The 144,179-nt window shown below is 52.1% G+C and overlaps 1 protein-coding gene across 1 annotated transcript; it reads left to right on the top strand.

The window, feature by feature from the left end:
- The first annotated feature begins 31,966 nt into the window (after positions 1-31,966).
- Positions 31,967-119,769, top strand: LOC144817671 (uncharacterized). Its single transcript, XM_078674401.1, has 6 exons — positions 31,967-33,270; positions 57,373-57,570; positions 67,232-67,408; positions 70,318-70,380; positions 116,649-116,727; positions 119,489-119,769. Exons 1-6 carry the CDS (start codon positions 33,201-33,203, stop codon positions 119,544-119,546), a joined length of 645 nt encoding a protein of 214 aa, XP_078530527.1. The 5' UTR covers positions 31,967-33,200; the 3' UTR covers positions 119,547-119,769.
- Positions 119,770-144,179: the final 24,410 nt, after the last annotated feature.

The raw sequence follows: 144,179 nt of genomic DNA, 5'->3' as shown, positions 1-144,179 counted from the left end.
TGCTGAGCACCGGCAGCTTGAGGCACGTGCAGGGCTTTAAGTGGGCCGGGTCTCACCCGTGCTGAGCACCGGCAGTTTGAGGCACGTGCAGGGCTTTAAGTGGGCCGGGTCTCATCCGTGCTGAGCACCGGCAGTTTGAGGCACGTGCAGGGCTTTAAGTGGGCCGGGTCTCACCCGTGCTGAGCACCGGCTCATTGAGGCACGTGCAGGGCTTTAAGTGTGCCGGGTCTCACCCGTGCTGAGCACCGGCAGCTTGAGGCACGTGCAGGGCTTTAAGTGGGCCAGGTCTCACCGCTGCTCAGCACCCAGTTTGAGGCACGTGCAGGGCTTTAAGTCGACGGGTCTCACTGGTGCTGGGCACCGGCAGTTTCAGGCACGTGCAGGTCTTTAAGTAGGCCGGGTCTCACCGGTGCTGGGCACCGGCAGCTTGAGGCACGTGCAGGGCTGTAAGTGGGCCGGGTCTCACCGCTGCTCAGCACCCAGTTTGAGGCACGTGCAGGGCTTTAGGTGGGACGGGTCTCACCGGTGCTGGGCACCGGCAGCTTGAGGCACGTGCAGGGCTTCAAGTGGGCCGGGTCTTACCGGTGCTGGGCACCGGCAGTTTGAGGCACGTGCAGGGCTTTAAGTGGGCCGGGTCTCACTGGTGCTGAGAACCGGTAGCTTGAAGCACGTGCAGGGCTTTAAGTGGGCCAGGTCTCACCGCTGCTCAGCACCCAGTTTGAGGCACGTGCAGGGCTTTAAGTGGGCCAGGTCTCACCGCTGCTCAGCACCCAGTTTGAGGCACGTGCAGGGCTTTAAGTGGGACGGGTCGCACCGGGAGTTTCAGACACGTGCAGGTCTTTAAGTGGGCCGGGTCTCACAGGTGCTGGGCACCTGCAGCTTGAGGCACGTGCAGGGCTTTAAGTGGGCCGGGTCTCACCGGTGCTGGGCACTGGCAGCTTGAGACACGTGCAGGCCTTTAAGTGGGCCGGGTCTCACCGGTGCTGGGCACCGGGAGCTTGAGGCACGTGCAGGGCTTTAAGTGGGCCGGGTCTCACCGGTGCTGGGCACCGGCAGCTTGAGGCACGTGCAGGGCTTTAAGTGGGCCGGGTCTCACCGCTGCTCAGCACCCAGTTTGAGGCACGTGCAGGGTTTTAAGTCGGACGGGTCTCACTGGTGCTGGGCACGTGCAGTTTCAGGCACGTGCAGGTCTTTAAGTAGGCCGGGTCTCACCGGTGCTGGGCACCGGCAGCTTGAGGCACGTGCAGGGCTTTAAGTGGGCCGGGTCTCACCGCTGCTCAGCACCCAGTTTGAGGCACGTGCAGGGCTTTAGGTGGGACGGGTCTCACCGGTGCTGGGCACCGACAGCTTGAGGCACGTTCAGGGCTTCAAGTGGGCCGGGTCTTACCGGTGCTGGGCACCGGCAGTTTAAGGCACGTGCAGGGCTTTAAGTGGGCCGGGTCTCACTGGTGCTGAGAACCGGTAGCTTGAAGCACGTGCAGGGCTTTAAGTGGGCCAGGTCTCACCGCTGCTCAGCACCCAGTTTGAGGCACGTGCAGGGCTTTAAGTGGGCCAGGTCTCACCGCTGCTCAGCACCCAGTTTGAGGCACGTGCAGGGCTTTAAGTGGGACGGGTCGCACCGGGAGTTTCAGACACGTGCAGGTCTTTAAGTGGGCCGGGTCTCACAGGTGCTGGGCACCGGCAGCTTGAGGCACGTGCAGGGCTTTAAGTGGGCCGGGTCTCACCGGTGCTGGGCACCGGCAGCTTGAGGCACGTGCAGGGCTTTAAGTGGGCCGGGTCTCACCGGTGTTGAGCACCGGCAGCTTGAGGCACGTGCAGGGCTTTAAGTGGGCCAGGTCTCACCGGTGCTGGGTACCGGCAGCTTGAGGCACGTGCAGGGCTTTAAGTGGGCCGGGTGTCACCGGTGCTGGGCACCGGCAGCTTGAGGCACGTGCAGGGCTTTAAGTTGGCCAGGTCTCACCGCTGCTCAGCACCCAGTTTGAGGCACTTGCAGGGCTTTAAGTGGGACGGGTCTCACCGGTGCTGGGCACCGGCAGCTTGAGGCACGTGCAGGGCTTCAAGTGGGCCGGGTCTTACCGGTGCTGGGCACCGGCAGCTTGAGGCACGTGCAGGGCTTTAAGTGGGCAGGGTCTCACCGGTGCTGGGCACTGGCAGCTTGAGACACGTGCAGGGCTTTCAGTGGGCCGGGTCTCACCGGTGCTGAGCACCGGCAGTTTGAGGCACGAGCAGGGCTTTAAGTGGGCCTGGTCTCACAGGTGCTGGGCACCGGGAGCTTGAGGCACGTGCAGGGCTTTAAGTGGGCCAGGTCTCACCGCTGCTCAGCACCCAGTTTGAGGCACGTGCAGGGCTTTAAGTGGGACGGGTCTCACCGGTGCTGGGCACCGGCAGTTTGAGGCACGTGCAGGGCTTTAAGTGGGCCGGGTCTCACCCGTGCCGAGCACCAGCAGTTTGAGGCACGTGCAGGGCTTTAAGTGGGCCGGGTCTCACCCGTGCTGAGCACCGGCAGTTTGAGGCACGTGCAGGGCTTTAAGTGGGCCGGGTCTCACCCGTGCTGAGCACCGGCACATTGAGGCACGTGCAGGGCTTTAAGTGGGCCGGGTCTCACCCGTGCTGAGCACCAGCAGCTTGAGGCACGTGCAGGTCTTTAAGTGGGCCGGGTCTCACCGGTGCTGGGCACCGGGAGCTTGAGGCACGTGCAGGGCTTTAAGTGGGCCAGGTCTCACCGCTGCTCAGCACCCAGTTTGAGGCACGTGCAGGGCTTTAAGTCGACGGGTCTCACTGGTGCTGGGCACCGGCAGTTTCAGGCACGTGCAGGTCTTTAAGTAGGCCGGGTTTCACCGGTGCTGGGCACCGGCAGCTTGAGGCACGTGCAGGGCTTTAAGTGGGCCGGGTCTCACCGCTGCTCAGCACCCAGTTTGAGGCACGTGCAGGGCTTTAGGTGGGACGGGTCTCACCGGTGCTGGGCACCGGCAGCTTGAGGCACGTGCAGGGTTTCAAGTGGGCCGAGTCTTACCGGTGCTGGGCACCGGCAGTTTGAGGCACGTGCAGGGCTTTAAGTGGGCCGGGTCTCACTGGTGCTGAGAACCGGTAGCTTGAAGCACGTGCAGGGCTTTAAGTGGGCCAGGTCTCACCGCTGCTCAGCACCCAGTTTGAGACACATGCAGGGCTTTAAGTGGGCCAGGTCTCACCGCTGCTCAGCACCCAGTTTGAGGCACGTGCAGGGCTTTAAGTGGGACGGGTCGCACCAGGAGTTTCAGACACGTGCAGGTCTTTAAGTGGGCCGCGTCTCACAGGTGCTGGGCACCGGCAGCTTGAGGCACGTGCAGGGCTTTAAGTGGGCCGGGTCTCACCGGTGCTGGGCACCGGCAGCTTGAGGCACGTGCAGGGCTTTAAGTGGGCCGGGTCTCACCGGTGCTGGGCACTGGCAGCTTGAGACACGTGCAGGCCTTTAAGTGGGCCGGGTCTCACCGGTGCTGGGCACCGGGAGCTTGAGGCACGTGCAGGGCTTTAAGTGGGCCGGGTCTCACCGGTGCTGGGCACCGGCAGCTTGAGGCACGTGCAGGGCTTTAAGTGGGCCGGGTCTCACCGCTGCTCAGCACCCAGTTTGAGGCACGTGCAGGGCTTTAAGTCGGACGGGTCTCACTGGTGCTGGGCACGTGCAGTTTCAGGCACGTGCAGGTCTTTAAGTAGGCCGGGTCTCACCGGTGCTGGGCACCGGCAGCTTGAGGCACGTGCAGGGCTTTAAGTGGGCCGGGTCTCACCGCTGCTCAGCACCCAGTTTGAGGCACGTGCAGGGCTTTAGGTGGGACGGGTCTCACCGGTGCTGGGCACCGGCAGCTTGAGGCACGTGCAGGGCTTCAAGTGGGCCGGGTCTTACCTGTGCTGGGCACCGGCTGTTTGAGGCACGTGCAGGGCTTTAAGTGGGCCGGGTCTCACTGGTGCTGAGAACCGGTAGCTTGAAGCACGTGCAGGGCTTTAAGTGGGCCAGGTCTCAACGCTGCTCAGCACCCAGTTTGAGGCACGTGCAGAGCTTTAAGTGGGCCAGGTCTCACCGCTGCTCAGCACCCAGTTTGAGGCACGTGCAGGGCTTTAAGTGGGCCAGGTCTCACCGCTGCTCAGCACCCAGTTTGAGGCACGTGCAGGGCTTTAAGTGGGACGGGTCGCACCGGGAGTTTCAGACACGTGCAGGTCTTTAAGTGGGCCTGGTCTCACAGGTGCTGGGCACCGGCAGCTTGAGGCACGTGCAGGGCTTTAAGTGGGCCGGGTCTCACCGGTGCTGGGCACCGGCAGCTTGAGGCACGTGCAGGGCTTTAAGTGGGCCGGGTCTCACTGGTGTTGAGCACCGGCAGCTTGAGGCACGTGCAGGGCTTTAAGTGGGCCGGGTCTCACCGGTGCTGGGTACCGGCAGCTTGAGGCACGTGCAGGGCTTTAAGTTGGCCGGGTCTCACCGGTGCTGGGCACCGGCAGCTTGAGGCATGTGCAGGGCTTTAAGTGGGCCAGGTCTCACCGCTGCTCAGCACCCAGTTTGAGGCACGTGCAGGGCTTTAAGTGGGACGGGTCTCACCGGTGCTGGGCACCGGCAGCTTGAGGCACGTGCAGGGCTTTAAGTGGGCCGGGTCTCACCGGTGCTGGGCACCGGCAGCTTGAGGCACGTGCAGGGCTTTAAGTGGGCCGGGTCTCACCGGTGCTGGGCACTGGCAGCTTGAGACACGTGCAGGCCTTCAAGTGGGCCGGGTCTCACCGGTGCTGGGCACCGGGAGCTTGAGGCACGTGCAGGGCTTTAAGTGGGCCGGGTCTCACCGGTGCTGGGCACCGGCAGCTTGAGGCACGTGCAGGGCTTTAAGTGGGCCGGGTCTCACCGCTGCTCAGCACCCAGTTTGAGGCACGTGCAGGGCTTTAGGTGGGACGGGTCTCACCGGTGCTGGGCACCGGCAGCTTGAGGCACGTGCAGGGCTTCAAGTGGGCCGGGTCTTACCTGTGCTGGGCACCGGCAGTTTGAGGCACGTGCAGGGCTTTAAGTGGGCCGGGTCTCACCGGTGCTTGGCACCGGGAGCTTGAGGCACATGCAGGGCTTTAAGTGGGCCGGGTCTCACCGGTGCTGGGCACCGGCAGCTTGAGGCACATGCAGGGCTTTAAGTGGGCCGGGTCTCACCGGTGTTGAGCACCGGCAGCTTGAGGCACGTGCAGGGCTTTAAGTGGGACGGGTCTCACCGGTGCTGGGCACCGGCAGTTTCAGGCATGTACAGGTCTTTGTGTGGGCCAGGTCTCACCGATGCTGGGCACCGGCAGCTTGAGTCACGTGCAGGGCTTTAAGTTGGCCAGGTCTCACCGCTGCTCAGCACCCAGTTTGAGGCACTTGCAGGGCTTTAAGTGGGACGGGTCTCACCGGTGCTGGGCACCGGCAGCTTGAGGCACGTGCAGGGCTTCAAGTGGGCCGGGTCTCACCGGTGCTGGGCACCGGCAGCTTGAGGCACGTGCAGGGCTTTAAGTGGGCCAGGTCTCACCGCTGCTCAGCACCCAGTTTGAGGCACGTGCAGGGCTTTAAGTGGGACAGGTCTCACCGGTGCTGGGCACCGGCAGCTTGAGGCACGTGCAGGGCTTTAAGTGGGCCGGGTCTCACCGCTGCTCAGCACCCAGTTTGAGGCACGTGCAGGGCTTTAAGTGGGACGGGTCTCACTGGTGCTGGGCAACGGCAGTTTCAGGCATGTGCAGGTCTTTAAGTGGGCCGGGTCTCACCGGTGCTGGGCACCGGCAGTTTGAGGCACGTGCAGGGCTTTAAGTGGGCCGGGTCTCACCGGTGCTGGGCACAGCTTGAGGCACGTGCAGGTCTTTAAGTGGGTCCGTGTCTCACCGGTGCTGGGCACCGGCAGCTTGAGGCACGTGCAGGGCTTTAAGTGGGCCGGGTCTCACCGGTGCTGGGCACCGGCAGCTTCAGGCACGTGCAGGTCTTTAAGTGGGCCGGGTCTCACCGGTGCTGGGCACCGGCAGTTTCAGGCACCTGCAGGTCTTTAAGTGGGCCAGGTCTCACCGCTGCTCAGCACCCAGTTTGAGGCACGTGCAGGTCTTTAAGTGGGCCGGGTCTCACCGGTGCTGGGCACCGGCAGCTTGAGGCACGTGCAGGGCTTTAAGTGGGCCGGGTCTCACCGGTGCTGGGCACCGGCAGTTTCAGGCACGTGCAGGTCTTCAAGTGGGCCAGGTCTCACCGCTGCTCAGCACCCAGTTTGAGGCACATGCAGGTCTTTAAGTGGCCCGGGTCTCACCGCTGCTCAGCACCCAGTTTGAGGCACATGCAGGTCTTTAAGTGGCCCGGGTCTCACCGCTGCTCAGCACCCAGCTTGAGGCACGTGCAGGGCTTTAAGTGGGCCGGGTCTCACCGCTGCTCAGCACCCAGTTTGAGGCACATGCAGGTCTTTAAGTGGCCCGGGTCTCACCGGTGCTGGGCACCGGCAGCTTGAGGCACGTGCAGGGCTTTAAGTGGGCTGGGTCTCACCGGTGCTGGGCACAGCTTGAGGCACGTGCAGGGCTTTAAGTGGGCCGGGCCTCACCGGTGCTGGGCACCGGCAGCTTGAGGCTAAGCAGGACTTTAAGTGGGCCGGGTCTCACCGGTGCTGGGCACCGGCAGCTTGAGGCATGTGCAGGGCTTTAAGTGGGCCGGGACTCACCGGTGCTGGGCACCATCAGCTTGAGGCACGTGCAGGTCTTTAAGTGGGCCGGGTCTCACCGGTGCTGGGCACAGCTTGAGGCACGCGCAGGGCTTTAAGTGGGCCAGGTCTCACCGCTGCTCAGCACCCAGTTTGAGGCACGTGCAGGGCTTTAAGTGGGACGGGTCTCACTGGTGCTGGGCAACGGCAGTTTCAGGCATGTGCAGGTCTTTAAGTGGGCCGGGTCTCACCGGTGCTGGGCACCGGCAGTTTGAAGCACGTGCAGGGCTTTAAGTGGGCCAGGTCTCACCGCTTCTCAGCACCCAGTTTGAGGCACGTGCAGGGCTTTAAGTGGGACGGGTCTCACCGGTGCTGGGCACCGGCAGTTTCAGGCATGTGCAGGTCTTTAAGTGGGCCGGGTCTCACCGGTGCTGGGCACCGGCAGCTTGAGGCACGTGCAGGGCTTTAAGTGGGACGGGTCTCACCGGTGCTGGGCACCGGCAGCTTGAGGCACGTGCAGGGCTTTAAGTGGGCCGGGTCTCACCGGTGCTGGGCACAGCTTGAGGCACGTGCAGGGCTGTAAGTGGGCCGGGTCTCACCGGTGCTGGGCACAGCTTGAGGCACGTGCAGGGCTTCAAGTGGGCTGGGTCTTACCTGTGCTGGGCACTGCAGTTTGAGGCACATGCAGGGCTTTAAGTGGGCCGGGTCTCACCGTTGCTAGGCACCAGCATCTTGAGGCACGTGCAGGGCTATAAGTGGGCCAGGTCTCACCGCTGCTCAGCACCCAGTTTGAGGCACGTGCAGGGCTTTAAGTGGGATGGGTCTCACCGGTGCTGGGCACCGGCAGTTTCAGGCACGTGCAGGTCTTTAAGTGGGCCGGGTCTCACCGGTGCTGGGCACAGCTTGAGGCACGTGCAGGTCTTTAAGTGGGCTGGGTCTCACCGGTTCTGGGCACTGGCAGCTTGAGTCACGTGCAGGGCTTTAAGTGGGCCGGGTCTCACCGGTGCTGGGCACTGGCAGCTTGAGGCACGTGCAGGGCTTTAAGTGGGCCGGGTCTCACCGGTGCTGGGCACCGGCAGCTTGAGGCACGTGCAGGGCTTTAAGTGGGCCGGTTCTCACCGGTGCTGGGCACAGCTTGAGGCACGTGTAGGGCTATAAGTGAGCCAGGTCTCACCGGTGCTGGGCACAGGCAGCTTGAGGCACGTGCAGGGCTTTAAGTGGGCCGGGTCTCACCGGTGCTGGGCACAGCTTGAGGCGCGTGCAGGGCTTTAAGTGGGCCGGGTCTCACCGGTGCTGGGCACCGGCAGCTTGAGGCACGTGCAGGGCTTTAAGTGGGCCGGGTCTCACCGGTGCTGGGCACCGGCAGCTTGAGGCACGTGCAGGGCTTTAAGTGGGCCGGGTCTAACCGGTGCTGGGCACCGGCAGCTTGAGGCACGTGCAGGGCTTTAAGTGGGACGGGTCTCACCGGTGCTGGGCACAGCTTGAGGCACGTGTAGGGCTTTAAGTGGGCCGGGTCTCACCGTTGCTAGGCACCAGCAGCTTGAGGCACGTGCAGGGCTTTAAGTGGGCCGGGTCTCACCGCTGCTCAGCACCCAGTTTGAGGCACGTGCAGGGCTTTAAGTGGGCCGAGTCTCACCGCTGCTCAGCACCCAGTTTGAGGCATGTGCAGGGCTTTGAGTGGGCCGGGTCTCACCGGTGCTCAGCACCCAGTTTGAGGCACATGCAGGGCTTTAAGTGGGCCGAGTCTCACCGCTGCTCAGCACCCAGTTTGGGGCACGTGCAGGGCTTTAAGTGGGCCGAGTCTCACCGCTGCTCAGCACCCAGTTTGAGGCACGTGCAGGTCTTTAAGTGGGCCGGGTCTCACCGTTGCTGGGCACCGGCAGTTGAGGCACGTGCAGGGCTTTAAGTGGGACGGGTCTCACCCGTGCTGAGCACCGGCAGTTTGAGGCACGTGCAGGGCTTTAAGTGGGCCGGGTCTCACCGGTGCTGGGCACCGGCAGCTTGAGGCACATGCAGGGCTTTAAGTGGGCCGGGTCTCACCGGTGCTGGGCACCGGCAGCTTGAGGCACGTGCAGGTCTTTTAGTGGGCCGGGTCTCACCGGTGCTGAGGCACGTGCAAACTCTTATCCCATCCGCTGCACACCAATGTGAGAAGTTAGCCTGGCATTTTATGTCCACTAGTTCTAGTGGGCCCCTTGCACCAGTCCAATCAACCCTTATTGATGGTGGTTGTAAAGTCAACCTTATAGAAAACTATCGGTTTGAACCTTCCGAAGCAAAATTCCGGAGAGCTCTAAAAACACACCTTTTTCGCTCAGTGTTGGTGTAGCCTCCCCGTCGTGTCTGTTCATTCTCTCTCTTAGCGCGGGGACACGCCGGTGTGCGTAATGCCATGCGCTTTATAAAATTCCAAAATAAATAATCCTAGTGGTAGCATGGACCAGCGGTCATCAGACTTCAGAGAATGCATTAAGCAAGTAGTTTTACCAATTATAATCCCTTGAGTACCAAATGAAAGCACACCACACAAGGTATATATCAAATATATATGTATTTATTCTAAACACAACCCCTCTGCACTCTTTATGAGGTCAGAGGTAAAAGTACAATACAAGGAACTTAATTAGCATACGATAAGTTGCACAGTATACGTTTTTCCCTAGGGGCCTCATAACCATATACTAAAATAGTGGTATAAGAACCACGTCTAAGATAGAAAACAGGCCCGTGGGCCTAGGGAACCTCTAGGGCTTCTAGGAACAACCAAAGGTTCGGAAGTAGGAGGCCCACGGGAGACGCGTGCAGTGTCTAAACACAGCCGCGGGTTACCATTGACTTTCTATGGGAAACTAACAAGTTACAAATTTACAATTTAAGGACACTTCCGGATGGACTACGACAAAACCCCTTTAGACTAGGACACTTCGAGAGTCAAGAGCCACGGGAGCACCGGAGTACTCGAGTTACCTCACCCAGGGAAGCCGGGTGCATAGGTGCCTTTTGGTGTCGGGTTTCAACTTCGTTTTCAATGGAGAGCTGCAACGAAGTGCTGCATGCGACCACAGGAAAAGTGTTCGGGGGGATCCAAGGGTAGATCGCAGTTCTGAGTAACCTGAAAGCAGAAGGGACAGAGTCTGGGTCACCAGCCAGTGACCAGGAAGGAACCAGGCGATGTCGAGTGATTTCAGGTGAAGAAGGTGAAGCTTGTCTCTGCAGGCACGAGGACCAGGAGGTGTCAACGACAAACAGGAGCTGGATTCGAGCTGTCCCACAAAGGATCTAGTTGACTGCGGTGTCGGTATCCGGATTGGACCCAACAAGCCTTGGCAAACGCAATCAACATGAAGTCTTCGGGGGGCTCACTAGCCAATGGACTAGGAACCGGGAAGATGCATCAAGCTGAAATGCAAGAGCGCGCCCCAGAGGACACTCGTGGAGTGTGGAGGCCTGAGCTTCGGTGAAAATGGTGTTCGGGGCTGGGGCTTCAAGTACCCCAATGCACAACTGCGAGATACCTCGGGAGTCGATGCAGTTCGCAAAATGCAGGATGTCCAGGAGTTCTGATCCCACGTCTCTCGTGTCCGCCACAGGTCTCCATGTCTTGGCGGTGAGGTGGAGAATGATCTCCTGCCGGTGGTTGTTCTTCAGATGCGCGGGCGGTGGTGAGTGAGAGGTCGGCAGAGCGTAGCTGGCGGTTGGGTGTGTAGAAGGAGAGCCGTCTGTTGAGGTAGTCATGGCCGGTCTTGTAGAGTGCCTTGTGTGCGTGGATGAGGCGTTTGAAGGACATATCCTCTTGTTGACGGGGAGCCAGTGCAGGTTTCTCAGGTGGGGGGTGATGTGGTCGTGTCATGGTACATCGAGGATCAGTCGTGCTGAGGCGTTTTGGATGTGTTGTAGTCGATTGATGAGCTTGGTCGGGGCTCCTGCGTAGAGGGCGTTTCCGTAGTGGAGTCTGCTGCTGACGAGGGCCTGGGTGACCGTCTTTCTTGTATCTGTCGGGATCCATCTGTAGATCTTGCGGAGCATGTGGAGGGTGTTGAAGCTGGAAGAGGAGACAGCATTGACATGCTTGGTCATTGAGAGCGTTGAGTCGAGGATGATTCCCAGGTTGCGTGCGTGGGCGGTGAGGATTGGGGCTGCCCGTAGTGCCGTTGGCATCATAGAACAACCATAAGGAGATGGTTCCGAAAGCTGCAGAGGGTCTCAGCTCATGCTAGGGCACCCTCTCACACAAAACCAAGAACGCTGCCTCCAGGATTGTTAAGGCCTGCCATATTAGTGGCTTATAGGTTACTATGCGTCTATATGTAAGGGTAGATATAGGTATAGTATATAAAAGTAAGGGGCGATTGCACCACCTTACCCAGGCTGTGTGAACAGACCTGTGGTGTCAGTTTGGAGGGCAAACCAGGGGTGGCACAATACATGCTTCAGCCCCTGGTAGGCCTTTGATGCACCTATGCCCTGGGCACCTAGGGTATACCATACAGGGGCTCACAGAGGTGACCCAGTAACCAATCTGGTATGTATCTAAAGTACATGGTATGAATTTAGAGAGAGAACAGTTAGGCTGTGGGCCTGAATAGCAGGGCCACAGCCAGACTAAAGTCAAAAAAACGGAAAATCACAGCAAAAAGTGGGGGTAACCATAGGAAGCAGACCCTACTCTCCTACACAGGGTGTTTAAGGAGATTCACCGAGGTGTTGGCAAACGTGTCTGGCCACCCTAAACCGTCTAATAAAAGTGCACACTTGTGGTGTGAGTGAGTCCGGTCGTGTGTGAAGGGGCGGCAGCCATCTCTGTTCACAAGGGGAGGGGCAGGGGGTGTAAGGGAAGGTTTGTGTGGAAACATGCTTTGCATGCAGTGGTCAAAAAGGGGGGAAAAAGTAGGGGAACTGTGGTTGGAGAATCAGAGGGTGGGGGTAACCTGTGAACTGGGTCAGTGGGCGGAGTCAGAGGTGTGGCCAGAAAAAGCAAAACATCCCCGTTTTTAGTATTTGTTTGATATTTCGCTGACCCGTTGCAACTTATTACATTATTTAAATTAACCAATGGACACACATGTTTGTTAAAGGTTGAATATGAGTTATTCACATTCAAATGTATTCACAAAGTGGGATACGTTTCCAATCACAGAATGTCCCAAAAACACTTAAAAGGGGAAGTACAAGCATTTGTCTCTGAGCCATGCGGTGTCTGTCATCAGCACTTCTCCCTTTTTCTACAAAAGCAGTTCAAACATGAATGACAAAATATCCCTGTTTGCAAATGTTTTCCACCTAATTATGGCTCTGCCATATTTGCCACATAACACATTATCTGCTGCATAATCTGATGATTTTAACTAATAAATTGTTTGTAGCTTAAATGGATCAAAAGTTACTAAAAAATGTGACTTATGCTGGTGTGAAATGGAGGGCCCTTTGCGAAGGTTGAACCTTTCTCACCGCTGCATGTGACTGTTAAACTGGTACTAATGAGGCACAATATCTGCATAGACTTTTAGTATGTATAAAAGTGTCAGAATATTAAAGCATCAGAAAATATAACACATTACCCTGCAGCCTTTTTGTTTGCTGCATAATGCAAGACTGTGGCATAATGTCGTTCTCTCTTGCAGCATTATTATACTGGCCCCAAAGCAGGCAGCACTTGTTAAAAGTGCTTGTGCATGGAGAGAGGCCGTGAAGTTTGTGAACTTAGTTTGGTGTGCGTGCAAATCCTGCATTGCCAATCCCTGGTGAGTTGCACTAGTTCTGCTGAAACAAATTGAGGTACCAATGGGTGAGTCGGACTGACTTCAAGGGTCCTGTGACCCTCAGTGACACAGTCATTGTCACTCTGGGGTGTGTTGCTTCGTAAACCAGCCCACAAGGCTGGAGGTGAACTTCAGCATGGATTGTGGTGGACAGGCCTTCACGGTTAGCCCACACCTGCCACTGGTAGGGTCCACCCGTTGGTGCTAAGACACCAGGTTTGTGCAGTCTCGCTGGGCCTTCTAAGGTGAAGCAGGAATGTGCTCCCTCAGGAGAGTGGTTTGATGGAGTGTTCATAAAGGCCAAACTTGGTACCCCAGTTGCAAATTCGTCTGCTCTAGCCATAGTGCCACACTTTCTCCCCCACTAAACACCACACCGCCCCAGTGAGAGAACCTAGCACTGCCTTAAGCTATGATCCAATTGTGCTGTGCTATAAATTCCTGGATGTGACTCAATTCAATTTATGCACTAGACGAGTAATAGGCTGCCTGAAAAAAAAGTAATAACATCTTGGCAAAAGCAATTACTCATAGGGAATGCAAGATTAAGTAAAGAATGTGAAATGTAAGCAGGAACAACGTGGTTTTAACAGGATGCAACAAGAATAAAGGGTTTATTTCTCCTTGCTTTTGATGTTTTTATGTGTGCTGCATTGTGCAGCAGAAACATAAAAACAGCAAAACGCCATGCATGATTGTGTATGTACAGTAAGGTGTCCCTTCCTGCACATAAAAAGTCATTAAAAAAATTACGAGTTGCAACTTCTATATGTGCTGCACTAACCAGCACACATAGAAGTTACAAATCGCCATTTAAGATTGTTTATGTGCTGGATGGGACGCCTTCCGGCACATAAACAATCATTCTGCCACAACGCAGGCACCCTTGCACTCTGGTGCAAGAGTACCTGCGTTGGCGCTAGGCAGCTGGAATTATCACCAGTGCAGAGGGAAACGCAGGGCTGCGCCATATTGTTGTAAATTTGGTGCAGCTCTGCATTTCAGAAGTGGCGGAGCGTGGCGTTAAGCCAAGAAGGCTAACGCTACGCTCTCTCACTTCTTTGTAAGTATGCCCAGTTGTTTAAAGAAAGACGACAAAACAAAAGTGCGCTTTACTGGCAAACTCTGTAAAGGGGCCCTAATGTGTTCTGGTGTGAATAAAAGCAATCTGGCCACTTTGCGACCACTCTGACTTGCTTTATTTTGTTATTTTTCGTATTTTTAACCTTTTTTTCTCTCTGGCCTGAGGCTGCCCTTTGGAATAGAAAAATGTCAGAAAAAGACATTGTGGCATGCTGTGTCAGTATTTCTTCACTGTTAGGTCTCTTGTTGTGTCAATTGTGCCTGTTTCAACGCTACGGGCCCTCTGTACCCGCAGTTTATCTCCAGCCTACAAATAAAGAACTACTACACTCTTTATGAGAAGCGTCTTCAAATCATTACAGACATTTGCAGCAAAGGGGCTTCTTTCTTTTTTGGATCCATTTCACCCTGGCACAAGTAAAGGAAAGAGAGGGTTTGAAGTCAGCAAGAGAGAATCCAGAAAGAGAGGTCATAGGGGCCGACATGAGAGAGACGGAGGAGCTGCAGAGCGGAAGCCGACACTGGGCAAGAAGGGAGAGACCGAGCTTGGGGCCAGATGGATCAAGCAAATTCGCATTCGCAAAGGCCGAAATTCTGCGAATTTCGGCCTTTGCGAATGAGAATTTGCTAAATGGAATGTATGAAGCAAAATGTGGTGCAAAATAAGGAATCGCAAAATTTGCCATTCCTTATTTTGCGATTGTATTTAAGGAATTGCAAAATTTGCAATTCCTTAAATACAATGTATAATGCCAAAAAAATTGCTAATTGTCCCTAAGGAATCGCAAATTACCACCAACTTCAAGTTGGTGGTAATTTGCGAATTTCTTGAAAAATGCAAATTTTCGCATTTTTCAAAGTGCCATGTGATGCACATAGGGCATGTATGTGTGCTACATGTGCACCCATGCTAATTTCAAGGTTCTTTGGACACCCTTGCACCCTTGAAATTATTCTCAATTTGTGATTTGCAAATTGCGATTCGCAAATTGAGAATAAATTCACATTCAGTCCTATGGGCCTCCTGGCCTATAGAAATGAATGGGAAATTATTCCTTAATTGCGATTAGCAATTTGTTAATCGCAATTAAGGAATTTTAAGAAATCGCTAAAAAATAGTGAATTTTTACATACATACCATTTTGCAATTCTCAAATAGCGATTCCTTAAAAATCGCTATTTGAGAATCGCAAAAGGGAATGTTGATATATCTGCCCCCTTCTCTAAAGGCTTTCGCTATTTCTGCCGCCCTGGGGCGCATTGATAGAAACAGAAAAGTAGGGGAACGGATTGAAGGAATGAAGGAAGTAGGGGCACGCCGTGCCCTTCCGATGCCGCCCACGTTGGGGTGAGGGGTCATGTTCACTTCTTGTCCTTCCCACTCTCATGCGTGTTATTTGCGCCGTGTGTGTCGCACACGGCGTCAGATCACCCCCCTCCTCCTTTCAACCACTGGCAGTGACGAAAGCCCCTGTTTTCAAGCATGTCCCCTACTCCCAGGGCTCTGCCTGGGGTCATACATGACAGAAGGGCGCCTTCATCAAAAGTTACAACTCCTGCACTTTCCGCCGCTTTGTAAATCCCCCCAGTTTGTGTTTTTAGAGGTGGCTGCTGCAATAACCATGTGTTGTGTGCAGAGTGCAATGTGCAGTGTGCAGGGTGCAGTGTGCAGGGTGCAGTGTGCAGTGTGCAGGGTGCAGTGTGCAGTGTGGACGGGGCCTGGACGCCGCTCGCGCGGTGTCCGATGGATGCAGCAAAGTGAGTTAACCGCATGCGTGCGGTCGATATTCTTGTCCTGTGCTGGGCTTTACAAAAACCCATTATTCATGACGAGCCCAGCTCGTCATGAGCGTCGAAGGGGAGGCCGACGGGCCTGAGTCCAGCGTCCTCACAGAGCCGGAAGTGGCGGAAGGTGTCACAAGGGACAGGGGCACGTGTTACTGATGGCTGATGAGCTCATCCGGGGTGGGGGGAGTGGAAGGGAGGGGGGCTGGGATTCTCTGGCATTGCCCCACAGGCAGGATCTTGCAAAAGTTGGGCAAAGTACATAGAAGTGAGTCATTACTATACAGAGAAGGGGGGGGGGGCAGGATAAAAGAATGAGTCCTCACACAGGTGCAGAGTTCCGGCGCGAGAGCAGGAAGTTTAGTTAATTATCAATAACACGAGTTGAGCCTCTGAACTAGATAAAGCTGCTGGTTACACATTAAGCAGAGAGATCTCCGGGGAACAGTCTGCAGACACCGCCCGAAGCCAGGGGGATGCGGAGCCAGGGCAGGGGAGATAAGGGGGGGGGGCAGGAGAGGGCAGGGAGGGCAGGGAGGGCGAGGGCAGTCCTATGGGGCAGACTCCGGGTGGGACAGGCAGGGTGGGGCAGTCCTGTCGGGAGAGTTTGGGGTGGGGCAGGGAGGGCAGGGAGGGCGAGGGCAGTCCTATGGGGCAGACTCCGGGTGGGACAGGGAAACTGGCGCATCTCTGCTAATGTCAGTTTCTTGTAAATCCGCCCCTCCCCCATTTCTAACAAGCCTACTCTGTCCAAATATACACATTTTTTCCAGACTTGGAAATGTCAATCCTCTCTTGAAGCAGGCGTAAGTAGTGACGCAGCACAATGAGTGTACGCCTCCCCTTGACAGCGACACGACTCCAGCAATGCGTGACGTTTGGGCCAACAGATGCATCAGAATTTCTGATGCATCTGTCAATCTTTGCGCCATTGTGTGCTGTATTGTAAATGCGGCACATCCATGGTGGCGCAAGGGTATCGCAGACTGGTGCAGGGAAACTGACGCATGACCGCAATTGTCAGTTTCTTGTAAATCCGCCCTTCCCCCCATTTCTAACAAGCCCACTCTGTCCAAATATACACATTTTTCCCCAATTAAAAAATGCTTGAAAGACCCCATTTGGAACATTGCTGCTAAACAAGCTCTCAGTGAAATGCAGTGGGGAATCTCACCTTTTACCCTATATTACCAGGTTTAGACAACTGGCCGCACTTTGATGGCCTTGTTTTGTTGTCTGAACGCACAGAGCTTTCTCCACAGCTGAGCATCGCTTGAGGGAGTGAAGGGCAGAGAGGCATAAGCACAAATTCCACTCTCATATGGGAAAGTAAGAACCTTCTCCCAGAAAAGACAAGAAGCTCTAGTCTCTCTTTAACAATACTCATTTCTGTGAAAGATAAATTACATTTCAGTTTCAGCACAATTTTGAAACTGATATTTGCCTGGTAAGTGAGAAAAACAAATAAAGAATTGAGATACGAAAAAAGAAGCTCAACTTCCTGAACCCTCGAGTAACCGCAGAAGAACCAATGCAAATTGGAGCTGCCTGAGGCGCATTTACTGAGTCAGAAAGGGAACATCACAGCAGGAGACCTGTTCAGATCCCTCCCGCCAGACCACACATCCCAGCAGCCTCTGCCAGTGGGGCAAGAGCGGAACTTGTCGCCCTCTGCTTTTCCCGCCCAAGCACTTTTATGAGCTCGCGCTTCCTCCTGCATCGCGGGACCTGTTCATATGCCTCCGGTCTGCCTACACATCCCAGAAGCCTCGGTTGCTGGGACGAGATTGGAGCTTGTTGTCTTCTGATTTTCATGCCCAGGAGCCTTTAAGAGCCTGCGTCGCCTCCTGCATTGTGGCACGCACGTGGGCAGTGCCAGTGCAAATCCCGCGCAAAGAGTGGACCGTACGCAACAATCAGAGCCCGGGCGAGGTTAGGCTGGGCCACCACCCTTTCGCCTGACCCTAGCTAAAGGTACTGTGTGCGCCCCATCCCTGCTCTGCCTGCCTTCTCTATCCCTGTGCAGCCCACCGCAGGCCCTTGCCTTGCGCCCAGGTCCGCTTGAACCACCTACCAGGACCTCTAATGGAGGCTGCTGCACTGCCATGCAGTGGATGCGTGTGCAGTGGGTGTACCGCCAACACACCTCCGTTTGAACAATGCCCAGTGCCAGGTCCCTTGGCCCTCCTGCCACCCGAGGGTACACCACCAACGAACTTCTGGATATGGATACCCTGCGCCGAAACAACAGCTGGTTCTCCTCCTCCTCACTATCCACTAAAGGACCCTTCACCTGCCGACACTGCCACTTCTCCTATGACATAACCTACAGAAAATCCTGCACCGCTCCTGCCTACAAACGAAGAACAGACCTCAACCACTCCATTGTATTGTGCTCAATGCCCACTCACCCTGCAAACTCACCACAGAAATCTGGGACACCATCACCACCCTCCCCATGGACATTGCCTTCATGACTAAAATGTTGCTCAACCCCTGATCAAAACCCAACATCATCACCGCCACTCCCGAGGGCTACGAGATAATACACCGAGATCGCATCAAAAAACAAGGCGGAGGCATCACCATCACCTTCAAGGCAATCATCAGCTGCACCATCACCAACGATGACCTCATGCCTGTCATGGAACACCTCAACTTCCTACTACAAACTGAGGCACCCTTCCCTACAGACCTCTGGGACCCCGAGCAACATTATGTGACGCTATCCGCAACCTTATCACCCCTCCAGCAGCCAACGCTCGCCACTACGTCCTGCTCAGCGACCTCAATTTCCACATTGAAGACCCCAATTATGCCAACTCCATTGCCCTCCTAGAGAACCTGAGCAACATCGGCCTCACCCAACTGGTCACCGAATGTACACACAAAGCTGGACACACACTCAACCTCATTTTCACCTCCAGAGACAGAATCAAATTCAGACACACTACAGAACTCACCTGGACTGACCAAACCATTGCACACTTCACCATCACTGACTCCCATCACATTATCACCATGCGTCAGATCTCCTCCCATCACAGTTGGAGCAAGGTCACCGAAACTCAGTAGTCACAGGCCCTCACCACCTCCCAACCTAAGGCCTCAACAGACTTCAACAAGGCTGTCCAAAACTTTGCCGCCTGGATCACCGACAGCGCACACAGAGTCACCCCAGTAAAATTTACAAAATACAATAAGACTTCCAAGCATGCCAGCTGGTACACCCCAGACCTCTGGACCACCAAGCACAACTGCCACCAACTGGAGAAACAATGGCTTGCCACCAAGAACCCCCCCGACAAAGGAGCTCACAAAACAGTCCTGAGCAACTGTCAACGGCACATCAAAGAAGCCAAGAAAGCAGACTGCACCACCTGCATCAACTCTGCGGCCAACCATACAAAGGAACTCTTCAAAATAGTCAGAGAATTCTACAACCCTACTGCCATAGAGAACACTGTCGGTGCTATGGTTGCTTTGGAAGCCGGATTGAGAGGAGTCCAGGATGTGGTTGGCTTCCATGAGCTCAGAGAGTTGGCCATTGATGCTCTTCTTGATGACCTTGGCTGCGAAGGGGAGCAGGGAGAGAGGCCTGAAATTTTTGAGGTATGTCGAGCTCACTCTGGCAGAGACCCCAAGCATCCACAAAACTAGAGCAGGCGGGAGAGCCTTCTCCTACATCGCAGCAAAGACCTGGAACGAGCTACCAGTCAACATCAGACGCTCCCCCACTCTGCACACCTTCAGGAAGAGCCTCGAGACCTGGCTCTATGACTGATCCGGAGCTGCACCCCCGCACCCCCAGCTCCTTGAGACCCTCAGGGGTGAGTAGCGCACTTTAGAAACCCAGATTGATTGATTGATGTCGGATCAGCTGACGGTTTCTTCAGCAGGGGCTTGATCTCGTCATGTTTTCAGTCATCGGGGAAGGTGGAAGTCTCAATGGAGCAGCGTAGTTCGGGGGCGATGGTGGCTCTGTCGAAGATGTGGTGCAGGCATGGATATGAGGAGGTTCTTGAAAGTGTCGCCCGTGGTGAGCAGGGTCCAGTTGAATAGGATCTGTTGGGTGGCGGCGTTATCGCATGTGGTGTTGGCGGGAGTGATGGGCATGTCCTGGGTGGCAAAGCTTTCGTAGATCTGCTTGATATTGTGGTGGAAGTAGGTGCTGAGTTTGTTGCAGAGGTCTTGGAAGGGTGGGACTCGCTGTTGGGTTGGCCACTGAAGGCTGCGTGGGCTTCCGGGGTTTTGTTCTTCCTCCATCTGTTCTTGACTCATCTACAGGTGTGTCTGGACTCGTGGAGGTTGGCAATGTACCAACTGGCTTCTTAGAGTGTTGCTTGCTCAGGGCTTTCATGAGGGGCAGCAGTGCTTTGGAACAGTTGAAGATCAATTGGTGGAGGTTGTGTGCTGAGGTCCTGCCATCTATGGATGTTGGCGGTGTGGTTGTGCTGATGGAGGCGGTGAGATGTTCTTCAGTGACCATGTCCGAGTTGCGGCAGGGGGGACAGTGGATGTGGTGGTGTACGGTGGGTTTGGTGTAGGCCAAAGGGCATCATACTCGTTCCATTTTCCCAGTTGGAGCATCATCATTGTTTATGCCCAAGATGTCCAAAGATTTGAGACTCTGCATCGACCACCAAGGATTAAATCCTGTGACCATTATGGAGCGTTATCCACTTCCCTTAATCAAGGATATCCATCAGTCTTAAAGAGAGAACACCACATTTACCAAGCTAGATCTTTGTGGAACACATCATCATTTGCATGTAGAGCAGGAGATGAGTAGGAAAGAGCCCGCTGAACCCCATGTGGTCCCTATGGGTCATTCCCTTTGGATTATGCAACGCTCCTGCCATATTTTAACGGTTTATAGATTATGTGTTTTGTTACTTATTGTTCCAATTTTTGGTAATATATTTGGACAATAACCTTATTTTTTTAATCACAAGTGAGATCATCAGCAACATGTGAGACAAGTCCTGTCCACGTTGAGGAAGAACCAATTATAGTGTAAACATGAAAACTGTGAGTTTGGTCAGTCTGAAAGAGAGGACTTGGGATACTGTGTGAACTCTCAGTCGCTATCCGCAGACCCTAAGAAAGTATGAGAAATTTTGGACTAGTCATCACCTTCAAATGTTTGGGAAGCCAAGTGCTTTCTTAGACTGGATCATTTTTAACAGCAGGTTATTGTGATGTTCCACAAATTAACTAGCGACATAACTCACATTTCGAAGAAAGAACAACTTAAGCATGACTTTTGCTGGGATTCTAGTGCTCAACAAGCCTTTTGCAAACTGCAGGAAGTCTTCATGGAGGCCCCAATATTCTGCCACCCAGACCCAGCTAAGACATGTGTTGTTGAGATTGGTGCCTCAATTAATAGTGAACCCGATTCCACTGTACTACAGCTGTATTCAATGCCTGCCTCTTGCATGGTACCATGAGACGACCCCAGGCCTCACCGTGCCTCTCTGCCATCGTGTGCTGGTACTGGGGAAGTTACCTTTTGAGGTACAGCAGTACAAGCGGTAGTAAATTAGGGTTGTAACAGACACTGATTCAGAAGCTTGTGGGTTATTTATTTATTTTTATCAATTTATAGGGCGCAACAGCTACCCAAGAAGGGTTTCCCGGCGCCTTGACACAGCTGAAAAAGGACAGGAAGGAGGGAACTGTGTGAGGTGGTTATTGTTCGTACAGCCAGGTCTTTACAAGCTTTCGAAACCTACAGTAATTTTCTTCCTTCCGGATGCCTGAAGGAAGCGTGTTCCACAGGGAGGGTCCAAGATAGGCAAAGGATCTGCCCCCTGATCTTGCCCGTTTAAACCTAGGTATGCAGAAGCATGCTGCTGTCTGGGACCGAAGGTTTCTCTTTGGCGTGTAGAGGCAGGCAAGGGATTGGAGGTATTTCGGAGCTACTCCTGTTTTTATTTTGAACATGTAGTTCAAAGCCTTGAAACGAACTCTGCTCTCTATCCTGAGCCAGTGAAGATCCCGACGGTGGTTCGAGACTCCAGCGTTTTTAGGAATCTTACATAGGAGTCTGACCGCAGCGTTTTGCGCTACTTGCAGTCGTCCAATGACAGATTTGTTTGCGCCTAAATATAGGATGTTGCCGTAGTCAAGCCTTGATGTGATAAGGGCATTGACTACGGTCTTTTGTGTTGACATAGGCAGCATCCATAGGATTTTCCTCAACCATTTAGCTATGGTGAGACACAAGCCAGTAACTTTGCTGGCCTGCTTGTCCATGGATAAGGCATTATCCAGTACAAAGCCCAGATTTCGAGCATGGGACACCGGGGTAGGAAAGATGCCCATCTGGTCTGGCCAATGCGCTGGGTTCCAGAGATCTTTGTCTTTTCCCAAAATCAGAATTTCCGTCTTGTCGCCGTTCAATTTTAACTGGTTTGCTGTCATCCAGTTCAATATTTTTAGTAGTCCATACTTAAGTGACGACGGGGAGTGGGGACAAAAATCAGACAGGGAAAAAATGATTTGGGTATCATCAGCATAGTTCATAAGCATTAGACCCAGCTTTTCAACAAGTTCTACTAGCGGTTTGAGATAGATATTAAAAAACAAAGGGCTCAGGATGGACCCCTGCGGCACTCCATGAGCTGCAGGTAGGGTGTCTGATACGGCCTGTGCTGATGCGATCTGAAAGGTTCTGTTTGCCAGGAAGGATTTGATCCAGTCCAGAGCCTTTCCTCTTACGCCATTAGTGTGTAGCTCTCTAATAAGTGTTTCATGAGAGATGGTATCGAACGCCGCACTTAGGTCCAATAGCACAAGTGCTACCGTCTGGCCTTGGTCAAGAAGTTTTCTAATATTTTCAGTGACACCTAAAAGGGCGGTCTCCGTCGAGAAACCGGCCCTGAAACCAGATTGTGAAGGATGGAGTAAGGAGTTTTCTTCTGCAAAAGTGGCTAACGTGGAGTGAACGTGTCTCTCGAGGCACTTTGAGAAAGCAGGAAGTAGAGATATAGGCCTATAATTGGCCAATATTTCTGGGTTAGCATTTGGCTTTTTCAAGAGGGGTGTCACCATGGCATGCTTCCATAAGGCCGGGACAGTGGCGAGGTTGAGGGACAGGTTTAGAAGATTGGCTATAATATTCAAGGACTGGTCATCCAGTTTTTTTATAATTTTAATAGGGATGGGGTCCCTAGGGGAACCGGATTTAACAGTTTTTAGGATTCCTTTAAGATTCTCTAATGAAAGAGTCGGCCAGGATTCCAGTAAAATTTCGCCCAGAGCAGTGGGTTGAGGCGGAATGGGGTCCAATGGAGGGGGTGGGTCAGAGTCAGAAATTTTAGTGTTGATGTCTGCGATAATTGTGTCGATTTTCTCAGTAAAGAAACAAGCTAATGCCTGACATTGTTGAGCGCTTAGGGGGGGTGCAGCAGCTGTAGTATGTGCGCCCGCCAGTTCCTTAACTTTAGAAAAAAGAGTTTTAGGCATGTTGGTGGCTTCAGTAATTGTTTTTGAGACGAAGGCAGCTCTTGCCTTTGTACACGCCGCATGATAATGATTTCTGGCTTCATGATAACATTTTTTGGCATTAAGGTCGTATTTTTTACGCCATTTACGTTCAAGTACTTTGCATTTTGATTTTTCAGTTTTAAGGCTGTCGTTAAACCATGGGGCCGGGGGACGATGCCTACTCCCTTTGGTGTGAGTAGAGGGCAGACAGCTATTTGCTGCATTTGCAAGCCAATTTTGTGTCTCAATTGCTACGTGGTCCATATTGGAGTTAGAGCTTGGAGGGTTAGATTTGAGTGCCGCATTTAAAGCATCGATGTCAACTGACTTCCAGTTCCTTCTATTAGTGGCATCAGTGTTTTGTTTCACACTGGGAGAGGGTGGGAAGGAAATGCTAAAACTGATGAGATGATGGTCGGACCATCCAGAAGGTACGGTGGCGATGTACGTGAGTTCCCTGACGTTAGATATTATGGGGTCCAACAAATGGCCAGCAATATGAGTAGGGCTAGAGTTGATAATAGGTAGATTCAGTGCAGCTAGATCTTCCAGCAAATTATAACATGAGGGGATGGTGGGATCTTCCAGGTGTAGATTTAGATCACCCAACAGGGAGAAATTGCTAGATGACATATAGTAAGGAGTAATAAAATGTGCAAAGTTTGATACCCATTTAGAGGGGTTACCTGGTGGACGATAGATCAGAATGCCTGACATTGTGAAATTGGGGTTGAGAGTGATTTTAAAGAGACCCGCTTCACAATCTGGGAAATGTATAGATTCCAAAGTGCATTTGAGCTCTCTGTTAAAAATGACGGCTATCCCGCCCCCTACCTGTTTTTCCCTATCAATTCTGGCAATGGCATAGTTGTCAGGGAGGGCAATAGCAACATCTGGGCCAGCGCTGTCATGTAGCCATGTCTCGGTTAAAAAGACAGCGCTAGGACATTCTTCAGTGAGGAGATTAAAAATTTCATGCTTATGCTTGGGCAGTGATCTACAGTTTATACTGTAGAATACGTAAGTTGGCTGTGCAATTTGTCGTGATATTTTACATTTCCTGTGTCTCCTAGGTGGGTCGGGATAGGGTTGATATACATTAGTGAGTAGTTTACACTCAGAGCAAACATGGGTTCCAACTTTGTGGAGGTAGGGCAGAGAGCAATTCGGCTTAGGGGAAGGGCGTAGCGCTCTCAAGGCGGAGGAAGTTCTTACCAATCTGGGAGGTGCCGTGGGAGTGAGAGCCTCGGCCTCGTGCCTCGTCCTGACACGGACGGGCACAGACGGGCTAGTCTTTGGCGTGTCTTCGGCGTGCTGAAGGTGTGCCCGCTGCGCTCGACCGCTGCGCTGTCGGGTAGTAAGCATAGTAATAGGGAAAAGAGGAGTGGGCGTGGCTAACGAGGGTGGGCGTGGCCCCGTGTCACGTGGTGCAGCGACGCTGACAAAGGGAAATTGAGGTCTTCCCTTTCAGGTGCTGTTAAAGTGCGATTATGGCAAGGATCAGAACAAGCATAAAACAAATACAAAGTGCAAATGAGCAAAGTTTTTAAAAATTAACTGAGGTTTTGTAGCCCCCTTTGAGGGCCCAGCTGTATGCTTGGTCACTCATGGGGGGTTGTGAGCAGGGCCTGGCTTGTGGCCAGGCTCTGCAGCCAATCCCCAGCTGTGCAGGGCAGTGGGCAGCAGGTTGATTGGTCTCTCATTGGGGGTTGGGTGCAGGGCTTGCCATGGGATGGACCCTGCAGCCAATCCCCTGCTACGCATGGCGGTAGGCAGCGGGCTGATTGGTCTCTCATTGGGGGTTGGGTGCAGGGCTTGCCATGGGATGGACCCTGCAGCCAATCCCCTGCTGTGCACGGCAGTGGGCAGCAGGCTGATTGGTCTCTCATTGGGGGTTGGGTGCAGGGCTTGCCATGGGATGGACCCTGCAGCCAATCCCCTGCTGTGCACGGCAGTGGGCAGCAGGTTGATTGGTCTCTCATGGGGGGTTGGATGCAGGGCTGGCCATGGGATTGACTCTGCAGCCAATCCCCTGCTGTGCACGGCAGTGGGCAGCAGGTTGATTGGTCTCTCATTGGGGGTTGGATGCAGGGCTGGCCATGGGATAGACCCTGCAGCCAATCCCCTGCTGTGCACGGCAGTGGGCAGCAGGTTGATTGGTCTCTCATTGGGGGTTGGATGCAGGGCTGGCCATGGGATAGACCCTGCAGCCAACCGCCCTCAGTACATGGCCGAAGGCCGTGCACAGCAGTGAGGTTGGTTGTTCACGCAGGGGTTGGATACATGGCCCAGCCGTAGGCCAGGAACTGTGACCAATGGTGACTGTTAATGGCTAAAGATAGCCCGCAGCACAGGGGTCACCGCTCACACATGCAGGGTGGGTGCAGGGCGTGGTGTACAGCAGGCAGGTGGTCGTTTGTGCAGTGTTTGGGGGCAGCGCTTGGACGTTTGTGAGTTTGCTTGTTGACCGGGGTCAGCTGTCTGTGGGTAGTTGGTTGATGTGAGGGTTTCTGCATTGGTTCATGGTTGTCAAAAGTGGGCCACAGCTGGTGACAGAAAAGAGTGCAGTATCTATGAGTTTTTGTGTGTTTTTTTCTTTTTGACTTTAACTGAATTCACTGCAGCATGTTTGTGTGCAGCATGGCGTGTGCAAAGCATATGAAAACTCCTCTTTAAAACATAGTAATATATATTAATATTTAGACACAGCCATAACAATCAGCATAACATGTCTACTTTTTAACCACTAAAGGTAGTCAACAAAAAACTTGTTACTTTTTTCTGTACTTTTTCTATTTTTTGAGGTTCAACTAAAAAGAACTTTAGAGCAAAGCAATTAAAGATTTGTTATTTAATTTTTGCGATTGGCTTGTGGTGTAGTCACCTGCTTATCTCGAGCTGCACTTCTTTGCTCCTCTACTTAATGCAGTACGGCCTAATGTTGACATTTAATGTCATGTTTATGAGTGGTGTGGGCTTCCTGCGGTGCCATGTATTTTAGGATAGTCCAATCGATGTATACCCCATGTTTACATACATTGTCCCATCCACAAGTCAAACACGATACGATTCTAAACAGGTGACCTTTTACCTAGTAGTTTGCTCCTGTCTCCTCGACACCAGGCTCTAAGTATTCTATCATAAACCCTATACCTGACGTACATAATCATGTCTCCAGTCACGGCAGATTTATTCTGTAAAAGGGTCACCACTTTTTATCATCCTTGGCCAACAGCCAGTTATGCATGGTCACACTTGTTTAGAAAAGCATTGGTGATTGTTTTCAAAACATTTATGATTGTTTTCAAAACATATATGGTTGTTTTCAAAACATATTGATTCTAGAAAAAATCCCTGGAGTGACCACTTTAGTATAAAAGACCCTCACCCCCCCATGCAAATTAGAGGAGAATTCCTTCCTAGCTGCCACAGTGTCCTGCATGCTGAATCTTTGACACACAGCGGTCTGACATCCCTTGCCGGGTGTCATCCTTGACGCAGAGACGGGGTCCTTCATTCTTTACCATCCGGTGAGGTGGCGGGTTCGTCCCTATGGGTTTCTTGGCTACAGATACACATATCTATACGAATACACACCTACACAACCAGGTTAGACTAGGTACATTTGAGTAAATTACTTAGGGCACACATTTTAGGAATATGCAAGTGCTACTGTTTTTATACAAACCACTTATGTTCATTGTATTAGCACTATGGTAGAAATGTATCTACTATTCACTATATTGGTACTAGCAATCTCTTTCGTATGCTTCTGTCTCCTGATTGCCGCAGCAAATATGTTTTACACAAGATTGTCGCTGGACCAATAAATACTTATTGAAACGTCCTAATCGCCATCCTGTGTATTTTCTGAGAATAAGCAAAGCACGAGTGACTGAGCGAAAAGTTCTGTACAGTTTCCCACGATCCCTGAGGAATCAGGGTTGACATTTTTAGTCGTTGCCAGAGACTACATACACCACTGTAGAATACAGGGGGGTGGTAGTTGCACTGTAGAGCTAGCTGGTCTAACGGCTGACATATCCTGTGGGGGTGTCCAGAAGCAGTTGGGGAAACCAAGCCCTCCGTTTAGGTCATCCAAAACATGCAGGTCCTGGGAGACTTCTAGGAACTACACAACAGCGAAAGAGAATTGCCAGGTTGCACACTCCGGAATACAGCAGAAGATGACGACCCCCTTCATGCTCCTCGTGTCTCTGTTTTACAGCTTTCAACTGCCGGGTCTGCCCTTCATGTAGGTAGAAGCAAACGAACACCTTTTCCAGTTCCTCTGCTGAATTCTGTAACGATTTCCATCACATAAAAATAACAAAAAAATAGTTACAGAGTCACAAATACAGTACTGGAGCACTGTATAAAGAAAGGTTAAAAAACAAAAGGATAGCTTCAAATCAAAAAACATCTTTTTAAAAAACTTTAACAAAACAACACAAAAAATAAAGAAACTTGTTTTGAGGCAAAGCTCTAGTTCCAATCCCCTCTGCACACAACATGAAGATGTGTGCAGACAGTTCAGGTCATAATAAACAGACAATAACCCAACAGGTATCGATGTATAGACAATTAGAAATGTATGTCGAAGGCATTACTTTGAAGGAAACAAAGGAGACTCAAATTGATTATAGAACGTGCCTATCGCATCATATATTTTAGCATAGATGGTGAATACAGTTAAAGCAGCACTGTATTAAAATAACTTAATAAAACAACCCGAATTGCACTTGGTGCTCAGTATGTGCACGTGACGAAAGTGGCGACGAAAGTGACAATTGTGTACAGCGTGGGAGGCGCAAGGTGTACAAGTCAAGCAATATATACAGTGTGGTTGGTGAAGACAGAGGCTCAAAAATGTATTAAAATTCAATTTGGTACAGTGTTACAGGTAGTAATTCCAGAGAGCACCTGAGGGAGCTGCGCCATTAAATATGCTGTGTTGTCGACGACGTTTCGATCCGCGTATCTCGAGATCGTCTTCAGGACCGGGTTGTCGTGGTTTAATAAGGTGGAGGCCAGGCGGGGGGTGGGGAGAGGAGCTGGCGTGGTCACAGTTCCAATGGGGGAGCAGCGTTTGGATCAGAGTGGAGGCCAGGCGGGGTAGGAGAGGAGCTGGCGTGGTCACAGGTCCAATGGGGGAGCAGCGTTTGTTTCAGAGCTGTTGGGCTTGTAACGGGCGCCTCAATGGGGATACGGTGGCCCTTACATCACGGGTGTTCTGAGAAGAAGGAAACGTGGTGTGTATTGGTGAATAGATCCTGGAGGGGGCTTCGATTTTGGCGTGTTCGGACGGTCCGGCGCACAGAGGGATCAATCAAGGGGCTCCGCTCTGAATAAATCGGCGGAGTGGATCCAGGCGCCGGCCAGGCTCTTCACAAGGGGAGAACGTTTTTAAGATCTTGGATTCAGGAAGAAAGGGGCACTGTGGTATTGTTTTGTACGACGGCATGCAAGATCTGCTGCAAAGTGGATAGGGTAACTTTCACCCTATTACATAGAGAGGGGACAGGAGTCACGCACATCCACATGCTGGTGCCAGGCATACATGTGGCCTCCCAGTACTCTCCGCAGATTACTACCGGGCCAGAGAAAGATAAGAAAATAAATGAACCTGCTGTCTGTTACTTGAGAAGAGCCTTGAAGGACTGGCCCTGCTCCCTTGCTGCGATTCCTAAGGGGTCGCAAATGACCTACCTTATGAATATTAATTAGGGATATCGCAATTTGTCCCCTAATCCCATATGAATCACAAAATCACAGGGCTGGTGGCCTGCTGAGATCAGCAGACCACCATGTTTGTGATTGCTTTTAAATAAAACAATCTTTTTTTTTGTTAAGCCTCCCGTTTTCCTTAAAGGAAAATGAGATGCTTTACAAAAAGAAAACAATACGTTTTCTTTTAATTTTTTAGGAGCAGACAGTGGTCCGTGGGGCCACTTCCTGCTCTTAAAAATGCTTTTTACAAACATTCACAAAGGGGAAGGGGTCCCTTGGGGGGACCCATCCCATTTGCGGATGGTTTACCACAAACTTGAAGTAGGTGGTAAAATGCGAATGTCTTGCAACTGCATTCACAGTCACAAAACATTCAAACATACCGTTAGGATTTGCTATTTGGAAGGGATGCCCCAAACACGCCCCTTCCAAATAGCGAATCGCAAACCCATTTTGCGATTCAGTGACAGGTTACTGAATCACAAAATTAAATTTGATGCATTGCAAAAGCATTTGTTGCGATCGCAAATGGGCCAATTCTGCGTATTGGCCCATTTTTGCGAGGAGAAAAATGCTTGACGCATCAAGCCTATTGTGTGGCAAATAACGCCCGCGCGGGCATCTCGGAGCAGCCACTGACCAGTCTTGATGGCCAGGAGTCTCCTGGACAGAGCCCGCTTCTGCGGGAAAGGAGGAAGAGCTTCCCCGCCATGGGTCTGGAGGAGTTTCTGGTTGGTGTGTGTTGTTCTGTGCGTGACGAGTGACACATCAGGTTTTAATTTGTTCCATTCATGTGGTTGGTGATATTGAAATGAATAGTTTGTGTGTTGTTGTTGTTGAGCTCTGTGTGTGATTTGGCTGCCTGCTGGTGAGTGGTAGAGTTGGCCAAGAGATACCCGGGGTTCTTCAGGAGTTTCACATGTTTGTTTTTAGCAAGAGTCACTCGGCCAATAAACTTTTACTCTGCAATGGTTTTTGCCTATGCAATTGAAGTTCAGCATTTTTAATTGCATGTTATGCAGTTGTGTTTAGTGGAGTTTTAGGGCCTCATTTACAAGCTGCTTGCGCCGCCATTGCATCACTTTTTTGCTGTTCTGATGGCGCAAGCCTCTCAATCATATCTATGAGCCGACGCAAAGCCATCCCCTGAGGGTTTACATGTCCTCATAGATGTGAAGTAAGGCAAAGCAGAGAACGCCTCCGCCTTGTCGTACTCTGCGTCAAGATGGCGTCCGATGGGTGTTACGGTGGGTGTTCCCACACCACACCTATGGACGTTTATACTGCCCCAGATATACAACATCACATACACCTCGGGCAGCGCCGAAACCTAGCGCCTCCCCAGAGCAGGCATAAGGAGGCAGAATGTTTTCATTTCTCCTAGCTTTTTCCTCTTTCCACGTGCGCTGCATTCTGCAGAACACACAGAACGAGCAAAACACCACTTGAGGTTTTTTTTTGCAGGAATGTGTCCCTTCTGCACAAAAACAATCTGCCTGCAACGGAGGCACCCATGCTGCAAGGGTGCATACGTTGGTGCTAGGCTGCCAAAGCGGCACCAGCGCAGGGGAAGGGAGAGCAATGCAGCATATTGGATGGATACGGTCCATTCCTGCCCTTTCACTTTGGCAAGAAGGCTTGCTGCGCTGCCCTATGGCGGTTCCTCATAAACGAGGCCCCGAGCTTGCACTGTGCTTGAAATGCTGCAGCTCTCTCTGGGTGTGATGTGGCTGCCTGACGGTGGGTGGTGGAGGTGGCCAAGAGAGGCCTGGAGATCTTCAGGAACGTTGCCATTTGTTTGGAAGAGTTAGTTGGTGAATAAACTTTGAAACACTTCTGCCACTGTAATTGAGGTTCTGCATTATTGATTGCATGTTGAACAGTTGTGTTTAGTGGAGTTTGAATGTGTACTGTGCTTGAAATGTTTCAGCTCTCTCTCAGGGGCATATTTACAAGGAAGTGGCAGAGCGCGGCGTTAGCCTCCATGGCTTAACGCCACACTATGCCACATCTGAGACCCCATATTTACGCCATCCTTGTAAATAGGGGGCAGCGTCAAAATCAATGGGTATTGGGGCAGAACGCCCACCGCAATAGCCATTGACCACTCCTTTCACGCTAAGTATAGCGTGAAAGGGTGCATAAGTCACAAGGTGGTGTTAATCCACGTTAAGTGGCTTAACGCCGCTGTGTGAATAACGGGAAGTCCCTATCACCATCACAATGTCTTAAAAAGTGACTCTGTGGTGGTGACAGGGGCTTGTAAATATGCCCCTGTATGTTTCAAGGATCCTGAGTTCTGAGTGAATCACTGACGAAGGGGTTTGGCTCTGTTTCTGTAGTTCTGTAGTTGCGTTGCGTTTCTGTGGACAACCCCCTCTTTGTGGCTTTATCACGTGAGCTGTTGTCGGTTACCCCACCTCGTCAATGTTGAACGTCTCCTATCTTGTGGGACCACCTCGGACACTGCGGAGGCTAGTCTGGTGGTGCTATGGGGGTGCACTCTGTTTGGTCACCTAACATGCCCTACTGCAGCCATGAGTGCCCCCTAAAGGCGGTGGCTTGCCAGTGCATTCTTTGCTCTGTTGTGTGACTGACAGTCAGAGTTTCACAAGGATCCGTTGCTTGGGGTCAAGCTTTGGGGGTGCAGAGATGTTGAGTGCTCTCACCTCGGGGCAGGAGTGTTAAGGTGCGAGGACACACGTCCACCGTGGAGGTGGGGCTGGTCCTCAACTTCGACATATGAAATCTAGTGGTCTTTGAGACGTAAGTGATTGGGTCTTGTATGTCTCCTAAAGTGGGGGAGGGGGCTGTGGGGGTTACAGAGATGGGTACCGTCTCTGGCACACACATATATTGAATGGCAGCAGTGGCGTGGACAGGGCGGGTGCAGAGACGTTTAAGGACATGCGCAAAGTGGATTGTGGCCCAGGGCCCACTCACCCTCTTCCCCTGATAGAGCCAGCTCTGTTGGCAGAGTCTTGCCCTGATGACCTTGAATACTTCTTAAAAAGATTGCTGTAAATAGCGTTTTCCTCTCATTTATTTTGAATGTGGGTGATGTGTGAGTGTGTTACAGAAAGTTTGTTGACAAATGTGTTTATGTGTCACCTGTGTCACAGAGATTGTTTGCAGTGATGTTTGTGAGCTGATGCTGTATTTCAATATTGAATACACGTCACTATCCCTGAATATTAGATGTAAACACATTTAGAAATTGGACCAGTGGGTGTATGCACTATCAGTGACCTGGTCAAAGAGGGCATGAAAGAGCTGAAACTGAATCATAAATTCAAAGCTGATCTGAACAGGGGCCCCCAAGATCCTTAAGATGTCCCTGGGCGGGTGTGTTGCCACATACACACCAATGCACACCGGCGCATGCTCTGTTTGCGTAGATATTGAGTTGTACGAGTGGCAATAGTGGACCCTCCCTGCTTCCTGGAGGGAGAGTTCGCCTGATACCCCCTGGTTCAGTCACCTGGTGCCTCTGGGACCATGAGCTGTCTCCACAGAGCTCTGCCAGTAAACATCAGGGGGCAAAGTCTAGCAACGCACCCGCTGAAGAGCGCCGGCATGCAGCCTCATAGGGAGTTGCTGGGATATTATCAGCCATTACTTATCAATTGATCCATTTTACTACCCTCCATAAAGCTCTTCCTGTCACAAAGGTTGTCATCCTCCACTCCTCCCTCACGGTTTATAAAATACTCTTTAGCAGCCCAGGGCAGCTGCTTCGGATCCACACACCATCGACTGTGTCCGCGTGGATCTGTGACCTGGTACCTCCTTCCACCGTGGTTGAGTCTGCGTGGATCTTCTACCTCCGTGGTTGAGTCTGTGTGGATCTTCTTCCTCCGTGGTTGAGTCTACGTGGATCTTCTACCTCCGTGGTAGAGTCTGCGTCGATCTTCTACCTCCGTGGTTGAGTCTGCGTGGATCTTCGACCTCCGTGGTTGAGTCTGTGTGGATCTTCTTCCTCCGTGGTTGAGTCTACGTGGATCTTCTTCCTCCGTGGTTGAGTCTACGTGGATCTTCTACCTCCGTGGTTGAGTCTGCGTGGATCTTCTGCCTCCGTGGTTGAGTCTACGTGGATCTTCTACCTCCGTGGTTGAGTCTGCGTGGATCTTCTGCCTCCGTGGTTGAGTCTGCGTGGATCTTCTGCCTCCGTGGTTGAGTCTACGTGGATCTTCTTCCTCCGTGGTTGAGTCTACATGGATCTTCTTCCTCCGTGGTCGAGTCTGCGTTGATCTTCTTCCTCTGTGGTTGAGTCTGCGTTGATCTTCTTCCTCCGTGGTTGAGTCTGCGTGGATCCTCTACCTCTGTAGCTGAGCTCATCATCACCTTACGAGTCTATGTAAACCTTTCCCTCGGGATTGTGACCTCCCTACCTGTGGAGTCTGTTTAGAAATTCTATCTCAGTGTGTAAAGTCCACATAAAGTCCACCACTGTGGTTGTTCTCGCCTTGAGCGTCTGTGACTGAGGAGCTCGTGTTTGTCCCCACCAGTGACTACCGGGCTCTTGCAGAACCTCTACTTCTGTGACTCTGCTCACCGTGACCATCTGAGTCCACGTGAACCCAACCTCCGTGGTCAACGTCTGCGCAAGCTCTTGTGTCTCAGTGGAAGCTTTCCCTTGGTGGACCTGAAGTGTTGGAGCGGCTGCACCCCGGTGGTCCCTGCCCCCTCTGCTTTCCTCGGCTGCAGGATGGTGGCTTTGGTGGCCCTGTGGATTCCCCTGCTAGGACTCACCCTGTGCTCTTCTGCAAGCGCCACAAGTAAGTGACAGAGCTCCCCGCACACTGCGGGCTCACCTAGGAGGCAGGGTCAGCAGCAGTGTTTACCAATGTTCCTGGTGACCTGGGGTGGTGGGTGTGTGATTAAAGTAGTACAAGATGAAACAGCTGTGCCCCTGGTGCAACAACTGTGCCACCTGCAAATGTGAGTTTATGGGACAATGTGTGATGAGGGGGGGCAGCTACTGAAACATTGACAGCATCAAAGGGAAGGAAACTGACACACATTCATACACACATGCATGTAAACATGTACACCTTCATTGACACATTCATACACACATGCATGTAAACATGTACACCTTCATTGACACATTCATACATATACACACATATACACATATTCATACACAAATGCATGTACACATGTACACCTTCATTGACACATTCATACATATACACTCATACATATACACATATTCATACACACATGCATGTACACATGTACACCTTCATTGACACATTCATACATATACACTCATACATATACACATATTCATACACACATGCATGTACACATGTACACCTTCTTTGACACATTCATACATATACACTCATACATATACACATATTCATACACACATGCATGTACACATGTACACCTTCATTGACACATTCATACATATACACTCATACATATACACATATTCATACACACATGCATGTACACATGTACACCTTCATTGACACATTCATACATATACACTCATACATATACACATATTCATACACACATGCATGTACACATGTACACCTTCATTGACACATTCATACATATACACTCATACATATACACATATTCATACACACATGCATGTACACATGTACACCTTCATTGACACATTCATACATATACACTCATACATATACACATATTCATACACACATGCATGTACACATGTACACCTTCTTTGACACATTCATACATATACACTCATACATATACACATATTCATACACACATGCATGTACACATGTACACCTTCATTGACACATTCATACATATACACTCATACATATACACATATTCATACACACATGCATGTACACATGTATACCTTCATTGACATATGGATACATGCACACACAGATACGTATACACATATTCATACACACATGCATGTACACATGTACACCTTCATTGACACATTCATACATATACACTCATACATATACACATATTCATACACACATGCATGTACACATGTATACCTTCATTGACACATGCACACACAGATACGTATACACATATTCATACACACATGCATGTACACATGTACACCTTCATTGACACATTCATACATATACACTCATACATATACACATATTCATACACTCATGCATGTACACATGTACACCTTCATTGACACATTCATACATATACACACATATACACATATTCATACACACATGCATGTACACATGTACACCTTCATTGACACATGGATACATGCACACACAGATACGTATACACATATTCATACACACATGCATGTACACATGTACACCTTCATTGACACATTCATACATATACACTCATACATATACACATATTCATACACACATGCATGTACACATGTATACCTTCATTGACACATGGATACATGCACACACAGATACGTATACACATATTCATACACACATGCATGTACACATGCATACCTTCATTGACACATTCATACATATACACTCATACATATACACATATTCATACACACATGCATGTACACATGTATACCTTCATTGACACATGGATACATGCACACACAGATACGTATACACATATTCATACACACATGCATGTACACATGTACACCTTCATTGACACATTCATACATATACACTCATACATATACACATATTCATACACACATGCATGTACACATGTACACCTTCTTTGACACATTCATACATATACACTCATACATATACACATATTCATACACACATGCATGTACACATGTACACCTTCATTGACACATTCATACATATACACTCATACATATACACATATTCATACACACATGCATGTACACATGTACACCTTCATTGACACATGGATACATGCACACACAGATACGTATAAACATATTCATACACACATGCATGTACACATGTACACCTTCATTGACATATTCATGCATATACACTCATACATATACACATATTCATACACACATGCATGTACACCTTCATTGACACATTCATACATATACACTCGTACATATACACATATTCATACACACATGCATGTACACATGTACACCTTCATTGACACATTCATACATATACACTCATACATATACACATATTCATACACACATGCATGTACACATGTATACCTTCATTGACACATGGATACATGCACACACAGATACGTATACACATATTCATACACACATGCATGTACACCTTCATTGACACATTCATACATATACACTCATACATATACACATATTCATACACACATGCATGTACACATGTACACCTTCATTGACACATGGATACATGCACACACAGATACGTATACACATATTCATACACACATGCATGTACACATGTACACCTTCATTGACACATTCATACATATACACTCATACATATACACATATTCATACACACATGCATGTACACATGTACACCTTCATTGACACATTCATACATATACACACATATACATATACACATATTCATACACACATGCATGTACAAATGTATACCTTCATTGACACATGGATACATGCACACACATATACGTATACACATATTCATACACACATGCATGTACACATGTACACCTTCATTGACACATTCATACATATACACTCATACATATACACATATTCATACACACATGCATGTACACATGTACACCTTCATTGACACATTCATACATATACACACATATACATATACACATATTCATACACACATGCATGTACACATGTATACCTTCATTGACACATGGATACATGCACACACAGATACGTATACACATATTCATACACACATGCATGTACACATGTACACCTTCATTGACACATTCATACATATACACTCATACATATACACATATTCATACACACATGCATGTACACATGTACACCTTCATTGACACATTCATACATCAAAGTTCAAAGTTTATTTATTTATGTTTTGGCTCTCGTAGAGGGCCACATAAAAGATAAAAGAAAACACATATAACATATTCAGAATAAAATAAAAAAGAAAACACATGTAACATGTTCAAGAATAACTACATGATTCATCCATTAACAAGAGTACCCCAAGAGGCTGACAAAATTTAAATAGCATATTAATAAATATCTAAAAATCCTTTAAAAAATTTAAAAATGTAGAAGCAGAACATTTCATTTAAAGGCGAGTACAAAGATTGTAGGAAGATATTTACATTGGATATACCCAAGCGGATGCAAATTGGTTTTAGCCATTTAAGGCGCAAAGTGCGAAGTACCGGGCAAATCAATAAAACATGCATACGATCCTGTATACTTAGGTTACAAAAATTGCACATTTTCGATGTTCCATACCATTTAGCTAGAAGGATATTCAATGGCAATAGGTCATGACGAATGAGAAACCACAACCTTCTGATGCCATGAGGTATATTCCATAATACGTAGGCTTGGGCTTTCTTGGCAACATATGAATTAATCAGGAGATCACAACCACCTTTTCTTTGTATTTCATTCTTATCTAGTTGAAAGCCTAGTTCCCAAGATGCCTGTTTTAACAGGATTTTTAGTTGCGCTCGAGAGTGCAGGAAGAAAGTACTTTCATCTAGTTTCAGAAGAGTCACCGCTTTTCTGAAATTCTTTACAAGTTGTGAAAACTCTTTAAAGTTGCCTAATAATTCGCTTTTAAGTAGAGCTCTCATCGTCCCCGGTTCTGCTCTGGCAAGTGAGGCCACCCAACGTACCAGGGCACATAATCCCTGCACCCAACTGCTCCTTAGGCCAAACTCAAGTCTTCACACTGCCAAAGAGCAGTTGGTATTTAATGAAGCCAAGGATCTTAATAGTTTCCCTTCAGTTTTATGGCAGAAATCCCAGAGTTTTAACTCAACGAGTTCAATGCCATAGATAAGGGTAGCGGGGATCTTAGCCCTATAAACCTCAAGCATACAAGAGAAATGTCTTTTCCCAGTTGCTACGTATAATGAATTTATGCCTTTACCACGTGCAAGGGCTTTTCGAGCACAGTGATCAATATGAGGCCTCTCGCTCAGGTTGGCCGCAATAATTTTTCCCAAGAAGGTATAAGTTTTGACTACCTCCAACTTCTGACCGCCAATCGACCACCCAAAATTTTCTGAACGGCACAACTTTTTCCCCCTTATGCACATAATTTTGCTTTTAGATATATTAATCCTCATAGAGTGGGAAACTGCAAAGGCATGAAGTGCTTGCAACCTATTTGCTAAACCTTTGGGTGTTAAATCCAAGACGAGAATGTCGTCAGCATACATCAGGCAGGAGATGGGGGCCCCCCCTAGCACTGGAGCAATGCCCTCACAGACAGATACGGCTGCAGGTAAATCCTGCGTATATAGAGAGAATAACAGAGGCGCCAGAAGGCAACCCTGTTTCAGGCCGTTTAGAGAAGGAATACGATCTGAAAGACCCCTTTCTCCCCCCTGCAACACCCTACACCAGGTTTCCGTATGTAATGTACGAACAAGTTCCAGCAAGTATGGGGGTACTCCAATAGTTGATAATTTTCTCCACAGCGTTCTACGATCCACTCTATCGAACGCTGTGGAGAAATCGATGAAAGCTGCATACACAACTCCCCCTCTCACCTGCGTATACTTGTCCGATATCACATGAAGGGTGGTCAAATTGTCTAGAGTGCCGTGCTCCCTACGGAATCCCGTTTGTTCGCGTGGTAAAATATTGTTCTCATCGACCCAGTCCGAAGGTAGATTTAAAAGACACTTCGCAAAGATCTTACCGACTGAGTCGAGGAGAGCAATCAAACGATAATTACTAGGGGTATCCCTTGAGCCCTTCTTAAAGATAGGAACCAAGATACTACCCCTCCAGGATGCTGGAACCTTCTTCGAATCAAAACAGGATTTAAATAAAGGATAAAGTATTTTACTCCAGAGGGAGGGCTCCTGCTTCAGGACCGTCATAGGGAGTTCGTCCGGCCCCATTGCACCAGACGAGCGCATGTTCTTTATGGCCGCAGCTATTGTTTCCTCCGATGGATAGTTAATTTCTCCATCGGTGAATACATCGGGGGGGCTAATATCCACTAAAGAACCATACCCCCCGTAAAGATCCCAAATATAGGCAGACCAAACCTCTTCGGTAATAGGGATTGGGCAAGGGGATAATCTATTGCCACATCCCATCCCGATTATAGACCAAAATTTGCGGATCTTACCATGCGCTACAGCTTCCCTTAGATTTATCCAAACTAAATCTTCCTTTTCCTTTTTTAATTTCGCTTTTAATCTAACTCTCTTTCTTTTTAACCTCGAAAGTTCTTTTCCCCGTTCCCCAGATCTACTTACAAATTGGGCACGGACTAATTTATTTATTTCTTTGTTCAGTGTGCACAAGGCACTGGGCATGTATACCCGCTTCGGGGGCCGTCTAACCTTTTTCACATCCAAAATGATGTTCAGCATAAAGTTCTCAAAACTAGCAATTTCCGAGCCATACCAAGCATTCAGGTCTGCTATGGTTTTACATAGAATGACATGCACCCCAGAAATTAGAGATGGATTCCAAAAACATCTACCGGAGGATGCATGAAAGGCTGTATCTTTGCTATTAATCGCCCATGAAGCCGTACTAGGAGGTTTTAAGGAGATAGTCAAGAGTATTACATTATGATCACTCAATGTCGTTGGGACTATCATTAAATCTAGGATACGTGGAAATATATTAAAGTCCGAGATCGCATAATCAATTATAGAACACTTACTGTGTGATTTATGCGTAAATTTTGCAGGTACGTCCGAGGGAAATCTTCCATTTAGGATAAGACCCTCGATTGCCGAAAGTTCCTCCAACAGTATCTTCCCTCTTTTATTAGTTATTATTTTGTCGGGAAAAAGGGATTGGGGAATAAAATTCGCCTCTTCTTTGGCTTTATTTCTAAAAAGGTTCATACTGGAGTTAGATATTTTGCAATTTAAATCACCCACAAGTACCACTTCTGAAAGGGGTGATATTTTTTTAACCTGGCCAATATATTGAAAAATCTGCTTCAACACAGCGATAAAACCCTCGTCCGTAGGGATATAAGCGTTAATAATTATGACAGACGCCATCTTTGAGGGGGTGGGGAGATTGGCTAGAGTTATGGCTTGGAAAAGGTTACTTGGGTCAATATATTGAGAAAATTTCCAATTCCATTTATTTGATAGCAAGCACGCGATACCCCCCTTAGCATGCCCTTTCTTAGAAGCAACCGCCGGGACCTCCAACACAAAATAATCCTTTCTAACATCAATTCTATTAATGCACCATGTTTCTTGAATGCAAATTACATTTGCACCCAACGAAAATAAGAACTCAAATTTCTCTGGACTACTGTGTATCCCGGCAGCGTTCCATGAAATGATTTTCAATTGATTGTTAAAGGTGCTGAAACAGTTTAGGGTTATCTGTGGATTTAGATGATAAAGCGTTATGCAACCAGTTCCACCGATTAGAGTCCTCTAATTGCGAGGGCTTTTGGATCAGTGGCGGTGGTTTCACCTGGGAAACCACACGTTTTCCTTTTGCAACCCAGATCTTTATATCTTTAAATGATAAGGTAGCCCCACTTTGTCTATCATCCTTTTGGGACAACCCCTGGGAGACATCTTTATAATCAAAATTCACTATAGGTAAAACATCGATACCTGTGCGTTGGAAACTCTCTGCCTGTTGCAAAACCAAATTTACAATTATTTTAGAGTAGAATTTGACCCTTATACTAGTAACATTATTTCCCCCTAGCAAAGAGACTAACTCAATATCGCTTGTTTGAATACGATGCAACTTATCCAATTCACTAAAGCGTTTGAGTAGCCACGATCTATTTAATGGTAAGTCAACCTCAAATAATGGAAGAAAGTCCAACACATAAGTGTCCACATAAGATATAGCCTCTTTTCGTTCAAGAGTGGGAAGTAGCGGTTCCCCTGTCCCAACTGTGAAAGTAAAAGGAGAAGCCAGTGGATTAAGTAGCTCAGAGATGGCTGGATTGGGACTCTTTAAATTTGATTCAGAGGAAGAATTTAAGCCCGTGCCCTCCTTTTGTGTTAAAGCCTCCCTAATCATAAGTGGAGAATTTCCAAGAGTCTCTGAAACACAATAGAGAGGATTGGCTTCCGAAATCACCGTAACGGTAGATGGAATAGGTTCTGTGGCTTTATCTTCCTGATCAATTAGGATTATAGAGTCTTGAAACATTATCCGCCTCTGTCTTTTCTTCTTATGCTTACGCACCAGTTTCCTTTTATTTCCTTTATATTTTTTACATTTTCCATTTTTTCCCCCTCCTTCTTGATTAACCTCGGAAGTAACTTTTTTATTTTCCGAGCAGAAGATTGGAAAAAGTTCTTGTGGTACTTGACAGTCAGGGCTAGGCATAATTTCTTCCGTTATCCCCAAATCCGCCTTCATGATACAGTTCGGTGCAGCAGTTACAGATGAACCTTTAGCAATGCTGTAGTGTGGTTCAGCTGGCACTGGTTCGGGGACCTTTAACTTGGAATTTTCTATATGCACCTCAGCTTCCCCCTTATTTAATTTAGTACCCTGTGAAAAGAGGGGGGTATTCCTCGTTGCCGGTGCTTTTTGCAGTAGATTTTCCAAGATTTGAGTAACAGAGGCCAGAATACAGTCCGAGCTGCCTACAAATTTTCCCAGTAGGAGCAAAATAGAGGCTAACAGATGTTCCAGTGCAATCAGGGATTCTGATAAAGGTTTATCTCCTGCCCCGACTGTAGGACAATTGCCGGATAAATTAAAAAATGGATTCCTGGACGCACTTAATGCCTCAGACAAACATTGACTATTCACAGACGGGGTACTACTATAAAGTGGCAGCCCAGACGGAGTCGCCCCTCCTAAAAGATTGTTAGTTTCCGGGACAGCCGGGCTATTCGGCTTCACATAACGGCCACAAAGTTCCAAGTCAATGGAGAGAGGCGGTGATGCTTGAGCCTCAAGGCTGTTCAAAGATGGCTCCAAAGGTGGCATGGAGTTATTCACTAGCGAATCATTCAGTGAGATATTAGCCTTGCCCTCCTCCGAATGCTCAATGCAGGGGGTGTCCATACATGACACTTTTGGTGTCTCAAGAGGCACAAAAGGAGCATTGATATCTACAATATGATTATCATTCGCTTGGATGTCTGAAACAGTGATACATTTTACAGCAGCCATTGAGGAATTTTCCACCGGTTTTTCCCACAGTTCAAAGAGCTGACACTGGCCCTTTAACAGCTGTTTATTCACAACCTTATTTCTCAAGGGATTTGATTTTGTTTTGGCACAGGTTCTTCCACCCACCATTCTCCCCGAGCGAAGTTTTTTTGTCATCTTTTACTACAGGCTTCCCACACTCCGGCTTTACGAGATGGTGGTATTGACAATTAAAATAATGCGAAGAAATGAATAATCACGAATTAAAATATTAAATTAAGTCAATGCGATCAGCGTTCAGGTACTCTGGGTAATGGAAAGGTGCAGGTACAGTCCCGAATTCAACAACATATAAATAAGACAACGAAAATAACGGGGCCCAGCCCGGCCTACCTCGGCCACTGAGGGCCACAGAGGGCCCGCCCTTTGCCCGGGCTTCGCTCCGGGCGTCCCGCTCGCGTCCCGCGAGATGGGGGTGGTCCGCTATTTCAGCGCCTCCTGGCGCGCTGTCGCGCTGTTGCAGCGGCGTGCGCCGCTTCGCCTTCTGGGGCTTGAAGTTCCCTCTACCGCGCTCCAAACGTCTACCTCGAACTCCCAGCTGACAGTGGAGTCGGGCAACGCAAGGCGGGAGGCGGGAGGGCAGGCAGCAGCAAATGAAGGACTCAGCAGATCTGGGTCTGGTCAGTGGCAGCGCTTGTCCGGTACAGATGACACATTCATACATATACACATATATACATATACACATATTCATACACACATGCATGTACACATGTACACCTTCATTGACACATTCATACATATACACTCATACATATACACATATTCATACACACATGCATGTACACATGTACACCTTCATTGACACATTCATACATATACACTCATACATATACACATATTCATACACACATGCATGTACACATGTACACCTTCATTGACAAATTCATACATATACACTCATACATATTCACATATTCATACACACATGCATGTACACATGTATACCTTCATTGACACATGAATACATGCACACACAGATACGTATACACATATTCATACACACATGCATGTACACATGTACACCTTCATTGACACATTCATACATATACACTCATACATATACACATATTCATACACACATTCATGTACACATGTATACCTTCATTGACACATGGATACATGCACACACAGATACGTATACACATATTCATACACACATGCATGTACACATGTACACCTTCATTGACACATTCATACATATACACTCATACATATACACATATTCATACACACATGCATGTACACATGTACACCTTCATTGACACATTCATACATATACACATATACATATACACATATTCATACACACATGCATGTACACATGTACACCTTCATTGGCACATGGATACATGCACACACCGATACGTATACACATATTCATACACACATGCATGTACACATGTACACCTTCATTGACACATTCATACATATACACTCATACATATACACATATTCATACACACATGCATGTACACATGTACAACTTCATTGACACATTCATACATATACACTCATACATATACACATATTCATACACACATGCATGTACACATGTACACCTTCATTGACACATTCATACATATACACTCATTCATATACACATATTCATACACACATGCATGTACACATGTATACCTTCATTGACACATGGATACATGCACACACAGATACGTATACACATATTCATACACACATGCATGTACACATGTACACCTTCATTGACACATTCATACATATACACTCATACATATACACATATTCATACACACATGCATGTACACATGTATACCTTCATTGACACATGGATACATGCACACACAGATACGTATACACATATTCATACACACATGCATGTACACATGTACACCTTCATTGACACATTCATACATATACACTCATACATATACACATATTCATACACACATGCATGTACACATGTACACCTTCATTTACACATTCATACATATACACTCATACATATACACATATTCATACACAAATGCATGTACACATGTACACCTTCATTGACACATTCATACATATACACTCATACATATACACATATTCATACACACATGCATGTACACATGTACACCTTCATTGACACATTCATACATATACACACATATACATATACACATATTCATACACACATGCATGTACACATGTACACCTTCATTGACACATGGATACATGCACACACAGATATGTATAAACATATTCATACACACATGCATGTACACATGTACACCTTCATTGGCACATGGATACATGCACACACCGATACGTATACACATATTCATACACACATGCATGTACACATGTACACCTTCATTGACACATTCATACATATACACTCATACATATACACATATTCATACACACATGCATGTACACATGTACACCTTCATTGACACATTGATACATATACACTCATACATATACACATATTCATACACACATGCATGTACACATGTACACCTTCATTGACACATTCATACATATACACTCATACATATACACATATTCATACACACATGCATGTACACATGTACACCTTCATTGACAAATTCATACATATACACTCATACATATTCACATATTCATACACACATGCATGTACACATGTATACCTTCATTGACACATGAATACATGCACACACAGATACGTATACACATATTCATACACACATGCATGTACACATGTACACCTTCATTGACACATTCATACATATACACTCATACATATACACATATTCATACACACATGCATGTACACATGTATACCTTCATTGACACATGGATACATGCACACACAGATACGTATACACATATTCATACACACATGCATGTACACATGTACACCTTCATTGACACATTCATACATATACACTCATACATATACACATATTCATACACACATGCATGTACACATGTACACCTTCATTGACACATTCATACATATACACATATACATATACACATATTCATACACACATGCATGTACACATGTACACCTTCATTGGCACATGGATACATGCACACACCGATACGTATACACATATTCATACACACATGCATGTACACATGTACACCTTCATTGACACATTCATACATATACACTCATACATATACACATATTCATACACACATGCATGTACACATGTACAACTTCATTGACACATTCATACATATACACTCATACATATACACATATTCATACACACATGCATGTACACATGTACACCTTCATTGACACATTCATACATATACACTCATTCATATACACATATTCATACACACATGCATGTACACATGTATACCTTCATTGACACATGGATACATGCACACACAGATACGTATACACATATTCATACACACATGCATGTACACATGTACACCTTCATTGACACATTCATACATATACACTCATACATATACACATATTCATACACACATGCATGTACACATGTATACCTTCATTGACACATGGATACATGCACACACAGATACGTATACACATATTCATACACACATGCATGTACACATGTACACCTTCATTGACACATTCATACATATACACTCATACATATACACATATTCATACACACATGCATGTACACATGTACACCTTCATTTACACATTCATACATATACACTCATACATATACACATATTCATACACAAATGCATGTACACATGTACACCTTCATTGACACATTCATACATATACACTCATACATATACACATATTCATACACACATGCATGTACACATGTACACCTTCATTGACACATTCATACATATACACACATATACATATACACATATTCATACACACATGCATGTACACATGTACACCTTCATTGACACATGGATACATGCACACACAGATATGTATAAACATATTCATACACACATGCATGTACACATGTACACCTTCATTGGCACATGGATACATGCACACACCGATACGTATACACATATTCATACACACATGCACGTACACATGTACACCTTCATTGACACATTCATTCATATACACTCATACATATACACATATTCATACACACATGCATGTACACATGTACACCTTCATTGACACATTCATACATATACACTCATACATATACACATATTCATACACACATGCATGTACACATGTATACCTTCATTGACACATGGATACATGCACACACAGATACGTATACACATATTCATACACACATGCATGTACACCTTCATTGACACATTCATACATATACACTCATACATATACACATATTTATACACACATGCATGTACACATGTACACCTTCATTGACACATTCATACACATACACACATATACATATACACATATTCATACACACATGCATGTACACATGTATACCTTCATTGACACATGGATACATGCACACACAGATACGTATACACATATTCATACACACATGCATGTACACATGCACACCTTCATTGACACATTCATACATATACACACAGATACGCATATTCATACACACATGCATGTACACATGTATACCTTCATTGACACATGGATACATGCACACACAGATATGTATACACATATTCATACACACATGCATGTACACATGTACACCTTCATTGACACATTCATACATATACACTCATACATATACACATATTCATACACACATGCATGTACACCTTCATTGACACATTCATACATATACACACATATACATATACACATATTCATGCACACATGCATGTACACATGTACACCTTCATTGACACATTCATACATATACACTCATACATATACACATATTCATACACACATGCATGTACACATGTATACCTTCATTGACACATGGATACATGCACACACAGATACGTATACACATATTCATACACACATGCATGTACACATGTACACCTTCATTGACACATGGATACATGCACACACAGATACGTATACACATATTCGTACACACAGATGTAAACAGACATGTATACAGTCAAAGACATACATATATGCACACGTAGATACATATACATTCATCCATACACACTTGTATGTATATATGTATACCTTCATAGATACATACATACATGCTTACATAAACAAATACATACATCTATACACATTCATATGCACATAGTGGGCGTTCCGAAGAAGAGGGTGTATTTTTCACCATCGTTGAGTGTGGGGAGGAGTTATGACTCACGAGAGGCGAAACTTTGAGTGAGTTATGATGGCCCGCGCCTCCATGTTATACTCTGCACATCCGTGTGCATGGTTTATGCCACAGGATTTCCTCATGAGTATTTGTTTTAGCAAAAGGTATTTCAGGGCCACCTTTAGCGCTGGCGGCGCCCTGTGCGACAATGTCTGTTGGCGCCCCCCAATGACCACCTCTGCCACGGATTCCTTCACTGCCACCCTTTAACAGTGCCCCTCAAGTCTCCAGAACCGCTGTCTCTCAGATTCATTTAGTTTTATAGTGCCACTCATACCAGTGTGAGGTGTCAGAGCACTTTATCGCGCACACACATTGAACCGAGACAATCGTAGGTGTGCAAATCAGTGTTTAGGAAATGTTACATCAGACAGGACTACAAGGTGTAGCGTAGGAGTGACAGGTCATCGATACTGGTAGGCGACAGAATTAAAGTTCCTATTCAGGAAAGGCATACATTCAGAACATGAAACGCAACAACATTGTTAGGGGTTCTCTTTCATCTCATTCCAGGGTCAGCTGACTCGATAATTCTCGCCTCGGTGCCTACTCTAACCAGGGGTCCCACTCGGCAACTCTGGGCATTAGCTTGCCTCATCTCCACAACGACCCCATCAACGCCGGGGATGCCTGGCTTCACCTTGGAGACTCACAGTAGGGACCATCCCACAGGGAAAGCCAGGACGGGTTCCCCAGCGGTATACCATGCCAGGATACTCCGGTAGTAATTGAGCGCGTTACAAAACAGCTTATAACATATAACATAATAAGAATTGCTTTCCACCCAAATGAATCCTTTTCACAAGATTAGGATGATGAAAGACTTGTTAAAAAAACATGTAGCTCTAACATATATCCTACAGTTTGCATGCAGCTCTTTGATGACAGTTAATAGCTCAATGTTCTATTTTAGGATTTCGATCAACAAACGTCAAGTAACAAAAGCAGCTCTCTTACAGAAGCAGTAACCCACTGAGCTATTTACATTATATGTCCTTCTTGATCTGCATAGTACTGGTTCTTAGCAGCAGGCATTTTAACCCTCTGCACTTCCTTCGGATGAGTCAAAAATTCCACTAGATGAACCTCCAGTCCCTCTCCAGGAAGACAATTAATCAAATTAATCACCAGACTCATCTTGACATTTTAATTGATGCCTGGAAATTGCTGGAAGCCAGGCACCTGGTGCTTTTAAAATGACTTGGGGGTGGGGGCGTCATTTTAAAAGCACCAGCTGCCTCGTCGCCCATGGTACAGGCGGAGGTGTGCCTGTCAGAGGGCGCGGCCGGGGTGCAAGGCACTGGGGGGTCTTTGAATGAGATCTCTTCGGGCCATAGGATATCCAAAGATCAGGTCAGAGAACCCTGAATTGCCCTCTTTGCTCGATTGGTGACCAGCGGCGGGCCGGCCATTCCCCTGAACATGGCTACCTTAGTGTTCATTGCCAATGTCCTGCATGGCCAGGTTCAAACTTCACTGGTGTTTAATTCTCAAGCAGCCAGAAGACCCAAACACAGGCTGTTGGGATGGAAAAGTCCTCCGCATGGCGACGGACGCGCACTGCTGGCCGGAGCGCCCACTGCTGGCCGGAGCGCCCACTGTACGGATGTCTGGAAACGAAGGCTGATTGTAGTGTCAGAGGCAAACACGGATCATGCATGTGTGCCATGACAAAGGCGTGTCCAGTGGGCTGGCGCCTAAACTGCTGCCTCATAGTGGGGGAGGGTTAGTGCCGTCACCAGGAGTCAAGCAGCACGAGCGCAGAGGTGGCCGCCTACCGTTGAGTGATCCGCCAGAGTGAACTGGACCTTTATAACCTGTGTCACAGGAGTGAGGCCTACAGGCTCACTCACTTCTAAAGTTCTGCTGCTGTGTGCTTAACTCACCCTTGGCCTGCATTGGTTTTGTGTGTAGTGCTGGGCAGTGCCTGAGTGGTGTACCCGCGCTCTGTGGTGTGTGCTTGGGAAGGGTACAATACAGGGATAATGCAGTACTGAGCAGTGCATGCATGGTGAGGGCATGTGCTGGGTAAATGTTTGCCTATGAACGGTACAGTTCATGGAGGGCACGGTTCTGGGCAGTGCCTGAGTGGTGCATCTGCGCCGGGTGTGCGTGTTCCAGGGAAGGGTACAATACATTGAGGTCCCTGGATTCCTTGTTTGGAGACCCAGGCCTGTATAGTGAAAGCATCAGGAGAGAGAGGAATCCCGAGACAGATGTGTGTGTGTTGCAGCATCCCCGTAAGCTGTATGGCACTCAAACCAGAGAGGGAACCACCATGCTCCTCTGTACACTTCAAAGGGGGCTCTTTCATTCAGTGAGAGGTCACAAGGAAGGAGCCTGGGCTCATCTAAGGAAGGCGATGGGGCTGATAAGAGAAAAATAGAGATGGTCAGGGGCTCTGGGCTGACCTTTTGATGGACTCGTCACTGTGGGTGACATCCAGGTGTGAACTTTAATCACTGCCATGTCCTGTGTTGTGAGGCTGTCAGCTTTGGAGTCTCTCCTGCGATGACAGACTGCTTTCTGGAGGAAGGGAGGGCAGAGACGTGAGCAGCTTCTGCCTGTGTCCAGGACTGGGGGCCAAGGCCCGCAATGTCCCGGCTGGGTGAGGGGCAAGGCCCAGGGAGTCGAGGACCACCTGTCCTGGAGCCTGGAGCACCAGTGCCCGCCTGCCAAGACCAGCGTGCTCTGTGAGGGAGAGGAGAGCATTGGAGGGAGCGAGGTCCGTGAGGGAACCCAGCGATTGGATCCCTGTAGCGAGGTGTGAGGAGGCGGCTGCTGAATCCATTGGGCGGTTGTCCAAGTGCAGGTTACAGATGGCCAGGGTCGACAAGGACAGAAAATAGTCCCGGGCAGCAGAATAGCAGTGCTCCCTTTAGTGAACCTTGGGGCAGATTTATGTTAACTGGCGCATCCCCAGGGATGCGCCAGTTAACATGCGCCACAGTGCGCCACTGCTCCGCCACCCATGGTGCGCCGCATTTATGATGTGGCGCACCATGGTGCAAGGCAGTGAGGATGCGTGACGCATCTCTCGGCGCACGGGCAGCGCATTGCAGGAGTCATGTCGCAAGTGCGACATGACTCCTGCAATGCACAGGAGCCACCTATTGAATGCATTGTGCGTCACCCTTACGCCTGCTCCAAGCAGGCGTAAGGAATTGACGTAGAAAGTGGCTGAGTGAAATCTCATAGATTTCACTCAGCCACTTTTAGGAGGCGTTCCTGCGCAGGAACGCCCCCCCCCCCCCCGCGCAGGAACGCCTCCTTATGGCGCAGGGGTTTCCAACGTGACGCATCTCCTAGATGCGTCACGTTGTAAATAGGGCGCATTGTTTGCGCCGCCGTTGCGTCACATTACGTGAAGCAATTGCGGCGCAAGGGCATCATAAATCTGCCCCTAAATAGCTAAAAAGCGGCCTACATTGGGGCAGTTTTAAACTTGTAAAGAAAGGCTGTACAAGTGCTTTTCAAGATATGGAATACTGAGTGAATTTGAGCTTGCAGCAGACAATGCTTATATTATCAGGGAAAGCAGCAGTTAAAACCATCCCAGCAGAGCATAAAACATGCCCTCAAACAGCCAAAAAGCAGTCCACAAACTGTCCTGTCAGAGCAGCCTTTCGGACACTGCCTGATTGCTCTATTACCCTGTCTGAAACTGATGGTGTGGAAATCATGACGTTGATATATGCGTATGTCATTAGAATCTTAATACTTACTGTTGGAATTGGCACTTTCTGGTTGGCTGAGGTGGTGCCTTAGCCAAGCACACCCAACCTCTCCCATCAGGGGTGGGTAATTGATCTCACTGTATAACCTGGGCTCACCCTTGGGTAGCTTGGCACTGAGCACTCAGGCTTAATTCAGAGGCCATGTGTAAAGCATTGGCACAGCGCTCACTCACGATAAATACACTGAGTGTCACCAAAGATACTTTACACGTGGTGTATGCAAATAAAGATTGTATTCAACACACACAATAATTAACATAACATGAACATTATGTATTTCTGGGCATAAATCACACTTGGAAATATTACTAGCGGTACTAAACCCACCCGTGTTAAAACGACATCAGTAATATGCACACTTGGGAAGGATCCTACTTTAACCTCCAGCACCCTTATGCCAGGCAAAAAGTTGTCAGAACGAGGCCCACCCTGGCAATTATTATAATTCCATACCACACAGTTATAGGGTGCACTCCAGATCACATCGATATCAAAAATATGGATACACAAAGAATTGTAACACTTTTAAGCAGCACCGTGGGCCGAGGCCACACGGGTGTAACCAATGTCAAACATGGTGTTCTTTTGGCAAGGAATCGATGTGTAAAGCAACACCAGTGGGTGAATCACAGGCAGTCCAAAGACAGTCACTCCCACACATTCACATTCACTCCGCACCAATACGTGGTGCAACGGATATCAGTCAGGTCCGTATGGAAGGCACATGCACACAGCACCGTAATGCGGTACACTCATATCCGGCAGGTCAATTGATAGCACAATGCAGACCCCGTGGCCCAAATCACCCTCCACCCTTCAACGAACCCCGACTACCCTACACCCATGGATTGGAGACAAACAGCCCTCCCCCTGATGCTAGACCGATCGCAGCCGGAGTCGCACTTAGTCAGGGTCCCAGGGAAAAAGGTGGGGGTAGGTAGCAGGACTCATTAGGAGGCAGTCGACAAATGGGGGTTTTCCCACACAGGATGTGGAGCAGAAATGGGCTGAGAGTGATAGTTGTTTACCTAGACAGTTCCACAATATGCCTTCCACCGCCAGCCCAGCTCTGCGAAGCACGCGGGGGGGGGCAGTCTTTTGACCCACTTTCAAACGCTCTTGAAAGCATTCCTTCAGTCCAGTCAGTTATTTTCACTACCCAGGCCCGATGTGGGCGATTCTACGGGGCAACACAAAGTCATCGGGAGGGGTGAGGAGAGGGAGGTTGGTCCACTGCACTGAGGGCACAAAAGGAAAAATCTATTAATTGGGGATGAAGCGCAGGGCCCTCAGAGGAAGGAGGCACCCTGTCAAACACAACTTGATCCAAGTAATCTCAAGGCACAAAGTCTGGTGCACTTTGATATGAGTCGCACCAGACGATTCCCGTAACTCACACGAAGCGTTGTAAACTCCATACCTTCCTGGAAATGAGGCCCAACGTCCAGTGCTTGTTGAACTGAGTCACATCAGACAGCCCTGATCACATGCAATGAAAATTCGCACTCTCGGTACCTCCCTGAAAATGAGGCACAACATCTGGTGCGCGTTGATCTGAGTCGCACCAGACAATTCCAGTCACACACAGTGAGGAGTTACAAATTATGTAACTTCCTGGAATTGAGGTACAATAGCTGGTGCATTTTATTACTGGTCACACCAGACAATTCCGGTCACACACACACAGGCACAAGTTCATGAGGTAGAATGAGGCACTATGACTAGTACGCCCTCACCTCTGAGGGTTGCAATTTGTGAATTGGACACCACTTGCAATTAGCATGTCGGCGTGTCATAAGAGAAAAATGCAGCGCGAATGGTGAGGCGGGCCACGCTGGATCCAGCAAGTTTTGAATCGACCAACAGTACGCGTATGCGCTTTGAGATCTCCATGATGCGGGGGCTACACGCCTTCGATGCGTGCAAGACTTTGAGTCTCCACACAAGGCAATCTGGTCTCCAGGCACAATTCTTAGTTCCACGCTCATGCCGCACTACGATGTTGGGACTTAAGAGGGCAACACTCTCCAGGTGTCACAAGTAGATGGTGTGGATCCCTTGCTAGAATTCTTAGATGTACCTGAGATCCTGGAGAGCAGGGGGCACACCTACGTGCCCTTGGAGAGCACACTTGAAGGTGCCACACAGCAGTCGGTAGGCAGCCAAGGCCAGCCACTATTCAGGGAGATGTCCGGTCCCTTCCAATGGCAGTAATCGTCCTTATACACAACAGATTCCTCTGGCAGTGTGCACCACGCAGGTCCAGGATCTCTGGACCCACGTTCCCACCAGCCCCACACGTGTATCTCTGCCCTGCTGAAGTATGGCACAGGCAGTCATACTGTAGTGGGCCTTTGAAGTTGGAGGTGGTTTAGGGAACTTCTCTTTGAACCACAGATGTCTCCCCTAATCTCCAGTCCTATATGTATGAGGCCGTGAAATGCAGATCTTAATTTTTAGTGGGGTCATGGTCTGGCTCCAGTGGCCAAGTGTCAAACTCTCTCATTCCAAACTAGTCACCCAGGCCCTCAAATAGCAGAGGTCTGTGGTTCCAGCTGCCTGCCCATTGGTTATGGCTGTCGCTGGGGAATGCCCAGATGTGCTCCCTCAAACTCCAGCATGGACTCAAACTAAAAGGCAGACAAAGAGTTTTAGAACAAAGACATGCCCACAGTCCAGAAGTGGCATTCTAAGCTATTGATGACAAAAGCACATTTACCACAAAAACACCATATAAGCACCAGTTCCTAACAGATGCTGGAAGGGCATGGGTGCTTTCAACCTCCACTTACAGTGGGAAAGTGCCCAGAGCCCTTATGCCACTAAAAGAGATTCAGCCAAACCCGGCTGGTGCCCTATGGGAATAGCCAAACTCCTAGGAAAGGAAAACCCACAAGGGGTGCCTCACTACCTGGGCATGGAGTACCCATGTGTCCTTGCCCTGCCTTTCACCTACCACTTGCTCCAGCGGAAGGTGCACGAGCTAGAAAGGCCACCCGGAGTCTGTGCGCAACTGCGCACCCTCAGGGAGACATGTTTGAAAGGCTCTTCTTGTGAGTGGCACATCGGTGATGGTGGCCACTAGTAGCCAGTGCCGGACCTGCCCTGGGTATGTGGGACACCTTTTTACAAGGTAGTCACAGGTACAGCATCTCAAACAAATAAAGTAAGCTCCCCTTCCTAACGTGTGTAGGAAGGGAGCGCACACTTTCACACTGCGTTACAGCGGAGAGGTGCCCATAGTCCTAAGGCAACAAAAAGACAATCAGCAAAAACCAGGAGGAAAAACCCCCCAAATATTTGAGGAAATCCCCTAACATGGTCCATCTCCAACATTACGAACAATATTCTTTTTAGGGGGAGCCATACAGGCTCAAGTTATTAGAAAAACTGTCCTCAAAATAATTCTATAAATTTGTGCAAACTAATGATCTTCTTAACTTTTCGGTCAGGTTTTTGTCTGGTCCGCATCACTCAGGTGGCGGTACTCTTGCGCTAGCGTCAGTGCACATGCGCTGCTCTGTGAAACTTGCTGTGCTGGAGTATACAATAAAAGCCCCGCCCACTCTCCGCCCATATTTGTCATTGGCTTGTATCATTGTCCTTCGTAAATGCTGGCTTCTGATTCCTTAAAAGGCTTGTTAGTCCCTCCTTAGTACCGCCTTGTCTTCATTTCTAACCTCCCACAGGACTGGCCCCTTTCCTTCGGTTGTTACACGGTGTGTGCGTGTTATTTAGTCTTGTAGGCACTATTTTCTTTATTGAGTTTTTTCTACTTTCATCGCGCCGTGCCCGCTTTCACTTTCCAAGCAGCCGGGACAATGGCGGACGCTTGTTTGCAATGTCACAGCTCTGCATTTAAATGCGACACCTAAGACAGTGCAACTATTTTAATACATTTAGAGACTAAGAATAACCTCTGAGATGGATGATTGATTGATGGCTGAGTTTGGTATCTATCCCCAGACAGAGGTCATTTACGCATGGCTGCGAGGCTGCCGTGCGTACAAACTAAGGTAAGGACTGCACTGCAGGAAACAGATAAATAAATAACCTGGTAACTCACTCCCCAGCCTGCAATGGAAACGCGTCCCGGGGCCCGGCTGGACTTGGAGGAAGAGATGCCAGCAGTAAATATATTCAGCTCACTCTGTAGCACGCGCTCAGTCATTACTGCAAATTCAATTAAGTTTTCATTATTCCAACTCTCTGGCATTAATTGAATTAAATACAGGCTTGCTGCGCAGCAAACAAAAGAAGGGCCGCTGTGCGATGCCAAGGAGGAGGACAGCTGCCCCATGGGTCACTCTGAATATAAAAGGAAGCCACTGGCACTGAGCTGACCATGTGATACAACCTCAACTGTGACAAAGAGTCACACATCAATAAGACAACCTAAACAGCGACTAAAAAACTCAAAATGAATGTGGAGTAATGAGGCTACTGCCTCGGTATCCAAAAACTCATCACTGTCAGAAGGAATCTGACAGACGAAAACAAGACAGGCGCTTGGCAGGTAGCCTGCTCCTGCACTAGCGCGGGCTGCTCTGCTCACACGTGTGCTCCTCTGCACTTGGCGCATGCGCACTGTTGCTGCTAATAACAGCGGACAGCGGTGTTATAGGCACGAGAGCTCAATGACCCCCAAAGCACTCACCTCTCAAACACCAGCCTGCTCCGCAGAGCTTGGAAGTTTACTCTGACCTGTCTCGAGGCGAGAACTTACAACTGACCAAAACAAGGGGCTGTGAGCTGGTGAAAAGTGTGCTGGGAACAGGGCAGCGGAACCAGCCCTCCAACTGCACCTTAACAACACAGGTAGGAAGTACAACGATTCTGTAATATGTAAAACGGTCCCGAGTCATGGCAGGGAAGCATAGTCCAGCCAATTTATGAAAGTGGCCCACTAGAAGATCCAGCTAACTACAGACTGATTGCCGTAGCAGATGTGGAGGCATACATCTGCACAGATTGCCTACTCAATGATCTAGAAGAATGGGCCGCCAAAGAAGAAATTATTCCAAACTGGCTTTCGATGTGGCGAGTCAACGATTACGAACCTGACCTTATTGACTTTATTAACTGAAAGAGCAAAACATAAAAAGCAAAAGTTATATATTTGTTTAGTTGATCTTAAGGCCGCCTTTGATTCTGTTCCCCGCAATTTACTTTGGGCGAAGCTATCTGCTCGGGGCATTCCAAACCAACTGTTCTATATGATTATATTGTTATATTCCAATACGTGGGTCCAGGTTAAGGTGGGGGATGGTAGATGTACAACTAGCCGATTCAAAACGTATAGTGGTGTCAAACAAGGTTGTGTCTTAGCCCCTTGTCTTTTTAACCTTTTTATGGCGAAGTTACAGTCACATTTTATAAATAATATTGCTCACTTGCCTAAGCTTGCAGGACAAAGTATAAAAAATCTATAGTACGCAGATGACACCTTACTGTTAAGCGATACAAAAGGGGATGATGGACGGAGCGTTTGAGCAAATTAAACACTCACCCCCAGTCAACTGATCTGGGTTTAATCCATCACCATTCTTTAGCCCACTCAGCCACCCCATTTCAGACATGGCTATATGCAAATCAGTCTGACCCTGTGCCTCATGGGAACAGTCCAGCCCGAACTGCCAAGCCATGTCTTCCCTGGACCGGAAACAAGCTTCCGAGGACTGGTTTCTGGCATTCCAGCCGTCTTCAGCCCGGCTTGCTTGAATCCAGTGGCCAAGTGAGCAAAGGACTCACGTCTGAGCATACCCTGCCACACTTATGGCCAACAAAGTGATACCAGGATACTTGTTTCCGGTCCAGGGAAGACAACCTCCTAACGATTCTATTGGATAAGGATGAGCTTGCTAAACAAAGCCATGCAAGGTCGGCTATCAATTCATTCACCAAATTGGAGCCATCATTTTATCTTAGCTCCCATTTAATACCCCTTATAAGAGATAAATTCCTGCTGCTACGAGTTAGGAGATACCCCACAAAGGATGGAACCCCCACCTCCCCACGGGTACTAACTTGACCGTCAAACCGTTGTAGGTTGTGGGGTTTTCATAATGAATAACTACTGCATATTTTATACATTTGTCCACAACTGTTACAAGAGAGGAAAGCTCTATTAAAATCCATCCCCATTTTGTAACCATATCGACGAGGGGAACAAATAAAAACATTCCCACTAGCTGGATATTATTAGAGTCTTTCTTCAACACATAAGTAACAAAACTCCCACTCCAACATATTTTTGCCTTCTGGATAGGCACAGAGGCTACCAGTGCTCCACGTATCCGTCGGTCGTAGCACGCCCCTTTCCGTAGAGGGTTATGATGAAGCATGCCACCAAGGGGCAACCCTGCTGGGTGAGGTTTATTCAAAGAAATAATTTTCAAACCCATTAAAAGGTTGACAGAATATATCTTTGATAAAAGAGTGACTCCTTTTGGTTATTAGAATGTATACGTTTGTAAGGATGAGTCCTCCTTGTTTTCCATAGACCTCTCCTTTTTGATGTTTTTCTGATTAGCTGTCCTACACAAATTGATTAATTGATTGGTTGATTGATTGCCAGGTCCAGTCCCTGAAGGGCTCTTGATGGAATGTTATCCACTGAGGCTGCTCTGTCTGTTTTCATCTCCTCTTCATCTCTTCCTCTTGCAGGTCAAGCCTGTAGTGATGCCGGGATGGACGCAGGCTCTGGTACGGGCGATCAGATCCAGTGGTCATACGACAGTGCCGCCGATGTCTGCAAAGCCTTCCTGTACCACGGCAATGGAAAGAGTGCAAATATCTTCCCAACAGAACAAGCATGCATGAAGGAGTGCTCTCCGCAATACTCCCAGCTCTACCCAGAAGGAGGTAAGTGCTGCCTTGGCACCCTTAAATTATGTATTCCACCAGCATTCAAGTCTTGGAACATTACAAGTTTGTCGAGAACCACAACTGGGCGACTCGACTCATGGCCGTTCTTCCTACTCATAGCTGAGGGCATGATATAGAACTCGGCGGATGGGTTAATCCATTTCATTCAGTCTATTGATTGCATGTTTGTTTGCAGTGACATTCATTCAAATGTTCATGCTTTGGGATGTATTGAATGTGTATTTTGACGGGGCCACATTTGTGCTCAATTTTGAGGTGCTCCTTTCTTTCAATTTGATTTGATAGTGCTGCAATTGTTGTTCGATTCATTTTACAAGGTGTTCTTGTTTTGCTAAGTTTATTGTTTAAGGTTTGCATCTAATGATGAACCTTGTTTTACAAATTTCAATGTTTTGAAGGGTTTAGTGCTTTTCTGGACCACTTATGTGCTCTAATGTTTTTAGAGGAGTTCAGTTTGTTGGATGTTTAATGAACCACAGGTGTTCGCTATGTTTGATTTGTAGAACCACAGGGGTTCGCTATGTTTGATTTGTAGAACCACAGGGGTTCGCTACCTTTTATGCTTAGAGAGCCCCAGGTTGCTCATTTGTAGAACCACTCGTGTTCGCTATCTTTTATTTATTTATTGAACCACAAAGTGCTCTAAGGTTTAGAGGTGTTCAAATTGTTGGGTGGTTAAAGAGCCGTGTTTGCTCAGTGATATGTATTATTACATGCTCTAATGTTTTTTAGAGAAATTCACATTTAATTTGTCAAATCCACTTATTTCCATTCTTGTGGATTTTGTACCTTGTGGGTGACTATCTTCTTTCGTACTTTCACCATTTGATATTCTATCACTTTCTTTTACTTTACCATTATTTTTACTGTGTATATGCTGTATGTTCTATTATCAATTTTTCTTCTCTTTTTTCTTATCTCGTTTTATTTTGTCAAGGGGGAAGATGTGTTGCATCCCACCCTCGTCGCCAAAATTGTAACAAATTGAAGTCCTAAGGTCCAGTATATGAAACAAATTAGGTTTATTGAAGATAAGATTCAGGTCATGTAGATAAAATAGAATAAAGTAGATCCAATAATAGGAACACCTCCAGGAGCAGATGGACTCCAGCTCAGCCTCAGATGTAACTGTCCCTGCTTTCAAGCATACACAATTGGAACACTATGTGACATCATAGATGCCTGCTGAGCAAGTAAAGATAAACACTAAAGAAGGACAGAGAAGAAATGAAAACAGGATGCAACAGGACATTCTAAGGGAATAGTCACCCTAAAGGCAAGGAGCTCATTGGCTATCATCTGCCAGTACCTGTATTGCCCCTAAATTCAGTATTTATAGGCACACCTAAACCTTAGGCCTCAGAATAAATAGATGAAAAAAGATTGAATAGGACCGCTGCGTACCAGGAACTGAACCGCTGCAAACAGAACTCGGCAAGAACCCTGCCACCTGTAGCTGGCTCGACAACTGGACCTGCTGCCCAAGAAACCAGGAGAACTTTCAGCCTTCACCCAAGCACCAGGAACCTCCCTTTGGGCTAGAGGCTCTGATCCCCAGCACCCGCCTGTACAGAAGCACAATAGTTGAAGACTGTTGGAAATGGGATCCCCGGCTGGCCAGGGCTTTCGCCAAAGTCAGTCAGAGACCACCACTCCCAAGTCAGGGCAAGGGAGTTACACGCCAAGATAACCCCTACTCACCCTCTAGGTAACGTGGCGCGAGCAGCAAGGCTAAACTTGGAGGCGATGTAAGTTAAGTATTTGCGCACGCACCCCAGCAACAACACCCAGGACCCACCACAAAGGAAACTCCACACAAGGTTATATAAAAATAGCCTTTGTATTACACCAAAACACATTAGATAAAACACACACTTTACAATGTGCCAGAGGCACGGGCAGAATTTACAGGGGATATGTACAAGACAGGGCCACCTGGACCACTGTCAGGAATCAGAAGTAACACTTTCAGAAATAATACTTTTGCATGTAAAATCACTGTAGCACAAAAATATAACACAACCAGTAATTACCGGTAACCAGGACCTCACTAGCACCACCTGTACTAGGGAGAAAACAACCACCTATGTATTACAATACCTGTAGGGGTTTAAGAACATACACATGATGCAATGCATAACATTCATTCAGAGGTGCATAGAAAAGTACAATTGCGCCAAACTCACGTAAGTCACCACCTGTGACTGTCCCTCGGCCAACTGGCCTCTCTGGGGCTAGGGCGCCCTGTGTCCAAAGTCAGGGTCCTAAACGTAGCAGTTGCCCACAAAGTGCTGGGCAACTGGTGCAACAAGGTTTGAGCCTTCCAGGGCTCTAAAACAACAATGGGGCCAATGTGGGAGCCTCGCTGGGCTCTCAAGAAATAAATTGGCCCCCTGAGCCTCTCAGGGCTCTAGACAGCTGTGGCAAGCTTTGTTGGAGTCCCCCCTCCTGGGGACTCGAGCACAATCATGCCCCCTGAGCCTCTATCAGGGCTCTGAACAACTAGATGCCCTCCTTGAGCCTCTCTGGGCTCAAAACACAATTGTGGGGTTGTTGGAGTCCCTCACGGGGGACTCAGAAACACATCATGCCCCAAGAGCCTCGCAGGCTCTGAACACCAGAGGGGGGGGCGCGAGCACCGACAATGTGCCCCGATGTCCCCCCTCTCTCTCAACTGCCCTGGACTTGGAGCTCCCGCCCAGCCGGCTTCACTTACCGGCACTTCTGCAGGCGGGGGCTCCTTCCGGCGGTTGCTGCAGACTTCCCTGCCTGGCGGCTCTTCACGGGAGCTCCCGCTCCTCGGGGGCTCCCTTCCCACACTTCTCCCTCTCTCCGGGGCTCTCCCTCATCCTCGGGAGCCCCGGCAGGCAGCAGCTTCCGCCTGCCTCTCTCCTGCCCCCGGCCTGCCTGACTTCCAGGTCGCGGCTGCGGGGCGGGACTTCTGGTCGGCCCGCTCTCGGATTGGCCGGCCGGCAGGAACACTTCCGGGTCGTCGCGGGCAGCGCGGCGGCCCATCTCCGGTGCTTCTAGGCGAGGGATAATTTTACCGAGGAGTGGGGCTCCCTCGAGGTAAAAGCGCAGAATTTGCGGCAAGGTCCCTGGCAGGGTGGGCACCTGCCAGGGGGCAAATTAACTACAAATAAGCGAGGTGGGCACTCGCTAGGGTAGGCAAAGCGCTCCCAAGCGCTATAGGCAATTAACACAGCGCACCCAGCGCTATATGGGAAAATAAAGCGCTTCCAAGCGCTAGAGGGCATAAAGCGCGCTCCTAGCGCTACAAACAGGATCAAGCGCTCCCAGGGGCAAGGACAGAGCCCCAGCAAACAAGTCCTTGGGCAGGCAGGGGGCAAGGCTGGGCCCAGAGCCAGCACACTGGGTCTCCAGGCAGGGAGACACCCCAAGTGGCGGTCCTCTGGCCCAGCGACAGCAACAACAGCCCCCTCAGGATCCTGGAAGAGAACAACATCTGTGGGGACACAGCCCCATTTTTATACACCATTTTCCTTTGTCTGAAGGTGCAGGGTGGGGGCGGAACCAGTCGCAGCTGGTTCTTGAGTACTCTGTTTACCTCAACCCCCCTCTCTATTCACTGGCAGGGCTTGGGTCATTAGACACACCACAGGGGGGCGGAGCCAGCATTGTGTGGGGAAAACCCAGCCCATCCGGGACACAGGTACACTCCTCCCACACATCACTCATGCTAATCTCACACTCACCACCGGGCAGACCCATCCAGACTTCCTGGAGCCTGACATGCCAGCCAGCTCCAGCCAATCACGCTCCAGCACCCTCACTGCACACGTACAGCCATGTCTAGGAATGTCACTTCCCTACTAGACACATACATGCTGCATACACCATCTCGCAGCATTCACTCTCACAAGTTCACACATACCAAACTCAAGCCTGCACTCCCCATGCATCAGGAACTACCAGGGACACATACATTCCCCATGCATTCCTATGGGCGGGCAGGCCTAGCTCAGCACATGCACTCAGAGTGCGCACGCACTTTCCACTGGGACACAGTGAAAGTGCGCAGAATCCCAAAAATCACCATTGCCAGGTCACCATTTCACGCAAAAAGTCTAGGGGTGAACCTGCCCTAAGGGCCAAAGTCCAACAAAGACCGTCACTTTTGTCGATGTAACTCACTACTAACCCGCCAGAAGAAAGCGCCGAATCGGGACGGCCTCCATGACCTAGAGAAATGATCTCCATTTCTGAGAGTTTGTACCCTCCTGCAAGTGGCCGTGCTGGCCTCCTCCTGCACGACCTTTGCCGCCCCGTGATGGTCCAACGTCAGCGGAACGTCTCCATCCTCTGCCCATCTCCATCCCGCGACAGTGACTGCTTGATTGCCGGTGCCGCCATTCTGCCTACAGTTACTTGCTGACAATGAACGCAACGTTAACGGTGTTGGCTGTCTCCTGAATCCTTTTCATCTTCATTGCCCTCTGCTGACGACAAGGGTAAATACCCTTGCCGGTATCCACCACTGGGGCATAGATACTGAATCCCGTACTGTAGGAGAGTAGGGTCTGCAATCCTATGATCACCCAGATTTTTGCTTTTTGCTTCACTGGTTTACGACTTTCCCTGGCTGTGGGCCTGCTAATCAGACCCACAGCCTAGCTGTTCTCTCTATTCCAAATTGTACCCAGGTACTGAATTGGCACTGGGCCCTCTCTGAGTCCCTGTACCCAGGGCTGAGGTGCACCCAGAGGTCTCCCAGGGGCTGCAGCATGTTATATGCCACCCCTGGGCTGACTAACTAAACAGACACAACTGGCTGCACGACAGCTGGGGCAAGGTGGTGTACTCACCCTTTGCTTTAGATATAGTATACCTATATCTAAACCTAAATGGACACACAGATCTCCTATCAGTCCCTCCTATGGCAGGCCTTAACAATCCTGAAGGCAGAGTGCTTGGAATCGTGTGAGATGGTGCTCTGGCATGAGCTGAGCCTGTCTGCGGCTTTCGGGATCCATCCCTTAGCCGTTTCCATGATAGCGTCAGACCATATACTCTTAAGTGCCTTATAATCCTCGCGGTTATGGTAACTTTGGACTGACATTATCTAAACATGTCGTGTAAGGTGTCATACGCTTTGGAATACTACCCCCTCGCCAGTCCTGGCGACGGGGGTAGCATTCCACCCCTCTAGAGGGAGAAGACATGTTGGTAACCTGTAACCCCGGTTAAAGTCGAACATAGCCTCAGCTCCACAAAATGGATGCTGCCACCGAGACACAAGTCTGCCCTCCTGCTGCTGGGAGTCCTCCCAGCGTGGGAGGCAAGGACAAAGGGTTTCCTGTCAGGGGCGGTGCCAGCACCGACCCAGACAGGGTTTTGTGTATCCCAGGTAGGCAGGGCTATAGAGGAAGGTGACTGCAAGTGGCACCCCGGTGCTCACTATGCATAGGCCGGTCTGAACCAGTTCCAGGGGCACACCAGCCCCTGAGCTGGGGGAAGTTCGGCTGGGGAGAGGGGTGTAACCACCCCCTCATAGTCCCACCCATAGGGCAGGACTTAGTCGCGTGCCAGCCCCCTTTTGCAGGATAAAGGTAGGAGCAGGCCCCCTTCCAAATTAGATCATCTTTGAATCCTGAACCGACTTTCTACGAAAGGAACTCAAGACTCTTCCTAAGATTTCTCCCTTGTGACTAAGGAGTAGTCACCCTGCAGCAGCAGGCACCATCCAAGCATCGCGGTCTGCTGTAAGTCTCTCCTCCGGATCAAGACTGCCCAGCTCGACGAGAACCGGCTTCCCTGGCACCTCTGACCTCAACCTGCATCATCAGCCCAGCTGAGATTCGTGGGTGTGACGAGACCTCGAGGGACCGGCCATCTTAAAGACTGCCCGACGCTTATCCAGCACGACCACCGAGTGACCCTCGACGGAGTGCTTTGGGGTAAGAGAAGCCCCGACCCTGAGCAGCTCCAGCACCGAAGTTCAGCCCCCTTGCATCCACGAGATCTGCGTGGGGCCCTTCTGCTCTTTGCTGCTCACCGCGTTGTCCAGGTCACTTGCCCGTTGGCTAGTGGCCCTCTGACGACGAACTTCGATGACAAACACCGCTGGTCTGGTTGCTCCAGACTGGCCCTTGCTCCCCTCCAACAGAGGAGCACCCCGGACCCTCCTCGTCCACTCAAGACGCCATCGTAAGTCCACCGCGTGGGCCTTGCATTTGCCAAGACGTGTTGCCCCAATCCTGGGCCCAGCGACGTCGACAGCAGATACCTTCGTGGGACAGCTCGCACCTCCATCCTGGTCGCCGACAACGCCTCCTGGTCCGAGAGACTGCAGAGCCCAGCAGTGCCCACTCACCTCGTCGAGGTGACTTCGTCCGGTGCCACTCTGGTGCCCACTTAATCACTGGCTAGTGATTCAGAACTTGGTCCCCTCTGCTTACAGGTCTTCTTCTTCCCCGATCCAGGCTTGGATCTCTTCGAACTTTTCTTCACTGGCCGCCTGCCAGCAACTTCTTTCTTCAGGCTCCTGGTTCGTCAACGAAAAAACCCGACGACACTTGAACCCTATGCAGCCGCAGCCCCTGGGCTAGGTAAACCGAGTACCCCGGTGCTCCAGCGTAGACCAACTCTCTAAGTGTCTAGAACCACTTTCGTTTTTGACCTACCTAGTCGGGTTCACCCGAGAACACTAACTTTTGCATTTGCTAGTATCCATAGACTTGTTCCCGCATTACGCGTGAGAGTTCCCACTCTGCACACGGCGTCCCTAGGCCTCCTGCTTCTAATCTAAGGGTTCAGCATTGTAGGCCTAGCGTTTCTAAAGTCTATGAGAATAGTACTTACCTGCTAGTAATTTCGCCATCCACTTTTTGTGTATATGGTTTTTCGTGCCCCTCGGGCATTTGTGTAAATTGTGCGACTTTAAGTATTTTCATAAGAGTTTTGTTATGTGCTTAGCTCCCTGCCTCATAAAGAGCCAGGGTAGTCTTGTTATAAATAAATATACGTTTATTTTCATAACAACTCATGTGGTGTCCTTTCACTTGGTGTTCAAGGGGTAAATGTGATGGTAAAACAGCTGGCTTAACACGCCCTCTAGAATTTAGCCTAAAGACTGCACGTGTCCATGCTACTAGGATAGCTGGTCTATCAGGTTGACTTACAACCAAACATCAATAAGGGTTGTTGGAATGATACATAGTGATCACTAGAATAGTGAGCACTGCATATCAGTCCAACTTCTCACACGTACCTCTTCGGGTGCCTCCAGGCATTGACTGACATTGGGCTCTGTGACCTCCGACCCTGGCCGCCTCAGTGCAGCTGGTGGTACAGTACCTACCTTAAACTGAACCATTCCCAGTGTTGGCCTAAACCCCCAAAGACTAAAAGAGTATGTTGTGTACTTTCCTGTTAATGTATACCACTGTTTTCCTCCCATAGGATTGCATTGCATTTTCATTGTCTTGCATACAAAAGTCTACCTATTTCTATCACAAAGCGCTACTGTTCTAACTGACATCACAAAAGTTTTTCCTTTACTGTAAAGTATTGTTTACTGCCTTCCAAAATTATTCCTATGACATTCTGAAAAGTATTACTATATTGAAAACTGTTATTTACCTGCAACTGAGCACTTCTTGGTTCAAGAAATAAAATAACCAAATAATAACATGTTATACTAAACAATTGGTCTGGATTCTTTCTTCGAGTGTGTGCTATCGTTGATTTCTTGCCTGAGTGTGTACAAGAAGGGGCAGATTTACAGGGCACTTGCAACGCATTTGTGCTGCCGCTAAGTCACTTCAGTGACGCAGCGGCGGCGTAAAGCAAGCTCCATGCTGCGACGGATTTACAACGTGACGCATCTAGGGAGATGCGTCACGCTGTAAACCCCTATGCCACATTATAAATACGTAAGGTATAATGTGGGGCTACCGTCGCAGTGTGGGCGGTCCATCTCGGAAAGCCTTGGAAAAGTGACTCTGTGAAATCTACAAGATTTCACTCAGTCACTTTTCCAACGTTGCTGCGTCAAATCCTTGCACTTGCTTGAAGCAGGCGTAAGGCGTGACACAGCATGTTAGAGATAGGCTGGGTTGGAACCGTGCTGGAGTTGAGTCACGCCCGCGACACGACTCCACCACTGCGCCAAACTTACGACAGCAGAAACGACACGCATCTGCCTATCCATACACCACGGCACACCGCATTGCAAATGCGGCGCATCCGTGGTGGCGCAAGGGTAGTTTTGCATGTCGCAAGATTTCTGGTGCATCCCTGCTGATTTGCAGAGATGCGCCAGACCTTGTAAGTCTGCCCCTAAATGCTTAACACAGCCCTATGATATGCCTAACTCCTCGTCAACACTACCACAAATAGAGGGTTTAGTATTATCTACTTTTAGCTCTGCCTACCTTTGGGGTTCCACTGGAATCTGTGCACACTGTACCTCACTTTGGTATTGTATATACACAGCCAGCTTCCCACACGTGCTCACCACCTTACACTAGTCCAACCCTTCAGTGACTAGAAACAATGGTGAGACCAGGCTGTGCGTGAGGGCAAATGGTTTCTTTCACAAGTGTGTTCATCCAGGGTTTGAATTTGGGGATCAGACAAACATCCAAATATTTTTGCTGTTTTTAGTCAGTTCCTGGGGCTGGAGGCCATGAGTGTCATCAGTTTGCCGTAGGTTCTGGCCCATAGTAGATTCTCAGAGTTGGTAGAACCTCCCCCTGGACATCCCACACACAGGCCCTCTTGAGGTTCAGTTTGCCTGAGAGGCTGGAGGGTTCCTGGCTTCATCAAGCGAGGTGCTGCCGGTGCGGTGTGTGGACGCTTGAACTGCAGACGCTGCTGGCCAATGAGCTGAGCCTGTGGACACATACACAAGCTCAGGACCAAGGCTGAGAGGGATGGGTGCTTGAGGTGTCCTCCCGGAGGAGTCCAAGGGCCTGTTGGGGTTTACCGGACCCTAACTAGAGCCCAGCCCAGGACTCCGTCCACGACAAGACACCTCTGATTCTCACACACTCTCACAGGACCAGATCCACACACCAGTACTCCCTCGAAGAAACTCCTCTAACTCTTGGAAACCCAAGAGTAAGAAACACACATGTCAGAAGTAAGATGTGATTCTTTATAAATGAAAATAGTATAACAGTTTAGTCCTTATTTGTCCTAAGAGGATGCTGCGGGTCACCATACCGCGGATTGGTGTCACTGCAACGCATGCTTTTACCACGCATGCCTTTACAATGCGGTTTTTACCACGCAGTCCATTACAACGCATAATGCTTTTAGGCGCTGGATAGTGAATTATTTAATTTACTATTCCAACTCCAGTCCCCGTGGATAGCAGGGAAGGTGTTGGATAGTATATTAAATACATTCCCTATCCTAGAGCGCCCCCCAGCGCATTGCGTTGTAATGGTTTGCGTGGTAAAAGTTGCGATGTAATGGTAGTGCGTTGTAAAAAATTCGTTGTAACCGTGCTACACCCCATACCGCACTCCGCAGGTAAGCCAAGAGTAAATGTATCGTATGGACGACCAAAGGTACCAACGTGAATATTTTTCATTAAAGGACACTGCTATGGAAACTACAGAAATGTCGGCAAATGTGGCGTGACCTGCTTTTCTTTCCCACCGTGCAGTTGATGTGTGCAGTTTGCCGTTGGAGAAGGGGCCCTGCATGGCCCTCTTGGTGATGTGGTACTACAACAGCGAGGTGAAGGAGTGCGACACCTTCTTCTACGGCGGCTGTCAGGGCAACGGAAACCGCTTCAGCAGCAAGAAGAACTGCACAAGCACCTGTGTCAGCTCCAAGAAAGGTACAGGCATCTCAGGGGGCTTCCGGGTTGTTAGAAAGGGGATTATTAGTAGCGGCAGATATACATCTACAATTGACAATAAGGCCACTAACACAGTCCAGGGCTCAGAATAGGTCTCAGAAAATGACTCCCATGCTCACCCCTTGGTAGATACAGGCATTTAAAGCATTTAAAACACCAACTCAGTAAACAATTAAGACACACAATACAATTCCAACACCAACTTATACAAATAGGAAATATTTGTATCTTTGGAATGACACCAAAATTAAACAAATCCAATCTAGGGGCCCAGAGATATGAATGTTTAAAGGGTAAACACTTTCTAGCACTTAGTCACCTTATGGAGTTTTTTCCCACACTTGCTCCAAACTTTTCCAAACTTCTGGAACTTCTTCCTGAAGTTTCTCTTGAGGGTCCAAAGAATCCAAAACACAATCCAATGGTCTGGAAGCTCCAAGATGGTCCTGGAATGTTTGGTACCACAATTCATCTGGCCAAAACCCTTAAAGGTCAACCAGATGGACTCCAGGCAAGGTACGCTTAGTGTAGTGGATGCAGGTGAGTTCAGTTAACCTGTAGCTTGCAGGGAGCCCGCTCTTTATTCCTCTTGATGCAAGGTACATCCAAAGGGCTGTAGTTCCAGATTATGCAGCGGGCGGTGTCAGTCAGAAAGCAGGGCCCGATGGTGCAAATCAAGTTTCCAGCGTGGCAACCCTTCTTCTCTCAGTTTCAAGCAGCAGAGATGAGAGGCTCTGCCTCTCTCAGACACTTATTCAGTGTTCTCTGGGGTCACACAGGAGGAGACTACTGTCCAATGAGGTGCAGGACAGCACACCAGAACATGACCATTTCCTCCCAAGTGCGGCACAATGGTCTCCCAAAAAGCACTATTTTTACAAAATCCAATACCGCTGAAGTCTTAGCAGAGAGGCAAAAGCTGGCTAAACCCACCTCAGGATGGCTCATCCCCATAGACTCCCTCCCCCCGTCATCTGCACATTCCTTCTTTCAGCCGGCCATCTAGACCGGGCTTTCTCTGCCTGCCCCCTGGGCATTTGAAGCTTTTGGTTTACGACCCCTGGCCCTGGCATTCCTATGCAGCAGAACCCTCTACTCCCGGAATGGCTCTTTCACCCCAGGGGCTCCTTATCACTCCATCAAAGCAGCCTGGCTAATCCATTTAACTCCGACCAATCAGGGCAGACCACTGGAAGGGTGCATGTTGGCTAACAGACAAGAATGTCTTCTAACTGTTTATATATTCCAGCATAAATTCAACAACAGAATATTGTTGGATTTATCAATACCATTCTTCCAAGTCCTTTAATGACATTTTCTGTTTCTCCTGGCGGTAGTTATTAATTAATAACTTTTTGCCACGCTATCCTATGTGGTTGGGGATCTACAATAGGGAAAATTATATCGGCAACTTCAAAGCCAGGGCCTATAAAAAATATTTTATAAGGACCCTGACTATATGCACAGGACCCTCCACAGCTGGGACACCTAAGGGAGATTTTAGGGGCTCTGAATGGGCAAATTTAGTTCAGTTCCTCACTCCACAGTCTTCCTACGACCACGAGCACAAACACCGATTTTGAGAAGGACTTTACAACACTGGGGGACATGAAATGTACAATTTCACTATCCCCAGGGCATGTAAAAACTATTGTATTAGGGTCCTCCTTATAATTATCTGAACCCAGGACACCTAGGGGAGACCTTGAGGGTAGCTAATATGCCAAAATATTGAAGTTTATTACTTTGTAAGTGCCCCAAACAACAAAGTCGAATTTGTGCACAATTTACACTTAAAAAGTCTTAGAACACAGGGCAGCTTTTAAACTGACCTCAGGCCTTGACAGTTCACACACGCAAGTGCAGAAAGGGCTGCTGCCTCTAAACTGCTACGCCCAATTATGTACTAGGGCCTTATAGGGGAGGCCGTGGCAATCAAGGGGGTATCCTAACCCATAGTGTACCCTAGTGTATGTAGGTGTTTTCAGTGTATTCTAAGTGTGTTTTCAGCATAGCACTGGCCATGGGCCTGGATAGGCAAAGCCCTGGGACAGTTAGTCGGTTACCGCCAGTATTATTCAGCAGAAAATGGGGGGCGTAGGGCACAAGGCTGACTTTGTAACACAGGATGTAAACTGCACAAGCATGTGTCAGCTCCAAGAAAGGTACAGGCATCTCCTGGTCCCTCCTACCCACCATAGGCTGGTCACTCCCATGCCACAGGCTGGCACTCACACCCACCATAGGCTGGTCACTCCCACACCACAGGCTGGCACTCACACCCGCCATAGACTGGTCACTCTCACGCCACAGGCTGGCACTCACACCCATCATAGGCTGGTCACTCCCACGCCACAGGCTGGCACTCACACCCACCATAGGCTGGTCACTCCCTCGCCACAGGCTGAAACTCACATCAGCCATAGGCTGGTCACTCCCACGCCACAGGCTGGCACTCACACCTGCCATAGGCTGGTCACTCCCACGCCACAGGCTGGCACTCACACCCATCATAGGCTGGTCACTCCCATGCCACAGGCTGGCACTCACACCCACCATAGGCTGGTCACTCACACGCCACAGACTGGCACTCACACCCACCATAGGCTGGTCACTCTCATGCCACAGGCTGGCACTCACACCCACCATAGGCTGGTCACTCCCACGCCACAGGCTGGCACTCACACACATCATAGACTGGTCACTCTCATGCCTCAGGCTGGCACTCACACCAGCCATAGGCTGGTCACTCCCTCGCCACAGGCTGGCACTCACACACATCATCGCCTGGTCACTTCTATGCCACAGGCTGGCACTCACACCCGCCATAGGCTGGTCACTCTCATGTCATAGCAGTCACTCACGGATGTGCTCTCTCGCCCTTGCAGGGAAGTCGGGCAGTGGTCTGGCAGCCGGTGAAGAGGAACCGGCCAAGAGCTCCACCGATGAAGGTAAGTCCATCCCCCATGGTCAGACTGTCCTTCCTACTCTGAGGCCAGACACACGGACGTCCACCCGCTGTCCACCGCTCTTGTTCGTGGACGAAGAAGGGTGTTGGTGGTCCCTGAAGTAGAGTCTTGTGTTTGACACTTTCCTCTGCTTTTGGAGCTGTGAGTGGGGACGCCTGGACCCACAGGGCAGAGTGGTGTGTGCACACAGCAGAATAAGGGCAGTGATGGGGACAGGTTTCTGTGCCTGCCCCAGAGCTGCCCTCGCCCACTGAGGGATTTCCACAGAGAGGAGCAGCATTGTCCTGGGTCTTTCTCTGGAACCTAAGACGGCTGAGAGAGGGCACAGGGTACCCTGGGCACAGCTGAGAGAGGCCCAGGGTACAGCTGAGAGAGGCGCAGGGTACCCTGGGCACGGCCGAGAGAGGCACAGGGCACGGCCGAGAAAGGCACAGGGTACCCTGGGCACGGCTGAGAGAGACACAGGGTACCCTGGGCAGGCTGAGAGAGACACAGGGTACCCTGGGCACGGCCGAGAGAGGCACAGGGTACTCTGGGCACGGCTGAGAGAGGCACATGGTACCCTGGGCACGGCTGAGAGAGACACAGGGTACCCTGGGCACGGCCGAGAGAGGCACAGGGTACTCTGGGCACGGCTGAGAGAGGCACATGGTACCCTGGGCACGGCTGAGAGAGGCACAGGGTACCCTGGGCACGGCCGAGAGAGGCACAGGGTACTCTGGGCACGGCTGAGAGAGGCACATGGTACCCTGGGCACGGCTGAGAGAGACACAGGGTACCCTGGGCACGGCCGAGAGAGGCACAGGGTACTCTGGGCACGGCTGAGAGAGGCACATGGTACCCTGGGCACGGCTGAGAGAGGCACAGGGTACTCTGGGCACGACTGAGAGAGGCACAGGGTACTCTGGGCACGACTAAGAGAGGGCACAGGGTACTCTGGGCACGACTAAGAGGGCACAGGGTACTCTGGGCACGGCTGGGAGAGGCACAGGGTACTCTGGGCACGGCTGGGAGAGGCACAGGGTACTCTGGGCACGGCTGAGAGAGGCACAGGGTACTCTGGGCACGGCTGAGAGAGGCACAGGGTACTCTGGGCACGGCTGAGAGAGGCACAGGGTACTCTGGGCACGGCTGAGAGAGGCACAGAGTACTCTGGGCACGGCTGAGAGAGGCACGGGGTACTCTGGGCACGGCTGAGAGAGGCACAGGGTACTCTGGGCACGGCTGAGAGAGGCACAGGGTACTCTGGGCACGGCTGAGAGAGGCACGGGGTACTCTGGGCACGGCTGAGAGAGGGCACAGAGTACTCTGGGCACGGCTGAGAGAGGCACAGAGTACCCTGGGCACGGCTGAGAGAGGCACAGGGTACTCTGGGCACGGCTGAGAGAGGCACAGGGTACTCTGGGCACGGCTGAGAGAGTCACAGGGTACTCTGGGCACGGCTGAGAGAGGCACAGGGTACTCTGGGCACGACTAAGAGAGGGCACAGGGTACTCTGGGCACGGCTGAGAGAGGCACAGGGTACTCTGGGCACGGCTGGGAGAGGCACAGGGTACTCTGGGCACGGCTGAGAGAGGCACAGGGTACTCTGGGCACGGCTGAGAGAGGCACAGGGTACTATGGGCACGGCTGAGAGAGGCACAGGGTACTCTGGGCACGGCTGAGAGAGGCACAGGGTACTCTGGGCACGACTAAGAGAGGGCACAGGGTACTCTGGGCACGGCTGAGAGAGGCACAGGGTACTCTGGGCACGGCTGAGAGAGTCACAGGGTACTCTGGGCACGGCTGAGAGAGGCACAGGGTACTCTGGACACGGCTGAGAGAGGCACAGAGTACTCTGGGCACGGCTGAGAGAGGCACAGGGTACTCTGGGCACGGCTGAGAGAGGCACAGGGTACTCTGGGCACGGCTGAGAGAGGCACAGGGTACTCTGGGCACGGCTGAGAGAGGCACAGGGTACTCTGGGCACGGCTGAGAGAGGCACAGGGTACTCTGGGCACGGCTGAGAGAGGCACGGGGTACTCTGGGCACGGCTGAGAGAGGCACAGGGTACTCTGGGCACGGCTGAGAGAGGGCACAGGGTACTCTGGGCACAGCTGAGAGAGGCACAGGGTACACTGGCACGGCTGAGAGAGGCACAGGGTACACTGGCACGGCTGAGAGAGGCACAGGGTACTCTGGGCACGGCTGAGAGAGGGCACAGGGTACTCAGGGCACAGCTGAGAGAGGCACAGGGTACTCTGGGCACGGCTGAAAGAGGCACAGGGTACTCTGGGCACGGCTGAGAGAGAGCACAGGGTACCCTGGGCACGGCTGAGAGAGGCACAGGGTACTCTGGGCACGGCTGGGAGAGGCACAGGGTACTCTGGCACGGCTGAGAGAGACACAGGGTACACTGGGCACAGCTGAGAGAGGGCACAGGGTACTCTGGGCACGGCTATGAGAGTCACAGGGTACCCAGGGCACGGCTGAGAGAGGCACAGGGTACTCGGGGCAGGGCTGAGAGAGGCACAGGGTACTCGGGGAAGGGCTGAGAGAGACACAGGGTACTCTGGGCACGGCTGAGAGAAGCACAGGGTACCCTGGGCATGGCTGAGAGAGGCACAGGGTACTCTGGGCACGGCTGAGAGAGGCACAGGGTACTCTGGGCACGGCTGAGAGAGGCACAGGGTACTCTGGGCACGGCTGAGAGAGGCACAGGGTACACTGGGCACGGCTGAGAGAGGCACAGGGTACACTGGGCACGGCTGAGAGAGGTACAGGGTACTCTGGGCACGGCTGAGAGAGGCACAGGGTACTCTGGGCATGGCTGAGAGGCACAGGGTACTCTGGGCACGGCTGAGAGAGGCACAGGGTACTCTGGGCACGGCTGAGAGAGACACAGGGTACTCTGGGCACGGCTGAGGGAGGCACAGGGTACTCGGGCAGGGCTGAGAGAGGGCACAGGGTACTCGGGGCAGGGCTGAGAGAGGGCACAGGGTACTCTGGGCATGGCTGAGAGAGGCACAGGGTACTCGGGGCAGGGCTGAGAGAGGGCACAGGGTACTCGGGGCAGGGCTGAGAGAGGGCACAGAGTACTCTGGGCACGGCTGAGAGAGCCACAGGGTACTCTGGGCACGGCTGAGAGAGGCACAGGGTACTCTGGGCATGGCTGAGAGAGGCACAGGGTACACTGGGCACGGCTGAGAGAGGCACAGGGTACTCTGGGCACAGCTGAGAGAGGCACAGGGTACTCTGGGCACGGCTGAGAGAGGCACAGGGTACTCTGGGCACGGCTGAGGGAGGCACAGGGTACTCGGGGCAGGGCTGAGAGAGGGCACAGGGTACTCGGGGCAGGGCTGAGAGAGGGCACAGGGTACTCTGGGCATGGTTGAGAGAGGCTCAGGGTACTCGGGGCAGGGCTGAGAGAGGGCACAGGGTACTCGGGGCAGGGCTGAGAGAGGGCACAGGGTACTCGGGGCAGGGCTGAGAGAGGGCACAGGGTACTCTGGGCACGGCTGAGAGAGGCACAGGGTACCCTGGGCACGGCTGAGAGAGAGCACAGGGTACTCTGGGCACAGCTGGGAGAGACACAGGGTACTCTGGGCACGGCTGAGAGAGAGCACAGGGTACTCTGGGCACGGCTGAGAGAGAGCACAGGGTACTCAGGGCACAGCTGGGAGAGGCACAGGGTACTCTGGCACGGCTAAGAGAGGCACAGGGTACTCAGGGCACGGCTGAGAGAGACACAGGGTACCCTGGGCACAGCTGAGAGAGGCACAGGGTACTTTGGGCACGGCTGAGAGAGGGCACAGGGTACCCTGGGCACGGCTGAGAGAGGCACAGGGTACTCTGGGCACGGCTGAGAGAGGCACAGGGTACTCTGGGCACGGCTGAGAGAGGCACAGGGTACTCTGGGCACGGCTGGGAGAGGCACAGGGTACTCTGGGCACGGTTGAGAGAGGACACAGGGTACTCAGGGCACAGCTGAGAGAGGCACAGGGTACCCTGGGCACGGCTGAGAGAGGCACAGGGTACTCTGGGCACGGCTGTGAGAGTCACAGGGTACCCGGGGCACGGCTGAGAGAGGCACAGGGTACTCGGGGCAGGGCTGAGAGAGGCACAGGGTACTCTGGGCACGGCTGAGAGAGGCACAGGGTACTCTGGGCACGACTAAGAGAGGGCACAGGGTACTCTGGGCACGGCTGAGAGAGGCACAGGGTACTCTGGGCACGGCTGAGAGAGGCACGGGGTACTCTGGGCACGGCTGAGAGAGGCACAGGGTACTCTGGGCACGGCTGAGAGAGGCACAGGGTACTCTGGGCACGGCTGAGAGAGGGCACAGGGTACTCTGGGCACAGCTGAGAGAGGCACAGGGTACACTGGCACGGCTGAGAGAGGCACAGGGTACACTGGCACGGCTGAGAGAGGCACAGGGTACTCTGGGCACGGCTGAGAGAGGGCACAGGGTACTCAGGGCACAGCTGAGAGAGGCACAGGGTACCCTGGGCACGGCTGAGAGAGGCACAGGGTACTCTGGGCACGGCTGAGAGAGAGCACAGGGTACCCTGGGCACGGCTGAGAGAGGCACAGGGTACTCTGGGCACGGCTGGGAGAGGCACAGGGTACTCTGGCACGGCTGAGAGAGACACAGGGTACACTGGGCACAGCTGAGAGAGGGCACAGGGTACTCTGGGCACGGCTGTGAGAGTCACAGGGTACCCAGGGCACGGCTGTGAGAGGCACAGGGTACTCGGGGCAGGGCTGAGAGAGGCACAGGGTACTCGGGGAAGGGCTGAGAGAGGCACAGGGTACTCTGGGCACGGCTGAGAGAAGCACAGGGTACCCTGGGCATGGCTGAGAGAGGCACAGGGTACTCTGGGCACGGCTGAGAGAGGCACAGGGTACTCTGGGCACGGCTGAGAGAGGCACAGGGTACACTGGGCACGGCTGAGAGAGGTACAGGGTACTCTGGGCACGGCTGAGAGAGGCACAGGGTACTCTGGGCATGGCTGAGAGGCACAGGGTACTCTGGGCACGGCTGAGAGAGGCACAGGGTACTCTGGGCACGGCTGAGAGAGGCACAGGGTACTCTGGGCACGGCTGAGGGAGGCACAGGGTACTCAGGCAGGGCTGAGAGAGGGCACAGGGTACTCGGGGCAGGGCTGAGAGAGGGCACAGGGTACTCTGGGCATGGCTGAGAGAGGCACAGGGTACTCGGGGCAGGGCTGAGAGAGGGCACAGGGTACTCGGGGCAGGGCTGAGAGAGGGCACAGAGTACTCTGGGCACGGCTGAGAGAGCCACAGGGTACTCTGGGCACGGCTGAGAGAGGCACAGGGTACTCTGGGCATGGCTGAGAGAGGCACAGGGTACACTGGGCACGGCTGAGAGAGGCACAGGGTACTCTGGGCACAGCTGAGAGAGGCACAGGGTACTCTGGGCACGGCTGAGAGAGGCACAGGGTACTCTGGGCACGGCTGAGAGAGGCACAGGGTACTCTGGGCACGGCTGAGGGAGGCACAGGGTACTCGGGGCAGGGCTGAGAGAGGGCACAGGGTACTCGGGGCAGGGCTGAGAGAGGGCACAGGGTACTCTGGGCATGGTTGAGAGAGGCACAGGGTACTCGGGGCAGGGCTGAGAGAGGGCACAGGGTACTCGGGGCAGGGCTGAGAGAGGGCACAGGGTACTCGGGGCAGGGCTGAGAGAGGGCACAGGGTACTCTGGGCACGGCTGAGAGAGGCACAGGGTACCCTGGGCACGGCTGAGAGAGAGCACAGGGTACTCTGGGCACAGCTGGGAGAGGCACAGGGTACTCTGGGCACGGCTGAGAGAGAGCACAGGGTACTCTGGGCACGGCTGAGAGAGAGCACAGGGTACTCAGGGCACAGCTGGGAGAGGCACAGGGTACTCTGGCACGGCTGAGAGAGGCACAGGGTACTCAGGGCACGGCTGAGAGAGACACAGGGTACCCTGGGCACAGCTGAGAGAGGCACAGGGTACTTTGGGCACGGCTGAGAGAGGGCACAGGGTACCCTGGGCACGGCTGAGAGAGGCACAGGGTACTCTGGGCACGGCTGAGAGAGGCACAGGGTACACTGGGCACGGCTGGGAGAGGCACAGGGTACTCTGGGCACGGCTGAGAGAGGACACAGGGTACTCAGGGCACAGCTGAGAGAGGCACAGGGCACCCTGGGCACGGCTGAGAGAGGCACAGGGTACTCTGGGCACGGCTGTGAGAGTCACAGGGTACCCAGGGCACGGCTGAGAGAGGCACAGGGTACTCGGGGCAGGGCTGAGAGAGGCACAGGGTACTCTGGGCACGGCTGAGAGAGGCACAGGGTACTCTGGGCACGACTAAGAGAGGGCACAGGGTACTCTGGGCACGGCTGAGAGAGGCACAGGGTACTCTGGGCACGGCTGGGAGAGGCACAGGGTACTCTGGGCACGGCTGAGAGAGGCACAGGGTACTCTGGGCACGGCTGAGAGAGGCACAGGGTACTCTGGGCACGGCTGAGAGAGGCACAGAGTACTCTGGGCACGGCTGAGAGAGGCACAGGGTACTCTGGGCACGGCTGAGAGAGGCACAGGGTACTCTGGGCACGGCTGAGAGAGGCACAGGGTACTCTGGGCACGGCTGAGAGAGGCACAGGGTACTCTGGGCACGGCTGAGAGAGGCACGGGGTACTCTGGGCACGGCTGAGAGAGGCACAGGGTACTCTGGGCACGGCTGAGAGAGGCACAGGGTACTCTGGGCACGGCTGAGAGAGGGCACAGGGTACTCTGGGCACAGCTGAGAGAGGCACAGGGTACACTGGCACAGCTGAGAGAGGCACAGGGTACACTGGCACGGCTGAGAGGGGCACAGGGTACTCTGGGCACGGCTGAGAGAGGGCACAGGGTACTCAGGGCACAGCTGAGAGAGGCACAGGGTACCCTGGGCACGGCTGAGAGAGGCACAGGGTACTCTAGGCACGGCTGAGAGAGAGCACAGGGTACCCTGGGCACGGCTGAGAGAGGCACAGGGTACTCTGGGCACGGCTGGGAGAGGCACAGGGTACTCTGGCACGGCTGAGAGAGAAACAGGGTACACTGGGCACAGCTGAGAGAGGGCACAGGGTACTCTGGGCACGGCTGTGAGAGTCACAGGGTACCCTGGGCACGGCTGAGAGAGGCACAGGGTACTCGGGGCAGGGCTGAGAGAGGCACAGGGTACTCGGGGAAGGGCTGAGAGAGGCACAGGGTACTCTGGGCACGGCTGAGAGAAGCACAGGGTACCCTGGGCACGGCTGAGAGAGGCACAGGGTACTCTGGGCACGGCTGAGAGAGGCACAGGGTACTCTGGGCACGGCTGAGAGAGGCACAGGGTACTTGGGGCAGAGCTGAGAGAGGGCACAGGGTACTCGGGGCAGGGCTGAGAGAGGGCACAGGGTACTCTGGGCACGGCTGAGAGAGGCACAGGGTACTCTGGGCACGGCTGAGAGAGGCACAGGGTACTCTGGGCACGGCTGAGAGAGAGCACAGGGTACTCTGGGCACGGCTGAGAGAGAGCACAGGGTACTCTGGCACGGCTGAGAGAGGCACAGGGTACTCTGGCACGGCTGAGAGAGGCACAGGGTACTCAGGGCACGGCTGAGAGAGACACAGGGTACCCTGGGCACGGCTGAGAGAGGCACAGGGTACTTTGGGCACGGCTGAGAGAGGGCACAGGGTACCCTGGGCACGGCTGAGAGAGGCACAGGGTACTCTGGGCACGGCTGAGAGAGGCACAGGGTACACTGGACACGGCTGGGAGAGGGCACAGGGTACTCTGGGCATGGCTGAGAGAGGGCACAGGGTACTCTGGGCATGGCTGAGAGAGGCACAGGGTACTCGGGGCAGGGCTGAGAGAAGGCACAGGGTACTCGGGGCAGGGCTGAGAGAAGGCACAGAGTACTCTGGGCATGGCTGAGAGAGCCACAGGGTACTCTGGGCACGGCTGAGAGAGGCACAGGGTACTCTGGGCATGGCTGAGAGAGGCACAGGGTACACTGGGCACGGCTGAGAGAGGCACTGGGTACACTGGGCACGGCTGAGAGAGGCACAGGGTACTCTGGGCACAGCTGAGAGAGGCACAGGGTACTCTGGGCACGGCTGAGAGAGGCACAGGGTACTCGGGGCAGGGCTGAGAGAGGGCACAGGGTACTCGGGGCAGGGCTGAGAGAGGGCACAGGGTACTCTGGGCATGGTTGAGAGAGGCACAGGGTACTCGGGGCAGGGCTGAGAGAGGGCACAGGGTACTCGGGGCAGGGCTGAGAGAGGGCACAGGGTATTCGGGGCAGGGCTGAGAGAGGGCACAGGGTACTCTGGGCACGGCTGAGAGAGGCACAGGGTACCCTGGGCACGGCTGAGAGAGAGCACAGGTGTTAGACGGGGACCTGGAGGGTCGGCCGAGCAGAGTGATCGCACAGACAGGTAACTTCCCCCCCACAGATGGACACCACACAAAGCTTATGGTAACACCTTTTATAGGCACTTCGGGTAGTAGAGTGGTACGATACAGGGCGATCAGGACACGATGATCCTCTCAATTCTAGTCTCTAGTAAGGGAAGGGGGTAGCGGGACAGTCTTGGTACCCACGGGTACGGGTGTGTAACGGTGATAGCTCACAATCCTCGAGCTCGGTGTTCGGATGGGTCAGACCGCGGCAGCGCCAGCAGGTCCCGAAGAGGTCGTAGGTGGCACGGGCAGCGGCAGCGCCAGCAGGTCCCAACGAGGATGAAGGTTACAACGGGCCGCGGCAGCGCCAGCAGGTCCCACGAGAATGCAGGTTGCAACGGGCCGCGGCAGCGCCAGCAGGTCCCACGAGGATGAAGGTTACAACGGGCCGCGGCAGCGCCAGCAGGTCCCACGAGAATGCAGGTTGCAGAGGGCCGCGGCAGCGCCAGCAGGTCCCACGAGGATGAAGGTTGCAGAGGGCCGCGGCAGCGCCAGCAGGCAGGACAATAGTTCACAAGGCAGGGCTGTGGCAGCGCCAACAGTCCGTCAAGGATGAGTTCGTCGCGGTGTCTCTCGACTCCAGGATACAACTGCCTTCCTGTCCTGGGGCTGCCTCAGTTATAGGTCTGGCGCCCTTTGATGTCCGGACCCTCGCTCTTGGAGGTCGGGAGGTCTGGGATGAGGGAGTCCAGACACCCAGCAGGGGGGTGGAGCCAGCGCCCGAGGAGGCTGGGGGTGCTCGGCACCTGGCGGGGGAGAGCCGTCGACACTTCGTACTCCCATTGACCTGCCAAGTGGGCCGTTCACCTCCTGGGTGGAGGGTGGTGCCGGGATGTCGGGGCCTGGCCAGGCCCAGGGTTGGGGTCGGGCTGAGGCCGCGCGGCCGCGTGGTGCCGTGTCCAAGATGGCGGCTGGGCCGGGCAATGGTGCTGACGGTGGCCCGGGCCCTGTCCTGCGGGGAGGGAGCGAGCCCTTCACGTGGCCTGTCCAACATGCGTCCCCCCCAGCTGAAGGCGGGGAGAGTCACCCATCTTCTTGGGGACTCTCCTCGTCGAGGCGGAAAAAGCGGGACAGGCCATCCGCGTTGGCGTGGTCCTGGCCGGGTCGATGTTCCACAGTGAAGTCCATCCCCTGCAGGGAGATGGACCAACGTAGTAGTTTCGGGTTTTCCCCCCGCATCTGCATGAGCCATTGCAGGGGTCGATGATCGGTCTGGACCCGGAAGTGGGTGCCGAAGAGATAAGGCCGGAGCTTTTTGAGGGCCCACACCACGGCGAGGGCCTCCCTCTCGATGGTGCTCCAGCGTCGTTCTCGGGCCAGGAGCCGTCTGCTGATGAAAGCCACTGGCTGGTCAAGTCCTTCGGGGTTCAGCTGGGAAAGGACTGCCCCAACGCCATGGTCGGAGGCATCTGTTTGGACGATAAATTCCCGACTGTAGTCGGGGGCCTGGAGCACCGGGGCGGAGCACATGGCGGCCTTCAGCTTCTCGAAGGCCGCTTGACAGTCTGGGGTCCAGTTGACCTTCTTTGGTTGGTTTTTGGAGGTGAGTTCCGTGAGGGGCCCTACGATGCTGCCATAGTCCCTCACGAACCGTCGGTAGTAGCCCGTGAGTCCCAAGAAGGCGCGGACCTCGGTCTGGGTGATGGGGGACTGCCACGACTGGATGGCCGCGATCTTGAGTTGCAGAGGGGCCACCAGACCGCTTCCCACCTGGTGCCCGAGATAGGTCACGGACCCCTGGCCAATTTGGCATTTGCTGGCCTTGATCGTGAGGCCAGCTCGCTGGAGGGCCTGTAGCACCTCTCGGAGGTGGTGGAGGTGGTCGGACCAGTGGTGGCTGTACACAGCGATATCGTCCAGGTAGGCGGCGCTGAATCCTTCGAGTCCTGCCAGGACCTGGTTTACTAGCCGCTGAAAGGTTGCTGGGGCATTCTTCATGCCGAATGGCATGACCTTGAAGTGATAGTGGCCATCCGGGGTAGAGAATGCAGATCGTTCTTGGGCCCGGGGTGTGAGACCGATCTGCCAGTAGCCCGCTGTCAGGTCGAAGATGCTGAGGTAGCGGGCAGCTCCCATGCGGTCGATTAGTTCATCTGCTCGGGGGATGGGGTGTGCGTCTGTTCTGGTGACCGCATTCAAGCCCCGGTAGTCGACGCAGAACCGGAGCTCCGGCGTGGTGCCGGGGGCGGCCGCTTTGGGGACCAGTACCACTGGGCTGGCCCAGGGGCTGTCTGAGGGCTCGATGATCCCGAGGGTGAGCATCTTGGCCACCTCCTCTTGGATGCAGGCCCGTACCCGATCTGGTACGCGGTAGGCCCGATGGCGGATAGGGGGACTGTCTCCCGTGTCCACGTCGTGTAAGCACCAGGGGGTGACCCCTGGGGTGAGGGAGAACAGGGTGGAGAACTGTAGCAGGAGGACTCGGCAGCCTTGGCGCTGTTCCAGGGTGAGGGCCTCCGAGAGTCGGACCCCGTCCACGGAGCCGTCCTTCTCCCGTGACCGTAGGAGGTCAGGGAGGGGTTCGGAGTCCTCCTCGGTTCCATTGTCGGTTGCCATCAGGAGGCTGAGTTCGGAGCGTACAAAGTGGGGTTTCAGTCTATTAGCGTGGAGGACCCGGAGAGGGTTTCGGGAAGATTCCATATCGATGAGATAGGTGACAGGGCTCTTGCGCTCGATTACTTTGAAGGGCCCCGTCCATTTGTCTTGCAGGGCGCATGGTTCGGTGGGAGACATTACCCACACTTGTTGACCGGGTTCAAATTCGATGGAGGATGCATTTCTATCGTACCACCTTTTCATGTCCTCCTGACTGGCCTCCAGGTTTGCTTTTGCCATCTCTCTGAACCTTCTGGTCTGGTTGCGGAGGGTTAGGAGGTACTTGAAAACATCTGGAGGGTTCTTTAGAGGGGGCATTTCCCAGCCTTCTTTGACTAGGCTGAGCGGGCCTCGCACCGGGTGTCCATACAAGAGTTCGAAAGGGCTGAAGCCGAGGGACTTCTGGGGGACTTCTCGGTAGGCAAAGAGAAGGCACGGTAGTAGCACATCCCACTGGCGACGGAGGGGCTCTTCCAACCCCCCAATCATCCCTTTGAGCGTGCGGTTGAACCGCTCAACCAGTCCGTTCCCTTGAGGGTGATAGGGGGTCGTGAATCGGTAGGTGACCCCACACTGTTGCCAGAGGGACTTCATGTATTTTGAGATAAAGTTCGTACCCCTGTCGCTGACGACTTCTCGGGGGAAGCCCACTCGAGAGAAGATCCCCATCAAGGCTCGACCCACTACTGGGGCTGTTATCGTACGAAGGGGGACCGCCTCAGGATAGCGGGTAGCGTGATCCACCAGGACCAGGATGAAGCGATGTCCCTGTGCTGTTCGGGGGTCCAGGGGCCCCACAATGTCTATTCCCACCCTTTCGAACGGGGTGGTCACCACGGGGAATGGTTGTAGGGGTGCCTTGAGTTTGCGGCCGCTCTTCCCACTGGCCTGGCAGGTCGGGCAGGACCGGCAATGGTTGGATACATCGTTCCTCATTTTGGGCCAAAAAAAGTGAGTCACCAGGCGGTGGTAGGTCTTGTCTTGGCCCAGGTGCCCGGCCAGGGGGACATCGTGGGCTAGGTTCAACAGGAAGTCTCTGAAGTGGAGGGGCACCACCAGCACTCGCCCGGCCCCCAGTTCTGCGATTTTCTGTTCGCTGTACAAGAGATCATTGTCCCAATAAACCCAGTGGGCCCCGGTGGTGTCTCCTTGGCTCTGGGCGAGCGCTTGCTGTCGCAATCCCTCGAGGGAGGGGCAGGTCTTTTGCTCCTGCCGGAATTGTTCCTGGGTGGGCCCCCCTTCTTGACGCCACTGAGCCAGGTCGGGAAGCTCGGGGGGCTGTGTGGACCCCTCTGGGGTGGGGTCCGGGTGGTCGGTCTGGGGGAAGTCTTCTTCTGGAGTGATCGAGGGCGGAGGCGCTGCCCATTCTGGTTCTTCTGGTCTAGGGATGGTGCGGGTGGCCATGGACCGGGTGGTTACGCATGCCCAGTCCGGGAGACCCAACATCCCCAGATGCTCTCTTCTTTCCACAGCGGCCCACGGGGAGCTCTCGAGATCGTTCCCCAGGAGGCAGTCTACGGGGGCATCGTCACGGACAGTTACTTTCAGCATGCCGGACACTCCTCCCCATTCGAAGGGGACGCAGGCCATCCGACACAGGCTCTCCGAGTTGTCTGCCGATCGGACGGGGCAAAGTACGTTTGGTAGGATTTGTTCTGGGGTCACCAGGTGACAGCGGACGGCCGTCACACTGGCCCCGGTGTCACGCAGGGCCTCGGCCTTGCGCCCATTGATGCTCACCCATTGGCTGTACTTCCGAGTGTTGGCGGGCAGGGGAGTCCGCGGGACCATGTCTCTTCCTCCCAGGCATGCCAGGGTCATGGCGGCGGGTTCCCACTCGTACTGCTCCGACTCATAGGTCTCCGTGTCTTCGGAGATTTGTTCTTCTCCCAGGGCGGCGGCCGCCATCTGGCGGGGCCCGGGGACCTGGTTCTTCGGGCAGGTCGGGTCACTGGCATAGTGGCCGACTCGCTGGCATCGATGACACGTCACGTTAGCTCGGAACCCCGGGCGCATCGGGGGGTTTCCCCGGCCTGCTGGAGCCAGGGTGGCGTTCGTGGGTGCGGCCGGGGCGGCGTCTCTGCCCCGGCCCGGGCCTCCTCCTCCTCCTCGGGGACGATGGTGACCTTGGTTGGTTCTGTTCTGCTCATTCGGCCCACTCCGGGCCACTCAGGTGCTCTCCCACCGGTCAGCCTCGGTGGCGTGCTGCCGGGGTTCAGTCAATTTACTGTCGAGGAGGTGCTGCCTGAGCTCGACAAAGCAGTTGTTGGAGAGGTGCTCCCACACAATGAGATTGAAGAGTTGTTCGTAGGTGGTTACGTTGTTACCCTTGATCCACCCCTCGAAGGCTCGGCTGAAATAGTTCACGTATTCCAACCACGTCGTACCTGGGATCCGGGTGCAGTTGCGGAACCTCTGGCGGTACATTTCGGGTGTAAGTCCATATCGACTGAGGAGGGCGGCCTTCATATGGTCATAGGACGTCATTTGATGGTCCGGAAGCTGCAGCAGGGCATCACGACCCTCGTTGACGAATCTCCCCCATAGACCGGCTCCCCAGTCACTTCGAGCGACCCGGTGGGCGGTCATGGCAATCTCATAGGCTTTGAACCACTGCTGTATGTCGTCGTTCCGGTGATATTCTCGGACCACATCCTTGGGGATGTGGACCTTCTGCTCGGTAGGACCCGGGGAGTGCGGTTGCTCGGGCACCCCTAGGTTTTTGTTCAGTTTGCGTATTTCTATCTCCGCTAGTTTGCACTCGTGCTCGTATGCCAGTCTTTTTTCTTCGAGGTCTCTCTGTCTCTGTTTTTCCTCTCTCTCTTCTCTGAGCCGTAAGTGTTCTAAGTTTATTTTTTGTTCCGCCAGTTTCAACTCTCCGTCTAATCTGAGTCGTGCCAAGTCTAACTCGTGTAATCTATTTTTTTCCCGCTCCTAGATCTCTTCATGGGAGGGGCCTGGTCTCCGTTCCTCCGTCCGGGTGGTGTTGACTTCCGGGGCTGCGGGGTCCCGGGGGGTTGCGGTATTTGTCTCTGTCCAGGCCTCTAGGGCGTTTTTGAAGTCTTCTTTTGTGCTTAGCCCGGTGGTAGCAATGCCTAAGTCCATGCAAAATTGTTTGAGCTCTCGGTGGTTGTATTCTTCCAGCTTTTCCATCTGGAACTTCTCCGCCGATCCGCTCTCTTTGGTCGTCATTGTGGTTTTAGTCGTAGGGTGAGTTACTGTCTGTACGGTACGCGTTGGTTCGGATCGCGCCGCTAGCCACCAATGTTAGACGGGGACCTGGAGGGTCGGCCGAGCAGAGTGATCGCACAGACAGGTAACTTCCCCCCCACAGATGGACACCACACAAAGCTTATGGTAACACCTTTTATAGGCACTTCGGGTAGTAGAGTGGTACGATACAGGGCGATCAGGACACGATGATCCTCTCAATTCTAGTCTCTAGTAAGGGAAGGGGGTAGCGGGACAGTCTTGGTACCCACGGGTACGGGTGTGTAACGGTGATAGCTCACAATCCTCGAGCTCGGTGTTCGGATGGGTCAGACCGCGGCAGCGCCAGCAGGTCCCGAAGAGGTCGTAGGTGGCACGGGCCGCGGCAGCGCCAGCAGGTCCCAACGAGGATGAAGGTTACAACGGGCCGCGGCAGCACCAGCAGGTCCCACGAGAATGCAGGTTGCAACGGGCCGCGGCAGCGCCAGCAGGTCCCACGAGGATGAAGGTTACAACGGGGCGCGGCAGCGCCAGCAGGTCCCACGAGAATGCAGGTTGCAGAGGGCCGCGGCAGCGCCAGCAGGTCCCACGAGGATGAAGGTTGCGGAGGGCCGCGGCAGCGCCAGCAGGCAGGACAATAGTTCACAAGGCAGGGCTGTGGCAGCGCCAACAGTCCGTCAAGGATGAGTTCGTCGCGGTGTCTCTCGACTCCAGGATACAACTGCCTTCCTGTCCTGGGGCTGCCTCAGTTATAGGTCTGGCGCCCTTTGATGTCCGGACCCTCGCTCTTGGAGGTCGGGAGGTCTGGGATGAGGGAGTCCAGACACCCAGCAGGGGGGTGGAGCCAGCGCCCGAGGAGGCTGGGGGTGCTCGGCACCTGGCGGGGGAGAGCCGTCGACACTTCGTACTCCCATTGACCTGCCAAGTGGGCCGTTCACCTCCTGGGTGGAGGGTGGTGCCGGGATGTCGGGGCCTGGCCAGGCCCAGGGTTGGGGTCGGGCTGAGGCCGCGCGGCCGCGTGGTGCCGTGTCCAAGATGGCGGCTGGGCCGGGCAATGGTGCTGACGGTGGCCCGGGCCCTGTCCTGCGGGGAGGGAGCGAGCCCTTCACGTGGCCTGTCCAACAACAGGGTACTCTGGGCACAGCTGAGAGAGAGCACAGGGTACTCTGGGCACGGCTGAGAGAGAGCACAGGGTACTCTGGGCACGGCTGAGAGAGAGCACAGGGTACTCAGGGCACAGCTGGGAGAGGCACAGGGTACTCTGGCACGGCTGAGAGAGGCACAGGGTACTCAGGGCACGGCTGAGAGAGACACAGGGTACCCTGGGCACAGCTGAGAGAGGCACAGGGTACTTTGGGCACGGCTGAGAGAGGGCACAGGGTACCCTGGGCACGGCTGAGAGAGGCACAGGGTACTCTGGGCACGGCTGAGAGAGGCACAGGGTACACTGGGCACGGCTGGGAGAGGCACAGGGTACTCTGGGCACGGCTGAGAGAGGACACAGGGTACTCAGGGCACAGCTGAGAGAGGCACAGGGTACCCTGGGCACGGCTGAGAGAGGCACAGGGTACTCTGGGCACGGCTGTGAGAGTCACAGGGTACCCGGGGCACGGCTGAGAGAGGCACAGGGTACTCGGGGCAGGGCTGAGAGAGGCACAGGGTACTCTGGGCACGGCTGAGAGAGGCACAGGGTACTCTGGGCACGACTAAGAGAGGGCACAGGGTACTCTGGGCACGGCTGAGAGAGGCACAGGGTACTCTGGGCACGGCTGGGAGAGGCACAGGGTACTCTGGGCACGGCTGAGAGAGGCACAGGGTACTCTGGGCACGGCTGAGAGAGGCACAGGGTACTCTGGGCACGGCTGAGAGAGGCACAGAGTACTCTGGGCACGGCTGAGAGAGGCACAGGGTACTCTGGGCACGGCTGAGAGAGGCACAGGGTACTCTGGGCACGGCTGAGAGAGGCACAGGGTACTCTGGGCACGGCTGAGAAAGGCACAGGGTACTCTGGGCACGGCTGAGAGAGGCACGGGGTACTCTGGGCACGGCTGAGAGAGGCACATGGTACTCTGGGCACAGCTGAGAGAGGCACGGGGTACTCGGGGCAGGGCTGAGAGAGGGCACAGGGTACTCTGGGCATGGCTGAGAGAGGCACAGGGTACTCTGGGCACGGCTGGGAGAGGCACAGGGTACTCTGGGCACGGCTGGGAGAGGCACAGGGTACTCCTGGCACGACAGAGAGGCACAGGGTACTCTGGGCATGGCTGAGAGAGGCACAGGGTACTCTGGGCACGGCTGAGAGAGGCACAGGGTACACTGGGCACGGCTGGGAGAGGCACAGGGTACTCTGGGCACGGCTGAGAGAGGCACAGGGTACTCGGGGCAGGGCTGAGAGAGGCACAGGGTACTCGGGGAAGGGCTGAGAGAGGCACAGGGTACTCTGGGCACGGCTGAGAGAAGCACAGGGTACCCTGGGCATGGCTGAGAGAGGCACAGGGTACTCTGGGCACGGCTGAGAGAGGCACAGGGTACTCTGGGCACGGCTGAGAGAGGCACAGGGTACACTGGGCACGGCTGAGAGAGGTACAGGGTACTCTGGGCACGGCTGAGAGAGGCACAGGGTACTCTGGGCATGGCTGAGAGGCACAGGGTACTCTGGGCACGGCTGAGAGAGGCACAGGGTACTCTGGGCACGGCTGAGAGAGACACAGGGTACTCTGGGCACGGCTGAGGGAGGCACAGGGTACTCGGGCAGGGCTGAGAGAGGGCACAGGGTACTCGGGGCAGGGCTGAGAGAGGGCACAGGGTACTCGGGGCAGGGCTGAGAGAGGCACAGGGTACTCGGGCAGGGCTGAGAGAGGGCACAGGGTACTCGGGGCAGGGCTGAGAGAGGGCACAGGGTACTCTGGGCATGGCTGAGAGAGGCACAGGGTACTCGGGGCAGGGCTGAGAGAGGGCACAGGGTACTCGGGGCAGGGCTGAGAGAGGGCACAGAGTACTCTGGGCACAGCTGAGAGAGCCACAGGGTACTCTGGGCACGGCTGAGAGAGGCACAGGGTACTCTGGGCACGGCTGAGAGAGGCACAGGGTACACTGGGCACGGCTGAGAGAGGCACAGGGTACACTGGGCACGGCTGAGAGAGGCACAGGGTACTCTGGGCACAGCTGAGAGAGGCACAGGGTACTCTGGGCACGGCTGAGAGAGGCACAGGGTACTCGGAGCAGGGCTGAGAGAGGGCACAGGGTACTCGGGGCAGGGCTGAGAGAGGGCACAGGGTACTCTGGGCATGGTTGAGAGAGGCACAGGGTACTCGGGGCAGGGCTGAGAGAGGGCACAGGGTACTCGGGGCAGGGCTGAGAGAGGGCACAGGGTACTCGGGGCAGGGCTGAGAGAGGGCACAGGGTACTCTGGGCACGGCTGAGAGAGAGCACAGGGTACTCAGGGCACAGCTGGGAGAGGCACAGGGTACTCTGGCACGGCTGAGAGAGGCACAGGGTACTCAGGGCACGGCTGAGAGAGACACAGGGTACCCTGGGCACAGCTGAGAGAGGCACAGGGTACTTTGGGCACGGCTGAGAGAGGGCACAGGGTACCCTGGGCACGGCTGAGAGAGGCACAGGGTACTCTGGGCACGGCTGAGAGAGGCACAGGGTACACTGGGCACGGCTGGGAGAGGCACAGGGTACTCTGGGCACGGCTGAGAGAGGACACAGGGTACTCAGGGCACAGCTGAGAGAGGCACAGGGTACCCTGGGCACGGCTGAGAGAGGCACAGGGTACTCTGGGCACGGCTGTGAGAGTCACAGGGTACCCAGGGCACGGCTGAGAGAGGCACAGGGTACTCGGGGCAGGGCTGAGAGAGGCACAGGGTACTCTGGGCACGGCTGAGAGAGGCACAGGGTACTCTGGGCACGACTAAGAGAGGGCACAGGGTACTCTGGGCACGGCTGAGAGAGGCACAGGGTACTCTGGGCACGGCTGAGAGAGGCACAGGGTACTCTGGGCACGGCTGGGAGAGGCACAGGGTACTCTGGGCACGGCTGAGAGAGGCACAGGGTACTCTGGGCACGGCTGAGAGAGGCACAGGGTACTCTGGGCACGGCTGAGAGAGGCACAGAGTACTCTGGGCACGGCTGAGAGAGGCACAGGGTACTCTGGGCACGGCTGAGAGAGGCACAGGGTACTCTGGGCACGGCTGAGAGAGGGCACAGGGTACTCTGGGCACAGCTGAGAGAGGCACAGGGTACACTGGCACAGCTGAGAGAGGCACAGGGTACACTGGCACGGCTGAGAGGGGCACAGGGTACTCTGGGCACGGCTGAGAGAGGGCACAGGGTACTCAGGGCACAGCTGAGAGAGGCACAGGGTACCCTGGGCACGGCTGAGAGAGGCACAGGGTACTCTAGGCACGGCTGAGAGAGAGCACAGGGTACCCTGGGCACGGCTGAGAGAGGCACAGGGTACTCTGGGCACGGCTGGGAGAGGCACAGGGTACTCTGGCACGGCTGTGAGAGTCACAGGGTACCCTGGGCACGGCTGAGAGAGGCACAGGGTACTCGGGGCAGGGCTGAGAGAGGCACAGGGTACTCTGGGCACGGCTGAGAGAGGCACAGGGTACTCTGGGCACGGCGGAGAGAGGCACAGGGTACCCTGGGCACGGCTGAGAGAGAGCACAGGGTACTCTGGGCACGGCTGAGAGAGAGCACAGGGTACTCTGGGCACGGCTGAGAGAGAGCACTGGGTACTCTGGGCACGGCTGAGAGAGAGCACAGGGTACTCTGGCACGGCTGAGAGAGGCACAGGGTACTCTGGCACGGCTGAGAGAGGCACAGGGTACTCAGGGCACGGCTGAGAGAGACACAGGGTACCCTGGGCACAGCTGAGAGAGGCACAGGGTACTTTGGGCACGGCTGAGAGAGGGCACAGGGTACCCTGGGCACGGCTGAGAGAGGCACAGGGTACTCTGGGCACGGCTGAGAGAGGCACAGGGTACACTGGGCACGGCTGGGAGAGGCACAGGGTACTCTGGGCACGGCTGAGAGAGGGCACAGGGTACTCATGGCACAGCTGAGAGAGGCACAGGGTACCCTGGGCACCGCTGAGAGAGGCACAGGGTACTCTGGGCACGGCTGAAAGAGAGCACAGGGTACCCTGGGCACGACAGAGAGGCACAGGGTACTCTGGGCACGACAGAGAGGCACATGGTACTCTGGGCACAGCTGAGAGAGGCACGGGGTACTCGGGGCAGGGCTGAGAGAGGGCACAGGGTACTCTGGGCATGGCTGAGAGAGGCACAGGGTACTCTGGGCACGGCTGGGAGAGGCACAGGGTACTCTGGGCACGACAGAGAGGCACAGGGTACTCTGGGCACGACAGAGAGGCACAGGGTACTCTGGGCACGACTGAGAGAGGCACATGGTACTCTGGGCACGGCTGGGAGAGGGCACAAAGTACTCAGGGCACGGCTGAGAGAGGCACAGGGTACTCTGGGCATGGCTGAGAGAGGGCACAGGGTACTCAGGGCACGGGTGAGAGGCACAGGGTACTCTGGGCACGGCTGGGAGAGGCACAGGGTACTCTGGGCACGGCTGAGAGAGGGCACAGGGTACTCTGGGCACGGCTGAGAGAGGGCACAGGGTACTCAGGGCATGGCTGAGAGAGGCACAGGGTACTCTGGGCACGGCTGGGAGAGGCACAGGGTACTCTGGGCACGGCTGAGAGAGGCACAGGGTACTCTGGCACGGCTGAGAGAGACACAGGGTACACTGGGCACAGCTGAGAGAGGGAACAGGGTACTCTGGGCACGACTGAGAGAGGCACATGGTACTCTGGGCACGGCTGGGAGAGGGCACAGAGTACTCTGGGCACGGCTGAGAGGGGCACAGGGTACTCTGGCACGGCTGAGAGAGACACAGGGTACTCTGGGCACGGCTGGGAGAGGGCACAGAGTACTCTGGGCACGGCTGAGAGGGGCACAGGGTACTCGGGGAAGGGCTGAGAGAGGCACAGGGTACTCTGGGCATGGCTGAGAGAGGCACAGGGTACCCTGGGCACGGCTGAGAGAGGCACAGGGTACTCTGGGCACGACTGAGAGAGGCACAGGGTACACTGGGCACGGTTGTGAGAGGCACAGGGTACCATGGACACAGCTGAGAGAGGCACAGGGTACTTTGGCCACGGCTGAGAGAGGCACGGGGTACTCTGGGGACGGCTGAGAGAATCACAGGGTTCTCTGGGAACGGCTGAGAGGGGCACAGGGTACCCTGGGCACGGCTGAGAGAGGCACAGGGTACTCTGGGCACAGCTGAGAGAGAGCACAGGGTACCCTGGTCATGGCTGAGAGAGGCACAGGGTACTCTGGGCACGGCTGAGAGAGGCACAGGGTACACTGGGCACGGTTGTGAGAGGCACAGGATACCATGGACACAGCTGAGAGAGGGCACAGGGTACTCTGGGCACGGCTGGGAGAGGGCACAGGGTACCCTGGGCACGGGTGAGAGAGGTACAGGGTACTCTGGGCACGGCTGAGAGAGGGCACAGGGTACTCAGGGCACGGCTGAGAGAGGCACAGGGTACTCTGGGCACGGCTGAGAGAGGCACAGGGTACTCTGGGCACGGCTGAGAGAGAGCACAGGGTACTCTGGGCACGGCTGAGAGAGAGCACAGGGTACTCTGGGCATGGCTGAGAGAGGGCACAGGGTACTCAGGGCACAGCTGAGAGAGGCACAGGGTACTCTGGCATGGCTGAGAGAGACACAGGGTACACTGGGCACAGCTGAGAGAGGGAACAGGGTACTCTGGGCATGGCTGAGAGAGGCACAGGGTACTCTGGGCACGGCTGAGAGAGGCACAGGGTACTCGGGGCAGGGCTGAGAGAGGGCACAGGGTACTCGGGGCAGGGCTGAAAGAGGGCACAGAGTACTCTGGGCACGGCTGAGAGAGGCACAGGGTACTCTGGGCACGGCTGAGAGAGGCACAGGGTACTCTGGGCATGGCTGAGAGAGGCACAGGGTACACTGGGCACGGCTGAGAGAGGCACAGGGTACTCTGGGCACAGCTGAGAGAGGCACAGGGTACTCTGGGCACAGCTGAGAGAGGCACAGGGTACTCTGGGCACGGCTGAGGGAGGCACAGGGTACTCGGGGCAGGGCTGAGAGAGGGCACAGGGTACTCGGGGCAGGGCTGAGAGAGGGCACAGGGTACTCTGGGCATGGCTGAGAGAGGCACAGGGTACTCGGGGCAGGGCTGAGAGAGGGCACAGGGTACTCGGGGCAGGGCTGAGAGAGGGCACAGGGTACTCGGGGCAGGGCTGAGAGAGGGCACAGGGTACTCTGGGCACGGCTGAGAGAGGCACAGGGTACCCTGGGCACGGCTGAGAGAGAGCACAGGGTACCCTGGGCACGGCTGAGAGAGGCACAGGGTACTCTGGGCACGGCTGAGAGAGGCACAGGGTACACTGGGCACGGCTGAGAGAGAGTACCGGGTACTCTGGGCACGGCTGAGAGAGAGCACAGGGTACTCAGGGCACAGCTGGGAGAGGCACAGGGTACTCTGGCACAGCTGAGAGAGGCACAGGGTACTCAGGGCACGGCTGAGAGAGACACAGGGTACCCTGGGCACAGCTGAGAGAGGCACAGGGTACTTTGGGCACGGCTGAGAGAGGGCACAGGGTACCCTGGGCACGGCTGAGAGAGGCACAGGGTACTCTGGGCACGGCTGAGAGAGGCACAGGGTACACTGGGCACGGCTGGGAGAGGCACAGGGTACTCTGGGCACGGCTGAGAGAGGGCACAGGGTACTCAGGGCACGGCTGAGAGAGGCACAGGGTACCCTGGGCACGGCTGAGAGAGAGCACAGGGTACCCTGGGCACGACAGAGAGGCACAGGGTACTCTGGGCACGACTGAGAGAGGCACATGGTACTCTGGGCACAGCTGAGAGAGGCACGGGGTACTCGGGGCACGGCTGAGAGAGGCACAGGGTACTCTGGGCACGGCTGGGAGAGGCACAGGGTACTCTGGGCACGACTGAGAGAGGCACAGGGTACTCTGGGCACGACTGAGAGAGGCACAGGGTACTCTGGGCATGACTGAGAGAGGCACAGGGTACTCTGGTCATGACTGAGAGAGGCACATGGTACTCTGGGCACGGCTGGGAGAGGGCACAGAGTACTCAGGGCACGGCTGAGAGAGGCACAGGGTACTCTGGGCACGGCTGAGAGAGGGCACAGGGTACTCAGGGCACGGCTGAGAGAGGCACAGGGTACTCTGGGCACGGCTGGGAGAGGCACAGGGTACTCTGGGCACGGCTGAGAGAGGGCACAGGGTACTCTGGGCACGGCATAGAGAGGGCACAGGGTACTCAGGGCACGGCTGAGAGAGGCACAGGGTACTCTGGGCACGGCTGGGAGAGGCACAGGGTACTCTGGGCATGGCTGGGAGAGGCACAGGGTACTCTGGGCACGGCTGAGAGAGGCACAGGGTACTCTGGCACGGCTGAGAGAGACACAGGGTACACAGGGCACAGCTGAGAGAGGGCACAGGGTACTCTGGGCACGACTGAGAGAGGCACATGGTATTCTGGGCACGGCTGGGAGAGGGCACAGAGTACTCTGGGCACGGCTGAGAGGGGCACAGGGTACTCTGGCACGGCTGAGAGAGACACAGGGTACTCTGGGCACGGCTGGGAGAGGGCACAGAGTACTCTGGGCACGGCTGGGAGGGGCACAGGGTACTCGGGGAAGGGCTGAGAGAGGCACAGGGTACTCTGGGCATGGCTGAGAGAGGCACAGGGTACCCTGGGCACGGCTGAGAGAGGCACAGGCTACTCTGGGCACGACTGAGAGAGGTACAGGGTACTCTGGGCACGACTGAGAGAGGCACAGGATACTCTGGGCACGGCTGAGAGAGGCACAGGGTACACTGGGCACGGTTGTGAGAGGCACAGGGTACCATGGACACAGCTGAGAGAGGGCACAGGGTACTCTGGGCACGGCTGAGAGTGGTACAGGGTACTCTGGGCACGGCTGAGAGAGGCACAGGGTACTTTGGGCACAGGGTACCCTGGGCACGGCTGAGAGAGGCACGGGGTACTCTGGGGACGGCTGAGAGAGTCACAGGGTACTCTGGGCACGGCTGAGAGGGGCACAGGGTACCCTGGGCACGGCTGAGAGAGGCACAGGGTACTCTGGGCACGGCTGAGAGAGAGCACAGGGTACCCTGGGCATGGCTGAGAGAGGCACAGGGTACTCTGGGCACGGCTGAGAGAGGGCACAGGGTACTCTGGGCATGGCAGAGAGAGCACAGGGTACTCTGGGCATGGCTGAGAGAGGGCACAGGGTACTCAGGGCACAGCTGAGAGAGGCACAGGGTACTCTGGCAAGGCTGAGAGAGACACAGGGTACACTGGGCACAGCTGAGAGAGGGCACAGGGTACTCTGGGCACGACTGAGAGAGGCACAGGGTACTCTGGGCACGGGTGAGAGAGGTACAGGGTACTCTGGGCACGGCTGAGAGAGGGCACAGGGTACTCAGGGCACGGCTGAGAGAGGGCACAGGGTACTCTGGGCACGGCTGGGAGAGGGCACAGGGTACCCTGGGCACGGGTGAGAGAGGTACAGGGTACTCTGGGCACGGCTGAGAGAGGGCACAAGGTACTCAGGGCACGGCTGAGAGAGGGCACAGGGTACTCTGGGCACGGCTGGGAGAGGCACAGGGTACTCTGGGCACGGCAGAGAGAGCACAGGGTACTCTGGGCATGGCTGAGAGAGGGCACAGGGTACTCAGGGCACAGCTGAGAGAGGCACAGGGTACTCTGGCAAGGCTGAGAGAGACACAGGGTACACTGGGCACAGCTGAGAGAGGGCACAGGGTACTCTGGGCACGACTGAGAGAGGCACAGGGTACTCTGGGCACGACTGAGAGAGGCACATGGTACTCTGGGCACGGCTGAGAGAGGCACAGGGTACTCTGGCACGGCTGAGAGAGACACAGGGTACTCTGGGCACGGCTGGGAGAGGGCACAGAGTACTCTGGGCACGGCTGAGAGGGGCACAGGGTACTCGGGGAAGGGCTGAGAGAGGCACAGGGTACTCTGGGCATGGCTGAGAGAGGCACAGGGTACCCTGGGCACGGCTGAGAGAGGCACAGGGTACTCTGGGCACGACTGAGAGAGGTACAGGGTACTCTGGGCACGGCTGAGAGAGGCACAGGATACTCTGGGCACGGCTGAGAGAGGCACAGGGTACTCTGGGCACGGCTGAGAGAGGCACAGGGTACACTGGGCACGGTTGTGAGAGGCACAGGGTACCATGGACACAGCTGAGAGAGGGCACAGGGTACTTTGGGCACGGCTGAGAGTGGTACAGGGTACTCTGGGCACGGCTGAGAGAGGCACAGGGTACTTTGGGCACGGCTGAGAGAGTCACAGGGTACCCTGGGCACGGCTGAGAGAGGCACAGGGTACACTGGGCACGGTTGTGAGAGGCACAGGGTACTCAGGGCACAGCTGAGAGAGGCACAGGGTACTCTGGGCACGGCTGGGAGAGGCACAGGGTACACTGGGCACGGCTGAGAGAGGCACAGGGTACACTGGGCACGGTTGTGAGAGGCACAGGGTACCATGGACACAGCTGAGAGAGGGCACAGGGTACTTTGGGCACGGCTGAGAGTGGTACAGGGTACTCTGGGCACGGCTGAGAGAGGCACAGGGTACTTTGGGCACGGCTGAGAGAGTCACAGGGTACCCTGGGCACGGCTGAGAGAGGCACAGGGTACACTGGGCACGGTTGTGAGAGGCACAGGGTACACTGGGCACGGCTGAGAGGGGCACAGGGTACTCGGGGAAGGGCTGAGAGAGGCACAGGGTACTCTGGGCATGGCTGAGAGAGGCACAGGGTACCCTGGGCACGGCTGGGAGAGGCACAGGGTACTCTGGGCGTGGCTGGGAGAGGCACAGGGTACTCTGGGCACGGCTGAGAGGGGCACAGGGTACTCGGGGAAGGGCTGAGAGAGGCACAGGGTACTCTGGGCATGGCTGAGAGAGGCACAGGGTACCCTGGGCACGGCTGGGAGAGGCACAGGGTAATCTGGGCACGGCTGAGAGAGGCACAGGGTACTCTGGGCACGGCTGGGAGAGGCACAGGGTACTCTGGGCACGGCTGAGAGAGGCACAGGGTACTCTGGCACGGCTGAGAGAGACACAGGGTACACAGGGCACAGCTGAGAGAGGGCACAGGGTACTCTGGGCACGGCTGAGAGAGGCACAGGGTACCCAGGGCACGGCTGAGAGAGGCACAGGGTACTCGGGGCAGGGCTGAGAGAGGCACAGGGTACTCGGGGAAGGGCTGAGAGAGGCACAGGGTACTCTGGGCACGGCTGAGAGGGCACAGGGTACTCTGGGCACGGCTGAGAGAGGCACAGGGTACTCTGGGCACGGCTGAGAGTGGCACAGGGTACTCTGGGCACGGCTGAGAGAGGCACAGGGTACACTGGGCACGGCTGGGAGAGGCACAGGGTACCCTGGGCACGGCTGAGAGAGGCACAGGGTACCCTGGGCACGGCTGAGAGAGGCACAGGGTACCCTGGGCACGGCTGAGAGAGGCACAGGGTACTCTGGGCACGGCTGGGAGAGGCACAGGGTACTCTGGGCAGGGCTGAGAGAGGCACAGGGTACTCGGGGAAGGGCTGAGAGAGGCACAGGGTAATCTGGGCACGGCTGAGAGAGGGCACAGGGTACTCTGGGCACGGCTGAGAGAGGCACCGGGTACTCTGGGCACGGCTGAGAGTGGTACAGGGTACTCTGGGCACGGCTGAGAGAGGCACAGGGTACACTGGGCACGGCTGGGAGAGGCACAGGGTACCCTGGGCACGGCTGAGAGAGGCACAGGGTACCCTGGGCACGGCTGAGAGAGGCACAGGGTACTCTGGGCACGGCTGGGAGAGGCACAGGGTACTCTGGGCACGGCTGAGAGAGGCACAGGGTACTCTGGGCACAGCTGAGAGAGGCACAGGGTACTCTGGGCACAGCTGAGAGAGGCACGGGGTACTCTGGGCACGGCTGAGAGAGGCACAGGGTACCCAGGGCATGGCTGAGAGAGGCACAGGGTACTCTGGGCACGGCTCAGAGAGGCCTTTGCTCCGTCATGGGTGGGATGAAGAGAATGGTGTCTTACTGGAAAATATATTGTTCTCAAAGAGGTGCACATTGCTGAGTGGTTGTCGTTGGCTGGTGACCTCCATGAAGCTGCTGCAGGGTTCAGGACCAAATCCTGAAAAGGAAGAGTTCTGGACTCGAGGAGCCCAAACCCAAGAACAGCTTGAAAAGACGAAAATTAGTAATACTGATTTCAGTGGGTGGACAGCGCCACCTGGTGGTGACACTAAAGGTTGCTGCCAGCATCTGCCCCAGTCTATCTCCGAGCCCCAGGGGAAACTGCAATAAGAATTCAATCATTATATCGTGATGCATTGTGTGATCTCTCGGGTTCAGTGCAGGGTTCAGGTGTTTCTTTATTGGGGTTCATGAGTCCAACAGCTCCTGGTGGTTCATGTCTAGTGATGCACATAGCCCCGAGTACCCAATCTGAGGGTCATGCACGAGGGCCACCTTCCACCCACACCCTACATGACGTCAGAGGTGGAGGACCACAGATGCTGACGTCATGTTTAGCCTTGCTACTTATTGAGCACCCAATAAACCCTAACAGTGAGCCTATTCATGGCCCCGCCCACTCCTCGGGGTTAACAGGTGCAGATCAAACGGTTCCTGCAGCTCCTTGGAGGGGTGCGACAAAAGGGGAGCTACCGGTGTGCATGCGTGTGGGGGGTGCGACAAAAGGGGAGCTACCGGTGTGCATGCGTGTGGGGGGTGCGACAAAAGGGGAGCTACCGGTGTGCATGCGTGTGGGGGGTGCGACAAAAGGGGAGCTACCGGTGTGCATGCGTGTGGGGGGTGCGACAAAAGGGGAGCTACCGGTGTGCATGCGTGTGGGGGGTGCGACAAAAGGGGAGCTACCGGTGTGCATGCATGTGGGGGTGCGAGAAGAGCAAAGCTACCGGTGTGCATGCGTGTGGGGGGGTGCGACAAAAGGGGAGCTACCGGTGTGCATGCGTGTGGGGGGGTGCGAGAAGAGCAAAGCTACCGGTGTGCATGCGTGTGGGGGGGTGCGACAAAAGGGGAGCTACCGGTGTGCATGCGTGTGGGGGGTGCGACAAAAGGGGAGCTACCGGTGTGCATGCGTGTGGGGGGTGCGACAAAAGGGGAGCTACCGGTGTGCATGCGTGTGGGGGGTGCGACAAAAGGGGAGCTACCGGTGTGCATGCGTGTGGGGGGTGCGACAAAAGGGGAGCTACCGGTGTGCATGCGTGTGAGGGGTGCGACAAAAGGGGAGCTACCGGTGTGCATGCGTGTGGGGGGTGCGACAAAAGGGAAGCTACCGGTGTGCATGCGTGTGGGGGGTGCGACAAAAGGGGAGCTACCGGTGTGCATGCGTGTGGGGGGTGCGACAAAAGGGGAGCTACCGGTGTGCATGCGTGTGGGGGGTGCGACAAAAGGGGAGCTATCGGTGTGCATGCGTGTGGGGGGGTGCGACAAAAGGGGAGCTACCGGTGTGCATGCGTGTGGGGGGGTGCGAGAAGAGCAAAGCTACCGGTGTGCATGCGTGTGGGGGGTGCGACAAAAGGGGAGCTACCGGTGTGCATGCGTGTGGGGGGGTGCGAGAAGAGCAAAGCTACCGGTGTGCATGCGTGTGGGGGGGTGCGACAAAAGGGGAGCTACCGGTGTGCATGCGTGTGGGGGGGTGCGAGAAGAGCAAAGCTACCGGTGTGCATGCGTGTGCGGGGTGTGAGAAGAGGGGAGCTACCGGTGTGCATGCGTGTGTGGGGTGCGAGAAAAGGGGAGCTGCAAGTGTACATGCATGTGTGGGGGGGTGAGAAGAGGGGAGCTACCGGTGTGCATGCGTGTGGGGGGGTGAGAAGAGGGGAGCTACCGGTGTGCATGCATGTGGGGGGGTGCGAGAAGAGCAAAGCTACCGGTGTGCATGCGTGTGGGGGGGTGCGACAAAAGGGGAGCTACCGGTGTGCATGCGTGTGGGGGGGTGCGAGAAGAGCAAAGCTACCGGTGTGCATGCGTGTGGGGGGGTGCGACAAAAGGGGAGCTACCGGTGTGCATGCGTGTGGGGGGGTGCGAGAAGAGCAAAGCTACCGGTGTGCATGCGTGTGGGGGGGTGCGACAAAAGGGGAGCTACCGGTGTGCATGCGTGTGGGGGGGTGCGAGAAGAGCAAAGCTACCGGTGTGCATGCGTGTGGGGGGGTGCGACAAAAGGGGAGCTACCGGTGTGCATGCGTGTGGGGGGGTGCGAGAAGAGCAAAGCTACCGGTGTGCATGCGTGTGCGGGGTGTGAGAAGAGGGGAGCTACCGGTGTGCATGCGTGTGTGGGGTGCGAGAAAAGGGGAGCTGCAAGTGTACATGCATGTGTGGGGGGGTGAGAAGAGGGGAGCTACCGGTGTGCATGCATGTGGGGGGGTGAGAAGAGGGGAGCTACCGGTGTGCATGCGTGTGGGGGGGTGCGAGAAGAGCAAAGCTACCGGTGTGCATGCGTGTGGGGGGGTGCGACAAAAGGGGAGCTACCGGTGTGCATGCGTGTGGGGGGGTGCGAGAAGAGCAAAGCTACCGGTGTGCATGCGTGTGCGGGGTGTGAGAAGAGGGGAGCTACCGGTGTGCATGCGTGTGTGGGGTGCGAGAAAAGGGGAGCTGCAAGTGTACATGCATGTGTGGGGGGGTGAGAAGAGGGGAGCTACCGGTGTGCATGCGTGTGGGGGGGTGAGAAGAGGGGAGCTACCGGTGTGCATGCGTGTGGGGGGTGTGCGACAAAAGGGGAGCTACCGGTGTGCATGCGTGTGGGGGGTTGTGTGAGAAGAGGGGAGCTACCAGTGTGCATGCATGTAGGGGTGTGTGAGAAGAGGGGAGCTACCGGTGTGCATGCGTGTGGGGGGGGTGTGAGTAGAGGGGAGCTACCGGTGTGCATGCGTGTGTGGGGTGTGAGAAGAGGGGAGCTACCGGTGTGCATGCGTGTGTGGGGTGTGAGAAGAGGGGAGCTACCGGTGTGCATGCGTGTGGGGGGTGTGCGACAAAAGGGGAGCTACCGGTGTGCATGCGTGTGGGGGGGGTGCGACAAAAGGGGAGCTACCGGTGTGCATGCGTGTGGGGGGTTGTGTGAGAAGAGGGGAGCTACCAGTGTGCATGCATGTAGGGGTGTGTGAGAAGAGGGGAGCTACCGGTGTGCATGCGTGTGGGGGGGGTGTGAGTAGAGGGGAGCTACCGGTGTGCATGCGTGTGTGGGGTGTGAGAAGAGGGGAGCTACCGGTGTGCATGCGTGTGTGGGGTGTGAGAAGAGGGGAGCTACCGGTGTGCATGCGTGTGGGGGTGTGTGAGAAGAGGGGAGCTACCGGTGTGCATGCGTGTGTGGGGTGTGAGAAGAGGGGAGCTACCGGTGTGCATGCGTGTGGGGGGTGTGTGAGAAGAGGGGAGCTACCAATGTGCATGCATGTGGGGGTGTGTGAGAAGAGGGGAGCTACCGGTGTGCATGCGTGTGCGGGGTGTGTGAGAAGAGGGGAGCTACCGGTGTGCATGAGTGTGTGGGGTGTGAGAAGAGGGGAGCTACCGGTGTGCATGCGTGTGGGGGGTGTGTGAGAAGAGGGGAGCTACCAATGTGCATGCATGTGGGGGGGTGTGAGAAGAGGGGAGCTACCGGTGTGCATGCGTGTGCGGGGTGTGAGAAGAGGGGAGCTACCAGTGTGCATGTGTGTAGGGGGTGTGAGAAGAGGGGAGCTACCGGTGTGCATGCGTGTGCGGGGTGTGAGAAGAGGGGAGCTACCGGTGTGCATGCGTGTGCGGGGTGTGTGAGAAGAGGGGAGCTACCGGTGTGCATGCGTGTGGGGGGGTGTGAGAAGAGGGGAGCTACCAGTGTGCATGTGTGTAGGGGGTGTGTGAGAAGACGAGAGCTACCGGTGTGCATGCGTGTGGGGGGTTGTGTGCGAAGAGGGGAGCTACCGGTGTGCATGCGTGTGGGGGGTTGTGTGCGAAGAGGGGAGCTACCGGTGTGCATGCGTGTGGGGGGGGGTGAGAAGAGGGGAGCTACCAGTGTGCATGTGTGTAGGGGGTGTGTGAGAAGACGAGAGCTACCGGTGTGCATGCGTGTGGGGGGGGTGTGAGAAGAGAGGAGCTACAGGTGTGCATGTGTGTAGGGGGTGTGTGAGAAGAGGGGATCTACCGGTGTGCATTCATGTGAGAAGAGGCAAGGTTCTGATGTGCACGTGTGTGGAAAGAGGCGAGCTACCGATATGCATGCATGTGAGAAGAGGTGAGCTCCTGATGTGCACGTGTGTGGAAAGAGGCGAGCTACCAATGTGCATGCATGTGAGAAGAAGTAAGTTCCCGGTGAGCACCAGTGTGAGAAGAGGCAAGCTACCAGTGTGCACACGTGTGAGAGGAGAGATAGAGCTGTGCATGCGTGTGAGAAGAAGCGAGCTATCAGCGTGCATGCTTGTGGTTGCAGAACGGCGAGGCATAGTCAGACCAAATAGGGGCAAGCAAAATAACATTACCAAGGGTGGGACCCCCCAAGGGTGCAAGGCCCCGAAACCTGCGAAAATGTATGCAGGCAATTGGCCGTGTGATTTGAAGCACCCAATAAGGAGAGGAGGGGCGTGGTGGTCAGGTGGTCAAACCGCAGGGTGCTAGACCCTCACCACTGGCTGACCTCGCCGCATGGTATGAATGAAGGGGACGATTGACCATGGGGCGGTTGAAAGGTCCTGGCATAGACTAAACCTCTCCATGGCTAAAGTGTGCAAAGTGAACGGGTGGAGTTTCGTCAGACACGGGCTGATCAACCTTAGGACACCGGGTTACTATGTGGCAGACAGAGTTCACGTAACTGGGGCGGCACAGATATGTTCCTTCTCAATATAGTGGGGGTACTAGAGCAGCTAGGTTTCTCTTAGACCAAAGCTGAAAGAGGAAGATGCTACTGGTCAGGGAACCACCAGCAGAGTGGCGGAGACTGCACATAAGACACTATGAAAGTACAATAGCCTACATAAAGAGCTAATCAAACTGTGTCCTTGGGATGCCTCCCGGGAGGGACACAGGGAGCAGGTGATTTGCCAGCAAGGGCCATGTTAGAACTGGGGGTCTCTAGTTGGCAGAGGTAGGTACCTTTGACAACTTAGGGACCCTTGCTACTAAGTCAGGAAAAGTGGATTACACTACTGGATAACCCCTGCTCACCTCCTTGGTAGCTTGGCATGAGCAGACGGGCTTATCTCAGAGGCAGTGTGCTAAGCATTTGGGAGTATACACAGTAATACAGTGAAAACACTACAGATGGACACTACACAGGTTTTATAAAAATAAGTATTCTTTATATAGACTTTAACACAAGACCACAAACAACAAAAATCGACAATACTGTAATTAAAATAGACTTGAAGATGGTAGAAGTCAGTTCAAGTTGATGATAAATGCGACACAGTTCTCACAAAAGTACCTGGATGCGTAAAGCAAAACAAACAAAAGGTTCGCAGAGTAGGAGATGAGTCTGTTCCTTGTTTTGGGGGAGACGATGCGCCGGGCCACAATGCTTGCGCAGAGTAGGGAATGCGTCTTGGTCCTTACCGGAGAGGAGATGATGCATAGATTCTCATACCGCGGCCCGGTTACGATACGGCAAGATGGCGCCACGATGCGACAATCCAGAGTGATGCGACAATATGGCGCCCTTGATGTGATGACTTGAAGATGATGCGTGCACGCCCGGCGGCCGTGCAGCGAACTCTGTAAATTCGGAGCCACCACAGGCCCTGTGACACGTTTCCCTGGTGATGCGACGGCGACCTCTGCGGCAACGACACACTTCTCTGGTGATGCTTCGGGTAACAGCTTTGACGAAGGCACGCTTCTCTAGTGATGCGGCGACGACCCGCTTCTCCAGCAATGTAACAACAACAGCTGCAACTGCGACACGCTTCTTCTCGTGGAGTCGCACTTCCAGCTCCCAGAGACACGCAGGCTTCTGCAGACAGAATTCCCAGCAAGGAAATTCAGAGGGGAGCTGGTGGTGAAGTCTTTTGTCCATGAGACTTCAGCAGTAGGAAAGCACAAGTTCAAGCCCTTGAAGTAATATTCTGCAAGATTATAAAAGTTCTTTAAAAGCTCCTTCTCCTCTCCTTGGCACTGAGGACACCACTGTAGGCCAACCCAGCAACACAGCACACTGGCAGGGGAGCAGTCCAAACTCCTACAGCTTCCTTGGTTCTTCTCCTTGGCAGAGGTCTGTCTTGTTGTTCTAGAAGTGATCTAAAGTCTAGGGGTCTGGGTCCCCATATTAATATTGAAAAAACCTTTGTCTTCTGAAGGTAGAGGGTTCTGTACCCAGTCCAAACCAGTTCTGTGCAGTCCTGGAGCACTTTGTTTACATGACTCCTTCTTTCCTTTGGCAGGGTGGGCCAGGGTCATCAGACAGACCACAGGAGGTGGAGCCAGCATTGTGGCAGGTAGGCACAGTCCTATTCAGGGCCAGGTGCTACTCCTCCCACCACTCTACATGCAGATGGATCTATTCAGCCCTGTGCTGACTCACCCTGTCTACTGGAGCCACCCCAGCCGCTGCCACTCACAAAACCAGACATACAATACACAACCTAGCAGAGGCAGGCTGGATGGTTAGGTAAGAAAATACCTACTTTCTAAAAGTGGTATTTTCAAACACTATGTTAAAACCAACTTTTCTAAAAAGGTTTATTTTATCATCCTGAGTTTAGGCATACTAAATTTGAATGTCTACAATGTTCCGTGGGTCAGTTAGGATTATAAGATGTTATAATTAAACTGCCCATTCGGACTTATGGGGACAGGTAGCCTTGCAATAGTGAAAAACGAAAATTGCTGTAATTCACTATTAGGACATGCCACACACACCAGGGCATGTCCTACCTTATACTTACAATGCACCCTGCCCTTGGGCCTACCATAGGGGTGTCTGATATGAAGAAAAAGGAAGGTTGAGGGACTGGCAAGTGGGTGCACTTACCAAGTCGACATGCAGTACTAGACTGCATACAGGCTTTGCAATGGCAGGCATGATGTGGTATATAAATAAATAATACCGGATCTAGGTTTGACTAGGCATAGCAATAACAGATAGCTCAATAAATAAGAGTCAAGATTCGAGGTAGTAGGAGTTTGCAGGTTTATTACAGCATAAAGGACAGGAACAGGACAACCTGCATAGGAATAGAATGGCAGGGCCCGGCAGGGGGGCCGGATTGGACTAGCGTGGCCCGGCAGCTGCCGGGGCTGGATCTGGGATGAGCGCGCTAACATTTAATAACAATTCACGATCATATATACTAAAACAGTTGCATTACAGTACATATGATAGGCGGAGCAGTGGGTGTGGTCAATAGCAGTCGCGAAAGATAAGGGTGAAAGTGGGTGTAACAGGGGCGTATACATAGACATGTGATGCAAACGTAACAGAATATGTCATGAATGGGGTGGAGACAGGGAGGGGGCTACCTAAGGAGCCGGGACCTCTAACCTGATGGTGCGTGCAAACTGGCAATGACGTGTTACTAGGAGAAGCTGGGGGCTACGAACTCTGTGCTAGGAGCAGAGACTGAAGTCTGGAGAGACAGGGCGACATGTACCTAAGCAGTATCTAGTATCTGATGTTTAGAGAACATGTTGATAGAATCCAAAAGTTATCGGGGTAAAGGCTAACAGACTCTAAGACTGGAGCATGCATTATTCTACATGTAGTGCGTGATGAAGAATATTAAATGACCATAAATACAGTATTTCTCTTACATGGAGACGTAAAGGCTAGACAATGACGGAAACTATTGATGCGATTCAGTAACTTAGGAATGCAGAGAAGGAGGACTGGACTGATAACTGGAATCATAACATACTCTTGGCAGACTCAGAGGCAGAGCCAGGCTGAACCGGGCACTGTGAGGCAGGAAGTAAGTGAAGGGTCAGGAACACAGGTGGGGGCTGTATCGCTCCTCAGCGAGGCTCAGGAGACAGGAGCTGAATCTGGTGTCCGGGCCCTTTTGAGGCCTAGAAACGGGGACTTTACAATGGAATAACGTGTACACTGAGAAACGTGGCAACGTAACTTTACATAGGCCTGATATTCGTAGTATTCACGAGAACTGGAAACTGGCATACTAGAGATGGACACAACTGTAATTGCGTCTTTAATCAAACATGGGGGATACATATGCATATTAATCATGCACAGATAACATATGATGGAGGACGCGTAGGGACACAGAACATGGCAAAATTTACTTTTCCACATTCCCTCCTTGTCACTACGTTTCCATCAGGAAACATCAATATTCATGATACCATCTATCATTTCATACAGTATCATTTGCTCATCTCGAATTTTCTTGGAACGGGATTTAGAACGGGACTTGGGACTAGGAATACAAGAGGTAGCACAAATGCCGCAAATCGCAGGGCCACATTGTATACAGAGGCAGCAGCTGAATATGATCGCTACTGCGATACCTAGAAAGGACAATACTTTCCATCCCCAGGCGGAAATTATATTCCAGAACCAACCGGACCATGTCCAGGTGCCTGGATCTTGGTGTAACAGATGGGCAATTTTATGGAGTCTGGTAATAGCTGAATAAACAGACGGCGCGTTATTTGGAATGAAAATGCAGCAACTAGATCCGATGACTCTACAGGCCCCGCCCCTATCGGCCAGTATGACGTCAAGGACGAGACGATTCTGTAAAACGACAAATCTCATAGCAGATTGCTCTTCAGTTAAGTTACCTAGGGCAGAGGCAGTCTCATTTACTACAGCTTCAAGGGTTCTGGTTAACCTACCGATTAGCTTACTATTCTGGATAGGTCCTATAAAGAAGAAGAAACCTCTATTGAAATCTGTATACTGTTCTAGAGCAGTTTCAGTATAATCGACAATTGGGGACTCGATCTCCCTTTTATGTCTAATGTGTACTAGATGTGTGTTTCTGTGATAATCAGATGGGGCTAGGAAAACTGGTGGCAGTAGGAAGGCAATGTAACAGGTTCCCTCCCAATCGAGGGGCAGACGAACATATGCGGTTTGGCCACAAATAAAATAAGAATGACGTGAAGCTTTGAAAATAGATTTCCCACTGTCACTATACTTGACAATAGTAGTACAATCACTATGTCCTACATGTACGGAACCATAATTTCTAACACATAATTCGCCTTTGACTGGTAGTACTGAAATAGCAGGTAAGTCTGGAGTGGAATCAGACTGAACATTCAGGACCATGAAATTCGAAGAATAATTTCCTAAATTGTAAACTTCGTTTTCTAGATCTAACCCTGTTCTGTGGGGAAGACCTTGCTTGTCTGGAAAACATGTACTGTTAAGAAAAGACATATCTGTTGAGGATGACGTTAACGTGGACCATGCTCCACACGAACCATTATGTGAAAATGGATAAGGAAAGAGTGGCAGAACTCCCTTCGGTGTCTGGAAAGGGGGGAGTCGACCACACACCCAACAATTAGTGGCATTGCTGGTCTGGTGTGAGTAATGTAACATGCGGATAAAAGAATTGTTACGCATAGCGAGGCGGTAAGAGAGTTCATGAGGAGGCAGATCACTAAACGTGTGCTCTACTGTAACATTAGAAGACTTATTTACATGAGAAACTGGAAAATACAAGTAAAATGCATAACTGGTGCAGGAAATCATAATGCTGAGAAATAATATGAAACTTAGAAAAACGATACATCGGATTGAGTTTTGACTAACTCTCTCACTATGGGGGTCTATTTTATACATGTCAGAAACCGGTCTAACCGTTTCACCTAGGGGAGGACTTAGACAATCAAACTGGCTGACTTATTTTACTAGACCTTAGCTTTTTCTTATACTCCTGTTGCGGAGTTGTCTCTAACAGGGAGGGTGCAGTAACAGTGTCTTTTGCGGGACAGTCCTTAAGAATAGTACTTTGGCAGTCCTTTAAATCCTCGGAAATGTTCTTTGAAACTGGTTTCAATCCATAAAACTTTTTGATATGCGAAAGATGCACCCAGCCTTTGCGTCCCTCCAACTTCACGGCTGTACGGGTGGCCAGGAGGACCTGTCGGGGCTCCTTCCAGCGAGGCTCCAGCGGACTTGAACGATCGAAATTTCGCACTAGGACCATGGATCCGGGAACGATTTCATGCGGTGCCACCTCGGTATTGTCTGGAAATGGGGCGGCAACCTGTGAACGACAAGAGTTGAGGGCAGACATCAAGGAAGCTAGGTAATCTGTCAGCATATTACTTGAAACATCGGTAATACTTCGGGGTCTAGGAGTACCCCACATGTTAGGGGGGCGGCCGAATACGATCTCATACGGGGACAGACCTGATCTGGAATGTGCGACCATGCGCATATAGAAGAGGGCGACCGGCAGAGCTACTAGCCAGTCCACACCTTTCTCTTGACAAACTTTTGCAATTCGAATTTTCAGGGTCTGATTATGTCTCTCTACGAGACCGGCTGCTTCAGGATGGCGTACACAATGGAACTTCCACTGGTACCCTAACAAAAGGGACACGTGTTTCATGAGTTCAGATGAGAATGGCTGGCCGTTATCAGAATATACGACTCTAGGGAGTCCATAACGGGGGAAGAACTCACGAACCAACTGCTTGGCAGTGGTCGTGGCTGTGTAATCTGGGACTGGATATGCTTCTGTCCACCTGGACAAAGCGCATACAACTACAAGGACATACTTGAAACCTCGACATCGCTCCATCTGAATATAATCCATCTGGAGGACTTCAAAAGGGTGGTCAGGGGGCTGGAATCCACCTTGTTCCACCGGGACACTTTTACCTGGATTAAACTGACAACATATCATACAGGTACGGACTTTTTGCTTGGCTGCAGCTCGTAAATGCTTGTTGAACCAAATATTCTGGATACTATCTAACATAGCTTTTTCTCCTAAATGTGCTGGACTATGTGCGGTATTGATAATGACTTGAACCATAGAGTCGGGGAGAAACCATGTGGCTCTACCCTTCGTTAACCATCCCTGATCTGTCTGGACCCCTCCTTGTTCGGACCATTTCTTGATTTCTTCGGGAGTAGCATGTAACTGGATATCTATGACATCTTGAGTAGGGTCCTTAACTGTCATACATGTAGTCGGATCTGGAGTGTGTGTCGGTGTCTTATTAACTGGAATGTCTGGAGTCTGAGCTGTAAGCTTGGCTGTGCGATCTGCTAGATCATTACCCTGAGAAATAGTGTCAGTAACTTTCGTATGTGCTTTGCATTTCATGATAGCAATGGATGTCGGTAAGTGTATGGCATCTAACAGAGCCTGGATAAGGAGACCATGCTGAATCTTGGTTCCATGAGAAGTCATGAAACCTCTCTCCTGCCAGAGCACTCCGAAGTCGTGTACGACTCCAAATGCGTAACGTGAATCTGTGTAAATATTAACTTTCAGGTTCTTGGCATGTATGCAGGCTTGAGTCAGAGCAACTAGCTCTGCTGCTTGAGCAGACAGGGTGTCAATACGGTGTGTCTCTATAACTTCAGTGTCAGTAGTCACTGCATACGCGGCTACTAGTTCACCTGTACTTGCTCTCATGCATGAACCATCCACATAAAGTGTCAGGTCGGGATCTGGTAATGGAATATCTGTCAGATCTTGTCTTGGCTTTGTCATGATGTTAACTACTTCCACACAGTCGTGTGTGGCAGGATTCAAAGTAACTGACGGTAACAGTGTAGCAGGATTTAGAACGTTGCAGCGTCTGATTTCTATGTGTGGCTGGAACAATGTCAATTCATAACCTGTTAAACGTGCAATTGTCAAGTGCTGAGTTTGTGTTCGGTTTAAAAGAACTTCCACAGAGTGTGGAACTTGTACTGTCAGGGAGTGTCCTAATACTATGGAATCACTTTGTCTGATAGCTAGTGCTGTGGCTGCAACTGACTTGAGACACGCAGGCAGAGCCTGGGCTACAGGATCTAATGTGCTCGAAAAATAAGCACAAGGCTTGTATTGTCCTGCTTGATCTTGTGTGAGAACAGATAATGCTGTACCTTCGCGTTCTGTGACGAAAAGTGTAAAAGGCTTACTGTAGTTCGGTGTAGCTAGAACTGGAGCTTGGCATAGAGCTTTCTTTAACTCATTAAAACTAAGTGTATGTTCAGATGTCCAAGGGAGGACAGTCGATACGGCTGCCTCCTGTGTCGTTAACTGTATCAGTGGCTTGGCTAAGAATGCATACTGAGGAATCCATTGTCTGCAATAAGAAGTAAGGCCGATAAAAGCACGTACCTCCTTCTGGGTCTTGGGCTGAGGAAGACTCGCTATTAACTGAATACGGTCAGGTGTCAACTGCCTACCCCACTTGGACAGTAAGTGGCCTAAGTAGATCACTTGCTGGACACAGAATTGAAGCTTCGAAGGGGACACCTTGTGCCCCATCTCGGCTAGGAAATACAAGACTGTAAGTGATGCTTGCTCGCAAGCACATTCAGAACGGGCTGTGATCAGGAGATCATCGACATACTGGAGCAGGGCAGTGTCAGTTGGCATGTGAATGTTGTCTAGTTGTCTCTTAAGTGCTTGACTGTAAATACTAGGACTTTCTGTGAAACCTTGAGGAGCTCGTGTGAACATATAGCTCCTTCCATTTAAACAAAATCCGAAAAGAAACTGGCTGTCTGGATGAATGGGGACACTGAAAAACGCGTTCTTGAGGTCTATGACTGTAAAAAATGAAGCTTCGGAATCAATGGCTGTCAATAGGGAAGAGATATCTGGGACAACTGGGTACTGGGGAATAATGCATTTATTAAGTTCTCGAAGATCAATCACTAATCGATATACTGGAGGGGCATTTGGATCAGTACGTTTCATGACAGGAATGATCGGAGAATTACATACATTGGAGTCAGTCTCTACAACTACTCCTTGAGCGATGAGCTCGTCAATAATTTTGGATAAGGCTGCTACAGCCTCAGGTGGCAATCTGTACTGTCTGATTCGTGGTAACACTACACCTGGCTTGAGAGTCACACGATGGGGTGTGATTTGCATAAAACCAACATCAGTTGGACCTTGTGCCCATAGATGCTGCGGAACATTAGACAATCTTGGATCAAAATCTCGTAATACATAGTGACCCTTGAAGTCACGTAGGAACAATCGTATTCCCTCTGGGGAGCAGCAAATAACTGCACCTAATTCTTTCAGTGTTTTAATGCCTAATAAATTTTCTGGACATGACTTAGTAAGTAACAGATCAGTAGTGCGGGACAGTGGACCTACTTCTAGGGTAACTGGCTTTGATATCTCGTTTACAATAGGTTTTCCTGAAAATCCAAGGGAAACATTTCTAGAGCCTGAGAGTGGAGCCCCTGGAACTTCGGCGTGGCTGATGGTGGTCCTACTTGCCCCTGTATCAATCAGAAACTTTCGGTCTTTCCCTAATACTTGACTGCGAACATAGGGACCTTCTTGATCTACAGGTATCTCGATGAGAGGCAAGCCTACCTCCCTCTCTAGGCTGTTTCATGAATATGGCTGATACTCTGGATACTCTGACTGTGCATACTGGTACATCTGCTGTGTAACATGCTGTGTTGCAGCGATAGGCTGCGGTGCTGGAACTGTCTGTTGTGCATTCTGTGGCTGAGAAGTCTGTGAAACTTGCTCTTGTCTAGGCGGACGTGGTCTTTCTTTAGTCTTACCGGTAGCTATATTGTGTTTCAGAACTGCACACTCGTTTATAAAATGACCTGGCTGTTTACAATAATTGCAGTTCCCTTTAACGGGAGCTGCAGGATGACTGGCTTGATTCGGTCCCCTCTTCTGACTGTCTTGAGGAACAGATTGTGCAACTAGTACTTTCATTTTCGTGTCTTTCATACGTTTTCTTTCATGATCTTGCTCTTCTCTGATTCTATTCTGGTGGTACTGAAGCATCTGTAACATCTGGGACGGGGTATTAGCTTGCCACGTACTTTCGACTTTCAAAACTCGGTTCTTAACTTGTGGACTTGAATTCTCGACTAATTTAGTAACAAAAAGATGAGGGTATGACTCGCTACTCGTCTTGAGGCCACTGTTTATAATAAAACATTTTTCAAATCTAGAGTAAAAATCACTAGTGTCTTCGTCTTGTTTCTGTTTACATGCTGAGATTGCATCCCAGTCTTCCTTTTTAGTTGCTAATAGTCTGGGCAAAACTTGTATTAACAGTTCAGGTAATTCTTTACATTTATCTCCAAGACCGGTACCTGGTACTCGTGCCTTGTCTTCAGCTTCTAGAACTGCCCAATCGATCTTTTTCTCTCCCACCTCCCATTCTTTTTCCTTGAGTTTCTCATATACCCCTGCGGGCAACAGGACCTTTAACATTTTAATGATATCTGGATACGTGTATTCTCCCATACGGAGCATGTCTTTTAATTCTCGTTGGAACCCTGCTGGATCTTTATCATGACAGGGAATTAACTTTTTCATCTCTAAGAGTTCCATCTTTGTGATCGGGGTGTAAACAAACACTCGTTGCATTTCACCACCGTCTGTCTTAATTGGATGTACTTCTCGTAACGGGTTCTGTCTGTCTATGTAAAAGGGTTTACTTTCTGGAGGTGAGACATGAACAAAATGCGGGTTCAGAAACATACTATATTTGTGGCGCTGTTCTAGAATAACACTAATTAAATCGGTACCTAAACCTTTCCATTTATACTGGAGTAACTCGTTCAGGACATCGTGTAACGGACCTGGATCAGAATGTTGACCCTCATACAATGTAATGAGGTGCTGGATCATATACATACCCACCAGTCGTTGCTTGGCTGGGGGCAATTTCAGAAACATTTGTGCCACTATTTCGTCTGGAAAAGTGGTAGAATCAGTAATCCATCGGACTGCTGATCGGACTAGTTCTTGTTCATGCATAGTACTTAACTCGCTATAACCGATTCGTGATTTCAGAATGTGGTCGGTAGCTTGAAATACTTGTTCTAGAGAACCTTGTTCTGGTGTTGGACGATGGAAAATTGACTTGTGTTCTAGGCGTAAATGGCGATCTGGAAATCTAGATTTTCCTACATACGCTATTCTGGTGGGATTCTCGTCCTCTACCTCTTCCGCAGAGTCATTTTCTTTCTCGCTTACTTGTGCTGCCTTACGTTGATCATGTAACCTTATTATTTCCTTACGAATTTTCTTGTACATATTCTCTATACTACTGATGGTCTTATGCTTACCCTCGGCTATATTCTCACTCCACCTTGTCAGGGTTCTCATTTCGACTTGATCTTTGGTCGGATAATCTTGTTCCCTTATTAGACAATTAATCAGAAACTTTAATATCATGAGCTGGATCTCAACTTTCCTTTGAGACATGACTTCACTAATACTTTCTGGATCATCCCCTGTACGGATGAAACGATATATTCTGTCTAGATCTTCCTTCATGTTCGGTAAAGTGACTAGATACTCGGACACCTGCCTAACACGCACGGAAAATATAACCATACTATCCTCGCCTGGAACTGGATCATAACAGCATTCAGTAAGAGCTCGCCTGATTTCTGCAATGGACTGATATTTAGGCGTACGCTGTAACGCACGTTCATGTAACTCGACTGCTCCTGGACGTCTATTTGGCGGCGGGGTCTGAGGAGGACCTCCTCCTGCGGCCCCTAAACTGGAACCATCGACTGATGCTCTTCGTGCTGGCAGAGCGGGAATTTGAAATACAGGCTGGATCGGGGGTGCCGTAGCAGGTACTGCAAGGGGTGCCCCGGTGTCTGGAGGAGCAGGAAGTGCCTGATTTACAGGGACTGGCGGAGCGGGATTTGCATATTCCGGGACTGTGTCGTCCAAATAGGACGAAATGAAAATATCAGCTGCGGTCGGTTTGTGACGTAGCTTGGTCGGAACTAATGGTGGCGGAAAATTACTGGATACCTCCGGGGTCGCTTTTGGCAAGCCCTCGGCAAGAAGAGGATACATACCCTTAATGAGGGCGTTCCTCTGTCTGTCTGACTGTTCGGTTTTAACTCGTTCACCTATCTCGATTAATTCCCTTTCTTGGGCTCGTTCTAAGGATTCTCGACTTATTTCTGACTTTCTGATTTCTTTTTCGGTTCTTTTATGAGATTCTTTGCGCCATAACTCGATGGCGTCTTTCTGTGACTGTCTGGCTTTCTTTTTCCATAATGCTTCTTCTACTCTCATGATGCACTCGGCATCCCACGTACCTGATACGGGCCATCTATACTTTTCTTCTAACTCCTTGGTATACTCTACCCATAAATCTAGATATAATATGGCGCTTATGCCATGCTTCTGATACATAAAGTGACCTGGACTGTCCCTAGGCGGGACAGGAACTGCTTCTTCTAGCAGACCCTTTCTAGTTTTTAACTGACGTAATCTCGAAAAGAGGGACATTGCAAACTTGAATCTGAACACAATACAATACACGAGGAACAATAACAATTGAGAAAACAATTCAGGCATACCACGACATTGAAAATACATTGAATAACATTATGAAGCAACAGTTCGGACAGAATACTACCTGGAACACTGAGAACAGAAACACATGAATTTCTCGAGAACGGAACAGGCTAGAATTACTGGATGCGCTGCTGAAACAGCACGGAACATACCGGTCCCATAAAGGGACGCATCAAGACCCGTATCCACCTAGGTGAACACTTCGTTTCAGATCTGCGTACCCAGACCCATCGGACCAGAGACAATTTAGATTGACCCTGTCTAGATACTACCCCAGCAACGGTACTCACCGGGCAGCAAGAACGGAAGGCCTCGGACTAGACTGGACTGCTTCGGCGCCGGACGGACGAACTTCGGACTTCTGTTACGGGTGGGCCTCCGGATACCTCGGACCTTGGACTCTCGGCTTGGGCTCTGGTCGGGACTCGCCGCGTTCCTCCACCGTCTCGTCTGGATGCTGGACCGCCTCCTCCGTCTCCTCCGTGGGCCTGAGGGATACTTGAAGCAGAAATATCTGCCGGTGCGCAGAAGAGTTCCGTCACGACTGCAGAGGGTCAGGGGGCCGGCGTGGCTTCACCGACGCGTGGGGAAAGGGCAAGTCCCTATTCGGGCGCCATTATGTGGTATATAAATAAATAATACCGGATCTTGGTTTGACTAGGCATAGCAATAACAGATAGCTCAATAAATAAGAGTCAAGATTCGAGGTAGTAGGAGTTTGCAGGTTTATTACAGCATAAAGGACAGGAACAGGACAACCTGCATAGGAATAGAATGGCAGGGCCCGGCAGGGGGGCCGGATTGGACTAGCGTGGCCCGGCAGCTGCCGGGGCTGGATCTGGGATGAGCGCGCTAACATTTAATAACAATTCACGATCATATATACTAAAACAGTTGCATTACAGTACATATGATAGGCGGAGCAGTGGGTGTGGTCAATAGCAGTCGCGAAAGATAAGGGTGAAAGTGGGTGTAACAGGGGCGTATACATAGACATGTGATGCAAACGTAACAGAATATGTCATGAATGGGGTGGAGACAGGGAGGGGGCTACCTAAGGAGCCGGGACCTCTAACCTGATGGTGCGTGCAAACTGGCAATGACGTGTTACTAGGAGAAGCTGGGGGCTACGAACTCTGTGCTAGGAGCAGAGACTGAAGTCTGGAGAGACAGGGCGACATGTACCTAAGCAGTATCTAGTATCTGATGTTTAGAGAACATGTTGATAGAATCCAAAAGTTATCGGGGTAAAGGCTAACAGACTCTAAGACTGGAGCATGCATTATTCTACATGTAGTGCGTGATGAAGAATATTAAATGACCATAAATACAGTATTTCTCTTACATGGAGACGTAAAGGCTAGACAATGACGGAAACTATTGATGCGATTCAGTAACTTAGGAATGCAGAGAAGGAGGACTGGACTGATAACTGGAATCATAACATACTCTTGGCAGACTCAGAGGCAGAGCCAGGCTGAACCGGGCACTGTGAGGCAGGAAGTAAGTGAAGGGTCAGGAACACAGGTGGGGGCTGTATCGCTCCTCAGCGAGGCTCAGGAGACAGGAGCTGAATCTGGTGTCCGGGCCCTTTTGAGGCCTAGAAACGGGGACTTTACAATGGAATAACGTGCACACTGAGAAACGTGGCAACGTAGCTTTACATAGGCCTGATATTCGTAGTATTCACGAGAACTGGAAACTGGCATACTAGAGGGGGACACAACTGTAATTGCGTCTTTAATCGAACATGGGGGATACATATGCATATTAATCATGCACAGATAACATATGATGGAGGACGCGTAGGGACACAGAACATGGCAAAATTTACTTTTCCACAATGAAACACACTTTACAGGCTGCTTATGTGGGTGGCACAACCAGTGCGGCAAGCCCACAGCAGCATTTGATTTACAAGCCCTGGGCACACATGGTGCACTATACTAAGGTCTGAAGTAAATCAAATAAGCCAATCATGGAGTCACTAATTAATATATTAATTTACCATAGGGAGCGCTTGCACTGTGGCACTGAATAGCAGTGGCACAGTGCCCAAAGCATCTAACCAGCAAAAACAGATCAAAAACAGAGGAGGCAATCAGTGAAAAATGGAAGGGAGACTCACGTCGATGGTACCAGGTCTAACAGGCCAGCTGCAGGCAGATACTGCACTTGCAGCCTGGACCAGGCTTCATGGCCGTCCACATAGATCTCGGTAGCAAGGGAAGCCTAGAGGACGCAAACGCTAGACAATTGCAGAAGAGGGCCGTCGTGCAGAGGGCTGTGCTGTAAGTGCTGTCCATAAGTAATACAGACAGAAAACAGGAACTGATCCATTAGCAATAACAGTTGTGTAGAAGGTAGAATGAATAACCCACGTAGAGTATGTAATGCCTACCATTGTGGTTACAAAAGCAAGGAGGGAGGGGTGCCTGGGGATGGGCACAAGATGAAGGGAGGTCACTTGCACGTCTGCGAGGTGTTTGAGAAGAGGCGAGCTCCTGGTGTGCACTCATGTGAGGAGGCTAGCTCCTGGTGTGCACTCATGCGAGAAGAGACAAGGTACCAATGTGTGTGCATGTGACAATAGGCGAGTTTCCGGTGTTCACCTGTGTGAGAAGAGGAAGCTCCCTGTGTGCAAGCATTGAGAATAGGCAAGTTACCTGTATGTACACATATGAGAAGAGACGAGCTACTGGCGTGCAGGTGTGTGAGAAGCGGCAAGCTTCGGTGTGCAAACATACGAGTATAGACGAGCTTCAAGTGGGCATACATGTGAGAAGAAGCGCACTACCGGTACACACAATTCGGAGAAGAGGTGAGCTTCTGGTGTGCACGTGTGAGAGAAGAGGCAAGGTACCGGTGTGCTCATGTGTGAGAATAGGTGAGCTACCAGTGTGCACACATATGAGAAGAGGGGAGCTACCAATGTGTACACCTGTGAAAAGAGGCGCGATACCGGTGTGCACATGTGACGTGGAGTCTCAGCGTACGATGCAAAGAGACCTTGAAACACATGAAATAGAAGGAGATGCCAAACCCACCAGCAGGGTATAAACACAGCAAGAGAGGGCATGTTTTGGTCTGGAAACAAAGGATGGGGGTGGAACTCACAGAAAAAGGAGTGAGTAATATGGAGCAGCCTTCCAGAGGATGCAGTTGGAGTATAAATCTCACAGCGGCCACAGAAATGCACAAATCTATTTAGAAATCTTGTCCCAAAATCCTGGGGCCAATAGAAGAGGTAGCCGGGGTCCAGCAGGAGGCAGGGGAGGGACTGCATTGGCATGGGCAACCATTTCTCTTGAGTTGGGGTGGGTTGTTGGTTAGAACCTTTGTGCTATGAAGTCGCACTGTGCCCCTCAGAGGAGGCCTAAGACTGTGTTTATCCTTCCAGGTACCATTGTGGCCATCGTCTTCAGCGTCATCTTCGCCATCGCCTTCGTCATCAGCCTGACACTGTTTCTACGCCAGAGGTGAGGCCGATCATTTAGGGGTTGGAGGTGGCCTGTGGCCTTCATTCAGGGGTTGGAGGTGGCCTGTGGCCTTCATTCAGGGGTTGGGGGTGGTCTGTGGCTATGCCCTTCATTCAGGGGTTGGAGGTGGCCTGTGGCCTTCATTCAGGGGTTGGGGGTGGTCTGTGGCTATGCCCTTCATTCAGGGGTTGGAGGTGGCCTGTGGCCTTCATTCAGGGGATGGGGGTGGTCTGTGGCTATGCCCTTCATTCAGGGGTTGGAGGTGGTCTGTGCTCTTCGTTCAGAGGTTGGAGTTGGTTTGTGGTATTGCCCTTCATTCAGGGGTGGAAGGTGGTCGGTGGCCTTCATTCTGGGGTTGGAGGTAGTTTGTAGGATTGCTCTTCATTCAGGGGTTGCAGGTGGCCTGTGGCAATGTCCTTCGTTCAGGGATTGGAGGTGGTTTGTGGGATTGCCCTTCATTCAGGGTATGGAAAAGGTCTGTGCCCTTCATTCAGGGGTTGGAGGTGGACTGTGGCATTGTCCCTTATTGAAGGATTGGAGGTGAACTGTGGCACTGCCCTTGATTGGCTGGTGGTTTGCTCAGCTGATTTCTAATAGTGTTGTACTTCTGATGTCTGCTGGTGGTTTGTTCTGCTGATTTCTAATATTGTTGTACTTCTGGTGGCCGCTGTGTTTTTTTCCGCTGATTTCTAATAGTGTTGTACTTCTGATGTCCGCTGGTGTTTTTTTCTGGTCATTTCTAATAGTGTTGTACTTCTGATGTCCGCTGGTGGTTTGCTCTGCTGATCTCTAGTAGTGCTGTACTTCCGATGTCTGCTGGTGGCTTTTTCTGCCGATTTCTAATAGTTTTGTACTTCTGATGTCTGCGGGTGTTTTTTTCTGCAGATTTCTTATAGTTTTGTACTTCTGATGTCTGCTGGTGTTTTTTTCTGCCGATTTCTAATAGTTTTGTACTTCTGATGTCTGCTGGTGTTTTTTTCTGCCTATTTCTAATAGTGTTGTACTTCTGATGTCTGCTGGTGGTTTGTTCTGCTGATTTCTAATAGAGTTGTACTTCTGATGTCTGCTGGTGGTTTGTTCTGCTGATTTCTAATAGAGTTGTACTTCTGATGTCTGCTGGTGGTTTGTTCTGCTGATTTCTAATATTGTTGTACTTCTGGTGGCCGCTGTGTTTTTTCCCGCTGATTTCTAATAGTGTTGTACTTCTGATGTCCGCTGGTGTTTTTTTCTGGTCATTTCTAATAGTGTTGTACTTCCGATGTCCGCTGGTGGTTTGCTCTGCTGATCTCCAGTAGTGTTGTACTTCTGATGTCCGCTGGTGGTTTGTTCTGCTGATTTCTAATATTGTTGTACTTCTGATATCTGCTGGTAGTTTGTTCTGCTGATTTCTAATAGTGTTGTACTTCTGGTGGCTGCTGGTGTTTTTTTCTGCTGATTTCTAATAGTGTTGTACTTCTGATGTCTGCTGGTTGTTTTTTCTGCCGATTTCGAATAGTTTTGTACTTCTCATGTCCGCTGGTGGTTTGTTCTGCTGCTTCCTAAGAGTGTAGTACTTCTTGTATCTGGTGGTGGTTTGTTCAGCTGATTTCTAAGGGTCAGACAGAAAGGGAAATTAGGTAGATATTTGTGAACTCCTTGGGAGGTACTGCATATGATTGTGCTGTCCTTATCCTTCCATAAAATTAAGACCATCATATTCCAGCTTGTCTTTTTCAGTTTAAATTACTATAATCTAGAGTTATAGCCTCTGATGGCACCTTGCTGTGAATAAGGACTTCAGCTCCCAGAATCCAACGTGCTATTAAAAGAAAGCACAGGTCTTAAAGATAGTTGCTCAATGACAGGGTCATTCAAAAACATTACTTATGCAGCAAAAGTTGCCCCAGGCAGCTGAACGATTGACATAAGGGAGAGATTTCCCAAACTATGCACATAAACAGACACCTGCACTGTCATTAATGCGGGCTAGACAAGTCAAGGGCATAGACTGACGCCATCATGCACGCTCGTGTACCCCCAAACATAGACACGCACCCACTGGCATCTGGACCTTACGGTGACTCTCAACAGACTATGTGGACTGTCCCACAAACAGTCCTGCAGGACACTCACAGGTCTATTCACAAAATTAACTTACACTTGTGAGTAATCTACAAGTGCCAGTTTAGTCTTATACTTTTGAGTAATTTTACTTTTTGCTATTCATAAAGTCAGAGTGTAAAGTTACTCAACTATGTAGACTTCCATAGATCCACTCCCTGGAAATGGGGGTGTAAGCAAACTTACAAGTGTAAGTTATTACGATGTCAAGTCCCTACTTTCATCATTTTCTATGGGAGGGTGTTGCAGTACCAGTGCTTGCCCATGTGTGGTGCTGGACTTACTCCAGCTCTGAACTGGAGAAACGTTGTACTGTTTTGGGTCTTTTTTTGGCAGCAGTAACTTTAGAAGTGCAGTTTGTGAATAGCAATGGGATTACATTTTGTGGGCGTCGCTGTCTAAACCGCTCCCTAACTCTATCTGAGCTCATCCTTCCTAAACCCTCTCATGTAGTAGTGGGTGTGTCCCTTTTTCCAGCCACTCCCCCTGGTCCCTCCCTCATTTACTACAAAAATTACATGCGTGAGGCTCTCCCCATAGAAAATATAGGAGACATGGAGATTGCCACTCCTAGGATTGTGAATCGCTTTTTGTAGTACTTTAGAGGTTCAGCCCTCTGGCGCGGTGCACTAACATGTCTCTTTCTCACCCCGCCACTCAGGAAAGCGATGAAGAATAAGGAGAAGAAGCACAAGTTTGTGGCGGTTGAGATGAGTTAACCACGGATGGAAGCCGAGGAGGTCAACTGGGGTTCGTAGCGTGTGCAAAAGACCTTCCACCGCTCCCGGAGCCCATCCGCAGGTTCCATCCACTCCAAACTTGAGAATAAGATCCTACTCCAGCGAATAACTTACATGGAAGCGTTTGTGAAGTGCTTCCTGGTGTTATCCTATGACATATTTTTTTTACGATTAAAAAATAAACCGAAATGAATGATCAAAACAGCCCTGTGCTGCTCGTCACTATAGTGGATATGTTTAACTGTTTATTTATTTATTTTGAAAGTTTTATAGAGCGCGAACCAGACCCTTGCGGATATCAGAGCGCTTTACAGGCAGTGAAGCAAAAATATATATCAAAATGCAAACGAGTCAAAACCAATATACGTGCAAGTACTGTGCAAACATACATCAAGCAAATGAGGTAAATCAAATATGAATAACACATTGTGCAAAATAAAACAAAGAGGGGGGTGCGGGCCGAGAGAGCATCTGTGAAGGAGGGTTGTCTTTTTGCACCCATAAAAGTTATGTTATCTTTAGGTGATGATCATGTGACTTTCATGTGACTTTTTCATGAGAATCGCCTTTACTTCCTTTTTGAACAATGAAATAGATGTAATAAGTCTGGTTTCTGGGGGTAGTGCGTTCCAGATCCTAGGAGCCATCCCTGAGAAGGAGCGTTTATATGTTTGACTTATTAAATCTGTGTGGCTTCAGTAATACGTTTTCTGCACTTCTTGTGGTACTCTTATCTCCAGAGATAGTCAAATTCTGCGGTGAATGGCTTTGTGAGTCATGCATGCTATTTTTAGGTGAATTCTGGCTTCCCATGGTAGCCAATTCAAGGCTTTTAAGTCCGGGGAGATGCGAGACCTTTTTTTTTTAGCCCATGATGAGCCTGGCTGCAGCGTTGATGGTGGCTCTTAGTGGTGCTGTTGTTGCATTGGGGAGTCCGCAAAGAGAGACACTTCCATACTCGATCCTGGGAATAACTAGAGCTTGCACTACCGTCTTGAAGTAATTTTTTGGTAGGAAGGGTTTCAGATTCTTTAGAATATTAATCTGAAGATTTGCTCCCTTTGTTGCGTTGCCAATATGTTTATGCATGTTGAGGTTGCAATCAAGGGTTATACCCAGTGATTTTGCTGAGTCAGTGATTGTTGGTTGAACGTTGAATGCCGTGAGGTGTTTGAACCAATCCTGGAGGAGGGGTATTTTGGAGGGTGGAGCTATAAGTAGGAATTCCGTTTTGAGTGCGTTAAGGTTGAGATGGTTCTCAGCTAGCCATGATTGGGTGTTCAGCAGCCTTTTGTTAAGTAGTTTGATGTCTTCTGGAGTATGAATCTTCAGGTAAAGTTGTGTATTGTCTGCGTACAAGTGAAATTGGACGTTGGATGCTTGCAACAAGACAGTAAGAGGTTCCATAAATAGATTGAATAGTGTTGGGGATAGTGCGGACCCTTGTGGGACTCCCAGAGTTACTGGTACCGGTTTGGATAGGGAGTTATTGACCTTGAATTTTTGGGTCCGGTTTTGAAGAAAGGAGGTAAACCAGTTGAGTACTGATCCTGAGAGGCCTATTCTGAGATTCAGCAGGTCAATCAGGTTTTCGTGTTTGACCTTATCGAAGGCTGAGGAGAGGTCTAATAAGATGAGTAGGCATGATTCATTCCGATCGAGTATTTGTAAGGCGTCGTCAATAAGTTGAGTTATGGCTGATTCGGTGCTATGCCCTGCTCTAAAGCCAGATTGGTGATTGTCAAGGAGGTCGAAGTGGTCAATGTGTTTAGTCAGTTGTTGGAGTACACATTTTTCCAAGAGTTTGGCAAGGGTAGGGCTGTTAGAAATAGGGCGATAGTTGTTAAGGTCCATCGGGTAACTGTGTTTTTTTTTTAGTATGGGTGACACTTGACCAATTTTGAGGGTGTTAGGGATGCAGCCTTGATGCAGATAACTATTGATGATCGTAGTCCAGAGCAGTAGGATCAGAGGGGTTATGCGTTAGCGGGGAGAGGATCGGAGGTATGATTGGCCGGCTTGAGGGTGCTAAGAATCTTGTCTAATGCTTCTTCAGTGTAGGTATAGAAGGAGGACCAGGCTGCCTCGTTTTTTAGTTTAATTTTTGGGGATGCTTGTTGTGGCGGAGTTGGAAGAGAGGGAGGGATTTTGGAGTGAGGGCAAGACTAAGCCTGTAAGGTCATTGAGAAGATCTCTCTTGATATTTTCGGATTTTAGATTAAAGAAATCAGAGAATTCGTTGCACGTGGGTTGAGTGCGTGAGGTATCTTGTAGATGTTTAGGTTCATCCTTAGATTGGGATTTCATTAAGTCAAAAAGTTTTTGGCGACGATTTTTCGCTTGATCTAATTGGCAAGAGAAAAATTCGGCTTTGGCGCGTTTGGTCTTTCTGTAATAGTCCTTTCTCCTATTTCTTAGAATTTTAAGGTGCTTGGAAGATGGGACTGATCTCCAAATGCGTTCAGTAGTTCTAAGCGCGCGTCTGTCATCGTTCAGCTGTTGGTTGAACCAGGGTTTCGAGTTTTTTGATTAAACTCTCTTTAGTTGCAAAGGAGCAGCCTCATTGATAACCATAGACATTGAGTTAAGTTAGTGGTTGGTGAGGTCCTGTACCGAGGAGAGGCCCTCCGGAGGCTGGAGTAATTTATGAGAGTGGATGGGCTAAGTGTTGTGCTTGAGTTTTTTCAAGTCTCTTTTCCAAATCTTTGGTTTGGTGGATTGGGTTGCGTTGAGTTTCACGGTTTCCTTGATGAAGAAAGTAATGATGTGGTGGTCTGACCAATCACAGGGAAGGATTGAGTCAAGCTGGATGGAGTTGCTTTTGGAAAATATTAAGTCCAACATTGCACCTTTGTCATGGGTCGGGCTGTTGCAGATTTGGGTGAGGTCAAGCGCGCCAATGAAGTTTTTGAGACTGTTGACCATTGAATCATTGATGTCGTTCCAATGGAGATTGAAGTTGCCTAGGAAAATTTGAGTGTTTTGACGTCCGGTGGTCATTGTGACCATGTCCATGAAGTGTTCTGTGAAGCTTAGGTTATCCCAAGGTGGATGATGTATGATGTGTAGGGAGCACACTGTCGTACCATTACTGGTGATGTCGATGCACCTGTATTCACAAGAGGAGAATGTGGGGGATAAGGCTCTGTTTACTGAGATGGTGCTCCTGTGTATGCTATTCCGCCCCCAGTTTTTTCACTTCTGTCAAGTCTGATGATGTCGTAGTTTGGAGGGACCAGAATGTCCAAGAGGGGTGAGGAGGATTCAGTTAGCCACGTCTCTGTTAGCACGAGCAAGTCAAGCTCCTGAGAGATGATGGGGTCGGCGACATCTACAGCGTGTCTGGCGGCCGATCTACAGTTCAGGAAGGTGCATTTCAGCCTGGGGGTAATGAGGGAAGGGGTGGGATCCGGTGTGAGTGTGATTCTTCTAAGATTATTGTCAATGATCCCTCTATTGTTGTGAGAGGTGGATCTGTGTGGGTTGGGGGTAATAGCCCGGATGGCCGTGTGAGTTGCAGCGATGGGGGTGATGAGAGGGGGGACTGTAGGATAGTAGGAAGGAGCAGATATCATTCTCCAAGAATGGGTTGGTGCTTCGTATTGGGCAGGAAGGTAGATTGGGGGCTGGAGTTCCAGGAGAGGCGATTATGCTTGGTGGTGTGTGAAAGGCGAAATGAGAGGTAGCTTGGTCTAGACGTGTTTGCAGGTCTGAAGTGCATTGGTTGTCTAGCAATCATCTTTTTGACAGTGTGGAGTTCATCTTTGATCTGAAGGAGTGCAGACATGATCATATCGAAACTGGTATCTGGAGCTAGTGTGAGTGGGGTAGATGTGTGTGGACAACCCAAGTCATGGGTTGTTCTGGTAACACGTTTTTTGTAAAAAGAGATTAATAGCATGAAACACATACTACACAAGGTGATAGAGTTTGGTCAAAGGTAGGGTTGGCCAAAACTTGCAGATTATCACTATGCAGAATTTCACGGAGTTGCATAAAAACTCTGCAAGATTCAGGAGAGCTCCTCAAATTGGAGGTATTCGGGTGGTGCACTGATCTTTACCACCAAGAACTTGTTCTGTCCTGTAAAATCAGTGCGAACTGTACCACACAGCGCACCAGAGGGTGCCGCTGGCCACCTGGAGCACTCCCAGGCACAGCTTCATCAGGCTGTCCCCACACTTGGAACAGAGCTCGGCTTCTCTTCTAGATCAGTGTCTCTTGCAGGGCCAAGCACTCTCCTTCCCTCTCTGAGCAGGCAGGCAAGTCTGTCTTCTGAGTACCAGGCAGAGCCACAGCTTCACCTGTCAGTTGTGCAGACTTCAGGTGATGTCTTCTCATCTCCGGGAGACTGGATTTCACACAGACACCAGCTCTGGAGACACAGCAACTCTCTGGGTCCTCTGCAGAGCACTCCCTTCCTTGGTGAAGATTAACACGGAACTGGAACACAGAGGGATGGTTTGAGTCCCACTTTGATATCACTCCCAGGGGGTGTAGACCCATTGTACAAGGCTCTGGGAACAGCTTGGGGTGGTTCCAGTTCAAATGTAATTTCTGCCTGTAGTGCATACACGTCCTTGCACGGTGAAGGATCTCACAGCAGGAGCTGAAGATGGTGGCTCCAAGCAGGATTATCCAAATCCAAGCCACAATCCAGTGTGAGATCTCGCACCTGACTGTCGTCTGCGGCCCCCCTTAGGATTAAATCTCTCCACATATGGACTACATGTGTTCAATTATTACCCCCGGCAGTCGGCCGCATATCTTATAGATGCATATTTAGGAAGAAGAGGAGTGGGGTCAGGACCAATCAATCATAGATTTATTCGGTGTGGCAAATCACCCTAGAGGTTCTCAAGTAGGGTTGGGTGAAGAAGTCTGCTCCGCCGGTGGCTTTCGCTGAGTTTTTCCCACTCTGCGCGGAGTTCCAAAAAACTCAGCGAAGTGACAGACCAGAGTTTTTTTTCTCAAGCGGCTCGCCAACAGTAAGTTGGTGAGCATTTGAGAGATAAAATAGCACACTAGATTTCTTCATAGCAAGATTTCTCCTTGCCGGCGGCCGCGACAGGTCACGACCGCTCGTGTTGGGAAGTCTGCCATTCGTGTTGAGGAAGCTGCCGCTCGAATAGATTGTGTACTCAAGTGGCGGGACGCAGCAGTTCCCTCTGGTGCGATGCTCAGTGCTATTTACTCTGACAAACTCCTAACAAAAAAAATCATTGCGAGCAACGCAACTTAATAGACTCCGCCACCGGGGGTACTCTGAAGAGCGCTGCTGAGTTTTTCTGCCACTTCACGGAGTTTCCCGGAATGAAACTCCACGAACTCCACCCAAGCTTAGTCTTGAGGCGCTGGGATCTACTCTTGTATAAATGAAAGAAGGAACCCAGCAGGCCCCACCCTCAAAAGCAGGACAGACAAGAGGGCGGGGAGGGGAGTAGTGAAGACAAAAGGCCAGTCACTCATGAGACCAGCGCACGCCTGGGAAGCTGGACTTAATTCTCCCCACCTCGTCTTTTTAAGGGGCCGCAGACTCATGAAATCTGAAAGACGCTCGCCAGAAATTGCAAATCATGCACACTGGGCTCATTTTCAAACACACACGCACGCACGCACACACACACACACACGCACGCGTACACACACACGTACCTTTGACCCATATCCCACTCAGGTGGAAGTGAAAGACCCTGATAGATCTGTGCTCTAGATGTCAACAGGTCTTGGTTCTTGGGGATTTTAATTATCATTAGGACAGGACACCAGGGGGTTGTACGGCCAACAGGTTCGATGAAGCTATGACTCTGCTGGGGCTGTCCCACACACGAAAAGGGCCATATTCTGGACCTTATCTGGACCACGTCATCAGCTGCCCGGCACACTGATTGCAGACCATGTAGTTGGTCAGACCACTCTTTGATCAGTCTTATACTCCCTGTAGACAGCCCCCCAAACACATATCGGCAGGATGGAGGGTGGAACGAAACTGGCGTAAGATTGAAGACGCCAAGTTGAGGGAGATGTTACACCAGACAATATGCCCCGGGTCCCAGTCTGGGGACCCGGATTTGAAGTATGAGGAATTGCTAGATCAGCTGAGGTCAGTCTTTGATGAGATTGCCCCCACCGAAGGATAAGAATAATGAACAGCACGAAGGGAGCCCATGGTACACACAAGAACTGAGAGGGGAAAAACACGTTCTCCATCAGTGTGAGCGACTCTGGCGGAAATGTTCAGAACCTGAGTCGATGGATGTGTATAAAGAAAAACTGGCCCTGTATTAGGCCTCAATTATGAGAACTAAGTTGACCTATTATGACGCCAGGATCAGCAAAGCGACAGACACCCAGAAAGAGACATTTAAGGTACTTGGAGAACTGAGTCGTCTGAAAGAGCCAAAGATAGTCACCAGTCAGGCTTATTACGATAAGATGCAGGATTTCTTTTAAACTAAAGTTGAAGACATTATAACCAATATATTCAACACACGTCTCACCCCTTGCTCTCTGGTAGAGGAAGACTCACCTGCCTTTCAGGGTACTGCCCTCTTGGCGTTCCCTTCACTCGAACCCCATGGCTTAGCTCACTTTATGGCTAAAGTAAAGTCGGGGTCACCTAAGGACCCTTGCCCACCGAAGGTGTTCAAAACCATCATCCAGTGATTGAGGCTGAAGTGTTTTCTCTAGTAAACCCATCTCTGGCAACAGGAAGGGTACCACAGAAACTTAAGGAAGCCTTGGTGATCCCGTTACTGAAGAAGGCAGGGGCGAACACCAAGATCCCTAAAAATGTTACTTATTTCCAGACTCCCCTTCCTGGCTAAAGTTCTTGAACAACATGTTCTTCAAGTACTTCTGGCCTTTGTAGAGCAACACCAGTAGTTACACACTAGGCAAGCCGGCTTCAGGGCGCACAACGGCACTGAGTTGGTGATGCTCTCAGTGCTGGGTGACCTGCGGCTTGCAGCCGACAAGAAGACCCCCACAGCCTTAATCCTCTTGGACCTCTCAACTGCATTCGACACTGTGAACCACGTACAGTTGTTAGCCCGTGTCCGGCAGCTGGAAGTCTCTGGGACGGTCCTCCAATGGATTACCTCCTTCCTGGAGGATCGGTCCCAGAGATTCCAAGTGGGAGATTGTACATCGAGGCAGGGTAGCCTACAATGGGGGGTCCCACAGGGCTCCACGCTGTCTCCTCTACTTTTTAATATTTATTTGCAGTCTTTGATAGATGCACTAGCTAAAACAGACTGTCAGGTGTTTAATTACGCAGATGACACCCAGCTAATTGTGCATATTGACAACGTCCCTGCCGCTCAGGGTAACGTCCAGAATATCCTCCGGTTCACCATGAACTAGATGACCTCTAACTCCATAAAGGTAAATTAAGACATAACAGAAGTACTGGCTGTGACCACAGGGGTTTCGCCCTGGTCCAGTCTTTATTGGCCTCACGAGCTAGGCACCACTCCACTCCCGGTGCTAGCAGCAAAGAGCCACGGCATAAAGCTGGACACTGGACTAACCCTAAAAAACAGGTATCTGCTGTCGTAGGGAGTTGTATTGGCCTGATGCGGCAACTCCGGAAATTGGTGACCTTGTTGTCCTTCTCCATGATGCAGACTGTCGTGACCGCACTGATCTTGGCACGCCTAGATTATGGCAATGCAGTCTACCTTGGGCTTCCCGCTATACTTCTGGGGAAGCTACAAGTGCTCATGAACGATGCAGCAAGGATGATTTTTAGGTTGACAAGAGCAGCCCATGCTGCCCCCCCCACCCCCCCCACTGCAGCAGCTCCACTGGCTCCCCATCAAGCAAAGGGTTGTATTCAAGGGGCTGTGCACTGCTCACATGTCCCAGTTTGGAGAGGCACCCAAATACATCAAAGACCACCTCAGGCCCTGCGTTCCCGGTCGCACCCTTCGATAATCAGATTCTTGTCTGTTACCCTAGGGAGCCGGGCATTCTCTGTCACTGTTCCCCAGATTTGGAATAAACTGCCTGACGGTATGCACAAGGAAAGCAGGCTACTACCATTTAGGAGGAGACTTAGAACCTTTCTGTTTACAGAGGCGTTCATTTGAGCCCATTCGGATGCAGGTCCTGGATCTTTGCGCGTGGGGACACTGGACCTCTGTTTTATGTTGCAGCGCCTCGAGACCTTCCGGTGATAGGCGCTCTATAAATGAACTCTAACATAACATAGCGTTGTGGAAGGCTGGTAGGTGTTTCAGCGTAAAGACGACAAGTGAAAAGGACCCCCGCGCTGTCACCACTGCCGTGCCACAAAACCTGCCTAGGAGGCTCTGAGCTGTGCTCAATGATGGCTGCTTTTGGTGGCCACCTCAACTCCACAGCGCCTCCCAGAGGCCTCAGTCCATATATGAGAGGGGGGGGACAGTGAGGGTGCATAACTGTCTGATTGACTGGATGAAGAATAGAAGGAGAAGGATAGCACAAACAAGCAAAGCTCCCTAGGACAGAGGAGCAGGCTTTACAGGTTCATTGAGGGGACTTTCCACCCAGCAACCACAACATATCTCTGGAAGCCTGAACCCTATCCAGAACCATGAAGTTATTCAGGACACTCACACCCCCCTCATACAACCCCTCACCCACACAACGCACAACACACAAGAGTCAACTCAAATCACCAACGCCAAGAGGTCACTAATCTTTAACAGGTTATTAACCATAAAACACAACATACACCTGCACAAAAGACCCCAACAGAAACAATATCAACCTTCGTAAACAATGTGAGGACAGCAGCAAGGTCTCATGACTACAGCACCATCTCATCACCTTCCACTCCCCCATCTGGACAAATCAAGACCCCCAGACTGAGCTACCTCAGAAGAACCAACTCCAGCAACACTACTCGGAGCACTGACTGCGCCTTCAAGGCAGACCCCACAGAGGCCAACATCACAGAAGACACCCCTGACCTCCGGCCACTCTCATCTGAGCCGATGTGTCCTGGAGTCAATCAATCAATCACGGCATTTGTAAAGCGCGCTACTCACCCGGAAGGGTCTCAAGGCGCTTGGGGAGAGGGGTATGCTACTGCTCGAAGAGCCAGGTCTTGAGTTGTCTCCTGAAGGCGAGGTGGTCCTGGGTCAGCCGAAGGGGGATGGGGAGGGCGTTCCATGTCTTGGCTGCCAGGTAGGAGAAGGATCTTCCTCCGGCGGTGGCTCTGCGGATGCGTGGAACGGCGGGGAGGGCTGGTGGTTGCTGGTGGATCGTAGCTGGCGGGTGGGCGTGTAGAAGGTCATGCGGTCGTTGAGGTACTTGGGGCCCAGGTCGTGGAGAGATTTGTGTGCGTGGGTGAGGAGCCGGAACGTGATCCTCGTATTGACGGGGAGCCAGTGCAGGTCTCTCAGGTGTCCGGTGATGTGGCTGCGTCGGGGGATGTCCAGGATGAGTCGTGCTGAGGCGTTCTGGATGCGTTGGAGTCTTTTTTGAAGTTTGGCTGTGGTTCCGGCGTAGAGGGTGTTCCCGTAGTCCAGTCGGCTGGTGACGAGTGTCTGGGTGACAGTCTTCCACGCGCCAGACTTAAGCGTGACCCGCAAAGCATGCATGCGACTCAAACATGCGACTGACATACCTGACCCAGCTGCTTCACATCAATGTCACTCAATAGAAGTCACTAAGACATGGCTCACTGATGAAAATCTGTGATTTTTAATTGCCCCTGAACTCAAAATCAACTAAAAAGCCAGAAAGACCAAAAAAGGAAGGGGGGGGGCGGTGCCATGGTGCATCTGGTGGTGGTATGGACTGCACAGAAACACCCCCCAGGTGCAGCTCCTCCCTTGGGAGTTTGGAAGCAGGAGGAGGGGTCAGCAAACATGACGTCATTCCATCGTCACAAAACCATAGAGTTAATGACGTGAGCTGGCAGAGAGGTGCAGAGCACAGGAGCTATGGTGCATAAACTCGAGTGGTGATGGACGGCTGTCTGCTGGTGTGCAGCAGGAGAGGAGTGTCTGGTGTGTGTTTGGACAAGAGGCTTGGACAGATCGTTGTAAGTTTGCGTCTGTCTCTGATGGACGCTGGTCGCTGCCTCCGGCTCCGCGGGGAGGGGGGGGGGCTGCTGTTTCCACCCGCGAGGCGCAGGGGCCAATGTGAGACCTCCCGCCCACCCAGAGTGCATCTGTAGTTTAGATGCGTGTGATTCATACAAGGTTCCCCAACAAATGTGTCTGTTTGTCCACAGACTGCTCCAGGCAGAGGTCAACCTTCCAGAAAATGTAACGAACACATCTGCTAAAATGCCCCAAACTGTCCACAGCCTCTGTCAGACCACCGCCCCAGGGTCGAGGCGGAGACAGACTGCGCCCCCTCTTCAGGCCCACGGCAGGGGTCGGACCCCACTTTACAGGGTTCCACACAGCTTCCTCTCATAGTCACATCAGGGCCACAGGAAGTCCCCCGCCCCCACATGTCCCAAACACGCAAAATAATACACAGAAATCGTATTAGTTTGGGAAAAATTTGCTGCAGGTTTATTACATACAACATATGTAATGATGGTGGGTAAACATTACGGGCGATCCCGGGCAGGCTGCATTCTCGCCACCTGCCCGCCTGTTGAGCCAAACAGCACAGTGGCGAACCACCCAACAGCTGTACAATTAAAATATAAATACTGACACGCCCCTTGCGGGGCGTGACTAGGCAAGCCCCCGGTTGCACAGGCCCACAACCGCCCGAAGGACTACTGGGGCGCCGACACGAATTCCTGCACCTCCCATGAGGTTACAGGTTAGGCTCTGGCACCCCTATGTGCCCGCTGAAGTACATCGTTTGCACCTCTCTTCTTCCGGATCGCCCAGTAACTCCGCCTGCTACGATAAATGAACACATTAAAAACCCCCACAACACCCTCATCCAGACACTCTGGGTTAGAGGAAAGGGAGGGAAATGAGTGTCCCGAAGACTCGCGACGGCGTCCGGAGCGGCAAAGAGGCCCTCCAACGGGGTGCTGGAACTTAAGTACCCCTGGAGGCCCCTCCCCGCCGCCCCGGACGAGAATCACCGCCAGCCGCCTCCTCCAACCAGTGAGGAGGAGAAGCTGAACATCCTGCTGGGGGCGGGACAGCCCTCCGAGACTAGTGGCCCGCCCTCTCTATGGCCCCTGCGTGGCCTCGGGCAGGCGCATAGTCACATCAGGGCCACAGGAAGTCCCCCGCCCCCACATGTCCCAAACACGCAAAATAATACACAGACATCGTATTAGTTTGGGAAAAATTTGCTGCAGGTTTATTACATACAACATATGTAATGATGGTGGGTAAACATTACGGGCGATCCCGGGCAGGCTGCATTCTCGCCACCTGCCCGCCTGTTGAGCCAAACAGCACAGTGGCGAACCGCCCAACAGCTGTACAATTAAAATATAAATACTGACACGCCCCTTGCGGGGCGTGACTAGGCAAACCCCCGGTTGCCCACAACCGCCCGAAGGACTACTGGGGCGCCGACACGAATTCCTGCACCTCCCATGAGGTTACAGGTTAGGCTCTGGCACCCTTATGTGCCCGCTGAAGTACATCGTTTGCACCTCTCTTCTTCCGGATCGCCCAGTAACTCCGCCACAGCCTGTGCGGTGGTACCCGCTGCCGCACAGGCCCCCCACCACTGCTACCTTTACTACCTGCAACCTTTGCTCATGAGTGATTCTTTCAAGTCCAGCAGGAAGAGGTCTAAGCCTACGGGCGTGAGGTGAACACCATCCTCCTCAAAATAACCCTTCACTTTGTCCTGAATCATGTCATGTTTGATAAAGCCTAGGCCTCTGCGCTGGGTGAACTTTTTCATAGCCGCATTGATCCGCCTCCTAGACCTCTCGATTGCCTCACAGGACTTAGCACCCAGCCAGGATCTCCTGGGCACTATTTCGGACCACCAGACCTCGCATTCCCGCAAAAGGCCACTGATGATGCCCAAGTCAGTCTTCATTTTAAGTAGAAGAGTGGATTTCCCCAAGTACGTAATGTCATTGCCACCCAGGTGGATTATCAAGTGGAGGGGAGGTGGTCCATCCCGTGCAAGGGCCTCCCGAAGTCGGAAGAGTAAGCTATGCCAGCGCATGCCCAGGAAACCCCACCACACACAGTCAATACTTGTGAAGGTGCTGGTCCACTGCCTGACCGCTGCCCATCGGGCCAATCTGTCGACCATGGAATGCCCCATGACCCAATACTCGTGAACCTGTCAAAGAAAGACGCAATATGTTCAAGGGTCTTTATTGAGTAAAACACAAGTAAAACAAATAACGCCACAACAAAACACAGCAAACAAAGCACAAATTTTTTTTTTACCTCCTTATGGAGCGTAATCAAGGCCTAATGTAACGTCTATAGCAAGACGATTCCCAGCGCCCTACTGACTGAACTTGAACTGGCTGCATACCAGCGCGGAAGGCCGATGTGGCCGCCCCTATGCGGAAGGAATGGCTAGAAAACTTCTTCCCCTGTACTAACAGACCAGCCCTGTCCAGGCAGGCCAGCATGATTTTGTACATCTAGTATTTAGTCAAGGGGCTGAGGTCAGCATGGACAAAAAGGTAACCCGGCCCAGCAGGCCGCATAGCCAAGAAGGCCCGTAGGACCGACACCGGCAGAAGCGGGGATCCCCAAGGGGGGAGAGCCTGATAACAGACCCCCTACCAGCCTGATCAGTCTTGGACCGCCTGAGCGTGATGGACAACACATCCCCAAAAGCGATATCCCCCACTCCCAACGCATCCCCAGAGACATCTGTCTTAGAGCGGGCAACTAACTCGCAACTCCGGAAGGCCCCAAAGAATGCTAGAATGAAGGCTGCAGAAAACAAGGCCTCTTCATACTGCGAGTGCACAACTGCGCGCAACACTTGTAACAGCCTGGAGCGATGGAAAATCAATGGAGGACCTGTCATCAGGGACCCTTGGATCCTCCCGAGCCCAACCTTTCAAAGCGGCCCTAATCACAAAGGATTTGGCTGGATCACTCCCTCCACACAACCTAGCCTCATGACTAATGGCCGCTAAATGGCCGCAAACCCAGGAGTGGGACTTCTTCTGCTTTTTCGCCCACACAATGAATGCCTGAACTCTCTCCTCCAGCGCCAAAGCCTGCAAGCCTAAGTCAGAGATGACTTTAAGGAAGGTAGCACGTTCACTCGCATAGCGTTTCCTTGTACCCAGCGCTAAAGATTTCTCTCCTAATTCTCTCAATTACTGCTCCACTCCAAGATGTGCCAAAGCCTTGGTGCAAAGGGGGTCATCTCCTCTCTCGCCTGGGGGCATGCCGCCCAAAAACGGTCCAGCTGTAAACGAGAAAGAGCGTCAGCTGCGACATTAGTGACCCCCGCAATGTGCCTAGCTCTAAACTCAACATTGCAGCGCAAGCACCTGCTAGCCAATTCCCGGAGTAGAGACAGCACTAGCGGACAGCTGGCAGATAGACCATTGATTGCCTGCACGACTGCCATATTGTCCGACCAGAACAGAACCTTCCTGTTGGAAAGGGTATCCGGCCAAAGGTGTAGAGAAATCACAATGGGAAAGAGTTCCAGGACAGTAATGTTAGCAGTAATACCACGCCTGCGCCAAGCATTGGGCCATCCCTGCGCGCACCATAGCTCTCCCAAAATGGCACCAAATCCCTCACGACCAGAAGCGTCCGTGTACATGTTCAACTCTGGGCTCTCCACCCAACGGTACCTCCATATCACTGTACCATTAAAATCAGAGAGAAAGTCATCCCACATTAGCAAATCTTTCTTGAGTCCAGAGGTCAATCTAACAAAGTGATACTGTTTGTGGACCTTGGCAGTAGCCCTGGCGAGGCGCCTCGCAAAAACTCTCCCCACCGGAATGACCCTGGCAGCGAAGTTCAGCTTGCCCAGAAGACTCTGAATGACCCCCAGAGGTGCCTTATCCCTACCTAGTAACACATGGATATCGTTCTTCAGACCCACAACCTTTTCTGCCGGGAGACAAGACACTCCCCGAACCGTGTCGAGCTCAATCCCCAGGAAGGTCAGCACTTGAGCAGGGCCCTCCGTCTTACCTGGCGCCAGCGGCACACCTAGGCGACTAGCTAGGTCAATAAAACAGTCCAGGCCCTCCTGACACTCCTGCGTGCCCTCCCTTCCAATAAAGAGGAAGTCGTCCAGGTAATGTGACACTGCTGACACTTTGTATTCTTCTGTGAGGGCCCACTGGAGGAAGGTGCTGAAAGCCTCAAAGAAGGCACAAGAGACAGCGCAACCCATTGGCATGCACTTATCGAAGTAGAACCCCCCTCTCCACTTGAAACCCAGCAAATGCTGGCTGTCTGGGTGTACAGGTAACAAGCGGAAGGCTGCCTCAATCTCCGCCTTTGCTAGCCAGGCCCCCTCCCCAGCTCTCCTCACTAAGTCGATGGCCATATCTAGGGAACATTATGAGACAGAACAGGCCGCTTCTGGAAGCCAGGAGTTGACGGAGTTCCCCTCTGGTAAAGACAAGTTATGAATCAGCCTGAAAGCCCCAGGTTCTTTCTTGGGGACTACGCCCAAAGGGGACACCACAAAGTCAGGAAGGGGGGGGGGGAAGGAAAAGGGCCCGCCACCCTCCCTAAGGCCACCTCCTTTCTAATCTTCTTGTCAACCACCTCAGGGAGCTCCCTGACTGATTTCTGGTTCTCTGCATCCCTGCTGACCCGAGGACCCTGATATGGGATTTTGAAACCGTCCAGGAAACCAGAAGTCAGGACCTCCCTATCCTTTTCATTGGGATAAGCTCGCAAAAGGGGCAACAGGCTGTGGATGATGACTGGAGACGGGCCTTTTGAGCTAAGGGGGTGGGGGTCCCCACAGGGCAGTACAGTGAATGAACCCCCCGCTAGGGCGGTAGAAGCGGAAGGCAAAGCTGAGGGGGGGGGACGCAGCAGGGAGGGCAGAGAGGTGGGGTGGGATATTGGGGTCATTATTTATCCTTATTGGCAGCGCTGGCAGAGGAAGATCGCTTCTCGCAGGAAGACTCTGGGTGGGAACCACCGCATTTGTTGCAAGCGTGGGAGAATCTACATGCTTTCCCCCAGGTGCAATTACCTGCATTGTACAACCTGCAAGTGGAAGAGACATTCTTCTTGGCGTACTGTCTGTTGAAACTGCCCCCCCCACGCCCTCCTCGAAAGGGCTGCCTGAAATTATTTTTCTTCTGAGAGAACAACTTATCATTTTCAGACTTCTTAACTTGGACAACACTATCGGCACCACTCTCAGCTTTACCTTTACCCATGTGTACGATCCACAGTCTAACCTCAATCTGGTCCCACTCTAGTTCTGGACAGACAGACATTTTTTTGCGGAACTCACAATCATATGAGTACCACCCCATCCCGGAGGATGCTTCAGCTTCATTGGTTATGATACTATTATACTGGAATAGACCTTGCGCCTGATCAGGGAAGCGCTCTGTGACTACCGCTGCCAGAATGGCAAATGCCTGACGCCAGTTTTTTATTGTCTTTTCTGGCCAAGACTGAAATCGCGCCTTCTTCACCTCATCCTTGGAGCCCATTCTTGTCACATCCGCCCCATGCGCCCCCAACATCAACAGGGAAAAAATGTCTATAAACTCTCTACGCCATATGCCCTCCTTCGCTGCCTGCGGGACCAGCCAGGCTAGGGAACATTTGCCTGACAAGAGGGGCGCCATGGTCATCAATATTGTGGGCGCAGGTAGGGCCACCCCCAAAGTCGAGGAGGCCGCAGAAGTACTGGGTGTCACAGTGGGAGGAGCGGCCGGGGAAACAGCCTGCGTCAGGGGCGGGGGCGCAGCGGGTGTGAGTGTATCCTGGGACACACTTGGGGCCAACGGCAACACTTGGGTAGGAAGCGCTGAGGAAACAATCGTTTGAGGCGTGCTGACAGGCAGGGAAACCACACCTGACAAGGGACTGGCAATGTCCCCCCCTTGTGCTGAAAGCCCACCCCACACTCGAGCCACGTCCGCCTCCCCAGCGGCATGAAGTGGCATCGCAACTGACGGTACAACAGTCTGTGAGTGCATTAAATCAGGGGACTGCACAGGGGGAGCGCGCAGACCGGCTCTGATTTCCGACATGAACAAAGCCAGCGAGTCTGTAATCTTACCCAGATCTTCCCGGGTAGCAAATTCCACACTAGGCACCGCCGGGCGAGGGGGCGACGGAGGGCACACCCGGATCACCGCCGGGGGGGATGCCGGGGCGTGCACAATGACATTCCTGACCGGGTCCGCCGCCCTGGTCTTAGTGGGGGGTTCTGCAGGGAAGTCCTTCACTGTCGGCTTCCTAGTGCGCTTAGGCCTCCCTGTGGCCGGGTCCTCTGCCACTTCTATTTCAGTTATCTGTGGGGCGGGGGCCAGTCCGGGGGCTTTAGGGGGGTTGGCCAACAACAGTTCACTGGCCCACGCCACCCCATTAGCTTTTATCATATCCAACAAAACTTTCATCTGTGGGTCCTGGGAAGGTCCTAGACCCGAGTCATCAACCTGGGACGTCTGCATAAAAAGGGATGGGGACCCCTGACTCTCCATGGTGCCTTCGAGTGTATCCTGAAAAAGAGATAACCATGAGCCACCATTTCCAACATCTTTGTCAAGCAAGCACGCACGCCCCACCCAATGACTGGCCGCCCCCCAGGCCCACAAGGTACTCTCCAACCGAGGCATATAAGGAGAGTGGGGGGGGGGGGGTAGGAATGGAAGCTCGGTACCTGTAGAGAAACGAGAACGGATATTGCAAATATCTTAGTACCTCCTTAGTACAGGCCCACTCTTATGACGTACATACCTCTACTGCTATTCCTGAGAAAGCTAACGAGGTTCGTAACTAAGAGGGTGCCCCCGGAATCTGCTCCAACGACTGAGTGCACTTGCGCTAGCACTGTGGGGGGGGGGGGGGGGTACCGGCTGAAGCTCTAGATGCGGTAAGCGAATGCGAGACTGAATCGGCAAAACAAAGTACGACAATGTTACAAGACGCCCGCGCCATATGCATTAATGGCCTTACACCCCTAAAAGAAAAGGATCGTTAGGACAGCGCTGTGCACAACCTGGGAGGAAACCACTCCTCGCACTGAAGAACAAAATGAGGTCCAGCCTGAGCTTGGACCCACGCACAGTCATTGAGTGGGGCAGGGCTGGCAACTTACCACGCTACCAATGGCATGTGTAAAGTCGGTGCCTAACCCAGGCGACCAAAGGCGCACCGAAACGGTTCCTAAAGAAAAACGAAACTTTCATAATAAACGTAAATAATTGCATACGCCGCTGACACTGCGCGGGAGCAGGCGGCAGCCGGACGCGGGAAACCCATGCGTTAGCCAGGGTGGGGCATTCTCTCCACTAGTTAGCGACCACCTCGCCCCAAGCACGGTACCCTTGTGTGCACCCAAGGTGCCGAAACGATGGGGCCACCTGCCCCCCCCCCCCAAGCCCGATCCACCTGCATCGTGCTCGCTGGTTGGCCTCCCAACTCTTACCCTGTGTGCGGATAAGCCAGAGATGGATCGCCGTACATTCGAAGAATGCCCGCGGCAGTCGGGGGGGGGGGGCTGGAAGCAATCGGGTTAGATTAGCAACAATAAACGGTTAGCGACAACATAACATCCCGGGCATACACAATAATTGCCCGAATACATCGTTAGGCAACAGCAGATTATGCGCAACCGCAACATTATGAACAGAAAATTATACACGCACCAATAATTAAACTTTCACGTTTTTGAAGTGAGGGGCGAGCGCCCAAGCCTGCCCGACCACAGATCTGCTGAAATGGCCGCCCGCAACTCCCCCGCCCAAAATGGCCGCTGGGAGAGCCGGAAACCGGGGGATGGGGGGGGGGGGGTTGGGGTGGCAAAGGTATGAGAATATTCGGCTGCCAGGGCTAAGGGAAAACGACCCATAGTTTAAGAACGTGCACCTGGACCCCGCCACCAAGAGGTTGCCCCCCCCCACCGCAACGAAGTTCAAGGAAGCAAGCGTCGCCACTGCGCCGCCATGTGGAAAGCCGAGAGATAGATCAGTATTACATGTCGGACAGAGATAGGACGAAGATCGGACAAAGCTCCGGGTAGCACGGCATGGGGACACTCTACCAGCACGGCCGCGATAACCGCGGCGGGGCCGACGGATTACAGGCCGGCCCGCTAAACCCCACCCGCCGAAAAGAGGGCAAGGAAACGAAGACCACATCGGGGAACCGGACGCCCCCCCCCCACAGCAGCCCACGCTAATGGGCCGCCTCGCCAGGCTCACGACTCCAGAGGGGGGAGCAGGCGGAGGAAAAAGGGGGGGGAGAATAGGCCAAGGCCTTGCTCACCTCAAAAGAGTGTCCCGAAGACTCGCGACGGCGTCCGGAGCGGCAAAGAGGCCCTCCAACGGGGTGCTGGAACTTAAGTACCCCTGGAGGCCCCTCCCCGCCGCCCCGGACGAGAATCACCGCCAGCCGCCTCCTCCAACCAGTGAGGAGGAGAAGCTGAACATCCTGCTGGGGCGGGACAGCCCTCCGAGACTAGTGGCCCGCCCTCTCTATGGCCCCTGCGTGGCCTCGGGCAGGCGCAAAACGTGCTGTGAACGTCAGGCACCCGCCGCTGCTCTGCTGTTTTATTGATTGCAGCACAGCCTTTGATAAATGTCGATAGGGTCAAACTCTGAGGAAAACAGTCATCCTGAGGTGTACCCCCTGAGCTATTGAAAGCCATCATATCCCTTCACTAAGGGATCTGGGTACAAGTCAAGATAAGGCCCACAGCTCTATAAGCAAGAGTCAAAACTAACAACGGACTGAAGCAGGGTTGCGTCCTAGCGCCCTTACTATTTGTTAGACCTGGCCTCCTTGGCGTGGGTCTCCTTACATCCATGGCCCCATGCAAGGCCCACACCAGTATAACCCTATTCTCTGTCCTCCCCGATCCCTCCTGATCCCAGAGGAATAGTAGCAGCCCCAGCGTAGCACCCCCAATTCCCCCCAGTGGCAGGAAGCTTAGTACCAAGGCCAAGCGATAGAAGACCTAGGTCACCATCACCCTTCCCCACAGAGCACCGACCCTCTAGCCCCCCACACAGGGCCCCAACCCCAGAGAAACCTACACCCCCCAACGCGCCATGCCCGGCTGTGGGTAGCGAGCCTCTCCCCAGTAGAATGGGGCGGAGGAGTTTCGATCACACCTCCGGCCAGGGATTGCCCCGCTCCCCGCCGGGCATCTGGAAACCCCACCTCAAGACTTCAAAGGATAGGAGCGCCAGATGGCAGGAAGCCCGGACAATCGGCCCCAGGTAGCCGCCGGCAAGGGCTCAAACTTTAAAAGAAAAAGGACTATAACTGGGGCGGCTTTTAGGGCTACGGGCAGTTGAATCCTGGAAGAAGAGGGCCACGTGGTCGAGGCCCATCCTGCTTGAAAAAGAACGTTGTTTCCGTGCTGGAACCCCTGAGCCCTGCGGACCTGGTCACAGCTCTCGTGACCCTGGAAGAACGCTCCACGCACCCCTGAGCTCTGCAGACTTGGTCGCGGTACGAGTCGTACTCGGAACGTGCCGTACCTGGGACACGCAGCGAACCAACATCGCTAGAAGGTATGGGCCGTATCCTGAACGCGCCATACCTGGGACCCGCACCAAAGCATCTGTGTGTCACGCGACTCGAGAACTGTGAGTCGTACGCCGACACCTCCGCACCGAAGCATCTATGTGTCACACGACTCGAGGATTGTGAGTCGTACGCCGACACCCCCGCACCGAAGCATCTATGTGTCACGTGACTCGAGGATTGTGAGTCGTAAGCCGACACACCCGTACCAAAGCATCTATGTATCACGCGACTCGAGGATTGTGAGTCGTACGCCGATACAACCGCACCGAAGTCTCTATGTATCCCGAGACTCGAGGATTGTGAGTCATACGCCGGATACGCTTCCCCCTACCCACAGTGACAGTAGGGCTAATTTCCACGGTCCCCTACAGCTGGCTCGGACTCAGAACTACCCCCTCCTTGGAGACTGAGTACGTGGAATATTCTACCGAACTCCCCCGAACGAACCCTTCCTTAGTCCCGTCCGAACTCAGAGCGAATCTGATCCCTAGCCTGATTGTGTATTGTATTACTGACCTGATGAGAATTGATTTATAAAGAACCTGACTTGCATATGACTAACCGGTGTGGTGTCAATTTGTAGTGTGGCGGAACCTCAATGTACACGATCATAAATGCTTAATGCACAAGTTACTACTTGTGTAACGATATGTCTGTAAGAGACATTAGTTAGAGATAGATTCCTAACCTTAGAATATCCCCAGGCGTCAGACTGGATCCGGAAACTTTTGCGTAGCAATACCCCTGCGCGTCGGTAGCCGTCGTCCGCGGCTCCATGTCCGTTGTCGGCGTTGTTAGCGCCGGAATGACGTCGCCGGAGTACTTAGACGCCGCCCTCGCACGCCGACGTCAGTTCTTATACACAGCTTTTCCGCGCCAGATACGCAGAGCCATGATAGAACCAACACTGGTGCCATGAAACTAGGGCCCTGAAAGGTGATGACCTTAACCCTAGATATCGGTTCGCAGAACGGGGAGGATGGGTGGGTCGGTAAAGAATCTATCACCAACTAATGTCTCCTACAGATATATCGTTACACAAGTAGTAACTTGTGCATCTGAAGGAGACGCGCTAGTGATAGATTCCTTACCTTAAAATAGATACCCCAGTAATACCAACCCCGGTGGTGGGTCTGCGAACCAATAATCACACCAGAAAGTCCTGGAGGACGGAACGACCAAAAAAGCCATCTCTCCGGACTTGGCTGTCCAGGCAGTAGTGTCTTGCGAACGTGTGCAGCGAGGCCCACGTAGCTGCGTGACAAATGTCCTGCAAGGGGACTCCTCGGCCCAGGGCAGTAGTAGTCGCCGTGACCCGAGTGGAATGGGCCCTCAGCCCAACAGGAGGTTCCTTTTTAGCCAAGGAGTAACACGCCTGGATGCACAATACGATCCACCGAGAGATGGTCCGCTTGTGCACCGCCCGTCCTTTCTTAGCGCCCACGTAACCAACAAAGAGTTGGTCATCCACCCGGAAATGACGTGTGCGATCCAGATAGTAAGAGAGCGCACGTTTTGGGTCCAGACAGTGGAGCCTCTCTTCCTCTTTTGAGGGATGCGGAGGTGGAAAGAAGGTGGGCAAGGTGATGGACTGCCTGATGTGGAAGGCTGTGACTACCTTGGGCAGGAAAGAGGGTTTTGTCCGCAACACAACCTTGTCCGGATGGACAGAAAGGAAAGGAGGTTTAGAGAAAAGAGCCTGGAGCTCACTCACTCTCCTGGCAGAGGTGATGGCAACCAGGAAAGCAGTCTTAAGCATAAGAAGACGGAGAGGACAGTTATGAAGCGGCTCAAAGGGAGCGCACATCAGGTAAGTTAGAACAAGGTTCAAGTCCCACTGGGGCATCACGAAAGGAACAGGAGGGAACTTATGAGTGAAGCCCTTCAAGAATCTGTTAACAATCGGGGACTTGAACAAAGAAGGCTGATCAGGTAGCCTTAAGAAGGCGGAAAGGGCCGAAAGGTAGCCCTTGATAGTGCCCAGAGCAGAGCTCTGCTGGGCAAGAGAAAGAAGAAAGAGGAGAACCTCAGAAAGAGGGGCAATGAGAGGATCCACAGCCTTTGCTGTGCACCATGCCACAAATCTGTTCCACCTGCAGGCGCATACCGAATTTGTGGAGGGATGCCTGGCTGCCAGATTCAAAGTACAGACTTCAGGAGGCAAGTCAAATGGCCTCAACTGTGGCCGCTCAATCTCCAAGCATGGAGGTGGAGACTGGACAGGTTCGGGTGAAGGACCGTCCCCTGCTGCTGCGACAGAAGGTCCTCCTGAAGAGGCAGACAAACCGGGGGATCGACTGACATACTGAGTAGCTCGGGATACCAGTACCTTCGCGCCCAGTTCGAAGCCACAAGGATGACTTGGGCCCGGTCGCGCTTGATCTTCTTCAGCACTCTGGGCAGAAGTGGTATAGGCGGAAAGGCGTACAACAGACCGCAACTCCACTCGCGACGAAAAGCGTCCCCGAGCGAGTGCCGCCTTGGAAATTCCAACGCGCAGAACTGATGACATTGTGCGTTCTCTTCGGTGGTGAATAGATCTAACCAAGGCTCTCCCCACTGCAGAAAGAGGCCTTGCGCCACGTCCGAGTTCAGACGCCATTCGTGATCCATCATGCACCTTCGGCTGAGCTTGTCTGCCCTGGTGTTCAGAGAACCTGCCAGGTGTTGAACCACCAGGATCACCCCCTGATGTTCCAGCCACTGCCAGAGGCGCAGAGCCTCCTGGCAGAGGGTCCACGACCCCACCCCGCCCTGTTTGTTGCAGTACCACATGGCGGTGGTGTTGTTCGTGAACACCTGCACTGCACTCCGCCGGACAGAGGGGAGGAATGCCTTCAGTGCAAGTCGGATCGCCCGCACCTCCAGAAGGTTGATGTGGAGCTGGGACTCTGCCGGAGACCAGAGGCCTCTGATCTTCGCCTCTCCCATGTGGCCTCCCCAGCCCTGGAGAGATGCGTCCGTCACAACTACGTGCTCCGGTTGGGGTAGAGAGAGGGATCTGCCGCTGACCCAATTGCGGTCCGTGAGCCACCACTGCAACTGTCTTGCAGTGCCCTCCGAGATCAAGACATGGTCGGTCGAGTTGCCCTGATGCTGGGCCCACTGAAACTTCAGGTCCCACTGCAGAGCCCGCATCCGCCACCGGGCGTGATGCACTGATAGAGATCGCAGGTCACCCGACCAATATTTTCACCACTTAGGTTTCGGGCCCATATACTTTAATTTATCATATACATTGATCAGAAGACCTCACAATCTACTACCAATAACCATGAGTCCTTTCGATTTTTCTAGTGCACCCGACTTACCATCCACCGTTACGGGTACCTATGACTACGATGGGTCAGGGAGCTAGCTGTAAAAGGAAAGGCAAAAATACAAACCCAACTTTAAATAACTTTGATATTTATCAAATGACCACGGACAACTGGGAAGTTTTAAGAATTTTATCTAGAAATCAGTTTCGGAAATTATAAGGTTTACAGTTAAAAGGCAGTCAATAATCAAGAGTGCTAGTGTGGCTGCAAGTGGTAAGAATCGTCCTGAGGCGAAATAGCCGGGACCGCTGTGATTTTTAAAAACGCTGCTATTTTTAAAAAACGCTACTCTGACAATTGATTTTAAAATTGTATTCTATGTTTTTATCGCCTGTTATTTTGCACTGACTGAGTCTAAGAGTTAGTCCATATATTGTAACAGTGGGATAAGTTACCTGTGTGATTGCCGCCACCGCCTCCCAGGAACCCAGGTGGGCAGGACTTTCTCCAGGCTTCCCCAATCTCCCCCACAGTCGAGTAAACGCTGCTGAGGGCCCCCGCCATCTTGGGTGAGGGCAAGAGAAGGGCGAGCAGACGACTGCTCGGCCCCTCCCACCCTTCCGCCATTTCAGAGTACAAAAGGCCACATTTACCACTCCCTCACTGAATGCTAGTGTGGCTGCAAGTGGTAAGAATCGTCCTGAGGCGAAATAGCCGGGACCGCTGTGATTTTTAAAAACGCTGCTATTTTTAAAAAACGCTACTCTGACAATTGATTTTAAAATTGTATTCTATGTTTTTATCGCCTGTTATTTTGCACTGACTGAGTCTAAGAGTTAGTCCATATATTGTAACAGTGGGATAAGTTACCTGTGTGATTGCCGCCACCGCCTCCCAGGAACCCAGGTGGGCAGGACTTTCTCCAGGCTTCCCCAATCTCCCCCACAGTCGAGTAAACGCTGCTGAGGGCCCCCGCCATCTTGGGTGAGGGCAAGAGAAGGGCGAGCAGACGACTGCTCGGCCCCTCCCACCCTTCCGCCATTTCAGAGTACAAAAGGCCACATTTACCACTCCCTCACTGAATGCTAGTGTGGCTGCAAGTGGTAAGAATCGTCCTGAGGCGAAATAGCCGGGACCGCTGTGATTTTTAAAAACGCTGCTATTTTTAAAAAACGCTACTCTGACAATTGATTTTAAAATTGTATTCTATGTTTTTATCGCCTGTTATTTTGCACTGACTGAGTCTAAGAGTTAGTCCATATATTGTAACAGTGGGATAAGTTACCTGTGTGATTGCCGCCACCGCCTCCCAGGAACCCAGGTGGGCAGGACTTTCTCCAGGCTTCCCCAATCTCCCCCACAGTCGAGTAAACGCTGCTGAGGGCCCCCGCCATCTTGGGTGAGGGCAAGAGAAGGGCGAGCAGACGACTGCTCGGCCCCTCCCACCCTTCCGCCATTTCAGAATACAAATGAAGCCACCGCCCCGGAAGCGCAGCGGACGGGCGCAGCGGGCGCGCCGTCAGCGCGCCGAAGGCGCGCCAAAGGCAAGCCCGTCTGTGCCCGTCCGTGCTCGGCCCGGGCTCAGGGCCACCCCCCCTGACCAAATAGCCCCAGACAAAGTGGCACTTAGATATAGCAGAGAGTCACTAATGGGGCTAGACCCACTATCAGGTAAAGCTATCTGCCCACGTTTAGCACCTAACCTGAAATCTGAAGACAATTACACTTGCCCA

The sequence above is a fragment of the Lissotriton helveticus genome, chromosome 2_1, assembly GCF_964261635.1.
Source record: "Lissotriton helveticus chromosome 2_1, aLisHel1.1, whole genome shotgun sequence".
Taxonomy (NCBI): Eukaryota; Metazoa; Chordata; class Amphibia; order Caudata; family Salamandridae; genus Lissotriton; species Lissotriton helveticus.
The sequence above is the reverse complement of the archived record's forward strand: the minus strand, read 5'-3'. Positions and strand labels throughout refer to the sequence as shown.

Bases quoted from the DNA above. Each gene is read 5' to 3' on its own strand.
- LOC144817671 (XM_078674401.1), top strand. From the start codon at position 33,201: ATGGTGGCTTTGGTGGCCCTGTGGATTCCCCTGCTAGGACTCACCCTG. The intron at 57,571-67,231 runs GTAAGTGCTGCC...CCCACCGTGCAG, and splicing joins CCAGCTCTACCCAGAAGGAG to TTGATGTGTGCAGTTTGCCG. The intron at 116,728-119,488 runs GTGAGGCCGATC...CCCGCCACTCAG, and splicing joins ACACTGTTTCTACGCCAGAG to GAAAGCGATGAAGAATAAGG.